This window comes from Silurus meridionalis, chromosome 24, assembly GCF_014805685.1.
Source record: "Silurus meridionalis isolate SWU-2019-XX chromosome 24, ASM1480568v1, whole genome shotgun sequence".
NCBI lineage: Eukaryota > Metazoa > Chordata > Actinopteri > Siluriformes > Siluridae > Silurus > Silurus meridionalis.
Genome location: NC_060907.1, coordinates 6,998,492 through 7,114,401, shown reverse-complemented (window position 1 = coordinate 7,114,401; position 115,910 = coordinate 6,998,492). Strand labels below are relative to the sequence as shown.

The 115,910-nt window shown below is 39.4% G+C and overlaps 3 protein-coding genes across 3 annotated transcripts; 2 read left to right on the top strand and 1 right to left on the bottom strand.

The window, feature by feature from the left end:
• Positions 1–6,524: 6,524 nt before the first annotated feature.
• dhrsx (dehydrogenase/reductase (SDR family) X-linked) lies at positions 6,525–53,050 on the top strand. Its single transcript, XM_046837664.1, is given in 8 exon segments — positions 6,525–6,679; positions 10,584–10,691; positions 13,385–13,453; positions 32,404–32,505; positions 39,531–39,738; positions 41,393–41,568; positions 41,571–41,599; positions 50,610–53,050. Coding segments are annotated over 8 exon segments (969 nt in total). The 5' UTR covers positions 6,525–6,576; the 3' UTR covers positions 50,784–53,050.
• Positions 53,051–98,170: 45,120 nt separating this feature from the next.
• Positions 98,171–105,592, bottom strand: creb1a (cAMP responsive element binding protein 1a). Its single transcript, XM_046837880.1, is given in 9 exon segments — positions 98,171–99,241; positions 99,391–99,529; positions 100,389–100,571; positions 100,683–100,748; positions 100,751–100,821; positions 100,899–100,999; positions 101,126–101,272; positions 102,123–102,262; positions 105,384–105,592. Coding segments are annotated over 8 exon segments (942 nt in total). The 5' UTR covers positions 102,213–102,262; positions 105,384–105,592; the 3' UTR covers positions 98,171–99,096.
• Positions 105,593–106,491: 899 nt separating this feature from the next.
• Positions 106,492–113,327, top strand: chmp2bb (charged multivesicular body protein 2Bb). The gene is made up of 6 exons (XM_046838296.1): positions 106,492–106,654; positions 106,977–107,068; positions 110,301–110,495; positions 110,590–110,692; positions 110,791–110,897; positions 112,749–113,327. The coding sequence occupies exons 1-6, from the start codon at positions 106,621–106,623 to the stop codon at positions 112,860–112,862; spliced, it is 645 nt and encodes a 214-aa protein (XP_046694252.1). The 5' UTR covers positions 106,492–106,620; the 3' UTR covers positions 112,863–113,327.
• Positions 113,328–115,910: the final 2,583 nt, after the last annotated feature.

The window sequence follows — 115,910 nt, the reverse complement described above, 5'->3', positions numbered from 1 at the left end:
TATTATATATGTAAATGGGATAGATGTGAATCTCTTGGAACAGAAAAAAAGCCACATCTATTTACTTCAGTTGTCCCCAACCTTTATGTGCCACGGACCCATCTGATGTTGGACAATATTTTGACGGAGCGGTCTTTAATGTGTGGTGGATAAATGCATCAAAATAAAATTATACGACCCCCATAAAAACTGGTATTTTCTAAATATTGTAATAATAATGAATCCACTGTGTTGTTTTTTTGTTCATTTCGCTCGCTTGGGGTTTTGAATTTAGCTGTAATTTATTATATGTTAGGGGCCGGGGCAGCCCCTTTAAGAAGGTAGTGGATGGAGGTAGGACATGTGACCGAGGCATCATGACATGCATCAAGAGTGAGTCATAGACAAATGTGGCGTAGAGAATCTGGTAATTTTCCAAAATAAAACATCGTTCAGAATCAGATAATAAATAAAACGTAAATAATGTAAGTTGTGTATTCTTTCTGTGCGGCCCGGTACCAATTGTTGGGGACCACTGATTTACTTGTTTGACAGCATTCATTCATTCATCCAGAACAGAAACGAAACAAATGAACCTTTAAATGGTTCATTTGTATGTGTTTTTGTGGGGAAACATATTACAGTTTTACAGTCAAAAACAAGGAACTTGTCGGAATTCCTTTAGGAAATGGAATTGAATTGAATGAAGCCTGAAGGCTGCATTTTTGTCCTTAATTCCCACATCATTTGTAAAGTGAATGAATCTCATCTTGAGCTGTACCGTGGTATAGAAAGAAAAAAAAATGAAATGTGCTTTATACTTGCACTTTACAGCACAGTGAAATTCTTTCTTCGTATATCCCAGTGATGTTAGGAAGCTGGGGTCAGATATGATACAGCACCCCTGGAACACAAATGGTTAAGGGTCTTTCTCAAGGGCCCCAAAAGTGGCAGCTTAGCAACACAAGGCTTGAAACCCAGATTTTTCGTTCAGTAACCCAGAACCTTAACCAGTGTGCTACCACCTCCCCCACAACAGCAGTACAACACTGTGTGCAACGGCAGGGCCAAAGTTGCAGGGAAAAGTAAATGTTAGAAAATGGCAGCTCCCGGTGCTGATCTGTTGCTCGAGGAATCGGAATTGAGGTTTTATGTCGCTACCAAGAGAATATAATTTCAGTCAATTATCAAAGAGAGGAGGAGGAGGTGAGGTATAAACACCCTTTTGTTTGTTTTTTTTTCCCTCCTTACGGTTCTCAGTATATTCACATTTCTCCCATCAGCCGTGTTCATTAATATACATGACTGCCTTCATGATCTGATTTATTTGAACATTAAGCAACCATCATGACACATCAGGTACAATCCAGACATAATTGTCCACTCTACCAGTGAGAGAAAACAAATTCTGATTGATGCCACAGTCACCGATGCCCAGGAGTCCAAGAGAGCGTAATTGGCTTGACTCTCTAGATAGGAATGAATGGCATTACTCTCATCCCTGTCAATTTGAGTGGCATCATCCAGTCACATGATAACCTTATGCAGTCTCATTTGGACATTTTTGATTTTTTTATTTTCTTTGCCCTTGAGAGACTTGGAATAAGTTTTTCCCTCCAAGTGAATATCACATGCCATTGCTGCCTTCATCATGTCAGAGTTAATTATTTAATCAGCATTTTATTGATTTCCTTATAAGGCCTGATCACAGCAGGTGGCTCCTGGAAAATGGGAAGTTGAGGGGAACAAGCTTGTCAAATGTCTGGCTAATAGAAATTAGGTAAACGTACTAACATTTCTTTTTTCTCCGCTGGAGTCTGGATGTGGCTGAAAGTGTTTAACCTGGGATCAGCTCCGAAACTGCGAAAAGGAGCTCAGTGCCAGTAAAATCACAATAGAACATGCTTTCTGCAGATGTGCCTTATTTTATCAGTAAAATAAAACGTTATCAGTTATGTTCATGTTGATCAAAATATATTTTACTGGTTTCACCTGAATAGTTTTAACCCCCAAAACATCTCAGCATCAGTTTATTGTATACGTCATTGAATGCAAAATGGTTAAACCAGTTGTCAACATCTGTAATCTAAAATTTCTATTCACGTTTTTTCTGTAAATTTGTTGAATTGATGAATTGTGCAGATGAATCTTGAATGTCATAATTGAAAGGCGAGTGAACGACATCAGATCAACCAATAATCAACAAGTTCTCTAAAACAGGTCAAAGATGAATCTTGTGAACCTTCAATTGGAGACAAAATAAACTTTCTTTCGGCTTCTCCCATTAGGGGTCACCACAGCGGCTCATCCGTATTCATGATCCGCATGTTCGATTTGGCACGTTTTTACGCTGGATGCCCTTCCTAACGCAACCCTCCCCATTTATCCGGGCTTGGGACCGGCACTAAGAGTGCATTGGCTTGTGCAACCCTAATGGCTGGGGTTGGTTCCCTGACCAGGGATCGAACCCGGGCCGCAGCAGAGACAGAATAAAAACACAGAATTACACATTTCTGAAAATGGATGAACAACCAGGAAATAAACGAACACTAATACAGTACAGTAAAAGTGTGAATCCTGTCAGGTCTCCTGCAATCAAATAAATACATTTGTGCTGCTGAAATTAATAAGTTCATACAGAAGAAATTCAACCTTGTCTATTTTCAATCACTGTGATCCAAACCGTAATGTATATCAGGAAATCCTGAACAGTGCACATCATACTGACAACGTGACTAAACATTTTGACGATCTTGTTTGTAAACAATGCCAAAAGGACTTCTGATGGTAATGAGATGTTCATTGACACGAATACTTACTTGTGAGAGACGAAGTAAGGCTTTTGCAAGGCTTTTGCAATGAATCCAATGTTTTGTGCTTTTTGTACACATTGTTTTGAGAAATGCTTTGCAAATATTAAGGATGATTCTAGAAACGCTCCAAAGCAACTGAGAAAAACTCTAACTGTATTTGTGCTGAGCAAACAAAAAGCTCTTTTTGTCTGCGAGATTCCTTCCATAACTAACATCACAACTAATACGATTTAGGATCAAAGGTTTAACGAGGATAAGTGTACTATAAAATAAAAGAAACTTCATCACATCTTCATTACATTTTGTTCCTTTGTAGCTTTTAAGTTTCTTTCTTTTTCATTACTAGTGTATGTGGGTTTTTTGTATAACTCGTTTTGATAGAAATCGTTTTTTTCCGGTCCGTCGTTGTTTCAGAAATCTGCTCTTCCTTGGGCTGTAATCATTTCATTGCTTACAATAACACAGTTTGGGGAATTATTTTAGGTAAATAGAAAAAAAACAGGTCTCCCCCTCATCTCATTACCCATTCTGGCTGTTGGTCCGCCTGATTGTTTTTGCGAATTGAATTTGCTCGAGAAACCATTGTGGTTGATATCGTTTAGTATTCCCCTAGAGCAAATCCTTCCAAGTTAAAGAACTACAGCAGGGTACAACCAGGCTCCTAGATGTGATGAGGGTTATGGCAGTTTTAAGACTTTGAACTTCTGATTCCTGAAAACCAAAAACACCAATCCCACAGGACAGGAACACTACATAGCACAAAAGTAAGCGTATAGCTTGTCTTCAGACTTTTAGCCTCCTGGGCATCCAATTTCAAAGCCATAGGCATTAATATGAATGATTTTCATATCTAATGCCTGTCTATGGAAAATTGCATATCCTTGTACACATCATTTTTGGTTATTTATTGGTTACCAATTGGCAACACTTTATTAGTTTTACCATAATTAAATATATACATAACACCAATGGTCATGTTTATTCAACAATATCCAAGAAACCATGGTAGATAAATAAAAAAATAACAATATTACCAAGAAACATAAATTCAGCCAACACTGTATTAGGATTATCATGCTAAAACAGGGTAGAGCCTCTGATTTTACTTTTGAAACAGCCAAGATTTTGAAACCATTCCTTTGAGTTTGTGGCCCATTGTGGTTTCATTGTGTCATTAAATCCCTGAAGATTTTTCCACTTTCATGCTTTAATTCTTTACATTTTATTACATTACCATTACACCATCTCTACCATTATGCCACCCCCACCATTACACCACCTACACCATTACGCCAAATCCACCATTATACCACCTCCACCATTATACCAAATCCACCATTACACCACCTCCACTATTACACCAAATCCACCATTACACCACCTCCACCATTACACCACCTCCACCATTACGCCAAATCCACCATTATACCACCTACACCATTACACCAAATCCACCATTACACCAAATCCACCATTACACCACCTCCACTATTACACCAAATCCACCATTACACCACCTCCACCATTACACCACCTCCACCATTACGCCAAATCCACCATTATACCACCTACACCATTACACCAAATCCACCATTACACCAAATCCACCATTACACCACCTCCACTATTACGCCAAATCCACCATTACACCACCTCCACCATAACGCCAAATCCACCATTATACCATCTCCACCATTACACCATCTCCACCATAACATCATCTCCACCATTACGCCAAATCCACAATTACACCATCTCCACCATTACGCCAAATTCACCATTATGCCAAATTCACCATTACACCAAATCCACCATTACACCAAATCCACCATTACACCACCTCCACCAGGCCAGACTGTTGGCACAAGGCATGTTGATCCAGTCTGTTGGCTCCAGAATCTGACCCTACCATCTGTGTGCCTCAGGAGAAATTGAGATTCATCAGACCAGTCTACATTTTTCCAGTCTTCACATGTCTAGTGTTAGTGAGCATGCGCTCACTTTGGCCTCAGCTTTTTAGTTCTCGGACAACAATTACAAGATGACGTGGTCACCTGCTGTTATAACTCTGTATCCACCTCATAGTTTGATGTGTTTGAGATGCGTTTTTGCTTACCACAGTTGTACAGAGTGGTTATCTAAATTACTGAAACCTTACTGGCAGCTCGGGCCCGTATGACCGTGCTCAGGTGACGTCTCGCATTAACAGTTCACCTTCATCCTGCTTGCTCACTGGATGCTTTTTTCTTTTGCTGCACCATTGTGTGTGAACTCTAGGGACTGTTACTATTATAACTCAAATACTCAGCATGTCTTACACCAACAATCAGACCTCGGTCAACACAGAGATCACATTTTTCCTCTTTTCTGATAGTTGATGTGAACTCTAACAGAAGTTGTTCTGCCATGTTTTTGCAGGTTGATTAGGTAATTGCCTGAATAAGGAGGTGTAGTGTTCCTAATAAATTGCTGACTATAAAATGTACAGTTATATTAGGATATTTCAATTCACAGGTATTTAAAATCATTTCTAAATAATTTTAGATGTCTTTACATATTTGAATAAAGCATTACAGTTTTTTTCTCAGTTGCTTTGGAGCATTTCCTTGAATCATCCTTAATATTTGCAAACCAGTAAATGCATTTCTCAAAACAATTTGTACAAACGGTACTTTTCTCAAAATCCTTATTTCATCTCTCAAACGTATTTGTGTCGATGAACATCTCATTCCCATCAGAATGAAATAGTCTCTTCATCATTGTTCACAAACAAAATCATCAAAATGTTTATTCATGTTGTTGCTATGATTTTATCACAATTTGGGTTTGGGTCACAATGATTAAAATACACACAATGTTTAATTTCTTCAGTTTGGCATCTATGAATTTCAGCAGCACAAACGTATTTATTTGATTTACAGGATTCACACTTTTACTGTACTGTATTATTGCTCGTTTATTTTCAGAAATTTGTAATTCTGTGTTTTATTCTGTCTCCAATTGAAGGTTCACGAGATTCACCTTTGACCTGTTTTAGAGAACTGGTTGATTATTGGTTGATCTGATGTCGTTCACTCGCCTTCATTATTGACATTCAAGATTCATCTGCACAATTCATCAATTCAACACATTTACAGAAAAAATAGTTTAATAGAAATTTTAGATTGCAGATGTTGACAACTGGTTTAACAGTTTTGCATTCAGTGACGTAAACAGTGAACTAATGCTGAGATGTTTTTGGGGGTTAAAACTATCGGGTGAAACCAGTAGAATATATTTTGATCAACAACTGATACAGTAGGAAACACCAGACACTCGTACACAATCCATTAAATGATGTACAAAAGCATTCGCAATTTGATCAAAGCAACAAGAAATGTTCTTATGATGAGCACAAATGACTAAATGATGTGGAGGCTGAACAAGTAGTTTTGAGAATTTCATTACTGATCTGAAAGCAACTTAGAAAATCTGTAAAGAAATTATTAATATTTTTGGTGTCACTGTAACTTATTACATAAGTTAATAGATAGTATCTATCTATCTATCTAATCATAGTTAATTATTATTATTATTATTATTTCAATCCCCGCCTTTATAACAGTATCCCAAAAGACTCTGTAGTGTTTCTACTCGTGCCCTATATAGGGTAACTATTACCGTGTTAAACGCCCTACCTAGTGCACTATGACTCTAAAGCGGAATCATTAAGGACGAAGCCGGCTTCAGGTCGGACTGTAGACAGTGAGACACTCTCCGGCCGGCGCTGCTGTCACACTGCGCGATGTGGCGGCTGTTCGCCTTCATCCTGCCGGTCATCAGAGTTTATCTGATCGGTGTCAAAGTTCTTCTCTACCAGCTGTTCTACAGATCCTTCACTTTACCAGGTTAGAGATCTTTAAACCCGTCCGTGGAGTTGTTTTTGTCCTTTCCTGTTCTATTTCTCTTAGAGTCCAGAAGTACGAATTGTCACGTGATTTGTTTGCTGTTGTTTTTTTGTTTGTTTTTTTGTTGGTCGGTTTACTTTTAGCAATATTCTTCATTGTGTACATTAAAAAAAAATGCTTTATATCTTATACTGTACATTTCTCCAAAAAAAGAAAGTAAAAATCTGATTTGAAATATAGATTATAAGTAAATATATTTATTTATAAGTGTATATTTTTGATTACTGTTATACAGGAAGGAGCAGAACATCCCCACGATGTTGTGCGCCAAATAAATACGTGTACAGCGTGTCTGAGGTTTTCTCAGGGTTCTCTGGTTTCTTTCACCCTTATAAACGACTCAGTTCACTATTGCCTTTATATATGTGGGAGTTTCTCTCAATACCATCTCATTGAGTCTTCTGTTGCCACGGCCCCCACTGGCTCGCTCATTATGGAAAACCTCATAGGCATGAACCGTATACATTTTATAAAAAACTTTATAAACTTTTTTTTGTAAAGCTGATTTGGGACAATTTCCATTGGAAAATCTGTTGCACAAAACTGAGATATAAAACTGAATTGAGTAAATGTAAGCTGGCCGGTATTAGTGAGTACATGGTGTTATTGATGGACTATTCCTGAGATCCGCAGCGACCTTGAGCACGATAAAGTACTTACTGAAGATGAATGAATGAATAAAGATGAATAAAGGATAATGCATGTCTATGATACCTGAAATGTTGACAGTGATGATAGAGGCATGAAGGCAGTTTATGTCCTGTGTCTATTGCATTATAACTATATACTGTGTGTGTGTGTGTGTGTATGTATGTGTATATATATTTATAGGATGTGCTCTGCTGATATGTCCTGTGCTTATGAGTAATGTTAAAGGTACTACATATTTTTACTATATTTTAGTTTTAGTGTTGCTTTTATATGTATATAATATTATATACACAGATGGTCTCGTGTACATTCGACGGTTCAACTCAAGATTTTTCGATCTTACGCTGACCATAGCGATACAAAATTGTAAATAATATTTTACGTTCTGCTCGTAGCAGCGTAAGCTCCGCCCTCGACTCACGACCCGCCGCTCGACCGCGATTCTCGCTGCCACATTCATATATACAGTATAGTTTATAAACTACAGTACCGCACTTAGTAAATAGCTCTGTTTTGCTCAATTATAATAAGTGATTTGTTACATTATTAACAGATTACAGTATATTACCCCTTACTGATCACCATCGAAACGCAATTCAAACCAAAAGTCGTCTAGATGAAGAATGAGTCAGTGATGTCCGAGACGTCGTGTTGAAATATTTTTACGAAACATAATCTCATTCATTCTGCATTGTTTCCTCATCTCTCAATGAAGCTCTACAGGGAAATGAAGGTCAGACAATGTGAAACGATTTTGGCACAGTATTCAGGGTAAAAGGGAAAAAGAAAAACGCCTAATGCGGTGTAGCGATTATTGCGTGAACCACCCCTGACCCAAATCCAGACCAAATACGCAGTTAAGCCGACTCACAAGTCTCCGAACGGAGAAGCAGCTTTTTGTGACATTTTGTGCTTTTTTGTTTCTTTCAACACAGAGCAGTTAGGATGCAGGCTGAGGATGAAGAAACTGATCTGGGATCAGCGTGAGGGGGCATGTAGAGGATTTGACTCGTCGCACAACAGGCTCTTGTTCACACGCTTTAGTCTGAGGAGAGAAGCAGGAAGGGTTTGTGTCATGTAAAGGTATAGATCAGAGAAGAAGAATTCGATCTTGCCAAGAACACAACGCTGCGTCCTTTGATTCGGTGTGAGATATCCAATTATCACTGAACAACAGAGCACTCTTTATACCGAGTTTAGACTTGCCTCGCTGATGAAACGTTGTCTCCGAGGACCGAGGACACGGTCTAATTTGCGTCTCGTAGACGTCTGCCTCTGAGCTGATGCACCAATGCTCAAGAGTGTTGTTTCTTCTCAAACCCGATCGGTCGGAATGCATTAATTAATTAATTAATTTTCTCATAATAGACGTAGCGCCATAATTCGAATCACAGGTTTACATTAATGTGCTTTTTCAAATGAGTTTATTTCCATGGTAACAACTCAGGACATCATTTTAATTTGACATCTGTAAAAGGAGTTTAAAGTTTCAGCGCTTAATTAACAGTCCGTACGTTTTCCACCGTGGGAAAGTCTTCATGATTGGGGAGGGCTTGTTATGCTTTTCATCTCCTCAGTAACCCTAACAACCTTCTTTTTTTTCATTTATTTTATTTTTTCATTCATTTTATTCATATTAATTCTTAGAAAGTTGGGAAAGAGGTGACCCCTTTATAGCTGGTATAATGTGTAATTACAGAAGAAAGCACCTCTTGTTTTTGTTTCACAATATTCAAGGTAACTATTATATACTACATCATTGTATAAGTCATTGAATGCAAGATGATTAAACCAGCTGTCAATCTGTCAACCTTATATTTCTATTTAACAATTTTTTCTGTAAATGTGTTGAATTGATGAATTGTGCAGATGAATCTTGAATGTCACTAATGAAGGCGAGTGAACAACATCAGATCAACCAATAATCAACCAGTTCTCTAAAACAGGTCAAAGGTGAATCTCGTGAACCTTCAATTGGAGACAGAATAAAACACAGAATTACAATTTCTGAAAATGGATGAACAACCAGGAAACGAACGAACACTGATACAGTACAGTAAAAGTGTGAATCCTGTCAATTCATATAAATCAAATATCCAATCAAATAAATACATTTGTGCTGCTGAAATTCATAGACACCGTACAGAAGGAAGTCAAATTTTGTGCCTTTTCAGTCTCTGTGATTCGAACTATAGTTTACATCAAGAAATCCTGAAACCGTGCAGCGTCATACTGCAGACACAACTAAAGATTTTGATGAACAAACTGTTTTGAGAAATATTAAGGATGATTTGAGAAATGCTTCAAAGCAAGTGAGGAAAAACTGTAAATAAATAAATAAACAAAATAAACTGCAGAAATATTGAAAAATATAAATATGTAGGAAATCAGAGGTAATAATCATTCGCAATATTATAATTATTATTATTATAATTAGTAGTAGTAGTCGTATGCATTGTAAAGCCTATACACCTTAAAACCTTACGATTTATATTCAGTCTGATCCAATTGCAAAACTCATCTGCAATTCAGAATGAATTCAAGATACACATTTGTATGGTTCCGTCAAGCAGACAAAAAACATGAACATGACGAATAGGACGTGTGTTTTTGCACGGTTACACGACGTACAGCTGTTATCACTGAGGGTGTACTCACTTTTGTTGCCAGTTATTTAGACAATAATGGCTGTATGTTGAGTTATTTTTGGAGGACAGTAAATCTACTGCTATTGCACATTGACCTCTAAATTATGTCATTTCTAAAGTATTGTCCCTTGAGAAGAGATAATGAAATGTGAGGGGTGTACTTACTTTTGTGAGATAGTGTATGTATATCATACAGATTCTGTCTCATCCTAAAGTATTTAACTTCAGAAAACCTGAAATTAAATTTCCATATAAACAGTAAAAATTCGAATCAGAATCTCGGTGTCACAAATTTGAAATGTCATTGAGATGATGTCTGCTGCATTCTGAAGAATGATGCAGTGTCATGCACACACACACACACACACACACACACACACACACACACACACACACACACACACACACACACACACTTTCCAGGTCCTTTCGCAGAAGTCCCAGTGAGATGGGCACCGTGTCCTTCTCCAGGAAGCTGAAAGGTAGCATCAATTTTTTCTTCTTCTTTCTAAATCATGTTCTATTTTTCTCTCCCCTCTGATCAGCTTTACCCAGACAGAATGGGACGGTTGCCATAGTGACGGGAGGAGCCAGAGGAATGGGCTATGAAACTTCTCGACACCTGGCGAGCCTGGGCACGCATGTGGTCATCGGTAACACATCACACTCGTTCACTCTCACAGTCTCTCACATCAGATAAGTGTGTCATAGACGTGCCGTCTCCACTTCACAGTGCCCTGTGTGCTTTTAGGGGAACAGTTTTAGTAGATCGGGACTGGATTGTGGACGCTGAACAAATAAATATTCCTAAAAGGCTTTTTTTTTCCCCCACGACCAAAGAAACACCTGCATATTAAACCACCTGTGATTACAAGCAAATAATTCATTCATGACCTTCAGCATTAACTGATATTAGCATGATTAGCAGCTAGCTATCGTAGCGCTGTAGGACACAAGTGCGCTTTCATGATGTTTAAGGTTTTGACTTGGCCTTCGAATGAACTTATTGGCATTTGTACTCGTCCCTGTTTTTATACAGGCTTAGAAAATTGGACTCTGGCTTAGAAGACTGGAACGAAACAAGTCCTACTTCCACAAATGATGCTAACTAGCCTTTAAATGATTTATCTGGGTTTAATATTGACTTGGACTAGATCTGAAATTTTAAATTGACTGTGGCTAGTCCTGTTTTTGAATTTTCAGAGTGATGGTCTTACAGCCAATCAATATTGTCTATGTACCACATTTAAAATTGTGCCCTCAAGTGTTAAACTTTCTCACCTGATTAACGATGGAGCGGTTTGTTAGCATTAATTAGCTGTGTTGCTACTTGAACAAGAGGCGAGTTACAGTTTTTTTCTCAGTTGCTTTGCAGCATTTCTCGAATAATTTTTTATATAATTAATACAAACAGGAGAACACAATGGACTTCTTGCCAAAGCCTGTACTTTTCTCAAAAACCTTAGTTAATCACCCGTTTGTATGTATTTGTGCCAATTAACATTTCAGTGGCATGAGAATAACTGGTGCTCAAAATGATGGTCGTCTCCATTAGAAGGTTCACAGGATTCACCTTTGACCTGTTTTAGAGAACTGGTTGATTATTGGTTGATCTGATGTCGTTCACTCGCCTTCATTAGTGACATTCAAGATTCATCTGCACAATTCATCAATTCAACACATTTACAGAAAAAATAGTTTAATAGAAATTTTAGATTGCAGATGTTGACAACTGGTTTAACAGTTTTGCATTCAGTGACGTAAACAGTGAACTGATGCTGAGATGTTTTTGGGGGTTAAAACTATTCAGGTGAAACCAGTAGAATATATTTAGATCAACATGAACATAAACAACTGATACAGTAGGAAACAGCAGACACTCGTACACAATCCATTAAATGATGCACAAAAGCATTCGCAATTTGATCAAAGCAACAAGAAATGTTCTTATGATGAGCACAAATGACTAAATGATGTGGAGGCTGAACAAGTAGTTTTGATTTCATTTCTGATCTGAGAAACGCCACAAAGCAACTGAGAAAATCTGTAATGTGCAGAGGGAACAATGAGTATGACAGAATTGATACTTTTGCAAAAGCCCGTAGTCTGTGATATTTTTTTCCCCTCACTGTCAGAATGAGCACAGACGTAAAAATGGCCGGTTGTTGAATCAGAGACGTTTTCTGGAAGGAGTCTTAAGGGGGTTTGCAGTTGTAACAGTCAGATGTAAAATCTTGTATGTTCTTCAGGATCTATTCAGAACTTCAGCATTCAAGGCATATTTGCACTTTCAGATTTACAGCTGCTATAGTGTAAGTGATTTTATCTATCTGACCTCAAATTAGAGATCATTTTTCAAGGCTATCGTGTACATCCACTACATTCCCAGGTCTGACAATATGACAGGTGAATAAATCAAAAAGGAATAAAGAAACGGAAAATACTGCAGTTATACATATCTGATGGTTATTTTGTAGGATTTTTTTTTTGTAGCAGGAAGAGAAAATGATTGTAGAAATTCAGCTAGAACACATTTATTTCCTTTTCTCACCTGTTTATTGAAATGGAGAAAGAGAGAGAGAGCGGAAGAGGGTTCAGTAAGGATTTTTATGTTCTAGTCATATTCCTAACAACAGGAAGCTCACCCATGGGGTTTTGGGCTTATGTCACTGGGACTGGGAAAAATGATTGATTTCAAAATCCAATGCAGGTTTTTTCTTAAAAGATTAAAGGCACCTGAACCAAACATGTAAAGATTACTGACTCAAAACCTTCAGGCAAACTGTCCACCATTTACCATAGATTTACGATCCACTTATCTACTAACTACATACACTCACTTGCATAGGAACATATACATTCAAATGTCGTAATTCCTTTATTTTTACATTTATCATATGTAATTTTAATTATTATTATTTATTTACTTTGTTGCAGGTTTATTGTTTCACATTTTTTTCTTCTTCTTTCTGTTCAAATGTAAATATTATTTATTTACTTATTATATTTTTTTTATGATTTATTTACTGCAAATTTGATGTGTATTTTAATAATTTTTTTTTTTTTAATTTATAAAAATTTCATGTATTCCTAATTTTAATGTTTGGAAGTTTGTCATAATTAAATGGAGCATTTGGGAAAAAATCTTTTTTTTTTTTTTGTAATTTTTTTCCGTAACATTATTTTGGTAATTGTTTATTTATTTATTTTGTACCTTTTTTTTTTTTTTTTTTCTTTCCTGAAACATTTTTTAAGCATTTATTGATTTTTGCTTTATTAGTACTTCACCTATTCATCTATTTAGCATTAATTTATTTATTTGGTTGTTTACTTTTTACTTTGCTAGCAGGCAATGAGGAGGAGGAGGGTCTCCGTGCGGTGAGAAGAATCCAGAAGGAGAGCGGACACAGGAAAGGTACGTTTGCACGGTTCAGGTCAGAAGCTGCATTCAGTAGGACTGAGAAAAACTCCATAATAAAATTCACTCTGTGTTCAGGTGACCTGAAAAGGAATATTTTTCGGATTGAGGCGGCTTTGAATTTCTTCTCGGCAATCTCGAGCGGTATCGCTTTCGGCTGCGTTTGCTTTCGAGCGTGCCAGCGAAGCACGTTTGATGAATTTTCTGCAGAAGTGGAAGTGAATGAGGATGACAGAGGTAGCAGGAGGCAGAAGGATTGTGTGTGTGACAGGGAGCGTTTGATAAACGCGCAGGCGCCGAACATCGTCGTCGTCCTCCAGGCAAAAGCATTGTCATGCAGATGCGATACGGATGAAGGCGTCCCCTCGCTTTAAACTGCCACCCGTCCGCCTTTATTTTCTCTCTATCTGATTTACTGTCGGCGCCTCGACATGCCACAGATTTCTCCAAACTAGACGGAGAGAGAGTGCAAAAAGAGAGGGCAAAGGCTTCAGTGCTTCTTCTCTGTGCAGGGAGCATGCACTTCACGAGAAAGGAACATGTTTGCCTTTGACACGGCAGATCCGGAGACAGCTGCTGTCTTCCCGCCGGTGCGTGCACGTGGGTTTGTGTGTGTTGCGTCCCCTGTGCGTTGCGTGATCCATCACATCGCCACTCGGAGACAGGCTAATGATGTCACTCAGTCAGGTGAAACCACCTGTAGCCTGAAACGGTGCTTAAACTGCCAGCCAGAGCCTGTGATTCATTACAGAGAGCCAGAGAGTCAGGATGTGCTGATGTTTTTCTCCTACAACTGTGATCATATACAGGGATTAGCATCCGCGTTAATGGTTTACGTAGCGCCGCACGATCCCTGCTGCTCCGACACGCTCTGTTTTTCTTTTTTTAAGAGACAAGCTATTGATCAAGCTAGAAGCAGTAGGGTGAAGCTCTCAGGATCTTGAGAATGGAAATCAAATTTGCCTTTGAGGGCAGAGGCATGATTTCCTGTTCAAGTCATATTCCTAGCAACAGGAAGCTCACTCATGGGGTTTTAGGCTTATGTCGTTGGGACTTCAAACAAAAAACTCTTGCTATGAAACATTATGGAAAAAAATGTTGATTTCGAGATCCATTGCAGTTCTTTTCTTGAAAGATTAAAGGCAACTGAACCAAAGATGACTGGCTTCAAATCTTCTCCAAACCATCAGGCAATCAGTCCACCATCTACCATCCACTCATCTAGTAGCTACCTGCACTCACTACATAGGATGTAACAAATAGGAGCAAAATATGTCATATGTCCTTTTTTGATATAAACGAGGTGGTATCAAAGTTTTAAGATTATCTCTGTTTTCAAGAAAATACTTTATTTATCTATGTTTACACACTATCACCTTCAAAATAGGCCCCTTGCACAGCACCCCCAGTGTGCCTCCACTTCTGGAATGTGTCCTGGATGTTAAACATATGTCATGTCAAACATCTCTGGAAGATTTGCCCAGTTTCACGCAGAATTTCATATTTGCTCTTTGTTCTAACTTGTACTTGGTGGGAACAGCACCCGTTAGCACCATTAGTCTCGAAACATTTTGCTACCACACAATAGTACACACAACACATAAAACCATTTTTACATTTTTATTTATTTACTTATTGTTTTATGTTTGTGTTTTTTGTTTTTATATTTATTTTTGTGTTTGGAAATGGTTTTTGACTTGTAGACAAGCATTCGATCAAGCCACAAGCAGTAGCATGAAGCTCTCAGGATTGAGAATCATTTTCTGCTTTGAGGGCAGTGGCATGATGTCTTTAAAATGTCCAAAAAGTCCAGTGTGGTCCGTGTTCTAGCGGTCATCTATCTGTAATAAAAGTTGTTCTACCGAAGATCTACCTAAGAAGTGGTAGATCAGTTTTTTACGATATTGGGCTATCGATCCGAAGGTTGTGAGTTCAAATCCCAGCCCACCAACAACTTAGCCGCTCAGTTGTACAAATGAGACATCGCTCTGGATAAAGGTATCTGACTACTGTTGTGCAATTCTATATGCAGGCCCTAATTTTAACTACTTAAAAAAAAAAGATATTTGATATAAGTGCAAACAAATAATAATAAGAAAAAAGTCCAAAAGAAAAAATGTCAGAGTTACTTAGAGGACACAGTGTTTGTATAACCCTTGTCAAACATTGATAAAGAGTGGGATGACCTTGTATGTAGACGATTTGTATGCAGCCCTTGTGCCTGAATGGAAAATTATGTCCGCTGGCACGACTTTATCTGGAATGGCAAAGAGGAGAACTACATTGTCAAATCCGCAGCTTCGTACCTCAGAAGAAATGATTGTATTGGCAATACTGAGGTCTGACAGTGATTTAGAGACTAAATGTCAGATGTGTTCCAGCGGTTATGACCCAGCTAAAGTGAGCACATGAGCCACAGAGTGCCTAAAATGACTGAAGAAAATGTTTTTTCCACTAACTTAGATCGAAAACTGTCAGAAGTCTTTCTTCAGTTTGATTTCATAAAGAAATTTTTACAAACTTGAATTAACAGGGTCAAATTGGTCCGGTTTTATTTGACTTCAGACAATGTAGTCTTAATGAAGAGTACTAAATCTAGTCCTAGTGCAAAGCTTAATATTTTTGTACCTTAAGTTCTAATCCTCGCTATGAAAGTATTGCAAGCGGGAGGCCACATTAGTTCCCCAACAATGGTCTTTGGTGGAAGAACTTCTTTAATGTTTGGCAAGTTGTGGAGTCTCCCGAAGTGAAAGTCTCAGGTCAATTTGCCAGAAAGTCAACAGTGTCTGCAATTCCTTTAAAAATTCACTGGCAAGACCTGCAGATTCAGCAGATATAATTCTGGAAGGTCTGAGTGTATGTCATGGATAGACCAGGCGTAGGAACCGGGAGTACAACAGAACGTCTTTATTTATACTCAACATGCAAACACAGACTTTTTGTGAGTGCTTCATCCGAAGCGGCACCAGAACGGCAGTACGGGGAACACGAGTGGTAGAAAGTCCGGGTTAGCTATCATAGCAACTAGTAGATCCGACGGTGAGTGAGCGGGAATGGGGACCTTATAAAGGGGGATAGGTAAATGGGGAACAGGTGTAGGTGATTAGAGCAGGGAGAGGCTGAGTGAGAGTGTGAGCCTTGGAGGAAAGCGTGGCTGGTGGTTCTTTGACAGTATACAAGTGATAGGAAAGCTTAGCGTTCTGGAAAAAAAACCCAATATGCACAAATCCACAATCCTTCAACTCCAACACCAGTAATTTCTAATGGCCTGCAATCCCATTTAGTTTTTATGTGAAATTTCCTGGGTGGCATGGTGGCACGATTGCACACATCCGCCAATTAAAACCGTCCGTGTGGAAACATAGCAAAAAGTTCAGCAAAAATCATTGTGTCCTGATGATTTCCTTAATTTATAACATTTACAAGAATAGTTTATGCGCAATGATGAGTTTGGTTTCACTATTAATAAACTTAAATTTGCATAAAGCATCCACTTTTGTTACATGCCCATGTTGATTAGAGTATTGAAAATTTGAAAAGTATTAATTTAAGGTAAATTTAGAACATAAAAATGTGCGATTGAGTTGCAAAAAATGACGAGTTAACTCATGACAGTCGCGATTAAATATTATAATCGAATGACAGCCCTAGTTAAAACGCTGAGATAAGTGTATAAATAAACGCCCCGCCTATGATGGGATGTACATAGTAAATAAATCCTGACTTCCTGTGTCCACTCTAAGGGTCAATGCTTTATTATAATATCTGATACTCCACCTCCTGAGGCTAATTTGCAGATGACTTGAAAATGAGGGTGATCAGAATACGATCCATTGTAAATATATAAACTTGTATGATGCGTATTCCCAAGTGTATCTCACACCAAGTAAACCTGGAATAGACTTCGGCTCCACCTAAACTCTGACCAGGATAAAGCGCTAGCAAAAGAATACAACTTATATTCGATGTTTGATACACGATCCCATCCCTTATTAGGATAGATTCCTACAGATTAAAAAGATAAACCTGCAGCCATTTGAAAGAGAATTCAAGCCCTCACACTGTGTTTTCTCCAGATTATGCTCTGACAGGTTGCCTTGTTATAAAGTAAATATACAACCCAGCTTGTGGATCAGGACAATCAATTGCTAAAAAAAAACTGAGATCTCTCTGTCTCATCAATCCTAGTGTAGGTGCCAGAGACAGTAATGAGAAGCCTGGAAACAGACTGCCAGCATGCCAGCTGGTGAGAGCTATGACTGGCGTCCTGCCATTTCTAGACACCGACAAAGACGTCTTCTTTCCTCGAAGAAAAAAAAGCCCAAGAGAAACAGACACACATCATTGATGTGATGCCTCTGTGTGTGAGCTGGTGCTTCTGCCTGGCAACCGGGAAGGCACAGGTGTGCCAATGTAGTGCCGTCTTCTTGAAATCGAGCCAGATTGGATAAGGAGCCATTCTCCAAGGAGATGGCGGGAGGAGGAGGAGGAGGAGGAAGAGGAGACTGGACATTGGTAGATTGGTAAATTGAGGGGAGGATGCCTGTGATAAGATTTATCTCTCTCTTTTGGTGCAGGACGAGCGGAGTGGAAATCAATGAAAGGCATAAAATACAGGAGAGGATAAAGGGCTTCTTACACTTCTCCCCTCGTGTCATGACTGCAGTGTCACGGCCGGTATCTGATTAAGGGACAGGAACGGATCATCAAGGTCAGACTGATAAAAATGACTGAAGGACACTGTCTATATCCTTCTGACATACCACGATGCACTTTGGAAGGATACACAGTCACATGACACACAATTTTCCAATAAATAAGTGCAGGTGACCGCAGCTTCTTTGGCACGCAGCGTGTGATTGATAAGCGGTGGGCCGCTGAAGTAATTGCATCACACACGGGGGTCCTCGCCGGCCATTTTCCAAAACACCGGCTCCACCGGGGCACGGGGGACGAAGCTGACTGTGCCGAAGTCTGTTTGCTGTGGCAGCCACCAGATGACTGCTAACAAACAAACTCCGAACGCACACACATTGACTACACACATACCAGATGCCAGATACTTGTTAAAAAAGTGCATACTTATTTTCCAAGCAGGTAAATGACACAGGGAATTATTATTTTATTCACAAAAAAAAAGGGTGATCCAAATTCCAGGAGTTTTTACAAGTTTTATAAGACTTTATTCTGAGCTCAATCTCAGCCTGATTTTAAAAATATTTGGGAGTATTTAGTAATGGACAGGTTTGCAAAGAGGGAGATAATTTTCAGTAAATTTTCGAAAACTTTCCATGGTAACTTCATCTGGGGAATTATGGAAATATTTCAAGTTGCAGACTTACTAGGAATTTATGGGAATTCAATGCTGTTAGCCAGTTGATAGAACAATTGATGTTTGGTGTCACCAAAATGAGGATGAGGTCCCTGTTGAGCCTGGTTCCTTTTAAGGTTTCTTCCTCATGCCATCTCAGGAAGTTTTTCCTAGCCAACTGTTGGCACTGGATCACCCAATAGGGATAAATTTATAGGGACTCTTTCAGAACATCTATAAAGCTGCTATTCGACAGTGTTCATTGTTAAAACTGCTATTTATATAACATTTTATTTGAAATTTTTTTCCTGTTGGATTTATAGTAATGAACTGGTTCTAAAACCCTTGATGCACCTTATACCTTAACCATTTATATAGAAACTCTTACTGCTTGCACGTCACACAAATGGATTTATGGTGTGGTTCCCTGTATGGATTTCTGTGATTTATTAATTTTTTTATTTAAGTATGCTTTGCACAGAATTTCCTGTATTAGCGATTTCAGAGGTAAAGTGTGACCACACAGGAAAGTCTTCAGCACAGAGGATTTTGAGTGATTTTGGTGATCGCTGGAACGATCGGCAAACCATCCATACCGATAATTTTTCTGGGTTGTCGCCGCGCTTCGATACGACACATGAGAATGCACGCCGTACCTCATTCATATTAGTTCATAGTGCAATTGCTGAAGTTAACAGATTAACTTAATTAAATAAAACATGTTAAAATGAGCAAATAACCAATACTTCGAAAGCATGTCTTAATTTCAGTTAATGCTACAAATGGAATCGTGTTACCATTTTATATAAATCCGAACAGTCGCGCTTAAACGACCATCTTTAAGTTTATGTAAAAGTATTCGTTTTAAAAAGGGTTGATTAATCGGTTATCGCCAAAATCCAATCTAGCTATCGATATCGATATCCAATATCGGGCGACCGATAAAATATAACAAAGTTGTCACACCATCAATTATTTTCCTATAACAGCAAATTCCAATCTATTTTTATTCATTGGCTATGAATGAAAAATAATGTCCGCTTAATGTGCTTTGGAAATCCAGTCATTTATGGTCCTGCATTTTCCAGCCGTCAGTTTATTCCAGTTACATGATAGTAGGCAGTAATTTCTAACTTCTTTCTCAAGACTTATGAACTTCTCGCTGTGTTTTCATGCACGCATATGAGCCGGTTCAGGTTTCACTCACGAAATCTCACTCAGGCCACCTGAGCGAAGTCGTAGAGCTTTGATAGATAAGAAGCATAGAGATGAGAGAAAGAGTTCACTGGCTGCATGGGAAAATGAACAAGATGAAAGGGACACATTTTAAATTGTGTGTGTGTATGTGGGATTCCTTTCCAGATCTTAAGAGGATTATACATAAGTACATAAGTATGTGAATAGTAGTGGCAGTGACATTTTAGTTTTTGTTCCGTTTTAATTTAATACAATCGGATGGAATCCGATGCAGGAGGCAAAAACGTATTCTGTTCACAGGTCTAATTAAAGAGCTTAGCTTTATTCCGCAGTTATAACCTCACCCTGCCATAGTAGTCACCTTATTACCATTTATAACAGCATTTATAAGAGCAGCTTTCAGACCCGTGACGAGCGCTTTTACTAAGTGCAATAATCCAACGCGTTGAGGACTTGGGTGCGCATTTCTTTTGCACTAATGAAGGGTTGCCAGATTGAAGTCGATCTTTTCCCGCAAAGAGGGCAATTAGTGTAATGTGCTCGGTAATTACAGTGATTGCGTGACTATAATTAGTGTAATTATGCGGTTGAGTAGTCGGCTCAGGAACCGTGCGTGTCACGCCCGGAGCACGATGTCGACAAGCTGATACTTCAGATATGTTATTATGAACAGCGGTGAATCGAAGTAGTCAAACAGCTGTATGGTGCTAATATGAAACATGATTCTGTGATACTAGTGTATAGGGGTGTGCGATATTGACAAAAATATATTATCTAAATTTTTGGTGGGATTTTAACGATAACTATTGCTGAGTGTGTTATTGTCAGTGGTAGATGAAGCATACAAACCACTTGAATGAGTTAAGGTAGAGATACGGTAGGTAAAATATGACTCCAGTAAAAGTTTCTTTTTTTCGTGATCCGCATGTTCGATTTGGCACATGTGCAACCCTAATGGCTGGGGTTGGTGTCCTGACTGGGAATCGAACCCGGGCCGCCGCATCCTACCCACTAGACCACCTTAAATTTTGACTCCAGTAAAAGTACAAAAATATTTGCCTTCACAAGTATTTCCGTATTAAGTACTATGAATTATTTGATATTATGGCTATAATGTTCATATGATCATTTTTGCCACAAGACTCCTTGTTTAATCAACTCAGATTATGTAAAAAAACTTGGTTACTATTAGCACGCCAGTCTATTTATAAAATGATATTAATAAGTCAAACACTGATTGATTTCTATTACAATGATTATGAGCCCAAAACATTCTTTTCAACTACTTAAAAAATTGCGCAATAAAAAGGAACAACTGATTTCACACAAAAAAAAAAAGTAAAATATTTGACTTTAAAATGTGGTGAAGTTAAAATAAAAGTCTCCCCAAATGGAAATACTTCAGTAAAGTACTGAAAGTAAAGGACTACTGTGGAAAGCTGAATATTAAATTGTTTGATATTCTTTATATCCTGTGTGGTGGTCAGTTCACAGCAGTGATAGAGATCAATCTTTTTAAATAAGTTTAAATAGATCTTTTACCTCTTATGGACATCTTATACCTTTTATAAAGCCATATTTTCTAAAAACCTCTAGACATTCTTCCACATACACAGTATACAAAAGAACGAAATGCCGTTACTACGGACTAAGATGCATAGAGACTCTTACATTTAATCAGTCAATAAGAATTATAAGACATTTTAGCTGTTACTAAGCAAATAAAATCAGTATTTTATGACATTATAATATAAATGTCAGAGAACCACCAGTCACGCCTTCCTCCAATGTGCACACTCTCGTTCAGCCTCTAATCACCTACACCTGTCCTCCATTTACCTGTCCCCTTTATAAGGTCCCTATTCCCCTTCACTCACCATCCGATCCACCAGTTACAACCATAGATCACCCAGACTTCCTACCTCTCTTGTTCCCTGTGCTTCCATGCTTCCATGCTCCTGGCTACGCTTCTAAGAGAGCACTCAGTTAAGTCTGCCATTTTGCTACAGTCTCTTCTCAAGCTCTCGGTGTGTTTGCATGTTTAGACCAATAAAAGACGTTCGATTTTACTCCCGGTTTCTGACGCCTGGTCTATCCGTGACAATAATATACATTTTATAGTATATTTTAATAGCTAATTCCCCGTTTTTCAAGGGGAATTGAACATGTACTGTAAACTCAACAAAAAGTGTGAATTACTTGTTTTATTTACTACTTTAAATTAATAATACAATATTAAAATAGTTTTTAGAACATTTTTATGTCATTTATTAGTATAAACTCTGTTTCAAAATGTTACTCCAGGCTTTCGAGGCGCTCGCAGCTTCTAGCGGACCATCAGATTTTTCACAAGTCCAAATGGTTCCAAATGAAAATTCGCGAGCTATCGAGGTCGTGAGTGTCAAGGTCACGGGTATGGAGGTTTTTCTGTATATGCTAGTCGTGTAAGGGTAGGATTGGTTGGAGTAAAAGGGTTACAACTGAATAGTTTAACGGGTGGGTTTTGGTTGGGGTTTTTGTGTGTTTTTCAGTGTTTGTTAATCCTCTTCATGCTTTCAGTGAATATTTTTGTTCTCTAGAGCGATGAATGAAGTAGATTGATAGCTCGGTGCTCCCAAGGGCTAAAAAGCAACCATGGATTGTGTGGATTCTTGGTGTGTTGTCTCCTCAGGCAAGGGCGTCCCATAGGGACATGGTGTATGCAGTGATTCAGGTGGGTTTCTGTTGTGAACAGGCTGCTAGATTTGCTGGTGTGAATGGCCCAAATTCATGTTTTGATATTTATGCTATTGTCAATAAAATAATCTTTTTTTTTTTTTTGGTGTGAAAAGTAGGCCTGTCACAATATGATGTTATCTCGATATTGGCTGTTGTATTTCCTCACACATTTGTTTTTTATCAGAATGGTCCACACCGCCATTTCAGTCTGCTGTTGGGACGTCAAATTTAATTGTGAACATTCAAGATCAAACTGCACGTTTATATTTAAGATATGTATCAAAGTAACACCATTTTTAATGCTGGTGTACAGTTGGAAAAAAATGACACTTAAGATATTAACAAAGCACCGATCTAGAAATAGTAGTTCCAGTGGTTCAGATAATAAAGATCAAAGTTACATGATATAGTGAAATTCTTACTCTGACTCGTCCCAGCTGCCTATAGCATTAATTCTAAAGGACTTGGGGAAGAGAGTAGCTCAGTGGTTAAGATGTTGGGCTTCTGCTCAAAAGATCATGGTGGTGGAATAAACTTTCCCCAGATGTCCGTATAATGGAGTCCCTGGCTATCTTCAAGCGAAGGTTGAAGACCTACTTCTTCCTGAAACACTTAAATTAGCACTTTCCAAGTTTGCTTTTTAGAATTCAAGAGTTATATTTATATTAGGTTTGTAATCTAGCGTACCAGTGTAGATGTATTCATTGCTAGAGACTCAAAGCATTTTGTACGTCGCTCTGGACAAGGGCGTCTGCTAAATGCCCCAAATGTAAATTTAAATCATGAGTTCAAATCCCATCATCACCAAGCTGCCACTGCTGGGCCCTTGTGCAAGGTTCTTAACCCTCAACTGCTCAGGTGTATGAATTAGATCATTGTTAGTCGTATTGGATAAGGGAGTCTGCCAAATGCTGTAAGTGAGAATTGTAATAATTTACATACATAATTTGCATAATACAACAATTTACATAAGTTACTACATGCACAATGCAAGAAACAAAAGTGTGTGCATGTTTAAAGTGTAATTCATACTTTGCATATCCTAGCTTGTTAGGACCTGGGTCAGAACCTAGGGTCAGCTATGATACATCGCCCCAGAGCAGAAAGATTAAAGGGTCTCGCTTAAGGACTCAAGCCACAGACTTTCTGACCAGAAACCCAGAGCCTTAACTATTAAACCTCATGTTACCATGGAAGCCAATGCACATGCAGAGACCTGCAGAAGTAGACAGGGCACATGCTATTCACATTTTTTAAAGGGTGTCTGTGTGTGCAGATGTTGCCTGTAGTCTATGAGTCCTTTACCTTTACTTTACCTTTACCAAGACCTTTACTTGGAAAATGCATGTTTTATATTTAGTACATTATTAACAGAGTCTGAGAGTCTGTTTTTTTTGTTCTTTATTTCTTTTTTACATTTGAAATCCAATATATCAGGATTATGTACAGTTTTGTTTTCCACAGCCCACCACACCTTTATGAACTATGTACTTTCACATTTATGGCAGGCGCCCTTATCCAGAGTGATTTACAACTGAGCAGCTGAGGGTTAAAGGCTTTGCTCAAGGACCAAGAGCCCAGCAGTGGAAGCTTGGTGGTGCTGGGATTTGAACTTGTAACCTTTTAAATCCAAAGTCCAATGCCTTAACCACTAAACTCCTGAACTTTTTTTTTTTCACATTTGCTTTCGTTGTTTGCACTTCTTTCACTAAGAAAGTTAGTCACACTTGCATCCACTCTTGTTTTCATCATTATTACATTACATGACACCATGTCTGAACATTCCTAAGAATTAAAAGTTCATTGCTTGTTTAGCACATCATTTATAGGACAGTATTTTGTAGTCTAACTGCAGCAGTTATAGGCCTAGTGAAAACTTGTCTCTGTAAAGCTCGCCCGTATCAGCCGTGTCCTTCATGAGCCAGAAGGCATCTCGGCGTGTACAGGAAACGGCACTCGTTCGTGACTTTAGCCATCAAAAGTTCACCGTGACATATCGAGTCATTTAGCGAGACGGCAAGGAGACAATTAACGTCACAGTGTCGGATTAAAATGCAAATTAATCTAGTCCGAGGTGAGCTTGATGATTGGCTGGTGAGTGATATGGCTAATTCATTTAACGTATAAATTACAGGCGCTGAGGAGAAGCGCTTTCGGCTCACAGGCTTTCAAGGTCATTTTGTCTGGCTAGAAAATGTTTTAGTCAGGAGAGAGAGAGAGAGAGAGAGAGAGAGAGAGAGAGAGAGATATCTACCATGAAAACAATTAGTCAAAGAAGTATAATGTGCCATGTTTGGACTGAACAATTTTGAATTTTTGAGTAATCTTTTCATTCAGTATCAGGGTTATTTGACTCTGACAATATTTTTTTATAGTCAGCCCACAGTTCGTAGTCTTTACAAAAAAATACTATCCAGGTATAACATATGCAGTACGTTTGACTTTAAACTGAAGCATACAACCATTTTTATAAGTAGTGCATTTTCTCTGAAAATCTCTAGTGTCCAACCTCTAACAAATCAGGGTTACGTTGGACCTTTCTTCCTGCAGAATGCTTTCTTCAGATGAGACAGCTCATTCTGTTAAAATGCTAGTCCCCAGGGAGGACTAAGATGTAGCACTAAAAAAAAATACAAAACTCACAATTACTACACACACACACACACACATATATATATGTACATGGAGTCCCCGAGTTACAATGGTTTGATTAACATTTTTCTTTTTACCTTACAATGACGATAGCTATAAAGAAATGTGTAAAAGATATTTTGAGATGCCTCAATCTCACCAGTAGTCAACAGAGTTCAGTTCAGTCTCTGGGTTTTTGGTGTTTCAAAGAGGTTCCCTGGTGGTCTAGTGGTCAGGAGCGGAGCTCTCACCGCTGCTGCCCGGGTCCGATCCCCGTTCAGGGAACCAACCCAACCAAAATATACCCAATCAAATGTATTCTTTTATGAGTAGGCAGCTTCACTTCTGGGCATTAATCTCAGTTCAAATCCCAGCAGTTGCAACCATAAACTGCTCAGTTCTCTAAAGGAAAATTCTCAGATAATTGTTAGTTGCTCTAGACATTTGCTTGTAAAACATTCCGTGTTTACATGTACAGTATTACATGGACAGCATAGTACAGGCAAATCCATCTGCACTGTACTGGTCGGTGCTGCAGTGTCTCTGTGTTTACTGTCTCTCTGTCTTATGATGTTCTTTTTTGCACTAAATGTTTTGTACTTTCTCTAGTGTCCTAGTTAGTTTTGTGTAGATACTGTTTGTTAATTTACGTTGTCTGAAGCAGCACCTTGGTCCTGTGGGAACGTTTCGTTTGACTGTGTACTGTACTGTATATGATTGGAATGACAGTAAAAGTCTACTTGACTTGCCTGGATGAGGGCGTCTTCTGAATGCTATCAATGTAATGTATGGTCAAGTGGTGGTTCTTGAGTGTGTACCAGGGACACTGGGGACAGTTTTATATTTATATTTTATATTATTTTTTATAAATGGAAGTCCTGCAGATGTTTTTTGGACCTTATGTCCAGATCTGAGCGTTAAACCCGATCTGCCATATCAACCTACTTTTTTAAGCGTAACAAAAATAAATCCACCTCAGGGGAGTCCGCTTTGTTTTTTTTCACTGTGATGAATCTGAAACCTTCCCCGAATTCAAAACAAAACAAAAAATATCTGCTCGAAAATAAGTCACAAAATCCCTTTAGTCCATCAGTTTTCCACAAACACTGTTTTTTGCTAGCTGTACAGTGGTGTGAAAGTGTTTACCCCCTTCCTGATTTCTTGTTTTTGCATGTTGTCACACTTTAATGTTTTAGATCATCAAACTCATTTAAATATTAGGAAAAGATAACACAAGTGAACACAACATGCAGTTTTTAAATGAAGGTTTTTATTATTGAGGGAAAACAAAATCCAAAACTACATGGCCCTGTGTGAAAGTGTTTGCCCCCTAAACCTAATAACTGGTTGTGCCACCCTTAGCAGCAACAACTGCAATCAAGCGTTTGTGATAACTTGTGATGAGTCTGTTACAGCGCTGTGAATTTTGATCCACTCATCTATGCAGAATTGCTGTAATTTAGCCACAGTGGAGGGTTTTCGCGCATGAACCCCTTTTTAGGTCATGCTACAGCATCTCAATAGGATTCAGGTTAGGACTTTGACTAGGCCACTCCAAAGTCTTCATTTTGTTTTTCTCCAGCCATTCAGAGGTGGACTTGCTGTTTTGGATCATTGTTCTGCTGCAGAACCCAATTTCGCTTCAGTTAGAGGTCACAAACAGATGGCCGGACATTCTCCTTCAGAACTTTTTGGCAAACAGCAGAATACATGGTTCCATTTATCAAAGCAAGTTATCCAGGTCCCGAAGCAGCAAAACAGCCCCAGACCATCACACTACGACCACCATATTTTACTGTTGGTATGATGTTCTTTTTCCGAAATGCGGTGATACTTTTACGCCAGACGTGATGGGACACACACCTTCCAAAAAGTTCAACATTTGTCTCGTCAGTCCACAGAGTATTTTCCCAAAGGTCTTGGGGATCATCAAGATGTTTTCTGGCAAAACTGAGACAAGCCTTTATGTTCTTTTTGCTCAGCAGCGGTTTTTGTCTTGGAACTCTGCCATGCAGATCATTTTTGCCCAGTCTCTTTCTTATGGTGGAGTCATGAACACTGACCTTAACTGAGGCGAGTGAGGCCTGTAGTTCTTTGGATGTTGTGGGGTCTTTTGTGACCTGTTGGATGAGTCGTCGCTGTGCTCTTGGGGTAATTTTGGTCGGCCGGCCACTTCTGGGAAGGTTCTCCACTGTTCCATGTTTATGCCATTTGTGAATAATGGCTTTTACTGTGGTTCACTGAAGTGCCAAAGCTTTAGAAATGGCTTCATAACCTTTTCCAGACTGATAGATCTTAATTACTTTTTTTCTCATTTGTTTTCTGAATTTCTTGGATCTTGGCATGATGTCTAACTTTGGAGGATCTTTTGGTCTACTTCACGTTGTCAGGCAGGTCCTATTTGAGAGATTTCTTGATTGTGAACAGGTGTGGCAGTAATCAGGCCTGGGTGTGGCTAGAGAAATTAAACTCAGGTGTGATAAACCACAGTTTTAACAAATGGGCAAACACTTTTTCACACAGGGCCATGTAGTTTTGGATTTTGTTTTTCCTAAATAATAAAAACCTTCATTTAAAAACTGCATGTCGTGTTTACTTGTGTTATCTTTTACTAATATTTAAATTAGTTTGATGATCTGAAACATTAAAGTGTGACAAACATGCAAAAAAATGAAGAAATCACACCACATCTTTTTTTTTGCCAGCAAACCTCCTCCATGCAGTATCCCCTCATCTGCTGAGGCCCGCTGCAGGCTAAGGCTACCTATAATTCAATTAGCGTCTAGAGACGAGTAACGGCGCACACTTTGTAATAAGCAGCCTCGTTTCTCTTCAGCTATTGTGCCGCGTGTCTGGGAGAGCCAACCTTGCCAAATAGCAGAATTAGCATAACATGAATATCTAAGGTAATTAACGCAATGATGTGCGTCTAACCGGAGGGGTGAAGGGTTTACTTTGTTTATTTTACAAAGTACCTTCACAACCAGGTGTTCAGCATCTGATTTTTTTTTTTGTGTGTGTAACTGAAACAAATTATTTATATGTTTATCTTAAAGGCAGCAAAGATGCTTAGCATTAGTCCCAAATTTTATATAATGTTATATCTTACATTTTATTATTTTTATTTTTATAAATTATATTGTAAAATGTTCTATGGCTAGCTGTTCTAGCTAGCTATGCTAATGTGATCTCAACTGTTATTCTTTGTTACAGTCAACAAGTGTATAAATTTATCACTTTATATTTCAGTGGTTCTTGGCAGGTTATGAGCAGCTTAGCTTAGCAGCTAGAGAACATTAGTTACCTAAAGTTTCCTGTCAGGACTCCTGTCCAGCTTCACTCCTAGATTTACTTCTGCTCCTACTTTCTCTTACTGTTGCATATAAAATATGTTCAGAGGTGTAAATAGTACCTAAAAATCATACTTAAGTAAATGTATAGATAATTTACTGCAAAACCTTTACTGTTACAAGTGTAAAATCACCAGTTCCAGTATGACTTTATTAAAAGTGTTTGAGTATCTGATTTGAACAGTAATTGAGTATTTGACTCATATTGAACGTAGGCTCAAAGGTGCACTAGTCCTCAACACCAAGACACACGTTAGTGAAAAGCCACAATTTGTGAGGTTTTATTTCCTAAAATACAAATTAAATTGTAGACCTCAAGACTGCATTAACCATCAACACAACACAACAGAATAAAGCAAAGATCAAACAAGTAGGTAAAAAAAAACAAAAAGTAAAACAGTCTTTCAAAAAGTGATCTTCAATTAACAAATAAAATTATAGTATCATGTCACAAAGTAGAAGAACCCTTAGTGTTCAATTAATAAATCAAAGTGAATAATCGTATATATAGTAAAGCCAAATATTCAGAGCTGACTGTGATTTTTTTTAACATCAATAAGTTTTTTGGAAAAAATTCATAAATTATTTATTATTATTATTATTTATTTATTTATTTTTTTTTTTACTAAAAATGAGGTATTAATGACATCTTCAACAGAGGTGCAAAATGTAATTGGGGACGCTCGTTGTTAATTAAAATATAGTGAAGCAAAAAGTACAAATATTAAATTATTAGTTGAGACCTATTATTATAAGTCGCTTATATCTTTGATACTCAGTAAAACAGAAAGTAGCCAAAAAAATTGCATAAGAACAGTAATAAAGTACATTTACTCAAATACTTTATACCAATGGTTAGGTTCTCGCAAAAGTCAAGAAAATTGATCATATGAGACTGAACAAAGTCTTTTTTGACATTTAAAATAACAAATGTGCATCTTAAAACCCAGAAGGATATAACTTTTCTGTTTAAAGGATTACCTTGGGTTAGAAAACTTGAAGTTATAACTTTACTGCTATACTGCGGACTGTTACTTCGCATTGACACTGGAGTCTCCTTATAAAAATGCTTTTCCCTTCAGAGAAACCTTAAATATGTCAACAGTACAGAATTATATGGCGCATGGACAACACAATCCCTGTACAAGTTGTTACAATAGAAATGCTAATGTACTAGAAAGGGCATTAATATGAACCTGTGATTAAAACATTTTAAAGTAACGTTATAGGAAGTCAGTCCACAGGCAGGGGAGAGTGAAACACTGCAGTTAAAAACATATATATTTTTTTTCCAAATGTGTGACAACACATACAATAAAAACCTACTATACAACCTGATTTCTTTTTTTAAATAAATAACTTAAAATGAAAAAAAAAAAGCATGGACTGAGGTAATTATAGGTTTGAATATGAACGAATTTGCTTCCTTGTTTTCAAATTTACCGAGGCAGCAGACGGATGAGTTTAAATTAGCTTTCTTTCTTGTTCTCTTTAACCGTAGTTAACCCTCACCATAGCCTCTGACTCTTTTTGGCCTTTGACGATTGAGGCGTGTCCATTCTGGTAATTGTGTAATAACTTATATTGCTGTTATTAGCTCAAAGGTTCCTCCGGCCTGATGGAATGAACAACGTGACTAATTAGAGTTGACACTGGGGCACAGAGTCAAATAAACACCATCTTTTCTCTTCCCCATCAACACGGACACGGTGAAGTAATCAGATAGTATAAAAATGCCGGTTAGGGTCCATCCAGTATCTTGATTTTTAACATGACGGATATTTAGCAGCCTTTGTAAACGTCGTATTTGTGTGAAGAGTTCATTTGACGTGCAAGTTGTGCGAGGCTGCTGATATCAACAATTTAGTTTATGGATTTTCCATCAGGGGGCTTTTTATGGAGGAATCTTACACAGTTGAGCGCAAATGTTTACATCCCTCCTGTTGTTAAATAGAACAGAAGTTATTTTCTACTAAATATCAAAAATAAATTGCTCAGAAGATATACAGGAAAAGGATGAGCAAGCAGGTTATTGGAATCATTTTATGTCTTAGACATAGAAATGGAAATGCAACCTTTTGAGGGTTGTTTTTGATGGTTTGGCATCCCTAAGCAACAACTCTCTCCGGTCTCCTTCACTCACATAAATTTTGTAATTTAATATGCAAGAATGGACAGAATCAATACTTAATTATAGTAGATTAGGGAACACTGTTTAAATAAACATTAAAAGAATGGAGCCAGGTTCTGAATATTAGCTAGCGCTACGGTCTTGCTAGCTAGTTAGATAGTTTTGAATTTTTTCTTCCTTCAAAAAACAAAAATATATATTTTCACTAGTCATATCTTAAGAACAGAACACACTGTCTTGCCACTTTTAATTACATTTTTTTTTTTTTGCACAAATCTTTACACCCCAGAGTAGCCTTTCTGAATGAAATGCAGAGTAATTAAGATACAAATCATTTCAAGAAAATAAAAGATTGTTTAAACACAGTTTCATAATTTTAAGCCCAGTTTAGGGATTTTTAAGTAACAATTATATAATGTTAATATCTTGGGCAATTCCTGTGCAATAATTGCAGTATAATCATTTCAGTGCAGTAAATGTTACATACTCAATAACCTGTATGACCTTTTCTGCCATTAGTTTCACTGCTGCTACACATTTCGTACAGTATATTTCAATAAGATTGGAAATTGTATTGATTGTACAGCATTTGTACTTAATAATGAACTTAATGTTCAAATTAATTTTTTTTCTGTCTTTTTACTGTAAGCAACTGCAACCCAACTTTTTCCGTGTTCTACATGGCATTAGGAAAGTACTCCTCTCAGCTGTAGATTAATGTTTCATCTGCACACTTGTTGTCCGCAGTAAGAACTGCTGAAATTAACTTTTCATACGTGGTTTCATTAGAAATGTTCTTTGATCAGAGAGCCCAGAGAAAGGTTAGCGAGTAAACGTCTATAATAATTAGCTCATGTGCGCTGATGACTTTTTCTCAGTTCTCAGTTTGCAGAATGGCTTATTGCTTTTAGACATCTAAAGCTTGGAATACTTTATGTACAGTGTACTTAAGTGTTTATATGTACACTATATGGACAAAGGTATTGGGACACCTGACTTTTCCTGGCATATGCGGTTCTTCCCCACAAAGTTTTAGGCACACATTTGTATACACACACATGTCTTTGGAGGTTGTAGGATGTTAAATTTTTCTTTCACTTGAACTTGGAAGGACCAAAACTGGTACAGCATGATGATGCCCCTGTTCAGAAAGCCATCTCCATGAAGGATTGGGTTATATGGTTTTGAGTGAAAGATCTTGAGTGCTATAGAGCTCTGCCTCTGCTATTGCCGCCTCACCTAAATCAGTACCTGCCTTTTGTAATACCCTTGTGGCTGATGATAACAAATATCCATACAAACCATACATATGACCAGGTGATCAATACTTTTGGAAATAGTGTGTGTGTGTGTGTGTGTATATATATATATATATATATATATATATATATATATATATATATATATATATATATATATATATATATATATATACCTGCATACACACACTACAATATGTATAAAATGGCTTGAATAGATTAAGATATAAAGTCAGCGTGTGTGAGCGCTTCATAAGCTCGCACAGTAAATGGCACTGTATTGATTCCAGTGATTAATGGTTGGATGTAGTTGCATTAGTAATGATCTTGTAGTGCTCTTCTGTTTGCAGTGGAGTTCATGTACCTGGAACTGGCCTCCTTAAAGTCCGTGCGACAGTTTGTGCAAAGATTTAAAGCCAGGGGTCTTCCTCTACACACCCTCGTCAATAACGGTATGTAGCCTTAATAGATCACTTGGCCTCGTAAAAAAATAAAAAAAAATATTATGCTTTTAGAATAAAAATGGCTTGTTTCATGGATCATGGGTTTCTCCTTCACATGAAGTTTCTCAAGAAGCTTTTAGTGCTTCTTCAGAAGAACTAAAAGATGGAAAGAATTCACAGTTTGCTGAAGGGCATGCTCTTGGAAGCTCCTTTAATAGAAGTTTCCGCAGAAGATCAAACTGAAGAAGCCTTAACGATGATAGATCCTTTATTTATTTATTTGTATTTTTTTTCGTTCTGTTAATTTAGTGTGTATTAAACATGAAGTGTGTCACCAATGTGCCTTATTGGTTGTAGATCTTTTGGAGCCTGCTTGTGTTACTCCTATTGGTAACCATGGCCTGGCTTTCACAAACTTCTCTAGGTTCCCACAGGGGCTTTGCTTGGACCCTTTGTGGAAGAAGAAATTCTCTGTTGTTAGGCTTTTCAAAGAAGGAGGAACGAACTGAAGAGCTTTTAATGTGCTTACTTATTTTTTTATATACTTCTTCCACAAGAATACTGTACAAGGCTCAGCACTTTAACACTCCAATACTAAGTGTAAAAAACAACATATAGAGTCACCCTGAACTCCTCTTTACTCTTTTACACCCAGAGTTATAGTAGAATCTGGTGTCACCACAAAACTTATCTTACTTGCATCTGTTTCCTCTTGAGGTTTCTTCTGTGTGTCTTCTCAGGCTTTTTTCCCCTTATGGCTTTTTGCCTCTGGCTTGCTTATTAAACATCAACAGTTCAACACTTAAAACTACAATGGTTTTACTACATTCCTTAAAAAAATGCTATTGTTTCATAAGATCTAAGAGTCTATCACATTCCAGTGTGCAGCCACTGCTGTCAACAAACATGGCCGACCAAGACTTTAACTCCCTGGGCACTCACACACACTTTTGCTCGCAATCACCCAGGTACTATTTGAGAAGGTCTAAACACAATCGCACAACTTTTGAAAGAGATTCACACACTCTAGAGACCAGTGTTTTTATGGTTTACATTCATGACATTTGGCAGACACCCTTATCCAGAGCGACTTGCATACATCTCATTAACACTACTGAACCACTTGGTGTAGCTGGGAATTAAACCCATGACCTTCAGATTCTAAGTCCAATGCCTTAACCGCTAAGCTACCAACTAGTTTAGTTTAGTCTGTTTGTCTATCACCTGTTGATCACCTTGCCTGTTTCTTATAAACATTTCTTGACGTGGACGCATCTTCCTGTTTTCCATTAATGCTCTAAATCTGCAATTTGCATCTGAATGTGTTATTACATGCAGGTAGGCAAATGGAAGTTTTCTGGGATTTCTTTTTTTTTTTTTTTGGCAATTTGTGTGTAAGTCTGTTAAAGCTATTAAGGGTGCCGGATGAAGTACACAAACCATGTGCTTGAGTAAAAGTAAAGGTACAGTAGGTGAAATATTACTCTAGTAAAAATGCAGTACATAATTGTAAACATACATCAACCATGGTTGTGTAAAAATACATTTTTATTGGTAATACATTGGTGTGTTTGCTACAGTGCACAACATTTCATAAATTCATAAAAAGCCAAATAAATGCATCTATAGAATTGGAACTGTAGATATGCTAATATGCTATATACATTTATGCTAAATTTCACTACCTAGCAAACAAATTAGCTTAGATTTTGCCTTTGCCTACTCAATTCCTGTGTCTACTGAGGTAAACCTGGTGAGTTTTTCCTAATAAGTAAATCAACCATCTTTGTAGAAATGCTCTAATATTCATGTATTAGACCTTACTGACCTTTATGCATCTCCTATATAAAAGCACTGACTGGGAATTTTAAAAGCCAGCAGAACCAAATAACAAACTCATGATGAATGCCCTTTCTTATGACTATTCTCTCGTTTCTCGATATGGACGCATCTTCCTGTTTTTCAATAATGCTTTAAACCTGCAATTCTGTATGTGTTATTAAACGACAGCTGGCAAATGGAAGCTTGAAGGAATTCTTTGTTAAAAGTCTTTGTTAAATGTGCACTCTAAAGATTGGTTGATTTGTCTTTTTATTGGAACACTTTAATATTTTAGTGTAGAACCTGTCAACAATTGTTCCACCAGCCTTATTTTAAAAATCTAGAGCTATTAACAGTGGTGGATGAAGTACACAAACCATGTAGTTGAGATAAAGTAGAGATACGGTCAGTAAAATATGACTCCAGTAAAAGTGCTCCCTTTAAACCTCCACTTGAGTAAAAGTACAAAAGTATTTGTCTTCCAATTAACTTAAGTATATAAAGTACTATCATTTATTATGGCTATAATGTTCCTATTAGCATTTTTATCACTTTGCTTAATCAATTCAGTTTATGTGAAAAGACTGATGTTGAATTATATTAATGGGTCAAACACTGATATTTATTACAATGATCATGAATTATATAGAAATTATAGCTTGTACAAAATAAATCACACAAATAAGGTCATGGGTGTTTTGACAGGTTCGAGTTCGAGGAGTTTCTAGCATCATTTATTTCTCTCTAAATGTTCTGCTTGCTGTTGAACTGATGCTGAACTGTATGTTGGTGATCAGTAGATGCCACCCAAATCAAAACAAGATGCCGCCAATCAAAACAAGTTCAAAACTGGAGCGTGCGCTCGACCCTGATTGGTGACTTTACTGCGTGTTCGACCCGTTTTGTTTTTATCATAAATAAAAAAGAAACAACTGATTTCGCAAAATGTATTTGAGTAAAAAGTAAAATATTTGACTTTGAAATTTAGTGAAGTTCAAGTAAAAGTCTCCCCAAATGGAAATACTTCAGTAAATTACAGCTACGCAGAAAAAACTGCTTAATTACATTTACTTGGTTACTGTCCACCACTGGCTATTAATCATAGGGGGGGTAGCTCAGTGGTTCAGATGTTGGACTCAGAAGATCATGAGTTCAAATACCACCACCACTAATCAACCACTGCTGGGCCCTTAAGAAAGACCCTTAACCTTCAATTGCTTAAAAATATGTATCAGATTAATAATTGCTTAATGATATGTATCAGATCTTCCAAATGCCCTAAATGTAAATGAGGGTACATAGGAATAAATTTTTATTACATCTGTAGCTGATTTTTGATATATATATATATATATATATATATATATATATATATATATATATATATATATATATATATATATATATATATATATAAAAATATATATATATTTTTTTTTTCATTTCATTTTTATTAAAATAACTGCAGCAACTTAATCCATTTGATATTTATAATATAAAAAATGTAAGGCCAACACATCACTTTCATGCCAAAACCCCAGATGTAAACCCCAGGGGGATTCTGAACCCTTCAGTCTGGATGCAGAGCACTTGTCCAGAGTTCCTGTGGAGTTGTTTTAAAAAACTGTGTCAAACCTTTCAGAATGAGCAAAGATCACAATTAAGATCCACCATGGTGCGTTCTGTAGAAATCCAGATCTCCTGTGTGTGGGGGTGTTTTTTTTTTTTTTTGTCTGATCCAAGTCCTTAGGGTCTTAGGGGTCGTTTGGTTTTAACTAGATGGCTCCTATTTAGCAGGCCTCCCCAGGGAGCTTTGCAGACGACAGGAACAGTCACACTCCGTCCTGTCTCAAACAGAGAAGAATTAATAATGCACACTCCTCTCTCTCTCTCTCTCTCTCTCTCTCTCTCTCTCTCTCTCTCTCTCTAAACCCTCACTCTTTCTTCCTCTCTGTCTCCCGGGCTCAGGTCCCTTTCCAGCTGATAACGGCTGAAGGACAAACGCATCTGTACCGCCCCATTGAGAAACTAATGATGCGGAAAGGTCGGTGCTTGACCCCCGAGAGCCTCATCAGTGGCACAGAGGCAATGCGGTTAGGCATTTTGACCAGGCAGTAGTGGAAATGGAGTTTTTTTTTCCCTCTTAAGAATTCCACAAACACGTGACTAATCGTATCGTTCCATCTGAACCGACAGCTTTTTGTTTTTGTGTAATTAAAAAACACCAGTTTTTAATCCCGGTTTTAAATACATCATCGGACAGAGCGGTTCTGTAATCCTGATTACCGTGCGCTCAAGGGAGCCCAGCGCTAATTCTCTGAAGAGCACAATTATGATGGAGCATATGTTGTAAAACCGGGACCCCAGAGTAGGTTGTGCTCAAAGACAATCGAGCAATTTGGGGCGGGGGGATGGGGGGATGGGGTGTGTGTATGGAGCACGGATTAAGTGCTGTTTATTTCCCTGCCATAATGACTTCTCCCCTGTGTCAAATTATCCAGTACTTACTTCTCATAATGGATCCTTGGAACGGAATGGTTTCCAGTCTAAGTGTCGAGGCAGAAAGGTTTGTCTCAAGGTGAATGTGGCCCGCAGTGATCATCGCTCTGTTTCACTCGGTTTTCATCCCCGAGTGAAGAAAACATTCTAAATAAAAGGTGTTTCATTGGGATGGATCTCTCAAGATTACATCTCTTGTATTCTGTCATATCTCTTTCACGCTGGAAAACCAGTGGTGGATGAAGTAATGTAAATGATGTAGTAAAAGTACAATAGTTTTTGCCTTCAAATGTACTTAAGTATCCAAAGTATCCAACGAATTTTTATGACTCTAATGTTCCTATTATCATTTTTTGTCATAAGTCTCTTTGTTTAATCAACTCAGTTTATGTGAAAAAACTCTGTTACTCTCAGCACATCAGTCTATTAATAGAATGATTTTGATTTGTTTGATATCTATTACAATTATCATGAGCTCAAAACTTTCTTTAAAAAATTGCGAGTTCAAAATAAAAAAGAACGACTGATTTAGCAAAATGTAATTGATTAAAATTTAATATATTTTACATTGAAATGTAGTGCAGTTGAAGTAAACGTCTCCCCATACTTCAGTAAAGTACAGATACGTGTTTTTTTTTTTTTGCGAACACTTTCAGTAGCGCCCATATGTTACGATGTTTTATTTACTATAGTGACTGGCCGAACTAGTGCCCTCTCCTGGTTGGAGAATTAACATCCTAATATGAAAGCAGTCATTTATTTTTCAGCGATCAGACTGGCACGGTTACTCTTTTGTACTCTAGTACGCCTCTTTCACCTTGAAAAACACATATACTGTCCCTCTAAAACTCCCTAAAGGTTTTCGAATGGCGTAACCGAGAAGCGTTCACTCTATCCTCGAGAGAGCAGGAGTTAAAATCCCAATGATGCCATAGCCATTTGTGGCTGGGTGCCAAGGAAGCAAAATTGGCCATGTTCTCTGATTCAGTCACAGCAACACTAGCTGTTTTATGACTGGGGAGAGCTGGCAGGTGGATTGGAATTGGCAGGTGATCAAATAAAAGGAAAGACAATGAGGAGAAAAAACTCATATTGGACATAATTAGACCTTCAGGGTAATGGCGGAAATAAAATTTCGTTTTTAGTTTTGGCTTTGGATGGATTGATGTTTGCAAATATTACCGTCACTTGAAATTTTGCCCATGTTCTTTGCAGTATTCCGGATATACACGGCATCAAATTGGGAAACCTGGGGGCTCATTTGTCAGGAACCAAAGAAAGCAGGGCTAGTTTTGTTTGGAACATAATAATGAGCATTATAAGAACTTCATGTAATGTCCGGTGCAGCAATATGGAAATGATTTTTGCAGCCTCAGGTCAGCTTGTTTCTCAGGAATGAGAGGATCCAGAGCTTCAGATGTAGTCGTATTTCATGCTTTATCTGTCATAAATTTTAGTCTGAAATGTAAAAATTGAAAGTTTAAATTCGCTGTTCTAGGTCTTAAATAGTTCCAACAGGTCTTATTTTTTTTTTAAAGTCCATCTAAAACTGCCTCTAATGCTCATGGAAATGCTCATGCAGCACTTTAGAATTTTTTTATGTTTCTTTCCTTGGTGTAGTTTTTTCTTTCGCTCGTCCAAATATAATTCACTATATCATGACTACAAATGAGACCAACATGCAACAGCCAATCAGCTTTCTGCTATTGTAGTTGAACGGATTTAATTTTTCAGCTATGGGGAAGTGCAGGTTTACCAATACTTGGCGTGAAAAAACATTATCGTGATACAGGTCTTAAATTTCATTCTTGGTCTTTAAATGGTCTTTAAAATTCTTCAATTTGACTTGATGCAACCTGCAGAAACCCTGCTGGTTAAGGCTCTGGGTTTCCGATCAGAAGGTTGGCAGTCCAAACCCAGTATCGCCAAGCTGCCACTCTTGAGGACCTTGAGCAAGGCCCTTAAACCTCTGTGCTCCAGTGACTCTGTAACATCTATGACCCCAGCTTCCTACATCACTGCCATATGCGAAGAAAGAATTTCACTGTGTTGTCAGAAAAAGTACACACAAAAAGCATCGTTCTGTCTTTCTTTCTATTGTTTGAAGGACATACCATTTCAAATCTCACCACAATAAAAAGCCATTTATTAACCAAGCGGTTTAGTCTTTTTTTTTGTGAGTTTCAGAATTACTTCAGGTTAAAGGCACTTCAAGGACCTACAAGTTGCAGTACTGGCTTTTTTTTGTGGACAAAATCCACTTCAGCCTTAAAAAAACTGAACAGCCCAAGTATCAGTCTGGAAGTGCTAAATAGGTCAATGACATGAGTGGCATAGTGCAACAATCTCCAAGAGTTCTTCTTGGCTGTTCTCTTTGGTATCATCTGATAATCGGAAACATTTTCACAGCCACTTTAGTCTAAAGCCTCTTTCCCTCTTCCCTATGCCTCAGAATCTGTAGTTTGCCAAATCATTTACGTCTGAGGTTGAAGAGCAGTGTTTTAACAGCCCCCATGCTTCACTGCTTATGACTTTAGAGTCTATTAAGGCAAATCCCCCGCAAACATGACTAACACTGGCTGTGTGTAAAATGATCCATGAAAAAGAATAGAGCTCTATGCCCCTTCTACACATAATGCAGTTTCTAATTTGATGCTTTTCTGGTGCAACACTAGAACTTTTCATGCATTTATTTATTTTTTCTGCATCTCTAGCCGGTGTTATGCTGGTCCCAGAAAGGAAGACGGTGGATGGATTTGAGTTGCACTTTGGGCTGAACTATTTGGGCCACTTCTTGTTGACCAACTTGCTGCTTGATGTGCTGAGCGATTCTGGGCACAGTGGGAGGTTCTCCCGTGTCGTCACAGTGTCCTCAGCCACTCATTATGGAGGAAGACTTGACCTCAACGACCTGCAGGGCAGGTAACGCAAACTTTAGTTCTCAATCTAAAATGTGTTCTACTGGCAATAACACATTTACTGATATAACATATACCATATATAACGTGTAAAAAACAGTCAAGGTAATTTTGTTTATCCATTTTTTATTTTTATAATTAGTATTTTGTTTCCTGAACCTATTTTATTATGTGAAGAAATATCATTGACATGCCGTGTATTTTAGGACTAGTCCTTCAGTGGTGTCCTGCCTGAATCAATCCACCTTTTAATACCATCATTATGATAACACGGCTCTAGAAACCATCAGTATTATAGAGAAACGCAGTAGAACAGAGCGCTGCATCACAGACAGAAATCTCAAACATTGAGAATGGATGCCATTACTAAAGCAAGAAACCCAATGATCACAATACAAAAGTCTCATTTCACTGTAGCTTGCATACATCATCTCTAGCAGAAGTATCAATAATAACCTAATAAAATGGTTTTCTGTGCAGTTTAGTGCATTTGTTCAGCATTTGTTTTCCTGGGGATTTGAAATGAAGGCAAATTGTGTGTTTTTGTGCAAATTCGACAGGAAAGAAAACCTCATAAATGACGTATAAAAATAGTATAAATGGTTCACGAAAAAGTAAAAAAAAACTGTTTTGGCTGACGTTTTTCCACAATGTCCACCTTTCCTTCAAAAGTCTGTCTTGTAAATATCCTTGAAAGTGCGACCAAATCTTCTTCTCTGACAGCTGTTGAATCCACATAAAAAATATATTTGAGCCTGTGCAGTTTGCTACAGATGCGGGTTACAAGCTCTGACTAGTGTGCTCTCTAATGATCCAATCAAAGGGTCTGAATGTAAGGGTCTAATTCAGTGATCCTTTTGGCCGGCAGAAAAAGCCTTGTTGGCCCTAAAGCAAGCTTAGTAAGAAACACCACAGTCCGATTCTCAAGTCTGTGATATATCTACAAACCAAGAATATTCTGAAGCTCAGTCTCACTGATTTGTCCTTAAGTGTCATAATAAACACTTTATTATTCCTACACCAGTCAGGACACAACAGAATGAAAGAAAGCATCATTTCCTTCTGTTTGTTTTTTTTTTCCCTGTCTTGTTTTTATTGCTTTTGCGTTCAAGAGGTGTCCTCAGTCTCTGCCGCCTCATATTGCTGCCGTTCCTTGTCGCTCAAGGACACGAGGACTGTAACTCATCGCACACAATTGAGCCTTATGTGTAAATTGATTGACTGAATGTTTGCCGGCTTCGGACAAGAGCCCAATACAAACACGGCGATAAATACAGACGAAGGGGAAAACGAAATGGCACAATATGTACCCATGTAATGATTTCCGTATTCTGCGTTTTGTATGTGAGTAGCATGAGCTTAAAAGAACATTGAGTTTAGAGTGAATAATTTTTCTTTGTTAAGTTTCAAGTAGCCAGTTCTCGATTAATATGTAGAAAAGTAAAGTAATTAGAATCATTAGCTGAAAATGTTGTGCTATTTATTTAGCATTTAGCTAGACACCTCAATAGCCTCATAGTGTGGGCCTGAAGAATTTAGAGCTAGTCTCCTTTCACCTCATGTCTGTCATTTTAAAACCATGTAGAATATGTTTTGTGATCTCTCATATGTAGTCAATAAAACTAGACTATTAAGAAGTGCTCCATTTTCTGTTTCAGGTCGTGTTACTGTTCCCATGGTGCGTACTCTCAGAGTAAACTGGCCCTAGTGCTTTTCACCTACCACCTGCAGGAGCGTCTGTGGGCTCGAGGTGATCCAGTAACAGCTAACGTTGTGGACCCTGGCATGGTGGACACAGACTTGTACCAGAACCTGTGCTCTCCTGCTCAGCTGGCCAAAAACCTGTGGCCAAATTGCTCTTTAGGGTGAGACGAATATAAAAACTGCTTACTGTGTTTTATGGCTAAATGGCAAACCAGTAAACTTTGTGAAGTGATTTGCAAAGGTCAAACAGGACTATTTTTTCTATTTTATATACTACAGTAATTTTGTACTCATTCGATATATGATTGCAGTTTACTCCAATATATTATGGAATATTTCCAATTTTGTGTAGGAACTATGCAATTTAATGCCAGAGCACGCCGTAGTGTTTAAATAATCACTAAGAAATATTTAACATATATGTTTTTGAAATAAATAGTTGATCAAAAAAAAATAAATACATAAAAAACACTCCATGTAAAATAGTACTTAATTTTATTATAAAAAACAGTATTGTATCATGAAACTGTGTTAAATAAAATAAATATGAATATATTAATTATATTAACAAATAATGAGGAAAATAAAAGATGCATTAAATCTGAAAAAAGTAACACTCCAAATAAATAAAAACAGTTACATCCAAAAAAAAAAAAAAAGTCACTTGAATGGTGTCAGTGATTCACCTCTAGAGGCCACTCTCGCATTGTATAAAGCAACCCGGAAAAACTATCAGTATGGATTTTTGCCAATAGCCAAAAGTTCAAGCAATTAATCGGTTCCGATTAACCAGCAAAACCGAGAGACTGAGCCAATATAACCTATTACTCATTAGAAACTTTTTTGACCACGCATTATATTAAAAATCTACTAACTATTTACAGTGTACAAATGTATTAATGCCTAATAATCAAAAACACATCAAGTAATAATGATCTCACTGGCAACAAGCAGTTCCTGACCGCTGAGCAAAAACTGTACATCATTCCTCCTCTCTTATTCTTCTCCATACTGATGCTCATTTTGCACATTTTCTTTAGGTTATTGGTTTTGGACAGTCATATCATTTATTAATTTTTATAAAACGCTACAAAATGAACAAAAAAAATTTATAACGGGTAAATTGCCAACTTTGTCTTTTCCTTTTTGGTTTGATCAGTCACACCATGAAGTTATGGGAAAGAGTAGTGGAAGCCAGGCTGAGAGAAGAGGTGACCATCTGTGAGCAACAGTATGGTTTCATGCCGAGGAAGAGCACCACAGATGCCATATTTGCTTTGAGAATGTTGATGGAGAAGTATAGAGAAGGACAGAAGGAATTGCATTGTGTATTTGTGGATTTAGAAGGCGTCGACAGGGTGCCAAGAGAGGAGTTGTGGTACTGTATGAGGAAGTCAGGTGTGTCGGAGAAGTATGTAAGGGTGGTGCAGGACATGTATGAGGACAGTGTGACGGCAGTGAAGTGTGCAGTAGGTACGACAGACTGGTTTAGAGTGAAGGTTGGACTGCATCAAGGATCGGCCCTGAGCCCTTTCCTGTTTGCAGTGGTGATGGACAGGTTGACGGACGAGGTCAGACAGGAGTCTCCCTGGACTATGATGTTTGCGGATGATATTGTGATTTGTTGTGAGAGTAGGGAGCAGGTTGAGAAGAGCCTGGAGAGGTGGAGATATGCACTGGAGAAGGGAATGAAACTCAGTAGGAGTAAGACAGAGTACATGTGTGTGAATGAGAGGGAGGGCAGTGGAGTGGTGCGGTTGCAGGAGAAGAGCTTCAGAAGGTGGAGGAATTCAGGTACCTGGGTTCAACAGTGCAAAGTAATGGAGAGTGTGTTAGAAGTGAAGAAAAGAGTGCAGGCAGGGTGGAGTGGGTGGAGAAGAGTGACAGGCGTGATTTGTGATAGTAGGGTATCTGCAAAATTGAAAGGAAAGTTTATAGGACTGTGGTGAGACCTGCGATGTTGTATGGTTTAGAGACAGTGGCATTGAGTAAAAGACAGGAGGTGGAGCTGGAGGTAGCAGAGCTAAAGATGTTGAGGTTTTCGTTGGGAGTGACGAGGATGGATAAGATTAGAAATGAGTTTATTAGAGGACAGCGCATGTAGGATGTTTTGGTGACAAGGTGAGGGAGGCGAGATTGAGATGGTTTGGACATGTGCAGAGGAGGGACATAAATTATATTGGTAGAAGAATGCTGAGGATGGAGCCACCAGGTAGGAGGAAGAGGAAGGCCAAAAGGAGGTTCATGGATGTGGTGAGGAAGACATGCAGGTAGTTGGTGTAAAGAGGCAGATGTAGAGGACAGGGTGGTGTGGAGACGGATGATCCGCTGTGGCGACCCCTAATGGGAGCAGCCGAAAGAAGAAGAAGAAGAAGAAGAAGTCTTTTCCTTTTTGGTCATACAGCACAGCAATTAAGAGAAAGAAAAACTGAAAAAATGTCTTGAGAAAAAGTCTTTGAATTTATTTCAACATTACAGTATAAACACATCAGTATTATATGTGCAGTCCTGTTATACTTCTCAGATGGCAAGCACCTGGAACAAATCCGTACAAAACCGTTGCACAAGTGCTTATTTACTTTATTATCAATAAACCTGGTTTGATTAAGCAGTTACCACTGACATCATTAGAATTTGGAGAATTTTCTTTTCTGAACAATTTTGCTTATTTTTATATAATTTTGAGCTTGGATACAATTTTCTCATCAATGGAATAACAAAGAGAAATGGCCAGTAACTGGGATGAATTGTTTGATTCTGCATAGCTCATTGGTCAAGAAATATTGGCACCCTTCTAGTTCATCTTTTTCTTCTTCTTCTTTATCTGCTCGTGTTAGGGGTCACCACAGCAGATCATCTGTCTCCATATCACCCTGTTCTCTACATTTTAATCCAACCACCTGTATGTCTTCCCTTCCTACATCCATGAACCTCCTCCTTGGCCTTCCTCAATTCTGCCTGCCTTTCGGCTCCATCCTCCGCATTCTTCTACTGACATACCCCATGTCCCTCCTCTGCGCAAACCATTTCTAATCATGTCCATTCATATTTTGCAGCATTCGACAGAATGAGCAAAAATTGTGTTAAACACTGCACAAAATAATCACATTTTTTCTTTACTTTTTAAAAAAGAAAAAAAAAAAAATAAAATGAACTTGACAATATGGTGAAGGGGAGGTGGTAGATTAGTGGTTAAGACATTGGACTTTGGATCCAAAGGTTGTGAGTTCAAATCTCAGCCTCACCAAGGTGCCTCTGCCGGGCCCTCTGGATGAGGGCATCTGCCAAATGCCATTAATGTAATGTATGAAGCGCCTCATACTCTATTTTTATAAAAGCATCTGATCACCTGATACTTTGGGATTAATATTTTAGGACTGTACTACGGCGAATCAAAGTCTTTTATACAAAAATAAAATAAAAAATAAAGATAGCTGGATATTTAAACCAGTCAGAACCCAGTTACCTCATCCAGGAGGTTAGGACTTGGCAGTATACCTTTCAACAAAATTATGAACCAAGGAGACAAAATGCAAATCATTTCAGAAATAATTGCAGGATGAAAAATAAATTGCAGTTTTGCAAGGAATATGTCAGATTGAATCTTGGGTGAAATTCAGGATTTTAATTGAAGACTCAACATGCACAGAATTGATGCATAAAATGCATTTGTACTGCTTAACAGTAGGGTCTATAAGGGTCTCATTTGCAAAAAATAGTATATATATATATATATATATATATATTTTTTTTTTTTTTTTTTTCTTTTACTAAATATTAATTGTGAGATGCCATAAATTAGTCTTTTTTTTAATCCTGATTTTTGTTGCAATGACGTGCTACATTCTTAGAAAACCTGGAAACACACTCAGGAAAAATCTTCATTTCGATTTCATTATTTCTCCTTCAATGTAGAAACGATAGCGGAAAGTTTTCCCACATAAAACCGTTTTTTAGAACCCAAGTACGCATAACTATTCAAGGAAAAATATTTTTTGTTTTCCATTTGTTTTCCGTAAAAGGTGCCAAAAATTTTACAAGCATTGAAGCCATAAATAGAATGTATTTGGCCTGATGGCATGGAAATAATGTGATGATAGCAGCCTTTGTCTTATGATCCAGCACATCAAATATGTTGTAATATGATAATGATTCTCTACAGCCTGGGATGTCAGTGTTCTGTTCACTCCCTGTTTTTTTTTTGTTGTCTTTTTATTGATGCAATTGTTTTTGTGGTTGTCAACAAGACCAGCTGGTCCCTTGGAATTTATCTTGGATATCTTATAGTTTGCTCGCCATTATGTGTGTTGAGGTGAAGGATAATTGGATTTCGTTTATGTCTGTAAATCGAAAGAAGATAAGGCGTGTGTATGTGTGTGGGGAGGTGCGTGTGTGTGTGGTGGTGGTGGGGGGACGGGGGGTTGGGGTTAGTGGTAATCATAGGTGACTGGTTCACCTTTGAATAGTTCGATAAAATGAGTCATTTTCCTTTTTGTTGTTTTCTGCTGTGATTGTGAATCAGGTGACGCTGCGGATATTCTTAGTCTTTTTATGAATATTACACAAGCAGGTTTCCAAATAGGTAACAGCGAGGCGATTATGCCGACATGAAAAGAGGCTTCAGAGTAGCTAGTAAGCCACCAGCCGTTCTGGTGGCCTCCGGACAAAAAACAAAACAAAACCCTCCATAAAACCGCACTTATCTTTTTCATCTGAATTTAATTTCCGTGAAACTCCTGCTCTTGTCCAGATGATGAGTACCGATATTGATTCAATGGGATGCTCATTGCCATGGTGATTTTCCTTTTCACACACATGGCTCACATGGAGGGGAACAGGTCAAAGCTTTTACGTTATGTCGCTGGATCTCGCTAGTCTTAATAGATTTCAGCTTTAGAGAGTTAAATATTACAAAACTTTCATTTTTATGAAAGCAGGGGTGTAAAGGATCAGCAATCCTAAATGATATATTTCAAGATGACACTTTGATGCAACAGATGGGCTTTTGAAAATCACCAGTAAAGGAGGTGTAGCCCGAGTCAGTTTTAGTGAAGGAGGTGTGGTCTCTGTGAGTCAGTTTCAGTGAAGATGTGGTCTCTGTGAGTCAATATCAGTGAAGATGTGGTCTCTGTGAGTCAGTTCCAATGAAGGAGTGTGGCCTCTGAGTCAGTTTCAGTGAAGGAGGTGTGGTCTCTGAGTCAGTACCAATGAAGAAGTGTGGCCTCTGAGTCAGTTTAAGTGAAGGAGGTGTGGTCTCTGAGTCAGTCTCAGTGAAGGAGGTGTGGTCTCTGAGTCAGTTCCAATGAAGGAGTGTGGCCTTGGAGTCAGTTTCAGTGAAGGAGTGTGGTCTCTAAATCAGTTTCAGTAAACGAGGTGTGGTCTGAGTCAGTTTCAGTGAAGATGTGGTCTCTGAGTCAGTTTCAGTGAAGGAGGTCTTTGTCACTCAGAATCGGAGACGGAGGTGTGGCCTTTGTGAGTCAGTCTCATGTAAGGAGGCATGGCCTCTGTGACTCAGTCTCAGAGAAGAAGGTGTGAAATTCAACATATGTGACAAATACACACACACACACACACACACACACACACACACACACACACACACACACACACACACACACATATATGTATAAAACTTGAAATATTGGTTACATCTAAACATTAGTCCAGTGCTGATATAAATGTGCACTTGTACACAGTTAAAAACTACAAGCTTTTGACAATCCTAATCAGTCCCACATTTATTTTTTGACATACATTTTTTCCATCTGTGTATTCATTATTTACTCTTCGAACGTGTCATGCAATGCTGGAAGGTATGCGTCTTAAAAACAAAACAGCGAGCCGCACGATCATGAATAATGGATGGAAAGCATCGGGGATCATTTCACGACTGGATAGACAAAGAAATTAGGGACTCGCATCAGGAAATTATTTAGAAAGTCATCAGGGGGAAAAGAGGTTTTGGATTGGGGGGAGGGGATTTCTGACAGATTATTCACATGTTCAAACACTAAAACACAGACACAAGTGCCTTTAATGAGAAACTCTTAGTTAGAATTAGTTTTGTGGGATATTTTCGATCATTCTTAATGACATTCCAAAGTATTTTTAGCAGTGTCTCGATCTCCGACAGCTTTTCCTGGCAGAAAAGTAGAGAGACGGAGAGAAAGAGAAAGACGTGACTTGGGTTTATGTAATATTATTGAGTCATTTGGGTTATCAAGTTAGTGATGAATGTTACAGTTGCGTCAGTGAAGAAAGACAGGTATTAATGCACAGAGTCTGTAGTATAAATGGTTCATTTATGAGCATTTAAATAAGAGGGTTTTTTTTAACAGTCCAGGTTTGAGATCCCCTTGTGAACGACACTCAAACAGCACATCGTGGATTATATTGTATTTCGGCGGCACATCGATATTACCCAGACTCTCTTTCTCTTTCTTTCTTTCTGTCTTGCTCTATCTGTTTTTTCTTTTACTTTCTCTTTTTTTTTCTCTCACGCTCCATCTCTCTCATTCTGCCTTAATTTCTGGTTCTCCATGTTTTTTTCCCCTCTCTCTCCAGTTCTCTTTCAATCTCTGTCTGTCTGTCTGTCTGTCTGTCTGTCTGTCTGTCTCTCTCTCTCTCTCTCTCTCTCTCTCTCTCTCTCTCTCTCTCTCTCACACTATCTCTCTCTCTCTCTCTTTCTCACTCTGTCTCACTTTTTCTATATTTTCGTCTTTCAATATCTCAATATTTCAATATTTTAATTTCTCTCTGTCTCTCTTTCTGGTTCTTTCTTTTTCTCTTTCCTTTTTTCTTCACTTTCTCTTTTCTCTCGTTTGCCTGTCTTTTCTCTCTCTCGCTTTCTGGTTCAATCTGTTTTGCTCTCTGACTTTCATTATGTCTCTCTTTTTTCCTCGCTTTCTCTTTTCTGGTTCTTTTTCTTTTGCCTGTCTTTCAGTCTCTTCCTCTCCTCTCTCTCTCCCTCTTTCTTTCTCTCTCTCCTCCCTCTCTCTTACTCCTTCTGTTGCTCTGTTTGACTGTTTCACTCTGTGTCTATCTTTGTCCCTCTCTGTGACTCTCTCTGTATTTCTCTCCATCTGTCTGTCTCTGTGTGTTTCTCGTTCTCTGTGTCTCACTGTCTGTCTCTATCCGTCTCTGTATGTCTCTCTTTGTGTTTCTACCTCTTTCTGTTTTTCTTTCTCCCTTTAGGTCCCTTTAAGGTTTCTTTATTTTCTTTCTATCTCTTTTTGTCTCCTCTTTCAGCATTAGAAACAAATCATCAGTATCCAGTCCTAATAAAAGTGTATCTCCGAGGGTCAGGCTCAGTCATGATTACTGTAGAACGCAGCAGTGAAAGATTTCCGTGCTGTAAATAAGCTGCAGCATTGCAGTATTGCAGTACTGGTGTGTTCTCGAACAACAGTTCCCTTTACCCAGAGTTCCCAGAGGCATGCAGGTGTGTGTGTGTGTCTGTGTGTGTGTTTGTGTGTGATGACTGCTTCCTCAGAAGAGGGATTTCTTTCTCTTTTGTTTGGAATATTGATTCCACTTGGCCAAGTTTGTGTAAAGGCTCACTGACCCTAATCCGAATTCCTTCAAACGGGGAAGTGGAGGGCAAGGAGAGAGGAAATTGCGGTCGCCCTTCCGCAGGACTGGCTTTTTTTTTTTTTTGGAAGCACATGCCATGCCGTTACACAACGCTGGGCCAAATCCGTAATGGATCCGTCTGAGGTCAGGAACTAACTGACGGCCTGTAGAGCAATCTCACCAGGTCTGGGGGGGGAACTGTGACCGAGCTTAACAGAAATCAGAAATCTTTCTAATATCGCTTCTCTTATATCATTCTATTAAAGTTAAATCAGGGAAACATGATATTAATTCTGAAATATTTATGTTTAAATGGCTGTGAAAGAAGTTCCTGTTTGCACTTACATATAGTTCCCTCAAACACAAACTCTGAAAGACTCTGACATGGAGGATCACTGACACTGGAGACTCCTTCCAAAAACGAGATGTCTCCTCTTAGAGAAACTCACCGTAGCTACAATTACGCATACGTTTCTGTCTGTTTATTTTGGAGTTTAGACCAAACAAGTCTCTGTGTAGATATTACCATGGAAACTAAGTGATTTGCCTTGCAGTCAAAATTATTGCTAGTGTTTCTGTTATACAAAACCAATCAGCACCTTTTTTGACCAATCACAATGTTTTTTTTAATAAAACTATAACAGCAACAGCTCGTCAATATACACAGGAACTGGAACGGCAGAAGCTTTGCATAATCTAAAACTACAAACCGAATAGATGCAATTTATGTCACACCTTCATTACAGCACAGTGAAAATCTTTCTCCGCATATCCCAGCGATGTTAGGAAGCTGGGGTCAGAGCGCAGAATCAGCCGTGATACAGCGCCCCCTGGAGCACGGAGGGTTAAGGGCCTTGCCATAATGGGAAAAACAAATCTGCCTCCCAAAACGTATACTATACAGTTGTTTGCCTCCAGTTTGAGGTAACAGATTGGAGAAGAACCACATATGGATGGAAAAGTCAGGTGTCCTAATATATTTATCTGTACAATGTAGCTGTTATAACGTAAGTGAAAGGTCTAAAAGACATTCTATAAAATTGAATGTAACTATAAACAACAAATTTGTTGATAAATAAAAAGTAATAATTGTTGTTCTAGTGTAAGAGGAATAACACCATGGGGCATGGATTATTTTCCTGTAACATCACTACATCAAGAATTTATTTAAACTTACTAAACGGTGTGAGATACTGAAGCTAGTGAGGTCATTTTCTCCACGACATACTGTATATACAGTATATATGCTTCATCCAGGTCATCCAGGTTTTTTTCCTCACTGATTGTGGATGATTATATTATTGCACAAATGAGGTATGGAGTGTATAATGGCAGGAAACATTGAAAAAAGCTGCGCTTCTGTTTTTAATGAAGCACTTTAAATCACATCTATCAGACACATTTTCAACGAAGTCACTCATTTCGCTGTTGAAGTAAAAACAAGCGGCACTTTAAAAGCTCTAAAAAGGTTTTTAATGGTGTCTGAAGAGCAACCGTTTTTCTTTTTCAGCCTAATCGGATTTCGGTATTTAAAGAATGCTCACATCAGTGGTTTTAAAAATTTAACCTTCACCATGTCTCTTTATGCTTTTCTCTCAGACTCCGGCTGAAGGAGCATCCACGGCCATTTACGTCGCCGCCTCGTCTGAACTGGAGGGTTTCGGCGGCCTGTACTTGTACAACGGCCATAAGAAGAGCTCCTCAGCAAGCTCCTACGATAAACAGCTGCAGGAGAAGCTGTGGACCAAGAGCTGTGCCATGGTGGGTCTTTAGAAAGCCTGAAGGGACATCGGAAAACATCTGACCGTCCTCGCCTCGAGAATTCGAGTCACGATTACTATGGCAAAAGTTAATTTGCTAGCGGTTTTCCCTTTGCACTTTGCCTCATACCTGATACGTTGCGTTATAGTGGAAGGAGTTATTGCTTCTTCATTTGTAGCAATCCACCAGAGATGAATCATCTGTCCGAAGGTAAATAAGGACCGTTTTTAATCTACGCCGTGATTCTGCACTATGAAAACTTATCAAACATTAACGTTAAATAACCCGAATCGATGCAATAACAAGTTCTACTGATTTGCCATGCTTCGGCTTTTCAATGACTGTAAAAAAAAAAAAACACAATCAATTTGACCTGTGGATCACGGTCGATTACTGCCTCAAAAAAAAAAAAAATCCAAAATGGACTACGCGCTGCCTCTGTGTTCATTTCCTCCTGCTTTGGTTGGAAAAATGTCGTCTTGTGCTGTCTTCAGTGGATTCCCGTGTTCCTGTGTGATCTATTTCTCTCTGCTGAAACGCTTAACAACGGAAATCTATTGAGTGCAATCTGTTGAAAACCTCACTGATGCAGGAAGTCTACAGTTCCAGAAATAAGACACCCCCCCCCACTCTGGAATCCTATGTGGCGTCTCGGTAGCTTGCGTCTGGGATAACTTTGATTTTTCTGTTCTTGTTATTGTTTTTCTTTAACCTTCGGTGACTGTGACGTGTTTGAAAAAGAAATGTGATTGTTGTGTCTGAGCAACTACCAGTTGTTGTGTTTTGTTTCTCATTTTTTTCCCCCTCCATCAAAAGGAAGAAAATGTTTGAATCTTAATGTTGAAAGCAGCATTTGGAGTGTTGTTAAAAAAACACTTGAACATGCCCAAAACATCTTCGAATCCAAGGTGTCATTGTGAAATCAGAGTTTCGACTAATTATTTTGGATATAAATGAAAAAGCAGGATGAAGCAACTGAAAAGACTTCTAGTTTTCTAGCTCCCTTGTATGAAAACCGTGAGTGACCGGGAACGTGTGAACTCTTCCGAAAGTGCTGCTTTCGCTCCTGCACAAAATCTCACTTGTATCTGTGGCGAATGTGACCGTGTTAAATTGTACGTGTCTGTATTTCTTTGTGTGGAAACGACCAACGAGTCGACCAATCATGTGCTCAGTACTGTACGCTTCACAATGTTTCTCTATTCATGTCCGTGCTCTCCTTTCCCAGGTTTTAACCGAGGGTTCTCTTTTCGCATTGTACGAGCCGTGCTAATCAGTCGGAGCCGTTTCGGCTTTCATCCCGACCGGCGAGGGTAATTACGGGTGCTAATTGCAGCCCTAGCGTGATTGCTTCCTTGCTCGGCTACCAGTCAGTTTAATTATAGAGCGATAAGAAGGTAAAGGGATGAATCTGTACCAATATTTAGGATTGATCCGAAGCGCGGCTCAGAAGGAGATAATTGCACACACGCTCTCGATTATTAAAGGCGAGCACCGCTCACTGTGAACGGCGCCATTACGCTACGCTTCGATCGTCATTCCCGATCTCTTTAACACGAGTGGATCGTCCTGTCGAGTGGTGCGGAAGTGTCATCATCCCTTAACACGGGGAAGAAGAGAAATTAAGAAGAAGGAAAAAAAAAATCATTTCTTTTGGAAGAAATTTCAAAAAAAGAAACCTTAAAATCAATGTTACTTCGGCTGTCGTGTCTTTATTTGATGTGTGAATTCAGTGGGTGGGGAATTCAGATTTATTTTTGCGTAGTGAAAAACAGTTCGGCTTGCAGACGAACATAAAAAAAAAAATTTGACATCCTGGTTTTGAAACCGCTCCCTTTACATGCATCACCCATGTGTTCTTGTGGTGAGGGGCGTAAAGATGTCAGAAGCCGTGTGGGTGTGTGAGTGTTTGTCTCTATGTGACAGAGTGCCCGAGTGTGTGTTGGGCTCTTCGCTGTAGGAGTACTTGACTCATCAAAGGCTGATGGGTCACGTTTTCCCTCAGCAGCGTGGGCGAATCCAAACGGATCCGTTTGAAGTCCTGACATGCAGCACCGTCCTCTTCCAACAAACACAGCTGAGCTGAATTTAAAGGCACACTCGAGTTTTGGAACACCAGTCGGGAACTTTCGCTGCTCTCTACATCAAGGACGACCCCCGTCGATTCGATGCGGCAGCACTTTATTCTGACGTGAGACTTTTTTTTTTTGCCATACTCTCTTTTTATTGCAGTATCAGGGTTGGAAATATGATTAAAGCTTAAATAAGTGTCTTGATTACCTGCCGTTTGGGTGCACGTGTGCCGAAACTCGAACTCGGTTGCATTCCGGGTACCTGAAACAGAATAGAGGACGTCACTAATTGGAAAGTAGCTCATTATTGTGTTCTCCTGGTTTTATGCATATAATTAAATTATAGTACCGTGACTTTTTTCTAACATTACAGTTTTTCTCAGTTGCTTCTGAGCATTTTCTTGAATCAACAATTCGTACAATCACCACATTGGATTTCTTGCAAAAGCCTGTACTTTTCTCACCTTAACCTTAACCCTCATCTCTCAAAATTAAATGTTTGTGTCAATGGACATTTCATTGCCAAAAAAATGATGAAATCTTTTGTAATTGTTATACTTTTTATTTTTATTTTAATTCTGTGTTTTATTCTCCAATTGAAGGATCACGAGATTCATCTTTGACCTGTTTTAGAGAACTGGTTGATTATTGGTTGATCTGATGTTGTTCACTCGCCTTCATTAGTGACATTCAAGATTCCACTGCACCATTTTGCATTCAGTGACGTAAACAATGAACTGATGCTGAGATGTTTTTTGGGGTTAAAACTATAAAGGTGAAACCAGTAGAATATATTTAGATCAACATGAACATAAACAACTGATACTGTAGGAAACAGCAGACACTCGTACACAATCCATTAAATGATGTACAAAAGCATTCGCAATTTGTTCAAAGCAACAAGAATTTGCTACTGTGATGTGCAAAAGTGACGACATGATGTGAACAAGTAGTTTCGAGAATTTCATTTATGATCTGAGAAATGCTCCAAAGCAACTGAGAAAAACTGTAGCACTGCATTTATTTTCACAAAAAGAAAAAAAATAATAATAGTAAATAAACCTAATTCTATTTTCATCTGCAGTAGTCGGGCATAAAACACTTAGCATCAATGTCTGAGACATGTGGAGACCAATGAGCTCCGTGATCGCAAATTATGCCCAAAATATTTACATTTGACAGCTCAACAGCCAACCCATGGAAGCCTCCTGGTGCTCAAATTACATTCATATTCAAATTGAGCACAGGATATTGCGGAATTAGTGTCGTGGCTAGATAGCTAGTCATGTATTATTCAATATAAAACTTTCTTTCGGCTTCTCCCATTAGGGGTCGCCACAGCGGACCATCCGCATGTTTGATTTGACACGTTTTTACGCTGGATGCCCTTCCTAACACAACCCTCCCCATTTATCCGGGCTTGGGACCGGCACTAAGGCTTGTGCAACCCTAATGGCTGGGGTCAGTTCCCTGACCGGGGATTGAACCCGGGGCGCAGCGGTGAGAGCGCCGCAGCCTAGACCACCAGGGAACCCCGTATTAGTCAATATAAGCTAGCTTTATTGTGAATTTAGCAACCCTATAGGCATTTGGCTAAGATGTCACTTTTTTTCTATAGTGCAAATAATACACGGTGCATCAATAAAGCACTTTCAGATTATTTGTATTAATTATAGAAATATCAGAAAAAATGAATTTCTTAAGTAATTAGCTGTCAGGTTTTTTTTTTTTTTTTTTAACCACCCAACTCCTGGTATTAGACCGATTTACTTCACTACTACAATTCCCTCAAGTGAATTACTTTTGTGGCTGTATTTTTACTGGTGTCAGTTCTGCACTCTTTCCACCTCGGCCAATTTGTCACTGTCTCAGGCCTCCTGGGGATCATTTGCTATTGCGTGCCACGATTCAGCCTCCATTCAGAGTCTGACACCTCTCGCCCAAAACCCTTACCCTTTACAAGTAGGTGTATGTCGCTATAGGAGGCTCAATAAATTGCCTACATTTGTGGGCGTGTCCACTTTTCCTGCCAAGGGAACAGTCAGTCATTTATCAGACAAAATTCAAGCACTTGGTCGATTTTGCTCCACAATCCTGAGCATCTAGTCAAATCATGTTTATTTCTATAGCGCTTTTCACAACAGACATTGTCTCAAAGCAGCTTTACAGAATTTAAGAGTTAAGGTGAACAATGTGTATTTATCCCTGATAAATACACCGCCATGGCAACTGTGGCAAGGAAAAACCTTTAGGGGAACCAGACTCAAAGGGGAACCCATCCTCATTTGGGTGACATGAAGAGTGTGATTATAGTCTTTAAATAATACAGAACACTGGAGTGTAAGTTTATGAGTTACGTCCTTTCTACAGTTGTTTACAGTCGTTTGAGGTTATGGAACCAGGAGCTACTGAGCAACTCGTAAAATAGCTCAACATTCGAGATCATCACAGATCCAACACCAGCTTCTCCATGCCACAGCCTTTAAACACTCAAAGAGGTCCAATGTCCAGACTCTACATAAAGTGGAATCCAAATGCCGATGGTACGTCTCTAGATGGTTCAGGATGTTTGCGGGCTCTGTTACCTCAGGTGTACTATTGAGTGTACTCTTGTATGTATTGTGTGTGGAAAGAGGTGTTCAAGTCAAACCAGGAGTTTATAAAATAAAATAACTAATTTCAAGGAGTGGAAACCGAATTTCTTTTTTCAACATACATTCATACACTTATCCCAGTATTTATCGGGATTGGGATCGTCTGATCACTGTACTGTGTTTGAAGTCTTCTGCAGTAGGGTTTTACACCTACGTTCACATGAAACTTCGTCACCAACACGCTGTCCTATGCATGCGCTAAAACTGGTCTTGATTAAGGGTCTCTGGATTGCCCCCCAACATGTGCACTTATCAGTAATAGGACACACTAGCCACTTTACTACTGCGTGTAGTACCGCCACGCTAGCGTCCATTTTCATACCTGTACAATTAAAAAGAACCGGTTTGACTTGAACGTCCCTCGTAGTATGTCAGCTAGATGTATTTGCTTGAACACAGTTCCACTCTGATATTCTGTCTCAGATGGAGAGCTTTGTACCCGAGAAACTGTAAGCCTCTAAAGCTAGGAAATCTGTCATTCCCTATAGCACTCAGGTTTTATCAGCACCAATTTCTGTCTGAGACACACAGCACCTGATGTTTTTCTGAACCGGAGAATCGGAGCACACCGGAGAGTTCGTTTTGCCACTTTGTCCTGTAGGTAATGACAGCCGAGTTCTGGATCGGCAAGCCGGTTCTTCTCTGTGCTGTCAGTGAGTGAGCTCTGACTTGCAGAAACAAGCCCCATCTGAGCTCTGAGAGCAAGCTCCACCATGAGGCCTTATCTCCTCTGGGCAGCAGGCCTGCTTCAACTCTGTCTCGATAAAGCCCAACACTCTCTCTCCCTCCCTTTTTTTTCTCTCTTTTAACCTGCCTGTTCTGGAGAACATCCATATTTAACAGCAGTTTATCTCCACGCTCTGCTCCCCTGAGTGGAGATACACGACGATAGATCAAATTGAAAATGCGCCCGAAACGCTAAATATTCATTACATGGTAATTGAGGGAGGGGTAAGTAAGGAGGGTCTATTTGTCACATTTGTAAAAGGTATATATGAGGTTAGCTGCATGATATAGTCTTCTCTGAGGTTTAAAACGGATTTATGACAGCGATGCTTAGCATGCCAGTCCTTCTGAGGTGGATTAGGATGCTAATCTTAGCAAGCACACCTCCTTTCTTTCCTAAAGAAGTGTTCAAGAAAAAAACTAGAACAAAATGTGACACCAAATTGCACCAAATTTCTTGGCTTTTTCTTGGCTTTTTTCTGGCTTTTAAACCCAAAGCTAGATACAGGAATTAAAAGAAAACATTTTCTTTTGTAATTTTAATTATGTTCTTTAGAAAAAGTCAGTCTGGGTTAGGGTTAGGGTTAGGGTTAGGGTTAATTTAACAGTTAAGGTAAATGGTGTGTATTTATCCCTGATGAGCAGCCGTGGCGACTGTGGCAAGGAAAAACTCCCTTAGATGTTATGAGGAAGAAACCTTGAGAGGAACCAGACTCAAAAGGGGAACCCATCCTCATTTGGGTGACATCAAGAGTGTGATCATAAATCTTTCAACAATATAGAACACTGAAGAAAGAGAACTAACATGAGCACTGGAGTATAAGATTATAAGTAAATGTTCTTTCTACAGTCTTTGGTATAAAAGTAGGAGCTACTGAGCTCAACATTTGTGATCATCACAGATCCAGCAACAGCTTCTCCATGCCAGAGCCTTTAAACACTCCAGGAGGTCCAATGTCAAAACTCCACACATGTAGTGGGATCCAATTGGCACTGGTACGTTTCTAGATGGTTCAGGATGTTTGCGAGTTCGGCATCTACTTGTTTAAAGTCCATAATTTTCACGAGGTGGGACGTGACTGGAGCTGGCCAAACCTCAGGAAGCCTCGGGATGGGGAGAGAAAGAGAAGCAGTGGAGAGCAATTAGCGTAGCTGCTGTTCATTTAACTTTTTGAATGGTCTTTAGGAAATGCAGATGATTTCAGTTGAACTTCCTGTTTAGCATGGAGTATCCCAAATAGTTTATAAATAAATAAAAATATAGATATAGAAATTGTATGGTTTAGAGACAGTAGCATTGAGTAAAAGACAGGAGGTGGAGCTGGAGGTAGCAGAGCTGAAAATGTTGAGGTTTACAGTGGGAGTAACGACGATGGACAGGATTAGTAATGAGTTTATTAGAGGGATAGCGCATGTAGGACGTTTTGGAAACAGGAGGGACATGGGGTATATCGATAGGAGAATGCTGAGGATGGAGACACCAGGAAGGAGGAAAAGAGGAAGACCAAGGAGGAGGTTTTTGGATATGGTGAAGGAAGACATGCAGGTAGTTGGTGTGACAGAGGCAGATGGCTGTGGAGACGGATGACCCCTAATGGGAGAAGCCGAAAGAAGAAGAAGAAGGATATAGAAAATAAATAAATAGGATAAACGTAAAAAAAGAAAAATAGATAAAAAGAACAATAGAACAATAATAAGCAATGAGAAACAAATAGAAATGAATTTAAATAAAATGAAAAAAAATTAATCTGCAATTTTTTATATACAAAATATATACAATTAACCTTTATAAAGAATAAGCAATAGCCCGGGGCTCGGGTGGGTTTCAATTCATCCCAAAAGTGTTTAGTAGGGTTGAGGTCAGAGCTTATAGCAGGAGATATTCTACTCCAACCCATGTGAAGCATATCTTCAAAATGCCTCAAAATTTGCTGTAAGAGTTTTGGGAAAAGGTCACATATAGCTGGAAAAAAAACAAATGGAAATCATGAAAAGACGCATCATAACAATCGCTCACTAACAATCTTCTCGAACTGAACATGTGACAAATCATCTGAGAGATTATTTAAAACCCAGGTCTTTTTTAGAATTTTTTTTTGTTCAATCCATTCATCAAAAGGAGCTCTCCTTTGGCCTGAATGCATTTTTGAGCACAAGTATTTGTTCATCGTTTCTTCACTGGGATTCTCGTTGCTCACCTGCTGTGAGCATCTGTGGCACATTGAGCTATTGTTAATCCACACATTAACCTGGATGAACTTTATAAAATCCAGTGGCGCATTAAGAAATGCAGCTTCTGCTTTAAGTGAGATGATAGTTCTATATAATGTGGTTTCAACACGTATGCGAGATAAAAGAAAAGAACAATCATTACAGACATTTTAAATGCATGCAATACAATATATTGATGAGTGTTTTGCTTGTAAGCGGAGCAACAGAAAAGTCTAACCCTAACACAAAACCTAACCCAAAAATGTTTTGACAGGAGATTATGAGTTCCTGACAATGTCACAGCCGTCATTAGAGAGCACGGAAGCAGAATTAAAGATCAGAATAAGCTTTTTTGGCTTAAGTCTGTCTGAGCATATAAAAATTTCTGGCTTAGAGCAAACCAATATTCCACATTTAACATATAACCACTGCTTAGAAGGAATGAACAATGCACAGACTAATACAAACATGATTACACACCAAGCACAGAAATCAGTACGCATTGGCTTGTAACAGAAAGTCACAAGTAGAGGAAATTGAGGTAAAATCCAGTTCAGTATAAACTCGGGTTATTAGAGGGTGTTTAGAATGTGGCTGGCTGCCAGGAAAAGCTATTTTGGAGTTGTTTTGGATGGTGTATATACACTCATGATCTGTCAATCCCAACTAACCAACCATGTGTGTTTGGGCTCATGTATGTGGAAGAGGGCAGACAGCTATTTATACAAATTGTGTTAATGCATCAGCAATAGTGATGGAAAAATCTGATTATTTTAGCGACTTGGTTCTTTGAATCTCGTTCATCATAATCTTTTTTTTTTTTTTTTGAGGCATTTAGATTTCGTAGATTAGATTTCGCAGATCCCCAGACAAGTCTACATACAATAACTTTGAGCTAATTATGATAAACAGAATGAGTAGCTTCACCTCTCATATCTTCTGGTCCGTGTCTTTAGTTCTTTTGTTATATGACTCCCACAAATATTGTAACAATAATGCAAAGATTCAGACCAAAGAAAACTGATTTATTGCACTGTGTAGCGTCTATGGGAGTTACATAATAAAAAAACAAATGACATGAGAAGAAGACATGTTCAGACATCAAGGGGAAGTTCATTCCATCACTTCGGTGCCAGAACAGAAAAGAGTCTTGGAGTATACCTACCTCTTACCCTGAGAGATGGTGGAACAAGCCGAGCAGTGCTAGAAGATCTGCGGGAGCATGCTGCAGTGCGAGGTGTGGTAAGGATTTTGAAGTAAGAGTGTGCTGGTTTCAGTTTCCAGGTTCATCCATGTTGATATGTTTGCCAGACATGCTGAGAACCTTCAATCCACACACTCTCACTAGAACCTTGGGGTTCCGATTTCACCATAGCTTTTTATTCAACACTGTTTATATTTCCACTTTATAGTACTGATGTGATATTAAATATTTAAATATAGTGAAGTCATGGTTTCAAACAATGAAAACCTTTTTTTTATTTTTTATTTTTAAAATGCTTTGATACATATGTGAAACAAGAGAAGGGTACAAAAATAAAATCTGTTGCTGTCTACCAATGCATACAGTGAAAAGTTAGCTTAGAGTAGCAAATGAACAAAATGGGGAGAAAAATGTCAGAAGACAACTAGAACCTTCCAACAGCTTGACAGGGACGTCACGTAAATTCCTAGTCCTTGTTGTTCATTTATTTGTATGCGTAAAATACTCGTAAAATATATTTCAACAGGAAGGATGCTATTGAAGGAATTTTTTTTTTTTTACAGATATTTGACCATGTCATTTGTTTGGATCAGATTCCCAAATATAATCAATTCATCTGCTGGTTTGAATCATTTCCATATATTTGATAAGGTATAACGTGATGACCACCTACCTAATATTGTGTTGGTCAGTTCTAACCCGTCGATCATTAACAGTATTAACTTCTTCAGCAGTTTGAACTATAGGAGCTCGTCATTTGGATTGGACCACACATACCAGCCTTCGCTCCCCATGTGCATTAATGAGCCTCAGCCGCTTATGACCCTGTCACTGGTTCACCACTGTTTCTTCCTTGGAGCACTTTTGATAGATACTGACCACTGCAGACCAGAAACATCCCACAAGAGCTGCAGTTTTGGAGATGCTCTGACCCAGTCGTCTAGTCGTCACAATTGGGGCCTCGTCAAAATCACGCAAATCCTTACACTTGCCCATTTATTCTGCTCCTATCATATCAACTTAAAGGACAAAAATTTTCACTTGCTACATCATAATATCTATTTCTATTTATGATCCAAAATGTGTTCACGTGGCTTTGTTTTAAGGTCAGGTTCAAACCTGCAGCATTCATGATCTCCTGATTCTTCTGTTTTGTAGGCTGCTAATATTACCAATATACCAATAGAAAGTGCATTTCTACTGAAGTACACCGAAATAAATAGTACTTGAGCACTTTACAAACTTTTGTTAGTATTAATCCTGGAGAGTCTTATTACACTTGGCTGTTTTAAATATTTAATACTGAACCCATTAAACCACCAAATGTTGGTAAGATGGTCGCCACTCACTAAAATATCAAATGTTTTTTTTTCACTGAATGAGATCTTCAGTAGGAGGTGAAACGGCTCCCATTTTTTATGTTCAAACGAAGCACCACGTCAAGTTGACCTTGAATGCTTCTATGCACACAAGCTGTAGGCCGAATCCGGGGGGATGACTGATGATTCACTGACGGATAACAAACCAAAAGACGAATTGAAAATGAGATCCTGACAGAAATGATTAAAAACATGGTAATGATCTTTCTAGTCCAGGGAACGAGGTTATGAATGAGATTGGTAAATACACAGATTTGTGTAAATACTCTGATTCTATCAATTTCAGTAAATTCACATCTAAAAAAGATTCAAATAGTTAATCTATTTTATGACTCCATGTGGGTCTGCAGTGTCCATGGTTTAATAAATCTGCTCCAGCTATCCCACTACTGAGATATTTATGTTCCCCAGAGTGACAACATTTTGGTTGCACCACTTTAATGCTGTGGTTGATGTTGGCACTGAATACTGTACTTACATAAATAATCTCCACCTAACAAGAACCATACAATCATGATCTGTTTAATGGGGAAAAAACATGAGGCTGAAAGTAGACACTGTTTTAAATTCTTCACATGCAACCACTGGCACAATATCCAAACCTTATATGTAATTGCAATAGGGCAGGGGCAGGCCATACATTTGGTACCTGGGCCTTCAGTGGGGACTTACCCGATTTAATCCACCTCTTAATACCACCACTATCATGTCACAATTATAGAAACCATCAATGTACGCAATATAACAACACGTGGCATTGCAGAGATAGAGGCATTTCCCATATGGAGGGTGAATACCATTTTACTAAATCAAGAAACCCAGTTAAGACTCCAAACCTCTACACTACAACCACAACTGTGAAAGCAATAGTTGGTTTGAAAGAGGCAGAGGTAGAGGACAGAGTAGTATAGAGACGGATATCTGATGTGGCGACCCCTAATGGGAGTAGTCTGAAGAAGAAGAAGAAGAAGAAGAAGAAGAAGAGAAAAAAAAACGTTTTGTCAAATTCTCACTGTCACTACAGAAGTCAACATGCTCAGTTACACCACTTACTCTTGGCCCAACATCAAATCAACAAACTTTAAGTAAGCATAGGATTTAAACATTGCACATTTTTGAAATGTCATTTTGCTGCATATTTGGCGGGAAAAAAAAGGTGATTGGAATATTCCGATGAAATCTCTATGAATTGCCTTCAGCAGAAGAGTATTGTAGCAGTTGTGTGCACACACACTTGCAGGGGAATAACCTTATTCTTATTCGTTTCTATTTGGAATTAAACCAAAGTAAACCACTGGACAAATTCAGCACTACCTAAAGCTGTTTAGACGTGTTAAAGTTCAACCTGAAAAATTATAAAATGTCCAAATTATTTATTCAAATTTCATGTTCAGGTTGTACTGGCACATTTTAAGTTACAGAAATATAGAGATGTTCAGGGCTAAAACTTTAAACTTAATTTCAGCCTTTTTTTTTTTAATTAAAACATTTATTTGTATATCACTAATTACATGAACTATTCATTATACATATAGCCGATGCCCATAATTATACAGTTTGCTTCTGAAATTATCAACTGTTATTGTTATTTATATAGCCAAACATAAAAGTCTAAACATGAGCTGTACCAAATCCTACTCCAGATATGTTTCTAAATGAAGCTCCAGAGCTGATTTTCAAAACTTTTTTTTATGATTTCCCGGCATCAGTGCACTTATAGTCCAAATGGCTTTAAAAGGCCTCTCAAAGTTTGTCCAAATGAGAACCCAAGCCTGGGCCAGCTATCTTTCCCTGAGCTCTCAAAAAGAACTGGGGTTATGGTGCAATGCTTTGTTGGTGATATTAGGTGCTCTAAGACAGATGGGGAAGGACAGTAATTGCACTACATGTGAATTATTGGCATGGACAGATTTCACTGCTGGCTACTGAAAATGGCAATAAGTAGGTGAAGCAGAGTGGCTGAAAGAAAATGGATGGAAAATGGATTTTCAATGTTTTTGGGTGTGTCTGTCTCTTGTTGCTGGATTTAGTATAGTACATTTTCCAATAAGTAAACCGAACATGGCTGTGTTTCATAAACCGGATAACATACAAAAACATTTATGGTGTACATCCTAAAAGATTTTTAAATTGAGTATTTATCTTTGCTAAAAAAGGAGACATTGTTGTAATGCTGCCTGTTTTCTTTATATAGTCTCATTCTTTGCACATTCATTACAATTTATGGGGGAAAAAAAATACTCAATATACAGGAAATGAACAAATAAAAAATCCACCATTATATTCTCAAATATGATTGGTTTCTATAACCGTAATTAATTTTACAAGTTCATATCGATGCCCTGATATCTATCGTTTTTTTCAAAATAACAACAGCAAAGAACCGTATGCCAAAAACCCTGCAATATGCAATATTCAACAATTTAAAAAAAATAATAATAATTGTGTGTAATTGTAGATATCATTTAAACTTGGCTGAGGAGATATTTATACTTAAGGAATAAATGTCAGTTATTTTCTAATAGTTGTGATTTAATATTTTCTGATACAAGAGTGGTTTGGGATGGATAGAAGGTTTTTTTGGGTAATAGGAAACATAGAGGGAGGAAAAGGAGATGCAACTGAATGAGCAACTATATCATAAAAAAAACACATTTCCAGTTTCTGCTCTCTACTTACATTAAATGTAAATATAAGTAGATAATAATATAGCATGTAGAATTAGAGTAACTATTATATCAGGTATTTTGCACAGCACCTTCCTGTTAATTTTTTTTTTTTTAATAACTAAATACAATTTTTATATACTGCTTTTAGCATTGGACATTGTTCCAAAGCAGCTTTAAATGTAAAAAACTTAAATTTATTACATTGTAGAGTCATAAATGTGCCCCCAATGAGTGAGCCAGTGATGACAGTGGCAGGGAAAAACTCAGAGACATCATGAGGAAGAAACCTTGAGAGAAACCAGACTAATAAATGAACTTATTCTCCTCTGGGTGACACTGTATGTCCATTCATTCATCTGTTCATAGTTTTATCATTGTTGAGGTTATCTGTTGTTCACTGATGGACACTTGAATGCAAAACTGTTCATGGCAGCTGTAGTTCTAAGCCATTGTTGCAAACTGATTATATAAATTACAGTCCATCTCTACCCTCATGCTTCTTGAAGTGGATTTCTGCACAGTAACCTCATGGATCTTTAGGCTGTTCATCTGGCGCCGTCCTCAGCTGCAGTGAGTGTTTTCCATTTGAAAAGGGGCTTCATCCATCAGCAGGGTGTCAGGATGACTCAGTCAGTGGGACAAGATCACTGCTACCTCATGAGCCTGTGTATTTCGAGAGAGAGAGAGATGAGAGGAGGAAAGATGGAGAGAGAGAAACATGGACTATGGGTTTGAGCCCCACGTTAGGTGCTGCACTTTTTGTGGGAGGTGGTAGCTCAGTAGTTATGTCTCTGGGTTACTGATCAGAAGGTTAGGAATTCAAGCCCTAGTATCGCCAAACTGCTACTCTTGGGGTCCCTTAGCAAGGAACTTAACCCTCTTGTGCTCCAAGGGCACTGTATCATGGCTGACCCCAGCTTCATAACATCGCTAGGATATGTGCAGAGGTTATTTCAATGTGCTATGAAGTACATGTAACAATTATAAAGCACCATTACATTCTTCGTATTGTTACAAGATAGTCAATCCTATAACATTTTCCATTTACCTACTGGTGTATTTTACTATGTTACAACTAATTATTTTTTGCTAACTGGCTATCGATTATCTTTATTTTATGTCACAGAATCTTTGTATTTCTCCCTCTCATAACTACCATCATTCTCAAGAGTTTTAATGTAGTTACGGCGGTCGTTCATAATTCAGAATTTATACGCTCATGAGTAATCAGCCCAAAGATTAATAACACGCTCAGGGAAAGTATGCAGAAATTGCAAACGTATTCATACAGAGTAGCTGATGTACAAGCGGCGTTCAGGTCAAACCGGGACTTTTAATTGTACAGGTATAAAAATAGATGCTAGTGTGGTGATAATACACACAGTAGTAAGTGGCTAGTGTGTAATATTACTGATAGGTGGTGCACATGTCACCGGCCAGTCCAGAGACCCTTACTCAAGATGGCAGGCAACAGTGTAAGTACGTGTGAAGTTTCTTGTGAATGAAAGCTTAAAACCCGTGGATTTCTACAGAACACTTCAAACACGTTACGGTTATGAGGTGCTCGGCCGCGGTAAAACATTTGAATGGTGTAAATGTTTCAAAGATGGCCGTACGTCTTGTCATTGACGATCCCGGTCGTGGTGGTTCCCTGGCCACAGCAGTCACTCCTGTGAACATTCAGCGCACGAATGCCTGATCCTGGATAATCAAAACAGGCTGTCCAAGGACGGTTTGGTGTATCGAAGAATGCCGAATCTTATCTTTCCAGGTGTTTACTAAAATGTTCAGAAAAGTGTATAACAGCAGGGGAGAATGTGGGAGTATGTGGAACAATAAATGTAGTTTTAGCTCCTTGAAATTGTTTCTTTTATTTTATAAACTCAAAAGTCATGATTTGACTTGAACACCTTTCGGATAAATGCACCTATAATTATACTTTTACACCTATAGACATGAGGTCTAAGGAAAAATCCATCTTGCCGGCCCCTATAACAGAGCTCATATAGCTTCTCTGAAAGCCTCACTCTGACTGTTGTAGCACATACAAGCCATTTCAGCCCTTTTAATAAAGATGTACGTCTATAAGGCCACATGGCTCTGCCGCACAATACGCATCGTGATGAATGGCCGCACTTATTCCTTCTGAAACGGGCCTCGGCTTATGATGAAATTGCCCCGCTGATGGATGGCTGCCACGCCTGCCGCAATATTGGGGCTGTTAATACAAACTCGGAGTGTGTAATTTAAGACATCGGAGGATTGCCATGTGTCACGGTGCGTCCCGGTGTGGGCGGGTATTCACCCTGAGGGATTGTGCGTTACTGAACAGAGATGCGATACCAAGGACGTGTGTTGCTGACTGAAAAAGTAACCCTTCACCCACATAGAATTAAAGGAAGGACAAGATACCACGGGCTGATTTTTCCAGCCTTGGACACACTTGGTGAAATCACAGACTTTAAAGCAGGAACGACCGAAATAGGCCGAGTTATATCATCATCTGGGGCTGATTTGCATTTCAAATGCTGATTGTTATGCAGAGAAGGCGTTGTGTTTTCTTTTCTCACCACACCCCAACCCCCCTCTCCACTGTTCACGCTGATTTCAAGGTGAAGCGTGTCTGAAGGGGGCACCACAGGAAAATAAACTGCCACGTTAGCAGTGCAGCTGAGCAGGGATCAGGGGCGAACGTTTGAATAATACATGAGGGACACGCTACGGTACACCCTGCTATATAAATTTCAATCTTACACATGTTTTGTCCAATCATGTCATTCGTCCACATTAGGTGTTGTCAATTACTGCAAACTCGCAATGCCTTAATACAAGAGGGAAAAAACACAGGAAGGTTTTTTTTTTCTGAGGTGACTTTGGGCCCAAAATCACCTCAGAAAACCCCTTTATGTGTTATGCTGGAGGTCATTCAGGTGCAAGAGGGGCACCGATCGACTTTGAGGCATAATTATGATGACATTTCCTGAAGGAGTCTTCATGATGTTATATCCTGAGGAAACCCTACAAATAGAACTGTGTTAATGCTGGAAATATACTCTGAATGTGAAACCCCTCGCAATGGAGAAAACCTGTAAACCGGGAAACTGGTACGAAAGAAATAGTTTTTTTCTGTGTGCTTTTAACATGTTTTGTGTCAAATAACATCCAGACTTACAGTTAACAGGTAATTCATTCATTCAACTGAGCAGCTACATGGTTAAGGGCCTTGCTCAGGGGCCCAGAAGTAGCAGCTTGGTGTGGCTGGGATTAGAACTCCTCGCCTTTGGATCCAAAGTCCAATGCCTTAAATACTAAGATACCACCTCCCCACATAGGTTTATGCCCTAGTATTGCCAAGCTACCACTCTTTGGCCCCTGAGCAAGGCCCTTAACCCTCTGTACTACAGGGGTGCTGTATCATGACTGACCCCAGCTTTCTAACATCACTGGGATTGGTGATGAAAGAATTTCACTATGCTTTAATGTACATGTGAAGTAAAAAGCACCTTTAAATCTCAGTATCTGTATATGGATTTAGTCAAGTCAAGTCAAGTTTATTTCTATAGCGCTTTTAACAACAGACATTGTCTCAAAGCAGCTTTACAGAAATCAACAGTCAAGGTGAACGGTGTGTATTTATCCCTGATGAGCAGCCGGGGTGACTGTAGCAAGGAAAAACTCCCTTAGATGAGGAAGAAACCTTGAGAGGAACCAGACTCAAAAGGGGTAACCCATCCTCATTTGGGTGACATCAAGAGTTTGATCATGAATCTTTCAACAATACAGAACACTGGAGAGTGAGAACTAACTTGAGCACTGAAATATAAGATTATAAGTAATGATCTTTCTACAGTCTTAGAAAGATTTAAGTATGAAGTGGGTGTGGCCTAAACAAGAAGGATTTTTTTCTTTGATTCTTAATTTTTTTCTAACTGGACAAAGTAAATGTAATTCCTCTAGCTCATGTGTTATTGTTCATACCTGAACATAATAATTAAAAAAAAACAACAACAACAACAAAACGGATTAATTTCCAAAATAAAACCAAGCTAGTCGCTAATTTAAAAACTATCATTGACCCTGACCAGGCAGTTATTACGGATGAATAAAGGAACGTTGCTCATGTTCATGTTGATACCATTGTTTATACAGTAGCTTCATGAAAGTAGAAAAACATTTTGACCACAGGATTCTAGACCTGATAAACACCAGATGTTTTGTGAGCCTTTGGAAAACTTTCTGAACAGGAAAAAATCCTTCTATTCATTCTCTGTTCCAAATGATGTTTTCAAATGTAGTTACTTACAGAAATTTCAAGCAACCTTTAATGCAGATGTCAGATTGGATATTTGTCTTTCTATAGATATATTAGTTTTAGTTTAATAAGTCTTTATGGAGAGCTCTTTTAGGATCATTTTATTTTATTTTTTATACACCCATTCACACTGGCTTCACTCATTCCCTATGTGATATCCTAGATGAACTAGTGAAGTGAAATCAATCACGACTGAAAGCAATTTCCGATCCCATTTTCCATGTATGTGGCCAAAATGTCATTAGTGTTTGATTTAGCCACAATAAAGCCAATAGTCTGGGAAAATAATGTCAATACCATGACCTGAGGCACAATAGAGATCATGCATCCTTTGTGTTTCTAGACATCTGTTGTTGTTGTGGGGTTTTTCATCTGTTATTTCACAATTTGGAAATGGATCTCTCTCTCACTTTAAGATTCTGTTCACTCAGAAATTAGCTCCTCCTCCTCCTCCTCCAGCTTTATACAGATTTGATTGATGACTAGACCTGCATTGCATTTTTTTTTTTTTTTACAAACCAATCCATTAGACATGCATGGTTTCAACTATTCTTTTGAGAAAAAGAGTAAATAAAATGTATGTAAATGAAAAAAAAAAAAAATCTTTGGAAAAATTCAGTCCTGAACCCCATATTGTTCATCAGGTGTCTCTACCTGGCTTCCACAGCACCTCACATTCTGAGGTGAGTTAGTGTGATAATGCTGCGAATGTCCCTCTGTGTTGGTATACAAGCCCTAATGTATCCCATCTGCTCTGCCAATTCTCCCATAAGCAGCCACCTGTAATGACTGACTGCTCAAGGTCAACAGCTCAAAACCGTAGCCATTAATCATGGTGCAAAGACAAGCCAGCATGCTTCCCGATTTTTTCCTGATTTCTCTTGCTCACTCTTGATGTCATGTACTTCATGTCCTCCACTTTCCATCCTCAGACCCCCCGGCTCTTCTGAGCTAATGCTCTGTCTCAGAAGGTTGTGAGTTCACATCCAAGCACTGCCCAAGACTTTAGACAACGTCCTTCGTGTATTTGGATAAAGCATCAGCTGAACAACTCCATACAAATGATCAGCACATCCCATAGCCCTCCACACAGATAATGGTCCTGACATCTGAACATTTTTCCCATAATTCAACCATTGACAATTAAATGCTTACAAGGGTTATTACCCATTTATATAAATTAGGAATGCACATCTCCATAACTGAGGCCGATGCGATTCACCCCTATTATGATGCAGTGCGATTTGGAAAAAATTCAATGAAAAAAAAAATTAATGCTATGCAGTTCAATATAGTACAGATAGTTTGCTTTTATGTCTTTGTTCAGACAGAGAGCAAATCATAAATTCATGCCTTCTGACTTCTAATGCATGGTCTTTTTTTTTTTTTTTTTTTACAAAGACCTTTGTACTGCAAATAAGGAAAAAATAGATAAATAAATAAAACCAGATGTTCTTTTCCTGTTCTGTCTGCAGGATATTACCTCTGCCATATTACTCTGTATTCTATGTGAGACTTGGGACACGCCTTGGTCTCTGTAGTGTTGTGATACTTCATATTCACGTAGCAGCAGCGGTGCTGAGAGAACGCGCTTGAGGAACCGTTTAGTGAGGAGAAATCAATCTACATATCAAATATTGGTCACAAAATATAGTCACTTTCTTAAATTTTACTCAAGTAAAATTTTAAAAGGAGGACTTTTACTTTTACTATTTTACCTAGTGTATCTTTACTTTTACTCACGTACATGGTTTGTGTACTTCGTGCATCACTCTGTATGTGTGTGTATATATATATATATATATATATATATATATATATATATATATATATATATATATATATATATATTTTGAGGGAGTTTATAGGACTGTGGTGAGACCTGCGATGTACGGTTTAGAGACAGTGGCATTGAGTAAAAGACAGGAGGTGGAGCTGGAGGTAGCAGAGCTGAAGATGTTGAGGTTTTCGTTGGGAGTGACGAGGATGGACAGGATTAGAAATAAGTTTATTAGAGGGACAGCGGGACGTTTTGGAGACACAGTGAGGGCGGTAAGATTGAGATGTTTGGACATGTGCAGAGGAGGGACATGGGGTATATCAGTAGGAGAATGCTGAGGATGGAGCCACCAGGAAGGAGGAAAAGAGGAAGACCAAGGAGGAGGTTTATGGATGTGGTGAAGGAAAACTTGCAGGTAGTTGGTGTGAAAGAGGCAGATGTAGAGGACAGGGGGGTATGGAGACGGATGATCCGCTGTGGTGACCCCTAATGGGAGCAGCCGAAGAAGAAGAAGAATATATATATATATATATATATATATATATATATATATATATATATATATATATATATATATATATATATATATATATATATATATATATATATATATATACATATATATATATGTATATATATATATATATATATATATATATATATATATATATATATATATATATATATATATATATATATATATATATATATATAATTATTTTTATTTATTTGGTGCAAATGCGATTTATAACTTGCGCCACAGGCGTTACCAACATTAGTATCTCTTAAAATTGCAACAGTGACTGAAATGATAATAAATTGAAAAAATCAATAACTGACAGCAGATAATAGCCACCACAGTGTAATCATGCACCTCCCTGTAACACTGTCCTCGATAATAGATAGAGAGCAAGAAAAGCAGAAAATCCAATATTTATCCAAATAGGAAGATGGGAATGACGTGAGATTACTTATGGAGAACATGGGATATAAATTGAAACATTCTTCTCTATGCTATGGGTAAAGCGTATTATAATCAGATGGTTGATATGATTAACGGTTCTAATACGCTGTGATTGTCATTGAATATTTGAATACTGTTTAAACTTTGGTCCCAGAGAAATACACGACTACTAATGACCATTCAAGGGTGTTTTCCTGCTTTTAAATCAGTGGTCCTGGGATTGTCTCTAGCTCAATAAACAATCAATAAATAAAGTAGCTTTCTATTCAAAGTCTCCTAATGGATTGCAAACCCTTATCCACCCCAGTTGAGTCTAAACTGAGCAGGTCAAGAGTTCAGCTATGACTTTGTCTTGCTGTGGTATATTGAAAGAAGACAAATTTAAGATTTGCAAGATAAATGGAACAACTTGAGGTCTTCCAAGACCAGATCTGGTGAGCTGGTGATTTCTCCAATTTTTCAGTCGTTGCATTACCTCCCATTATGCTGACCTATAAGACCCTACATGGAATAGCAGCACCTCATTACTTGTCACAACTTTCGACATTCCAAGGCGTGATCTCCGCTCGTCGGATTCTGGTCTTTTATTTGTTCCTCCTTCCGGTTTACATTTGATAGGTGATCAGGCTTTTTCTTGCAGTGCATCAAAACTTTGGAATTCTCTCCCCATTGAGATTAAACAGGCTGAATATTTTAGTGTTTTCAAATCTGCACTTAAAACTCACTTTTCAGGATAGTTTTCAGGTGATTTTATTCTTCTTTGTGATGTATCTGTTTGTTTTTTTATTATTTCCTATTTTTATTCTTGCAAAGCGCTTTGAGATGTATCTTTTAAAGGCCTTATATGAAATAAAGATTATAATTATCAATGTTGCGAACAGTGCAGTGAAAAGCACCCAAATAAAGGTGACTTCCGAAACGTCACCCTTGATTGAAAAGAATGCAACACACAAATCCAGAAATTAGTTTATATATGATATTTACATCTATAGCAATTTAATATTTTGTGCTGTATGTAGTCCTGGGGTAGGTCAGTGTAGCAGTAGTTATTTGTGTTTTGTTTCTTGTGGTTCTATATGGTTTTAAGTAGCATTATGATCCTGGAGTAACGCTTTGGGGTTTCACTGCACTGTACCAGCTATATAAAGTTGAAATGACAATAAAAGCCTATTGACTTGACCTACAGATCTGACATCTGAGTCTGAACAATTCCCTGCAATGGAAGAAAAGGCTAACTATCAAACCCATGTTTTTTCCTAATAGCTTTCAACATTTTTGTTCAATCCCAATTCCAAAAAAGAGTTGGGACACTGTGTAAATGTAAATACAACCAGAATGAAATGATTTGCAAATACATATTTTATTCACAATAGAACATAGAAGGCATATCAAACGTTTAAGCTGAGGAAATGTACCGTTAAAAAAAGAGGTAAATTTCAATTTAATGGCAGCAACATTCTCAGTGGGCCAATGCTCATTTAAAATGAACTGTCAAAGTAGAAAAGTGAAAAAGTGGATGGTGGCATTTCCAGATCATGTTCACGCATGCCTTCTTCTTTCCATGATAGAGATTTAACCTGCATTTGTAGAGACACGGAAAACTGTGTTCAGCGTTAATGACCCCATGCAGTGATTTACTTTACAGAATCATGAGTGTGTTAAATGCAGTGCTGCCTGAAAGCTCGAAGATCACAAGCATCCAATATCGATTTTTCTCCCTTGTCTCTGAGGGAGAGATTTCTCCAGATTTTTTTTTTAAAGCTTTTTTTATGAGATTATGTACTGTATATGATGAGATATTTGGTTGTTTTGCAATTTTATATTGAACGTTTCTTTTAAAATTGTTACACAATTTGTAAAGACATTTTAACACGTACGACTTTTGTTGCCTCCGTCCCATGTTTTTTGAGACCTACTGCAACCATCAAATTCAAAATTACCTTGTTTTTTGTTTGTAAATGGTACATTTTCTCAGTTTAAACATTAGATATGTTTTCTATGTTCTAATGTGAATAAAATATACATTTTATGAGATTTGCTAATCATTGCATTCTGCTTTTATTGACATTTTACACAGTGTCCCAACGTTTTTGGAATTGGGGTTGTATCAGAGGCGATTTCTTTAAGACTGCAAGGGAAGCTCGGCTTCCCTTATAATGTCACAAAATTAATGGTCAAATATGTACTATTGTATTAACATTTTATTGACTAAAAATGCGTTAGAAAACGTTCATCTCAAAGACGAGTTCGTTCAGAATCAGTTACATATAGCAGGTCGGCTGACTCGATTTCCTTCTCATACATTCCCGCAGCGTCACAGTGCATTTCCCTATTGAAGCCCAGCGTCCATTGACTTCAATGGGGCTGCTTTGAACGTTTTTTTTCAGCGCTTCGAAACTAGACGGTCATTGGATAAACGCTGCGATTATGTCCCGCCCACGGACGCTCAGCGTCTCTGGGGATGAATGGGGAGTGGGCTGGCCCGGACTCCGAGCTTCTGCGTGATGATTGGAGGGTCTGTCGAAAGACTGCATCTCCTTTTGACTGACAGCGATTCTGTACTATAAGGAATCACTGAAGCTATTCGCGCTCAGTCCCATCGCGGATTTCTCAAGTTCAGTCGAAATAAAAACTGCTGCAACCTATTTCTTTGATATTTGCTTGGCGAAATTGCTTGATTTTCATCATACATTTCACACAATTATACACCACATTCCTTGTTTCAGTTTTACAGAGTTTAATATTTTTTTTTTAGATCGTTCATTCATTCATTCCTTCATTCATTCATTCATTCATTCATATAACGTTAGTAGGCTAGGCTAGCGTCGTTATGGCCATCACTTTGATTCAGGAAGACTGAGGTCAGAACTTCAAGTCCTGTATTCAGATCAGGACTTGCAGGGTAACAGGGGAAAGCTGTGTGATTACTTGGTGTTCCTTAAAGACATGGAGTTGGACAGTGCAATGCCTCAGCTTTACAAACTGTTCTCATTAGTGGCAACAATTGGAGCTACATCTGCAGGTGTAGAAAGGAGCTTCTCCTGTTTAAAGCGACTCAAGTCCTACACCCGAAACACAATGGGCCAAGGCCGTTTAAGCAGCCTAGCTCTGCTGGCCATTGAGAGGACACTGGTCAAGTCACTTGAAAAGACTCCTAGTTGGTACGACAGGGTCACAGACCATTTTCTTGAAAAGGAACGTAGGGCAGAATTTACTTTTAAATAAATAGACAATTTTATGATGTAGGCCGAAAATGAGCTTCCCCTCTCTGACAGACCAGTAGCCACCACTGGGTTGTATGAATGTGAATGAACATTATATATACCCAGAGGCCACGCCTTCTATAACTACCTGGAATTAGTGACCTGATTAGTGTCTAGTGTCTTTTTTTGTCAAGTCAAACCATCTGTTAGTAAAAATTATAATCCTCGTGACATACTGTGTCATCATACTTTTTAATTCAAGACACGATGCATCATAAATAGCGAGCTCTGAATCTGGACGATGGCAGCGGCCTCTAGTCCAATAAGAACGAGTAGGAAAAATGACCATTCCGGCGTGGGACCGCCAGGCTGCTTATTGAGAGAAAATAGAATGTGTCTGGACACATGAAGAGTCCTGCGAGTGAAAATGGGATTTGTCAGTGTCGCGGGAATAGACATATTCATCATCACTAGCTGAACTGTCGTCACGGCCTCGTTAGCAAGCCGATGCGCTTGTTAGGGTTTAAATACAAACAGATCTGTGTAAGCTTGAAGGTGATTTCACCAGAACGCCATCCAGGATTATAAACAATACTTTACATTTTATGTAAGCAAGTGTGGCAAGGAAAAACTCCCTTAGATGTTATGAGGAAGAAACCTTGAGAGGAACCAGACTCAAAAGGGAAACCCATCCTCATTTTGATGACATCAAGAGTGTGATTATAGTCTTTTAACAATACAGAACACTGGAGAGTGAGAACTAACATGAGCACTGGAGTGTAAGATTATAAGTAATGTTCTTTCTACAGTCTTATACAGTCATTATGGTTATAAAACTAGGAGCTACTGAGCAACTCATAAAATAGCTCAACATTTGTGATCATCACAGATTCAACACCAGCTTCTCCATGCCAGAGCCTTTCAACACTCAAGGAGGTCCAATGTCAAAACTCCACACATGTAGTGGAATCCAATTGGCACTGGTACGTCTCTAGATGGTTCGGGATGTTTGTGAGTTCGGCATCTAGTTCTTTGAAGGTCCATAATCTTCATGAGGTGGGACGTGACTGGAGCTGGCCAAACCTCAGGATGCCTGGGGATGGGGAGGGAAAGAGAAGCAGTGGAGAGAAATTAGCGTAGCTGCTGTTCATGATATTAACAGCACAAGTTGATTATGTGCATTTGATCAGATGTTCTGGAGAACATGTTTATGATGTGTGATGTTTGTTATGTGTAGGCTTTGCTAAAAATATACATTTTTAATCTGCATTCTGCAAAAACATTAAAAAAAATACATACATTTTACATAGATCTGTAACCTACAATTCTTTTGAGTGATTATTAATCAGTAAATAGACCAAAAATAATTAAAGTTTGGAAATGTAATGAAGGTTACATATCTTGTGTTTTGGAGACAAGGTGAGGGAGGTGAGGATGAGATGGTTTGGACATTTGCAGAGGTGGGACATGGGGTATATCGGTAGGAGAATGCTGAGGATGGAGCCACCAAGAAGGGGGAAACGAGGAAGACCAAGGAGGAGGTTTATGGATGTGATGAGGGAAGACATGCAGGTAGTTGGTTTGAAAGAGGCAGGAGTAGAGGACAGGGGGTATGGAGACGGATGATCTGCTGTGGCGACCCCTAATGGGAGAAGCCGAAAGAAGAAGAAGAAGATCCTGTGTTTAAACAAACAGACAAACAAAAGAATCAACATATCACTTGATGGATGGTCTTTTCTTTTAAACCAATTTCTTATCTTTGAGACAAAAAATGGACAAATGTAAATGAAAAGCCCACCCTGCACACTATAAACTGAAAACGTAAACAGACTTTCAGTGATTTTGTTCCATTCCTTGTACCGCTGGCTTTAAGAAACACGGCCTGGCTGACCTTTTTTGTGCGACCGGTTCTCTGGCTGCCGGCGTCAAGAAGATTTGTAAAAAAAAAGCCCAGTGAAATTAAGTCCTTGAATCCTCATTCATGTCCACTCATGCTCGCAGTACTTTCTCGGTGGATAATTGAAATGTCTTCTAACCGAAAAGAAATGGACGCGGCCCACTACACGGCTTTTATTGAGTGGCTGAATGGACTTTTGTTCGCGTGTGATACCTGTGTATTTTCTCGATGATGATACACGGGCCTATTCGAATGAAAATGAATCCCATTTGAATGATTAAAATGTCGTACTGTTACATAGGGTTTTCTTTTGGTACTCGAAACAATAAAAGTGTCGAGCGAACGACCTGAGAGAGAAAAATCTGAGACTTGATCCAAACTGTAATTATGAAGTCACAGCGAGCTCCATTTAATCTGCATACTTAAAAAAAAAAAATAAAAAAAAAAGATTTGAGGAAATTTTGTTTAAATACGCAGTTCTCGTGTACTACGTATTTGAAGCATGTGGATTTAAATGTATTATTGTCCAACGAATACGTTGCCTTTTTCCAAGTCCTCATTTAAGTAATTTGTTTCGGCAGGATTGAGAACGAAAACCGTCGCCTCCAGAGTATTCATACATCAATTGTTAGTTAATTAGAATTTAATTAGATCTAATTTGCAGGCTGTTTATAGGAAATGGATAACAAAGAAACAAAGAACTGTTTTATAAATGGATGAGGAAATGCAGCCAACAGGAAACTCTGATATCCATCATGGATTCTGGGTTTTTACTAAGTGTAAGGGCTGAGTAAGATTTGGCCTTGATCACACAACCATCGTGAGACTCAGACACAAGATTTCTTGTTGTTGTGGCATGAAAGGTCAGATTTCAAGCAACAGAAGGAAGACAAACACAGCTAGGGTGGATGGGTGCTGGAGTGGAGGGATAAATTAAATGTTGCATGAATCGTATGAAGTTGGAACTCCGTAGTTAAGATGTTGAATTTCTGATCAGAAGGTTGAGTTCAAATCTCAGCATGGCCATTTTGTTACTGCTTAACTGTAGGTCGCTCTGGATAAGGGAGTCTGCAAATACCGTACATGTATGAAGAGTATATGCTGACAAACTGACAAAATTAATGAATGTATTGATGGATGTTTGATGAATCAATACATGGAAAAAAGGGTTACATGTTATGGCAGTTTTGCATAATGATTACAGATAAGGGGTCACTGAACAACAAGAATTAATACTGTTAATGGATGACTGGGCAGTTGTTTAGATAGATGTGTGATTGGGTGAAAGGTATAGATGGGTGGACTGATGAATAGATAAGTCAATGTGGCACTAAAAGAATGAATACATAAAAGCAGGGTCAAGACAGTCAACAGGGAAATGCATGACTGGATGATTTGGATATAGATATTGGTAGACAAATGGCACTAGGATCAGATTTAAAAGAAGAACTGAGGCAAGGGAGTTGGTTGGTACTAAAAGAAAAAGAAGTGAAAGAATAGAATTATAGCAGTTGTATGATAAATGGGGAGGTTGATGGGTTTAGGTGGTGCTAAAGGTGGCCTGCTTTAGGGTCAGATATGAAAGGGAATAATTGTGACAGGTGATGGAGGGGTGGATGGATGAATGGCTGGATGAATGGATAGATGGGTGGACTATGAGAGGATGAGTGGATGGATGAGCTGATTTGGCACTACAAGCTTGGCTTTATGGTCAGATATAAAAGAGAATAATTTTGATATTGGATGGATGGATGGATGGATGGATGGATGGATGGATGGATGGATGAATGGATGGATGGATGGATGGATGGACTATGAGAGGATGAGTGGATGGATGAGCTGATGTGGTACTGCAAGCTTGGCTTTATGGTCAGATATAAAAAGAATAATTGTGACAGTGGAAAGATGGATGGATGGATGGATGGATGGATGGATGGATGGATGGTGGAAGGATGAACTGATGTGGTACTAAAAGCACAGCTTTAGGGTCAGAAATAAAAGAAAATAATTGTGACAGGAAAGATGGATGGATGGATGGATGGATGGATGGATGGATGGATGGATGGATGAACTGATGTGGTACTATAAGCACAGCTTTAGGGTCAGAAATAAAAGAAAATAATTGTGACGGGAAAGATGGATGGATGGATGGATGGATGGATGGATGGATGGATGGATGGATGGATGGATGGATGGATAAACTGATGTGGTACTGAAAGCACAGCTTTAGATATATAAGAGAACAACTAAGTCAGTTGATGGATGATTGGATAGTTGATTGGATGAATGGGAAGTAGATGGTTGAGTTGTAGCATGACAATAGAGCAAAATCAAGATGAATGGATGAGTTGATAAAAAACATCTGATTTAGGAACAGATTTGAAGGAGAATCGAGGCAGGTGATGGATGAAATGATGGATTGGAGAGGGATAGTTAGATGGATGGGATGAGTGGTTTGTATAATGTATATTGGGCAACAATCCTCAAGCCTTGTTCATCAAGGACGGAGAAGTGAAGAGTGACAGCAGAAAGAGAGGTTGTGTCCCAGAAAATGGCCTCAAGTGTACAACCTCAGCTGGTCATCCTGTCACAGCTGTAGCAGGGCAAAAGCAATCACTCCGTGCATATCAACGATCGCTAATCAGATGTGACTAACGAATGGCCGAGAGTGGAAGCCGTTGCAAAAACAGCCGTGCATATTTGCTCGTGGATTATTGTCTAGATTGGTGCTTGGATGCTATAAATTCCTGCTGTCTTTCTGCACACAGACTTGTGCGAGCAATGAGAACTCGCTTATATAAATAAGTTTTATTTCTGCTTGTTATGTCGACCATCTGTGCTGCACGGTTTGCTAGATGGAGTCGTTGCATTTTTTTAGCTACACGCTAAACTAAAAGCTCGTTTGTGTGCAGGACAAACACCTACATGCGCACGTCACTCAAATAAGACTCATGAAGGAATGTCAGGTCATTAATATGGAGTTACCATAATGGCTCATTTGTAGGGCTAATCATTTGTAGGGTGGATCAATTCTAATTGTGAAGCCATCGCTATCGATCCTGATTGAGCGTAATGATCTCATTTGCCCAGAAACGGCATTCAAAGCAGCAGCTGGCTTGACCTATAAGTACATTCATTAGCATTGATTCAGCCTTTCATTCAGGACAGTCAGGATTAGCCTCTTTTACTTTCACTCACCCAATTACAGCATGAACATAAAAGTGTTTGATAAATCTGATGGATGGATGAGTGTATGGATGAAATTATGTGGCACTACAAGCTTAGCTTTAAGTTCAGACATAAAACAGAATAATTATGACAGGTTAAAGAGGGAGGATGGATGGATGGATGAGTGGGTGTGGCACTACAAGCTTAGCTTTAAGTTTAGACATAAAAGAGAATGAGTGGATGGATAGATGGCGAGGGGATGAGTGGATGGTTGGATGGCAAGGGGATGAGTGGATGGTTGGATGGCAAGGGGATGAGTGGAAGGTTGGATGGCAAGGTGATGAGTGGATGGATCAGCTGATGTGGCACTACAAGCTGGTCTTTATGGTCAGACAAAAAAAAAAATTGTGACAGGTGGGTGGATGGATGAATGGATGGATGGATGGATGGATGGATGGATGGATGGATGGCGAGGGGATGAGTGGATGGTTGGATGGCGAGGGGATGAGTGGATGGATGGATGGTGAGGGGATGAGTGGATGGTTGGATGGTGAGGGGATGAGTGGATGGTGAGGGGATGAGTTGATAGATGAGCTGATGTGGCACTACAAGCTTGTCTTTATGGTCAGACATAAAAGAGAATAATTGTGACAGGTGATAGAGGATGGATGGATGGATGGATGGATGGATGGATGGATGGATGGATGGATGGATGGATGGAACATCTGAAAAGAAAAGCAACAACTGGCTTGACCTTTGTATACACTAATCAGCATTGAATTAGCCTCTTTACTTTCAAACACCTGGATACGACTTAAACATCATCTAAAAGTGTTTGATAAACCTAAACACATTTCTGATGCTATAAATCGAATTAGGTTGAAAGTAAGTGTCAGTGAAGGAGGCTGCATGAGAGGCTTCATTCCTCTGTCACATCCTCTCTCTCTCTCTCTCTCTCTCTCTCTCTCTCTCTCTCTCTCTCTCTCTCTATTGATCTTCTAATGGAATCTCTTCCAGAGTGATAACTCCATATTTACCATGATTGCGCAAATATCGAGGTGATGGACTTGAAATGATATTTACACATTTTCCTCTGGAAAATTTCACCATGCAAGTGTCTTTTTCCCCTCAAAGTATCTACTATATATGTGCATTGGTGCTTTTAATGTGTAAAAATACATTCAGCAGGCACTTTAATAGGAACACCTGCACTCTCTTGCGTATTCATCTGCATTGTATAATGAAAAAATTGCTTTATACTTGTCACATAAGGATGATAAAATGCGGTCAAAGTGCAGGGTCAGCTGTGATACAGGGCCCCTGGATCATTAAGGGTTAAGGGCCTTGCTCAAGGGCCCAAGAGTGGCAGCTTGTGGCTTGAACCCCTGACCTTCCTACCAGCAACTCAGAGCCTTAACCGCTATTGAATGGATTCTTTGAAGCTGACAGTGGGACTATAGTAACACAAATAATCACTCTTTACAACTGTGGTGAGCAGAAAAGCATTACAAAATGTCAAACCTTAATGTGCTCCAAGAGCAAAAGAGCACCCCAGGTTCCTGACCGCCAAGAGGAATCTGATGCTACACTGGGCACACAGGATGACTTTATAGGCCGAATTTTCTTTTCACTTAAACTAGGAGACTCAAACCTGTTCCAGCATGATGATGCACAAACCCAGCTCCGTGAAGATATGCTTTACATGGGTTTCTCCTACCCTAATGCACATGATGAATGTGACCGCTGACTGTACCCCAGGCCTCCTCACCTCACCTACATCAGTAAAACTTTCTTTCTTTCGGTTTCTTTCATTAGGGGTCGCCACAGCGGATTAGCCCTTCCTAACGCAACCCTCCCCATTTATCCGGGCTTGGGACTGGCACTAAGAGTGCACTGGCTTGTGCAACCCTAATGGCTGGGTTACCTCACCTACATCAGTACCTGACTTTATGAATACCCTTGTGGTTGAATGAGCACAAATCTCCACAAGTACAATCCAATATCTAGTGGAACATCTTCACAGAAGATGGTGCTTCAGAGGAAATAGGAACTAATGTATGTTTAAAAAGCAGAAATCAATATTATAATCAGGTGTCCAACAAATAGCGTATGTTTTGTATTAATGATTAATTTTAATTTGTTCATTTTTATAGAAATGTATTGGAATCATGACTGATTATTATTATTATTATTATTATTTGTTCTTTTACCAAAGAAACCTATTTCTATTTAAAATAAGTAAATGCACTTCAAATATAACCATAAAATCCTGAGAAAAGACACTTAATATAAGACACAGAAAAACAGTAATATATGGATCATTAGAGTTTGGATGTGAGGTTTGCAGGAGAAATCACTTAGTGTTCTTAATGAACCATGAGAAGGAAATATTTGTGTGGGATTTCCAGGTCAAAGCTGTATTAATTTTGGGGAAGACAAAGCTAACAACAAATGATAAAGGACTCTTTTCGAGCACTGATTAGTCACCTAGAAATTCATGACCTCTACATAATAAACACAAGAGCCAGAGGGCTTTCTCTTATTTTCAGCATCTTGAAATGCATTATTTTCCTTGCTGGTGGTGCAAAGAAAAGTATTTACCCTATTCTCATGGAGTCCTGATGATTCCACATCCGCAAGGTTAAGGCTTATTAGGATTGGCATCACCTCGGGTGGAGCGATCGAATCGGCTTGGAATGTCATAACATAAATAAAAAAGTAATAAATCACTTTGCTGCCAAAACAGTCCTGACCTCGAGCATTAACAGCATGAACTTCTTTAGCAGTGTGAGCTACAGGAGCTTATCTGTTGGTTTCGACCACACGGACCAGCCTTCACTCCCCCACCCCATCTGCCCACGACCCTGTCGCCGGTTCACCACTGTTTCTTCCTTGGACCACCTTTAATAGATCACTGACCACTGCAGACGAGGAATATCCCACAAGAGCTGCATACACACATATATACAGTATTTCACAAAAATGAGGACACCCCTCACATTCCAGCAGTGATTTTAATATCTCCTCAAGGGACAATACTATAGAAACTCGGAAATATTTTAGTGTAGTCAATGTGCAGATTGTGTAGCAGTACAGATTTACTGCCCTCTAAATAAATAACGCAACGTACAGCTATTATTGTCTAAATAACTGGCAACAAAAGTGTGTACATCCTAAGTGATAACAGCTGTACCTCATGTAACCATGCAAAGCCACACATCCTATTCATCATGTTGATGTTTTAGAGTTAATGTTCATGTTTTAATTTGTGTATCTTGTATTAGAGCAGTTAAAATGTGGTGCTTTGAGGACAATTCTCTCAGACTGACCACTGGATGTTCAACATGGCACCTCATGATAAAGACTTTCTGAGGATCTGAGAATAAGAGTTGATGCTTTTCACAAAGATGCAGAGGCTATAAGAAGATCAGTAACACCCTGAAACTGAGTTACAGTACAGTGATCAGGGTCATACAGAGGTTTTCCAAGACGAGTTCCACTCAGAACAGGACTCGCAAGGGTCCGTTATAGAAGTGCATCAGTGCTGGAGCTTCAAAAACACACGAGTGCTGCATTGCTGTAGAGGTTGCAGAAGAGGAAGGTCCACTTGTCAGTTGTTGAGAAAAATATTTTAATCAACCATATCTAGCGTGTGTTATAATCAAACTAATATTATCAAACTAAATTAACCTAATTAACTTAATAAAGCAATATAGAACTTATTAGATATAATAGATGTAGTTTGACAAAACCTATTTGATCTATATGTTAATCAAACCTTTATTTACATCAAGTATTAATAATAATAATAGGTATTTACATGTGTGAGTAGGATAGAATCTGACTGAATGTTATGAGTGTATAGAATAGGCAAAGAAGGACAGGAAACAAACTTGAGGGAGATTAAGCATCTTTATTGAAATAGCAAGGCGTACGGGCTTCAGCAGCTGCAGGAGACATGTAGGAGTAGCTAGGCCCAAGGCCGGGTGAAGACACAGAAGCATGGGCAGGAGACATGAAAGAGCGGCTTGGCCCGAAGCCAGGTGAAGGCACAGGAGCACGGTGACTTGGCAAAGCAACAGGCCAGTGTGAAGGATAGGGAGAAAACTGTGGTGTAGTGTCAGGGAAGTAGGAGCATCCGTGACGGCTGTTGAGCTCAGGAGAAGTCTGTGTGCTCTTGTCACGCGTAGAAGTGCTCTGCACAATGCGAGGAGGCAGGAAGGCATCCTCAGGGACACTTGGGCTGGAAAGATGTTCAAGAAAATGAGTAAGCTCAGCGGCAAGTAAGGAGAGCTGAAACTGGCGAAATTGTCGGCGAAGAATGCCCAACTGAGTCGTTCTGGGAGGCAAACGTGGTGGAGCTGAGCAAAAGAGACCAACAGAGATAAGATATTAGACAGGGTCAAATCACGGTGACGACGGGCATAAGCAAAAGATAACACTCATGCAAGAAAAAAGATTCTACACACAGTGTAACATTCAGTTCAGAATGCACAATTAAAATATAACCTAGGCGCATACAACTATTAATTAAAAGTATTATAATCAAGCACAGTATACAAACAATGCTATAACTCAATTAAATGAAAGTAGAATAGCAAAACAGCATTATAAAAGAATAAAGCATAACACTTACCCATTGCAAATGCAGGAGGACAAAATAGGCCGCAAAAAGGTTGTTCACACTTGAGAGACTGAAGAACGTATGGTTGAATCCAGAGAGAAATAAGGGCTTTATACTCACTCATATTTTTTTTATGTATAAAATTATGGGCCGAATATAAGGGAAATTGGAAAAAACAGGAACTCCAAATATGGTGTTATTTGGAAGAATGAACACCAAGGCCAAAGATAAGGGAATTGACAAGGATAGGCAAGATCCGAGACATAAGGGACTTGGCAGAAGAAGGCAGACATAAGGGAATTGACAAGGATAGGCAAAGGGGACAAGGAACGGCAAGAAGGCAGACATAAGGGAATTTCTCAAGGCCAAAGAATTTGAAAAATAGAAAAGACACGGTGGCTACAGGGTATAAATACAAGCGAAACGAACAGTCAGTGTACTTCCTCACTATGGCGTGCTCTATCATTTGTTGATGTGCTGTTCATTTTGATGTGAAGTACCCACCTTCTACTGAGCTCTTTGGAACGTGCATGGAAATAAAGAAGTTTTGCTTTTACTCATCCAGGACTGAGGATCCTTCATTGGCGGTTTGTGTCTATTATATTTGTGTTTTTTCTAGAATTGGCTGGGCATTATTGGGAATCCTCTGAGCAAAGAAATCCACCCTCGATGTGTCGCCTCAGAGACGGGCTCTGAGTTCCGACATATTTATTGGCGCCCAACGTGGGGCCCTGAAGGTCAGCACAAAGGTCGAAAACCTGAACAGGGGACCGAGCATCCTGTGGGCTACAGCCGCTGGAAACAAAAATTCAGAGAAAAAAGGTAAGCAGACACCTGTTATACTCAAAGTCTGTGATTAGTAACTGTATGCCTATGAGGTTGTCGGCCCGGGAGGGTATAGACTGCTGGCCTAGGGCCAAAGAACTATCGGGTGGAAAATTAGTGTTGGATGAGTATAAGCAAAAGTAAAGACATAAGTTGTGAGGTGGAGAGTCACTGCGTATAGAGACGCAGGGTGGGACCCACGTGAATAAAGTTGTGAGGTGGAGAGTCACTGCGTATAGAGACGCAGGGTGGGACCCACGTGAATAAAGTTGTGAGGTGGAGAGTCACTGCGTATAGAGACGCAGGGTGGGACCCACGTGAAACTACGGCTAATTGTTTGTACCTTAGTCTGTCGGACTTTCCATATGGTCTAATTAGGTTGCAGACTAAGCAGACCGAAATCGTGTAAACCCAAAAGTGAAGTCTTGGTGATTCGGTGCAAGTCCCGATGTGAGAAGACAACACTTCTCATATGGTCTAAAACAGGAAAGATACCATAGGTCTTTACTAGGGATCCAGATTCGTAACCTGGGGTGGAAAGGGTACATTTAAAAGGTCGTGAGTTGTCAGTATAAGAGTAAAGGGCTCGGAGAGTCACCGTTACGAGTACGGGTGGGACCGAGGATATTGAGATTATTGAGATGAAGTGATGGCCATGTGTACATGTACGGTAAAAGAGAAACGTTGTAACTGCAGTTGTGTAAGTGTTGTTGTCATATTGTTTATGAGAAGCGTGTTTTGTAAAACCGGATTTATAGTGGTGTTTTCTGTATGTTGATGTTTTGTCTGTGAATTTATATGTATGCCTGTGTTTGTATTGTTGCTTGCTGTTTGCTTACGCTGCTTGGGATGATGCTGAGTTTGTGAGTATACTCATATTATTTGCATATCTGTACTATTGATAAAATAGCATGGTATATACGCGCACACATTAGAAGCACAGGAGAGCTGCGCGTGGACGAGGACGGAGCAGAAAGGAGGGGCGCGGGCACGCGCGTATAGACACGGAGCGCACGAAGGGGGGTGCGCATGCGCATAGGCGCACGGAGTATAGCACACACACATAGTGTTCGCTCGCTGACACACACACACATACATGCATACACTCGGACATACACAGTGCGAATAAACGAATAAATCAAATAGAGAAAATATAGCAAGATAAATGTATGGATTTGATAGACATAGAGATAGAGACGAACGGACTTAGAACTCATTTTGGGACGAAAGAACATATAAAGATAGAAACGGTATAGAGAGGAGGCAGACAGAGAAGTAGATACAAGACAAATTGTGGGCTATTACACGATTACATGGCATAGAGGTGTTACACCAGATATTCCCAGAGGAAAACTGGTATGAAAAATAAAAAGCGTCTGGAAACCTCAACTGTTAAGCCCAGTATTGCGCACCCTAGTGAAAGCCCCTAAACCTAGTAAAGCCGTGATACACCTGTTTGATTTCATAGCAGACCCACACAACGAAGACGAGGAACCATTGATAGAATTAAATGCAGAAGTACCTGAACAATCTAATTATTGCTCAGGACTGACGGCAACTGTTGTAGTAGAACCTAAAGAGGTTTTGTGGGAAAGAGGTGTAGCCACCTCGATTCTAATCGATAAAATCAACTCGTTAAGTGGACAAAGCCGAAAGAATCCAACACGACCTTGTAAGACAGTGAGACGGATAAACGTCCATCTAAAGTGGTCTGCTCAAAATAGAAACCCAGGCCACCGTGAGAGGCACACAGAGCAAGACAGGGTGCATCATGAGCAAGGAGGAATCCCCAATCACACCTGTAGATGTGATAATTATAAGGCATAAAGGGGCTGAAAAGGAGATCAAAAATACATGAAAAATGGAAAGACCTGACAGCTGGGGATTTGCAATGGCCAGAAGAGGAACATTTAACAAAGAAAAGTGTGATGTAATGAAAACCAGAATTGGAAATTGGGGAGAAATAAAAAAGAAAGAAGGAAAAGACAAAACGGAAATTAGACATCATTGAATGGTTTGAGCATGAGGGGAGATGTTAAAAGTGCACAAAGAAAAGACAGAGAAGGAACAGGAAGTAAGGAGGAAAAGGGTCAGAAAAGGCCTCAGCCCCACCATTGGAGGAGTTTGAGGAACAGAAGAAACCACCACCATATGCTGAAGTAAAGAAGCCAAAGGTGATTAGCTTCTACCCAGTACTAGGAAAGAGAGTATCATGACATACAACTAGACATAACAGGAGGACGCATTGAAGGGAGGATGGAATTACTAGCTTCAGACAACAAAATGAACAAAGGAAGAGCAAGACAAACAAACAGTGTTATTTCAGAATCTTGAAGGAGAAGAGGAGATAATGAAGAAAGCGGCAATGAAGGGAGATATGATTATGAACATGATTATGATTTAGATATCCCACCTGAAGAATGGGAAAGAAAGCGAGAGGAACTAGAACCACCTGAGCATGACCAGAATCAAAGACATCGCCAGAAAAAGCAAAAACAGAGGCAAGAAAGGTGTGAAAGCACCCTAAAGTACAAGAAAGATTATGATCGCTGGACATTTGGAGTGAAAAGAAATGACGTGTGGAATGCACTTGATCTGCATACCCAACTCAATCTGATCTAACCAAGGTGGAAAACCTGAAAATGGACGAAAAAGAAGGAGCTGCGGCCTTCATTCTTAAATTACAGAAAGCATGGGCAGAAGAGATGGGGTCAGCATGGGATGAGACAACGGCTAACATCACATTGTTCAAAATAATGTTGAAGAGGGCGCCCAAGTGAAGTACAAGAAAACTTGAATCAGTTGTGGGACTTAATGCCCTGCCCTGGGCAGCTTTCCAGGCAAATGTCACACATGCTGTGGAAATGCACAGGAAAAGAAAGAAGCAAGCAAACAAGCAGCAGAAGATTTAATAACATTGCTGCACAAAGCACAGCTCGGAGAGATAGCACGGAGCAAACAAGAAAATCAAGAAAACGCAAAGAAGAGAAAAGTTCAGCTAAACAAGCAGCAGTCATGATGATACCAACAAATGCACAGCAGGATCCAGCTAGTCAAACCATATCAGATCAAGGAAATCAGCAACTAATGCCTGTGGGACAACCAATAATGACCTATCCAATGTATCAACAATATCCACCACAAAACAGAGGGTGGGGGCAAGGAAGAGGCAGAGGAAGAGGAGGAATGTTTCAACCAAGAAATTATCAACCACCGAGAGGAGGAAGATGCTGGAACTGTCAAGATCCCAATCACATGATGAGAAACTGCCCCTATCCAATAAGACAACAGCAAGGAAACCAGCAACAAAATCAAAGCTGGCAAGACCCCGGAAATTGGGCAGGACCATGGATGGGCCAGAATCAGCAGAATCAACAAACTCCGGGACCACCTCAAGGTAACATGTGAAGATGCCCAGAGAAGCCAGAGGGGGAGCTGGTACAGTGCCCCACCTCACTGTACCCTGCACAAGAACCAACCATAATGGTGGATGTGAATAACCAGCTCCAGACATCGTTTTGATTGACACAGGAGCAACATTTACAAGCATTGGAAAAGAAGGCTCTAAGCTCCCCCTCTCACGCAAAGCAGTAAAGACAGTAGGCTTCTCGGGTAAAACTCAAACTTTGCATTTCACAGAGCCACAAGACATAACAGTAGAAGGAATCACAATACAAGCACCATTGTTGTATTCCCCCAATACCCCAGCAAATCTATTAGGCAGAGATGTACTGTGTAAGCTAGGAGCAAAAATCTTCTGTGGACCTACAGGAGTGTGGGTCGAACTTCCTGAAATCCTAGCTCAACAGTGTGTGATGGTAGAAAGAAAAATAGAACAACAAACACTGGATAAAGTCTATTGGCTGGAACTCGACGGGACATCCTCAGAAATTCACAAGCTATATGACCACTGGAAAATATGGTTTACAAACATGCGTCCAGACTGTGAAGAAACCAGAAAACCATGGCATTGCACAATAAGGTACGATGAGGGGGGACAAGATGAAGAATATGAGACTTTGTGGGAGAACATGTAGAAGGAACCAGTACAGTCTCAAAGCAGAGAACATGATCCTTGGTCCCCAAGGGATAGCTGCAACAGTACAACTACCAGACCACATTGCACAGTGGTATTCAGTCGAGAACTCTGTTCCACATGTCTCCCTAATGATCGGGCAAAATTTTAAATCAAAAGACTTAGGGCCAATGGTCAGAGAAGCAAGCCAGATAACTGAATGGATACCAGTGGTAGAAAATATGAGCATGACATTAGACAGGAAATATCTCAGAATAAAACTAACAGCTGAAGACAGTGTGGTAGCTCACACTATTTTGATCAACAGACAGATGCAAGTGAGAACACAAGTAGGACAGGTAGGACAATGGCAACAGAAGGAAGAACAGGCTGAACTAGAAGAAGAACAGGTACTGAAACAAATTCGAAAAGCTATGGACTAAACATCAGACAGATGTAGGGTTAGTTAAGTCATCAGGGTTGGAGAAAATTCAATTAAAACCCAATGTGCAGTTACCTTACCAGAAGCAATACCAATTGTCGCAACAAGCGATAGAAGGATAAGACCAACCATTGAAGGACTAGTTGAAGCAGGAGTGTTAATTCCAACAAACAGCCCTTGCAACACCCCATTTTTCCGGTCAGAAAACCAAATTCAGACAAGTGGAGATTGGTCCATGATTTAAGACCAATAAATCGTGTGGTGGTAGCAGAAAATCCTGTAGTACCCGATCCACACACACTGTTAACAAACATCCCTGAAGGGACTAAATGTTACACGGTGATTGATTTATGCTCAGCATTTTTTAGTGTACCTCTGCATCCTGAGTCTCAGTTTCTGTTTGCATTCACATACGGGGAAAACAATACACCTACACGTCTGCCACAAGGGTATTGTGAAAGTCCATCAATTTTAACCAGGTGTTAGCACGAGATCTGGCAGATCTAGACATTCAAAGCAGTTTGCTTCAAAATGTGGATGACCTACTGATTTGTAGTCAAACTAAAGAACAGTGCATGAAGGACTCGTTAAAGGTCCTGGAAACCCTAGCTCATAATGGACACAAGGTCAGTAAGGAAAAATTGCAATTCTGCCAACAAAAGGTAGAATATTTGGGTAGAGTGCTCAAGGCACTACACGCAAAATCTCGCCCTCTCATGTAGAGGCAATTCAGAAAACACCACAACCTCAAACAGTGCAACATATGTTGTCATTCCTGGGTTTAGCAGGTTTTAGCAGACCGTGGATTTGTGACTTTGCGTTGAAAGCACAACCTCTCAGAGACATGATGAAAGCAGCTGATCAGACAAAATCTAGCGCACGTGTGGTCTGGACAGAGGAAGGAAAAAAGGCTTTTGAAACAATCAAAAGTGATCTAAAATCTGCCCCAGCACTAGCTTGTCCAGACTACACAAAACCATTTCACCTCTATGTGTCAGAGAGACGAGGTTTTGCATCAGCCATTTTAGCACAACAGCAACAGAGCATGGGAAAGAAGCCAATTGCATACTATAGTACGGCTCTTGACAATGTGGAAAAGGCATGCCACCTTGTTACAGAGGATTGGCAGCCGCAGCATTTGCCTATCAAAAGCATCAACAATCACGATGGGTCATCCAGTGACCCTGTACACTTCTCATGCATTACATGCTCTGCTGACAAGTCAAAAGTTTGTGATCACGAATGCACGAAAGACAGGGTATGATGTCATCCTGTCTGCACCAGAACTAACAATTGAGAGGTGCCTCACAATCAATCCAGCTGATCGAGTGGTCTTATCAGATGAGGGAATTCCCCATGAGTGCACTACAGAAGCAGAGAAATTTCTAAAAGCTAGAGATGACCTAGAGAACCAACCATTGCAAAATGCCCAAATTGTTTTGTCTGTGGACGGTTCTTGCTATCGTGCGAATGATGGCAATAAAGCAGGATATGCTGTGGTCATGCACAATGAGGAAGATGACTCGTTTCGAGTACTAGCTAGTGTAAGTGTACCACAACCTTGTTCTGCCCAATTGGCAGAAATAAAAGCGTTAACAGCAGCATGTAGGCTGGGAGCAGGAGGAAGGTGTACTATTTACACTGATTCAACATATGCACATGGGGTATGTCACACATTTGGACCCATCTGGGAACAAAGGGGTTTCCAGAGAGCTGATGGATCATCCATTTTACATGGTCCTGCAATTTCGGATTTGCTCAAAGCAATGATGCTTCCAAAGGCATTAGCCATTGTGAAGTGTAAAGCCCACAAATCTGATGGAGATATGGTCAGTAGAGGTAATGCGGCAGCAGATGAGGCAGCTAAAAGTGCAGCAGTAGAAAAAGACTGTGTGAAAGTGATGATGGTACAAGATGAAGAACATGAGGAAGTGCGAGGGCAGGTAACAGAGGAAGATCTTGGGGAATATCAGGATGTAGCAAGTGGAGAGGAGAAAGAGATGGAAAAACGAGGGCAGTACAAGACCCCAACACAGGGTTATGGAGAAGTATTGATGGAGTGTGGGTAGCACCATTAGCTCTTTACCAAGCTCATTACTGAAGCACATGGGGTAGATCACTGTAATCTTTGGGAGACCATAGACACAATCCGAAGGAATTGGTGGTCGCCATATCTGGCCAGTATGGTGGACAAATTCCTGAGGTCCTGTGAGCTATGTGCAGCACGAAATGTCAGGAAACATTTCACAGCACCAATCAGCCACATTCCTGAACCAAGGGGACCATTTCGACATTTGATGATGGACTTTGTGGACATGGCAGATAGGAAGGAAGGGAAAATATACATCTTGGTAGTAATAGATCGTTTTAGCAGATGGGTAGAGGCAACAGCTACTGCCAAGAATGACGCAAAGACTGTAGCTAAGTTTTTGATCAGGGAAGTGATTCCAAGGTTTGGGATACCTGACAAGCTGAGCTCTGACAATGGACCACATTTTGTAAATAATGTGATCAAAGCATTTGCAGAAGCTTTGTGTATCAAGCAAAGAATGGGGTGTGTTTACCATCCACAGTCACAAGGAATGGTTGAGAGAGCAAATGGAGTGTTGAAGGAGAAAATAGCAAAATTTGTGCTAGCACAGATCTGAATTGGGTACAGGCTCTCCCACTGGCATTGATGAAAATGCGTTCTCAAACAAATCGCAACACACACCTGACACCGCATGAGCTGCTGACTGGACGACCCATGCCAGTGGCTTTTACACAAGGACCTTACACAGGCTCCTCACTTGACCAACTTGAAGCAGACATGTCTAGTTATTGCAAACATCTGACGCAAATACACAGAACTTTATATTTACAGGTCCGTGAAGCCACACACGGGCACAGGTTGATGAGCCACTACAGCAGGTGCAACCAGGTGACTACGTGTATATCAAAGTGTTTAAAAGGAAACACTGGAGTGAGCCACGACGTGAAGGCCCATTCAAGGTGGTACTAGCAACTCCTACCGCAGTCAAGGTTGAAGGTAAGGAATACTGGTATCATCTTAACCATTGTTGCAGAGCTGCGGTGAAAGGACTAGAGTGGAGGAAATCTCGGGCTGAGTTGGCACACTGCGCCCACTCTGACGACTCAGAGGACGACGACGACGGCGCAGGCCCAGCACAGGACAGAGGACCAGCATACAGGACACGTGCCAAAACCACACAACCACGGCCAGTTGAAGGAGAACCGAGGCCAGGTTGTTCGTATCAGGTTGATTCACGACCACCACATGACACACTAGACTCTGACAAACTAGAAGAGACTGTGCAGAGACTACTAGGCAGCGAAGAAAACATTGTCACTCCACCTGAACAGTTTGACACTCTTAATCTACAAGATCTAGAAGACTTAGATATCGATCCACCTGTGGAACCATGATGAAAAATTCCCCAAAGACCAAACAGACTCCCACCAAAAGACACTGGGCAGTACTCGTTATGGCTTTAGTAGTATGGGTCATTTGCATATATATTTCCCTTAACCAAAACCAACATCATCCAGCAGATATATCAGTCCCTTTGTCTAATATTTCTCTAAATAACTGCTCCCAGCCCGCAGCATACCTAGAAAGTCGCACAATGTCCACATATAGATACAAAAGGTCTAAACCACTAGGGTCTCTAGGTCACCTGGCTAAAACTAGTCTCACTTCAGAACAGGCTACAAAGGTTTCTGTATATATGGCCAGAAACGTGCTTGCAGAACAGTTCCGGTGTGCATTGGGCGTTTTAAATAACACCAAGGTCCTACCATCCTTTCCAGTAACTGCACAACATATGTTTATAACATATACTATATCCCTTTTTCATCCCTGCAACTCTACAGAGATAAAAAACACTCCTGAATACGAGATGAGACTTGAGGCTCGAATGACCGACACGGATAAAGAAACAGACATTATAGTGGTCACTGGAGTACCCCACAGAGTTATACCTCGCATATTAGGCACCCGCAGTTGTATTGATATTACGCTTTTATGGTATTTCGGTTTTCCCCAAGTAGGGATCCCGCATGGCACGTTTGAAAGAACCTCAGTAGAATCTCTAGCGTATTGGGATGTTTTGTATAAAATTTTAGTATATGTCCCTAACTGGCAGGAAGGGATGAACTTACCTAGAATACAATTTAGTTTCAGATACAAGAACCCCAACTATCCTCTAACCCAAAAGCCCGACCTGTTTCAGATGCGGAAAGAATCAATGTAACATCAGTAAAGCAATATGCTGAAACTACAAACATTCAGCCAAACCTTAACCTGTACAGACAATGGTTGGTAGATTCGGGGCGTGCAGCAGTGCCCCACTCTACATGCATTGTATGTGACAGAAGATCTCGATGTCCACCTCGTGTTATGCCGACAGTAGGGTTAGAGGCATGTGACAAAGCACCTTATGACACCACTCATCTTTGTCCAGCTATATGTTTTTTGGGTTCAGCTGCTGTTGATTATGGTGCCAACTGGATGCGCTCACGTAGTGCTGCACACCAAACATATCCTTTTACTAATATCCTTTGTATTATGTATATAGATGTATATCTGTCTAGCCATCTATCTATCTGTGCCTGATTACTGATCTTGATACTAATAACATACCCGTGGAGGTTTACTTCTATATTTCCCACTTTCATGGCAAATGCTTTAAGTCGTTGCTTGTCCAAATTATGTTGTATGAACCATGTTGTTGTTGTGAGTTCTTCATGTTGTGTGCAGGAACATGGCCGCTGGTGAACCCAGGTGGCTACAGCCGAATCTGCGACTGTTTCCTGGTGTGTGTGCATTCGCAGAAACATGTTATGAGGGATATCGCTTCGCCTTGACACATTCAGGGGTCCCTGTGAGGCATGTGCAGCCTAACCTATGACCATCAGACACATTGCTTGTGGTGCCAAGACGGTGACGACTGTCCTTTGGGTGACCGTGCCATGATGGACCCCATGAGTGGTTCGGTTTTCCTCCACAGAGGATGAGTTTGCTTGGGAAACAGATGAGGACCAGCGAGACCAGTGACCGCCATTTTGCGCCATGCTAACATGTTTTCTCCGGAGGGAACGTGGTTAGACTCCATTCAGAACTCTGTCTATAATCTTCCTGGTGGACTCCAGATGGTCACCCGAGTCTTCACAATACGCGCAATCTCCTGGCTGAGTCATTTGGGGTTCTTTCCTTCTCAACAAGAGCCCGAAACACCCATAGTTTCCTGCTTACGACCTTCGTCATGCAACGCACTACTGTAACATACTACACCATTACCTTAGGAGGCTATGTTCTATGGACAACGGAACCAGCAACACATCGGGATTGGCACTGTCGCCCTATCCTGATTCACAGATATCGCACATTATGCGGACTACATTGTTTAATTTCAATTTTCATTTTGTTTATGTGTCTCATATTTAACTGCATGTACACCCACGACTAAGGATGACCTTGGTGGTGATTCCACTGTCGCGCCACTGGCGGGCAGAGTGGGAATTTTCCCTGGCATGTTTGTCTACAGGGTTTTTCGCCCACTCCTAGTTCATCGATGTTGTGGTTTGGCGCACCCATTAGTGTGAGGGTGGGAGTAATGTCGATCTTATAATGTTGCATTGTCGATCTTAATCATTTTGCTTTTATTTCTTTTACTTTTTGTTTTTGCTTTATTATTCTTTTCAACACACGAGTGCCTGGTAAAGTGCTAGTAACCTCTTCCAGGGCTCCAACAAGACCCCTGCGATACGCAAAGTATCTGGGTCAGAAGAAAACTACATATGCCAAAGAAGTCAAAGACTTTTACTTTGTTCTACTGCTGTATTACATGACATGTATGATTGAGAAACGGTTATAAGTGGTTATAAGCGGAATGTGAGACTATAAAGTCTCAGAGGGGGGAGTAATGTCGAGAAAAATATTTTAATCAACCATATCTAGCGTGTGTTATAATCAAACTAATATTATCAAACTAAATTAACCTAATTAACTTAATAAAGCAATATAGAACTTATTAGATATAATAGAAGTAGTCTGACAAAACCTATTTGATCTATATGTTAATCAAACCTTTATTTACATCAAGTATTAATAATAATAATAAGGTATTTACATGTGTGAGTAGGATAGAATCTGACTGAATGTTATGAGTGTATGGAATAGGCAAAGAAGGACAGGAAACAAACTTGAGGGAGATTAAGCATCTTTATTGAAATAGCAAGGCGTACGGGCTTCAGCAGCTGCAGGAGACATGTAGGAGTAGCTAGGCCCAAGGCCGGGTGAAGACACAGAAGCATGGGCAGGAGACATGAAAGAGCAGCTTGGCCCGAAGCCAGGTGAAGGCACAGGAGCACGGTGACTTGGCAAAGCAACAGGCCAGTGTGAAGGATAGGGAGAAAACTGTGGTGTAGTGTCAGGAAGTAGGAGCATCCGTGACGGCTGTTGAGCTCAGGAGAAGTCTGTGTGCTCTTGTCACGCGTAGAAGTGCTCTGCACAATGCGAGGAGGCAGGAAGGCATCCTCAGGGACACTTGGGCTGGAAAGATGTTCAAGAAAATGAGTAAGCTCAGCGGCAAGTAAGGAGAGCTGAAACTGGCGAAATTGTCGTGAAGAATGCCCAACTGAGTCGTTCTGGGAGGCAAACGTGGTGGAGCTGAGCAAAAGAGACCAACAGAGATAAGATATTAGACAGGGTCAAATCACGGTGACGACGGGCATAAGCAAAAGATAACACTCATGCAAGAAAAAAGATTCTACACACAGTGTAACATTCAGTTCAGAATGCACAATTAAAATATAACCTAGGCGCATACAACTATTAATTAAAAGTATTATAATCAAGCACAGTATACAAACAATGCTATAACTCAATTAAATGAAAGTAGAATAGCAAAACAGCATTATAAAAGAATAAAGCATAACACTTACCCATTGCAAATGCAGGAGGACAAAATAGGCCGCAAAAAGGTTGTTCACACTTGAGAGACTGAAGAACGTATGGTTGAATCCAGAGAGAAATAAGGGCTTTATACTCACTCATATTTTTTTTATGTATAAAATTATGGGCGAATATAAGGGAAATTGGAAAAACAGGAACTCCAAATATGGTGTTATTTGGAAGAATGAACACCAAGGCCAAAGATAAGGGGAATTGACAAGGATAGGCAAGATCCGAGACATAAGGGGACTTGGCAGAAGAAGGCAGACATAAGGGGAATTGACAAGGATAGGCAAAAGGGGACAAGGAACGGCAAGAAGGCAGACATAAGAATTTCTCAAGGCCAAAGAATTTGAAAAATAGAAAAGACACGGTGGCTACAGGGTATAAATACAAGCGAAACGAACAGTCAGTGTACTTCCTCACTATGGCGTGCTCTATCATTTGTTGATGTGCTGTTCATTTTGATGTGAAGTACCCACCTTCTACTGAGCTCTTTGGAACGTGCATGGAAATAAAGAAGTTTTGCTTTTACTCATCCGGGACTGAGGATCCTTCATTGGCGGTTTGTGTCTATTATATTTGTGTTTTTTCTAGAATTGGCTGGGCATTATTGGGAATCCTCTGAGCAAAGAAATCCACCCTCGATGTGTCGCCTCAGAGACGGGCTCTGAGTTCCGACACAGTGCTCAGACCACACAGCGCACACTGCAACATTACGGTTTGGATGGCGTCCCAGAAAAAAAACCTCTTCTGAAGCTTCTCACAAGAAACCTGCAAACAATTTGCTGAAGACGACCCGAGTATGAATTAGTGGAACCATATCCTGTGGTCTGATGAGATAAACTTGTTTGGCTCAGATGGTGTCCAGCGTGTGTGCTGACGCCCTGGTGGGGAGAATCAAGAAAACTGTGTCTTGCCTACAGTCAAGCATGGTGGTGGTAACATCATGAAAACTGCCTTGCTGATGGTGAAGCACCACGTGTCTAGCATTCAGCAGATCAATGGAGGAGTGGACGAGGATCCCAGCAACAATCTGTGCAATTCTGGTGAATCCCATACCCAGGAGGATAAAAGCAGTGCGAGATAACAGTGGTGCACACACAAAATCACTTTGGACAGTTTTGAAATGTTCATTTAGGGCAGGGGTCACCAACCTTTTTGAAACTGAGAGCTACTTCTTGGGTACTGATTAATGTGAAGGGCAACCAGTTTGATACACACAGTTTTCAGTTTGATCTGAAATAACAAATTTGCTCAATTTACCTTTTATTATATGTTATTATTAATAATTAATAATATTCATCTATGTGAAGACACTGATCATGTTAATGATTAATTAACAATAATTTAACAAAGTAGGAAACAGCTATTTTTAGAAAAGTCCCGCGAGCACCATGTTGGTGACCCCTGATTTAGGGTGTACTCACTTTTGTTGTCGGTTATTTAGACAATAATTTGAGGACAGTAAATCTGTACTGCTACAAGCTGCACATTGATATCTAAGTTTAATTTCTATAATAGTGTCCATTAAGATACTAAAATGGTTGCTGAAATGTGTGAGAGGTGTACTCACTTTTGTGAGATACTGTGTGTGTGTGTGTGTGTGTATATATATATATATATATATATATATATATATATATATACACATGTACACATGCGTACACACACACACACACCTACTCCATCCACGAGTGTCCATTAAGATACTAAAATGGTTGCTGAAATGTGTGAGAGGTGTACTCACTTTTGTGAGATACTGTGTGTGTGTGTGTGTGTGTGTGTGTGTATATATATATATATATATATATATATATATATATATATATATATATATATATATATACACATGTACACATGCGTACACACACACACACACACACACACCTACTCCATCCACGAGTGTCCATTAAGATACTAAAATGGTTGCTGAAATGTGAGAGGTGTACTCACTTTTGTGAGATACTGTGTGTGTGTGTGTGTGTGTGTGTGTGTGTATGTATATATATATATATATATATATATATATATATATATATATACACACATGTACACATGCGTACACACACACACACACCTACTCCATCCACGAAACAGGAGGGTTGAAATAATGTTTGGAAAGCGTGATCGATCTGTCGAATCAACAAACATACATTTTCAACAGGCAGAACCGACACTTTCAACAATCTGCCGCACGTGTAATCACGTGAAAACAATCGGCTATTTGTGTACCGTGTTCAGTGTGTAAGTAACCGATGATTGTATGCAGAAAATAAAACATGGGGGGAAAAGCAGATTTAAAAACAGGATGCATGTAATATTTCATGGCAACATTTTTGATGACAGGAAACAAACATAACATGGAATTTTCAATTTAGAAGTGAGCACCAGATACAGATGTGTGTGGGGTGGGGGGGTCGGGGGTTTCAGGGATAATAGGCAAAAATATGAGATATATAAATTCAAGCACAGTGTGGCATCCGTTCGATGAGATGGATGATGAATAAATCATAAAGAAATGAATTTGATAATGAAAACCGGTACGGATAAGTAAATGTTACAGTGTCCTATAAAACATGGCATTACATTTGTAGCTCTTACACTCTGAAGCATATAAGCGTGTTTTTTTTTTTTTTTTTTACATCGAGAAACGTAGCTGGGGATGAAAGAAAGAGGCAAAGGCGCAGGTTAAGTGACAAAACATCCCATAATAGAAGCGTATACATACATATTCAATAGAATTTTTTTTTGTTTCATATCAAAATAGGGTTTATGTGTTAGTAACAGAAGCACGTAGAAATTCCAATAAGTTCGTTTTGTTAATTCGTCAAAATCCCACTTGGTGATGTCGGACGATCTGCGTCTCCCCAGGGGAAAAAACAAAACAAAGTCAGCGTGATTGAAGAGAGACGTGGTCATCCGAATCTGGTGCATTGTGGGATCTCGAGATGAAACCAGCTCTGCTTAGGCGTCTGTTGAGTCGCTTTGGAGCTTTTACATGTCAAGACTTTTTTTTTTTTTTTAAAGTTGGCTTTTTTTTTATACAGATGTTGATAAAGGCATTTAATTTTTCTCATTTCTTATAAGCCGATATCTTTAAAAATAAAAATAAAGACAGATAGGAAAAGAAAAGACTGCTGCCCAGGTGCCTGTGTAAAGGGAAAGAGTCTCTGTCTCAATAGCACCTGGGGAAAAAGCGCAGTGTGTGTGTGTGTGTGTGTGTTATTCCGATTTGTGACAGTACAAGTCCTTAAGTGCTTTCAGCTCCTCAATGAGGGTTTTGTTCTGGTTTTCCAGCACGGCCACGCGATTCTCCAGACACTTCACGTATTCCTTCTTCTTGCGGCGACACTCTCGCGCTGCCTCCCTGTGGCCAAAACAAAGCAGTACACTCAAAGAACATGCACAGAAAGCATTCAAATGCCTCAGTTTTACACTGATGCTACGTTTCTCTCTAATCCCGTCAACCTCAAGATTTCAAACAGGTTTCAACCCCAGAGTGCGTATGAGCGGTACCTGTTCTTCATGAGGCGGACCTCTCTCTTGCGCGTGACCTCCTCGGTACCTCCCTGCCCGGACGCCATCACCACTCCGGGAGTGATGGTGCCTGACGATGCCGTGCGAATCTGATATGCCTGGACATCGCCGGACGCAGCTGAGCGATAGATAGACAGACAGAAAGACAGAGACAGACAGAGAGACAGAGAGAGAGAGAGAGAGAGAGAGAGAGAGAGAGAGAACACATTTTATCCACAAAAGCTACACAGGCTGTAAAAACAGGTATCCTCGACCCTCATTCTGAACACTGGCATTCCACAGGGCTGTGTTCTGAGCCCACTGCTGTATAACTCTAACATCTTTAATAAGTAAGCAGATGACACCACTGTGGTTGGATTGGCATACAGGGAAGAGATCCAAAGCCTGACTCTCAATGCCATTAAGATTAAGAGATCATTGTGGACTTCTGGACATCCAAAAGCAAGCGACACTCCCATGTCTACATCAACGTAACTGAATTAGAGTGAGTTTCAGGCTTTAAGTTCTTAGAGTTCCACATCTAAGCATCTGTCCTGGCACCAGCATAATTCAGCTCTGGTTAGGATTGTGCACCAGCGTCTATACTTCTTTAGGAGACTTAAGAAAGTCCAGATGCCCCCAGGATTTTAAAATTTTTGCATCATTGAGGGCAGCTAAACTGCATTTCGTTGCTGTGTACCTGACAAGGCAATGACAAAATCCTTTATTTACTTATCTAGACATCTATCTATCTAGACTTGTGAAGCTATAAGTGATTGATTTGGACTGTAATTAATATCAAGTCTGCTACAATGGCTTTAGGATCGAACCTAATTCGCTATGGTCTTATGACCGTGACGTGTCTTGCAATCTGCTATAGAAAACGTTTCAACACTCCGATCTGAGAAATAATCTGTGATCATTGTGTTGAGTTCTGTGAGGATGGATTTATCCCACTGTATAAACAAACATATGTGTTTATATAGATGAATGCTCACCCTGCACCACCACCTGGTTACTGGGCACCAGGATCTGCTGGCCGTCGCTGGTCTGAGCGTACTGCAGGATGGTGGCGCCCGACTGCGCAGCCCCTGTGTTTGTCATCGTCAAAGTCTGCAGGCCCTGAACGCCGTCTGTGCCGTTATTAGCCAGCTGGATGGCGCCGCCTTGTGTGATGGCAACTAAAAGAGGAAATAGAGCAGAGAGATGTTTACAAACCAACAAATATTCAATAGTGAACTAACACGAGCTGAATTCATTATCGTGCTTTATAAATACAAAAATACACTTACTGTATTGTCCACTGCTGGTTTGGTAAATGGGGGTGGGCACGGTGACTGCGGCTATAGCCGAGCCGATTCCTCTTCGTTTTTTTCCTCCTCTATCCGCGGCACGGCTGGAGTGTCCGACGAGAGATCGTTCAAGATTTTTCTGTGAAGGAAAGAATTCCATTATAAATCAGACGAAATACAAAAACCAGAGAGTTTCGAGACAAGAAGCATACAAACCTGTAAGAGGGTCGTCTGGAAAGGATCTCTCTCCTTTTCTGGGTGTCCGTCACACTGTCCACCGACTCCTGCGAGTCCTCGCTCTCAGCAATGGTGGAGATCTGGGTGAAGACCAAACATTAAAAAAAAAAAAAAAAAAAAACATGGTGGATTTATTAATGCTGAAGCAGGCAGTGGGGGGGGGGGGAGGGAATCAGTCCTGAAAGCCATGAAGTTCTCTCGCTCACCTGTACTGTTTGGACCTGGGGAGACTGGATGACAGACGGCTGTGCGGCCTGGATCACCCCATGAACCTGCACCGTCTGACCGTTGGGCAGCTGCACCAGGGTGACGGTGGGCCCTGTGACTGAGGCCTGGCCTGCTGCTATGGAAACCTGTTTCACACACACATGACAGATTACGATAACAGGAAATGATCGAATATATCTCATCCTTACGGCTGTTCCAGCTGTTTGTGGTTCTTCCCCAAACTCAATCACAAAACATAAGTAGCAGTAACAAAGCCAGCTTCATGAAGATGTGCTTTCCATGGGTTGGAGTGGAAGATCCCTTGCTATCGAGCTCTGACCCTATTGAACACCTTTGGGATGAATGTGAACGCTGACTGCACCCCAGGTCTCCTCACCTTCTCACCCACATCAGTAACTTTAACACCCTTGTGGCTGAATGAGATCTCAAAAATCTCCACAGAAATCTAGTGGAACATCTTCCAACAAATGTAAATGTGGAATGGGAAGTTCAAAAAGCACATATAGGTGACCACAAACTATTGCACATATAGCATGTTAAATATGGAAGAAGTCTCAGGTGTCAGAGTTTTGCCACCACTTGTATGCGAGTCCTCGGGTTTCTGGGTGTTGTGGTTTATAGGTAACATGAGAACCTGTGGGTTTTTATCTTATCAACATCAAAAAAAGGAAGAAATGTCCTATTTAAAGCCGTGAAAAAGAAACTTGTTTTGTTACGTTTGGCATCACGTGTTGTTACATATATCTATAAACGAGAAGCATCAGCCATCGGACTGAACTAAAGTGCCAAACTTGTTGCCCCAGGGGTAAATATAGTACAGAGATACCGAGGTTTATCTTTAGTCTGTTCAAGCTTCATAGAAAACCATGATGTCATGGCCATGTGGAACCCATGCACACATTTCTGTGCACACAGAAAAAAATAAATAAATAAAATATTCACACAAATGTAGATGTGGATAAAGTATCATCTCACCTGCGCCAGGGTGGCAATCTGCTGCGTGTCTGTCTCTGAGACAGCTGTCTCGCTGCCTTGTTGCACATCTGCTCCTGCGTCCATGGTCATTTAGAAACGTCACAGCGAGGAAACGAGGTGACTCGGTTAGCACGGCCTGCCTGGACCAGAGGACACGGGGGAAAAATTCAATTAAACCCAAGCTGTTTCATACCTACACAGTGTTTTTTAATATTTAACAGTGTTTAACATCAAGCCAGAAAACGTAGACAATAAATCGTTATACCATTTTGGTATACATTTTGTTTTGAACAGGAGAAACAGTAACTCTTCATCCTTTAATCTTCCGACTTGATTTAAGAAACTCTGCAAAAATTATAATTGCACATTAATATGGAGATGCAATTATTTGGATGATTTTTTTAAACGCAAACGCAGAATAATCTGCAATGTACAAGTCTGATTGCAGCATAATCACATTGTGAAGTCAAACCATACCAACTGTGCGTGATGAACTGGTCAAACTACACCGCCAGATGGACAAAAGTTTGTGGACACCTGACTGTAAGATCATGCGCTTTTTGGACATCCAATTCCACATTTAATCCCCATTTGCTGTTATAAAAACCTCCACTCTTCTGGGAAGATGTTAGATTTTGTATTGTGCATGTGGAAATTTGTGCTCATACAAGGGTGTTAGTAAAGTCAGGTGCTGACGTAGGTGAGGTGAGGAGGCCTGGGGTGCGGGCCGCAGTCCGCGTTCACATTCATCCCAAAGAGTTTCAATCGGGTTGAGTTCAGAGTTTTATAGCAGGAGATCTTTCACTCTAACCCATGTAAAGCATGTCTTCCTGGAGCTAGCTTTGTGCATGGGGGCATTGTCATGCTCGAACACTTTTAATCTCCTGGCTGATATGAAGGGAAAGTTTTATGCTATAGCATCCGAAAACAACTTGTACAATCGTGTGCCTTCAAATATGTGGTAACAGTTTGGAGAAGAACCACAAAAGTCAGGTGTCCCAATACGTTTGTCCTTATAGTGCACGTCTCCAAGGTTTCTTTCGCATTGTATTGCCATAGTAAACATTTGCAGGAGTCTCCAGTGTCAGTGCATTATAGGTAATTACATGGACGTTCCACAACATTAAACTACAAAAAGACCAAAAAAATGTACCATGTGTCATTCGTCAAATAAAATAAAATAAAAAATAAGAAAATCAAGATTATAATATAGGAGGAATGAAACACTCGCACATGCTGTTATTGAAAAATTATCACAGTAACATTTTATTTATTAATTATCATACAGGGTTGCTATAAAGCCACCTTTTATACTCAATAGTCAAAACAATGATCAATTTCTTTCTTCTTTTTTTAAAATAGGCAAAAAATTCTCATGTCTCAGATAAAAATCTAGAAATCACTGCTTATATTGAGATGTCTAATAAGGGTCTCTGGTCTGCAGTGATCATGTTTCTGTAACTGGAGTGTCCAGGTTTATATGTCAAAGTGCTTCGGGTTCATAGCAATAATAATAAAAAAACCTGGACAGGAATAAACCACTTGGGAAGAACACAGCCTGTGTCACGAATAGAAATCTTTATTTGTGCTGTTCACGTGTGAATTCCGACGTGGCTCAAATCTACTAGACGTCATCGGCAATAAACGTAATAAATAATAAAAAAAAAAAAAGAGAAGAGAGTGAGCGAGTGAGTAAGGTTTGGGCGTTTGCTAAATCCGAATTGTTTCACGCAATCACGATTTCCATACGATGGCGTGAACGCTTTTCGGTTGCGCCGATTAATCGCATTGCACTACAGGATCAGCTCTGAGATCTTGTAACGGCACTATATATCTTAAAATATAGATATTATGTGTGTATATACATCCTCCGGGGTAATTCGGATGCTTGGTGATCTGTAATCAGAAGGGTTTCAGTAAAACTTTGAAATAAATGCCTTGTCTAATCAACACGATCCTTTAAAACTACTATAATTGCACAATGTAGTGACTCCACTGGGTGTTTTTTTTTTTATCATAAATCCAGCTAATGTGGGTTCTATAACTTTTCTTTATTTTTTTTTTTAATGGGTTTATTGGGAGAGTTAGAGGATGTTATCCATCCAGCAATCACGTCTGATCTACACTTTTTTGGCGCCTTTTTTACTTCCTCATCCACGAACAGCAACAGGATTATCAACTCGCTAGAGAATCGACTCTTTTGAACAATACGTTCGAGGGAATCGGTTCACAACGTTCGAGTCGCAGCCGCATCAAGGCAAACCCCTTTACATAAACCTCTAAAATGCATTTTTTCCCGTTTTATGTTCAAAGTCTAAACTCTATAAAATACGACCTAATCTGTAGTAGGGCTGTATTTAATAGTGCTTGCACAAGCACTAATATCGCAATTGTATTATTACCGCATAAATAATTAATTAAAGCACGCTCACCTACAACGTCCATTTTTTTTGGAAGTGTATATTTTCAGTATTATATGCAACACGCACCAATTAACCGAAAAATCCAATCGAGCGAATTATTTTAAATCGATTAATTTCAAATCGATTCAGATAAGTGTTTGAGAGTCGGTTCGACGCTCGGTTCGGAATCGGTTCAAATAAAATTGTGTCATTCAAACAAGAAATAACATTTATATATAATATTTTGAAAAGGACAAAACATTTACTAAGGATTAAATAAAGCCTAGTGTTGGATGAGGAATAAAATATCGCGCTGTATTTATTTTAATAGTGGAGTGAACCCGCAGCGTTGATGCTAAACGGACTGTATGAGGGTGTAGTAGGGATATAAAAAGCAGGAGGAGGTATTCTGTGTGGAGATACATGATGAAGCTTCTCTTTTTAGATGTTAAACTGCTCTGTAATGTAGAGTTAGTGTGATAATGTGTATAAATGTGTACACACAGGGCAGTCAGTCGTGTTTAGCTAGCGTGCTAACGCTGCACGCTCGCGCGCTTCTGGGAGCCTGTATTTCCCGGTGCTAGGCGCGCTTAGGGTCGGACCGCGGCGTTACTGATACCAAATGCGTGTTAAATATATTTCTAGGAGTCCATCTGTCTTCCCTGAACACCCCCCGGGATCGGTGTGAGTCACTGACTGAATGCTATTCGGTGCAGCTCAGGCTGTGAAACAACAGCAGTAAGAACAACAACATGCCCACGGCCGCCATGATCGCTTTGTGTAGAGAAAAAAAACGCCACGACTTTTGTGGGGGAAAGCCAGACGCGCGTCTGATTTGCGCCGCGTATCTCCTCCTTACCCGCTGACGGACTCGCTTACTCGCTCTCTCTGTTCTCGCGTCACTCCCGGGCCCTCCGGAGCTCCACTTTTTATTCAGTCCGACACGTAAGAGCCCGCGTCAGGGTACACCTCCGCCGCGTCACCGCAGACAACAACAGCACGAAACTGCGGCACGACGCGATGTCGGCCCGCGCCGGAAATCGTCGAGCGCGCCCGAACAGGCACGAAGCAAGGCCGGAATTTCCCGAAGGGAGCGTTCGGCCTCTTATTGCGCATGCGCAGGTAATCGGTCCCGTGAAGACGCACGAAAGCACCCCCCCCTTCATGACTTTCCGAAGCGAGCCCTTGGCCCCGTGTTGCGCATGCGCCTGAACTCGCACCGTGATTGGGTCACACTTGACTGCAGCAGCCTTTTTCTCAAAACAGTGCATATGATCGAAATAAAAATACACGATTTAATTACTAGTCAAATGTGCAGGAAAATTGTAAAGGTGAAAGTTAAAATGTATAATGAATTTGGAATAATTGGGAACGAAAGTTGGAAATAAAAATTTCCATTTTTGAAAATTTATGAAAATTACTGGTAACTCTGAGGATTATAATATAATATAATATAATATAATATCCATCTTAAATGACTACTACTAGCAATTATTATTCTAAAAATATTATGAAGAAAATACACGAAAAACATCAAAACATTCAAAATGAGGTATACAGTTATATTATATTATATATTATTATTAATATAATAATAATAATAATAATAATAATAATAATAATAATAATAATAATTTAAAAAACTGTGTAATTTGGCTGTGGGAATTTCCCTACATAGTTTTAATGGTAACTATTGCTCTGCATTATGGGTAACAAAACAGCTGTGATTTCAGTCATATAGTATCTTAAGCATGCTGAATGATATAAATATATATGTAAAATCCCCTAATTTATAAATATATATTCAAATACATATTTATTAAGTTAAGAATACAAACGCGTCTTTCTTTTCAATTATATCTTCTTATTTTAGCGTGACAACGATTCCGATTGGTCAATTCAAACACATGACGCAAATCTTCACCAATCAGAGACGCCTGCTTGCCGGTGTGTCCCGCCCACTCAGAAAAGAACCCGGAAATGGCTCGGTGTGTCATTTGAGTGAGACGGAACAGAAGTAGCAGAAAGTCTGAAAGCAGGAGTTGTTTATTAGTGTTTGGTTTGGTTTTGGTAGGCGTTTATTTGGTCGGTTAATTATGGCGTCGTTGTTTAAGAAGAAGACGGTGGAGGGTGAGTTTACATTCGAAATGGGGGAGTTTGGGTTGATGGAAGTCGAAAGAAGCCAAGTGAGCTAACAGGAGTGTAAATAAAAGAAAGAGTGTAACTTCAATTCATTGGTTCATGTGAAAAAATGGTTAATATTTGTTAGTTTTATGGATGTAATTGATAATTTATTTGCTGTAACCGATTTCTGGTGATTGTATTGGACCTTGTCAACACAAAGGCTTGGCATGTGAATAGAAAGAGACAGAGTTTCTCCTCTCTCTCTCTCTCTCTCTCTTTATTTATATACACATGTTGACTCCGTGTCATTTCTGCTCTTGTATTTCAGATGTCATTAAGGAGCAGAACAAGGAGCTGAGAGGAACTCAGAGGCAGATCACGCGAGACCGGGCTGCACTGGAGAAACAGGAAAAACAACTGGTAAAACACTCCCCCTTCCACTTTTACACCAGCTGTGCGTCATTTCCGGTACCACACAGCGTTACTATACGCGAACGAGGCTTTTCGACGACTCTCGGGGGTCTGTGACGTTTATTCAAGAGTTTCAGGTTACGACGATGCAACACGCAAAACTAGTGATGGAAAGATCGGATCATTTTAGTGAATCGGTTCTTTGAATCTCATTCATCAAAATTAACGAATCATTTTTTTGGGAGTCATTTAATTCTTTTTGTTTCCTTTGATCAGATGTGAAATAAATTGTTACATTTTCAATAACAGGTCCCCCAAACATGTCTACACACACCAGCTTAGTTTCATTAATGAAAATATAACCATGCAGCTAAGGACAAATCATGATAAACAGAATGGGTAGATCGCTCTTCTGAGTCACATTAAAGACTCGTTTAAAGATGAACGAATCGTTCTTGAAGGACCAGCACTATACACAACACTCATTGTTCTGAAAGGGGATAAAAAAGAATAAGAACTCGGATTGTAACTTTTTTCTTCTTCTAAAGAGCGAAACTAAATATAAAAGAGAGAATAAAAAAAAGAAATATTTTATTTATTAATAAAATTATATATATATATATATATATATATATATATATATATATATATATATATATAGAAATAGAAATCCATGTCAAATTAAATACACAAACAAACACTGTATGGTGTTTTCTTTATATTTTTGTAAAATTATCCCAAACTTTGAAAGTCTTTTTCTTTGGCTTGAATCTTTCCTCAGTCTTTCACTGTTTTCTCCTCCCAGCCTCCATTTTCCGTTCTGCAGCATGTTCTGTGTTTACCTGTCCAGAGCGCTTCAGAGTTTAGCAAGTGGTGCCTCGCTGCTTTTTTGTATTCAAGTTACTAGATTTACTCAAGGAATCGTTTCAGCCCTAATGACTGTGACAAAAGTCAGCAGGGAACGTCAGTATCTTATTAGTAAATAGACAGACAGACAGACAGACAGACAGACAGACAGATAGACAGACAGACAGACAGATAGATAGATAGATAGATAGATAGATAGATAGATAGATAGATAGATAGATAGATAGATAGAGATCCAAGGCATAGATCTATACCAAGGCATCACCAAGCTGCCACTCTTGGGCCCTTGAGCAAGGCCCTTAACCCTCTGTGCTCCAGGGGTGCTGTATCTTGCCCGACCCTGTGTTCTGACCTCAGGTTCTTAACAAACTGGGTTGTGCGAAGAAAAGAATTTCACTGTCTTATAATGTATATCTGACAAATAAATGCTCTTCTATTCTATTCTATTCTATTCTCTATGCCATTTCCTATTACCTACTTCACCTTCTGCACATGAATCGCAAATCCCTGTACATATGGAATCATTCCCCTCATTTAACATATTGCTATTTATAGATTTAAAAAGGCAACTAATGCACGTCTGGATAGATGCTAACTGCATGTCATCGGCAGTTGGTAGTCTGTACATATACTTTGCACAATGACAGTAAAGTTAAAACTAATCTAAATACAGTGGAACCCGGTTATCTCGCCCTCGGTTATTTCGACAACCCTATCAAGTCGACGTTTTTGAAGTGGAACCGCCAAATTCTCGCTTTTTCTAAGCAATTTTTAATGGTTATGTCGACTTTTTTTATGTCGCCGAACCCTGATATCTGGAGCACAAGGGGGGAAAAATTTGCCAGTTATCTCAGTGCAGCCGCAGAAGAACTCGCAGAAGTGGCGGAAAAATCAAGGCTTACAGCTGCTACAGGTGTTGTATTGTATACTGGTGAATCTCTGCTGTTAGTTAGTGCACATATGCCTTTTGTTGTTAAATTGAGAGCCGTTGAGAGAGTACCGGTGGGAAGGCACGTACCGGGAAACGCATGAGCGATAACAACGACCGCCGAGAACCAACATATACCAACAATAACGGACGGTGAGAGTGTGGAAGTTTAAATAGGAGCTGGTGATGATGCTAAACGAGCACCATATGTGCGTGATTGAAGCGGAGCTTCAGAGAAAGCGGCCGAGAAAGCACCTGCCACGCCGAAGGGGGCTGAAGAGGTGGATTTCTGACAGTTAACAAACATGTATGTACATTTTTATAGCATGCCATCATCAAACAAATCGCGGCAACGCTGTTGTCTTAAAAAACCTTCAAAAACACGTGCATGCACATTCTCATTTATTAACGCACATCATGTACATAAAGAAATTTTAAGCACGTTAATATATTGCCGCCATTTTGATTTTCGTTTATCTCGATCATCGGTTACCTCGATGCTTTTTGGCGACCCCCTAGGACATCGACATAACCGGGTTCCACTGTATATAAAATATGTTTACAGCAACATCATATGAAGTCTGTGGCTGTTGAAGTAAAACAATTAAATTTAAAGCCTCTGAGCAGTGAAAAATGTTGTTATTTTTGCCCGTGTCTGAGGATATTATTAGAACATAGACTTATAGCATTGTAGTAAATTTTACTTCGTTTGAAACCCCTGCAAATGAGCCGGATTAGAACAAGTGCATTAATACAAACCTGAGATTTGTCTCGTAGCTTGCAATTGTAATTTAAGAGAAAGTAATCAGTATTCGAGATGTTTTTGACATAAAAATCTTGACTCTTGATCACTCCCTCTTTGTTAAATTACAATTGCAAGCTACGAGACAAATCTCAGGTTTGTATTAATGCACACGTGTGGATGAAAAACGGAGAGAAAAATATGCTTTTTCAAACGAAAACCTATTACATGTGGACATGGCCTCAAGGTGTTTTTGTTAATTGACTTTAGTTCAGTTTTATAGTTTCATGGTAAATTGCACATGAACAATCCTTCTGTTGCTGTAGGATTGTAGTTTGGTGTTAATTTATTGAGCTACAGTAGCTTATTTGGTAATATAATAGCACATATCAGGGATTCTGACTCTGGCATATATCAGAGATTGTGAAGTAACGCGTGTTATAGTTGGAATTTAAAAAAGTTTTGTCTGGTGTTAAATATGGTCTTAAAAACTTTTAGGGAAGTCTGCATGTTTGTGTCTGGAAAAGTATGGAATTTTCAAATGAAAATTGTGTAAGAACCCTGTATACCGCCATCTACAGGAAGCTAGAGGAAGTGGTGTAGCAATAGAGTGGTGCGAGAGAAGCTTGAAAGCACTTGCTACATGGTGACCTGTATATCATGCACACTGTATACATACTGTAACTGTCTTCTTGCCCGAACAGGAGATGGAGATCAAGAAAATGGCGAAATCAGGGAATAAGGAGGCGTGTAAGATTCTGGCCAAACAGCTGGTGCAGCTGAGAAAGCAGAAGACCAGGACGTACGCCGTCAGCTCCAAAGTCACATCCATGAACACTCAGACCAAACTAATGCACTCACAGATGAAGATGGCAGGAGCCATGGGCACCACGGCGAAAGTACGCAATAGTTCATCGTTAATCTTTTTATTGGAATTTAATAATGATGGTAGATAACATGAAGTTAAAATGCCATGGTGTGTCCTTTTACCAGACGATGCAGGCAGTCAATAAGAAGATGGATCCTCAGAAGACATTACAGACAATGCAGAACTTCCAGAAAGAAACAGCGAAGATGGAGATGACCGAAGAGATGAGTAAGAATCAGCCTTTTAATTTTTAATGTTTTAAAACCTATCGATCAGCTGGAGTGCAAGAATAGAACGCCTGTATGCCTTTTCTTTCCCCTTTTCAGTGAGCGACACGCTGGACGATCTCTTCGAGGACTCTGGAGACGAGGAAGAATCTCAGGACATTGTGAACCAGGTGCTGGATGAGATCGGCATCGAGATCACTGGAAAGGTGAGGCAGCGACGCGATTTCATACATGCCAGAGATTGAAAAAAACTGGAAAAAAAAGATAATTAATGGCTTCAGTAATATAAACACAAGATTCAGATTTTTTTTTAAACATGTTGAAATTACATACCTTGATCACTACTCATACTCAAATAGGCAACATTTATACTTTCGATTTAATAGAAAAATCTACTCTGATATGCAAATGTCCCGATGTCTCGATAGTTATTTGCAAATTGGCAAAAACATGTACCGGTAGTTTTTCCGGGTGGTGTTGGATCTGTAATGATCGCAAATGTTGAGCTATTTAATGAGTTGCTCAGTAGCTCCTAGTTTTATAACCATAAATGACTGTATAACATTGTAGAAAGGACATTACTCATAATCCTACATTCCAGTGCTCATGTTAGTTCTCACTCTAAAGTGTTCTGTATTGTTTAAAGACTATAATCACACTCTTGATGTCACCCAAATGAGGATGGTTTGGTCTTAAGGATTCTTCCTCATAACATCTAAGGGAGTTTTTTCCTGCCACAGTTGCCACGGCTGCTTATCAGGGATAAATACACATCATAAATACACATCATTATTTTTCTACATTCTGAGTTGCTTTTCTGCTCAGCTTGTAAAGAGTGCTGATTTGAGGCACTATAGTCTTCCTCAAACCAATCTAACCATTTTTTCAAATCAGTGTAATTCAGTATTGTATCAAAGCAGCTTTAAACAAATAAAGCGGTAATAAGATTATATAAAATAATTTTTTTTTTAAGTTATAAAAGAATATTGCCTATTAATAAGTTATTTTTAATTGTTTATCCCTAATGAGCGAGCCAGTGGCGACTGGAGAGGAAAAACATATAATATGGGATAATATGAGAAAGAAACCTTGAGAGGAACCAGACTCCTCGGCCTCATCTTAGTGCCACCGAATGTCCATTAATTACAATACATTCAAATTTCTTGAGTTGCTCAGCAGCTTCATGGATCTTAGACTATAGGTTTTTCCTCCCCAGATCTCTCCTTTTTCCCCCTCAGACATGACTGCCTCTCGTTGGATGTTTTTAGTTTTTCGCACCATACTGCATAAACTTTAGAGACTGTTGTGTGTGAAAATCTCCAGAGATCAACATTTTTACACAGAAAATCCCTCAAAACAAGTCACAGTTATCACGTTTTCTCAAATTCTGATGTTTGAAGTGAACATTGAAGCTCTGAAACATGATTACATGATTGGCTATTTGGATCGAAATAAGGAGTTACAAGTAAAGGGATATATTCAGGTGTAGGCATTTGGTGGCCTGAAGACAAAATATTACAGAATTTACCAAATTATTTAATTGGATATATACTTGCCCAATGGACAATAAGTGTAACTTTTAACATTTTGTAATTTTTTTGTATTTATTCATTTATTGGTTTGTTTGTCATTGTATCTTTGGCATGGTAGAAAAAAATGAGTGTCCAGTTATAGAAAAATAAGGAACAACCATAAGACCGGAAATCCCAAAGTGCCACTTATACCATAGTTTCGCCATCAATTTCTTTTGTACATTTATGTAGATTCAGTGAAAGACTTTTTTGTTTCTAGAGAATTTCTAGAAACCATTACAGATCTGAAACATCATTTTAAGAGCTTTTACTTCAAAGCACTTTCTGCTCGCTTGTATTCCTCAGAACACCAGATGTGTTTGTTATCCTGATCATTATTTAAAATCAAACAAACCACAGTGTTTCTTTTTTCTTTTCTTTTTCCTGTATACTTTCTGTGGAATCCTGATATCTCGATACTCCTTGTCGATGGTGAAAGTGTTTTTTTTTTTTTAAGCCCTAACGGTTCTCTGGTTTCCTCTGCAGATGGCCCACGCTCCCGCCGCTAACCGTAACAAACCCGTCGCCTCCGCCTCCAAAGCAGATGGGATATCGGACGAGGAGATCGAGAGACAGCTAAAAGCTCTTGGCGTGGATTAACGCCGACACGTAGTTTTCTGATTCGCCTGGCAACACACACATACACGATCACTACTGAACTTTCAGACTTGACATTTGCAGTCACTTAAACATACCTACTCGGGAGTTTAGTTCCACAGCTGGAAAATTCAATTCCGTTACTGTTTCAGGACTTTTGAAAATCAACTCAAATTCTCCATGTTTACTGTTTTGAATGCATGCGTGACATATCCTTGGTTTTATTCACTATTGGAAAAAAAAAAAAAAAAATTTATTCAATGCATGAGAGGTTGAAATCAAATCCTAAAGCAAAAAAAGCCCTCCTTTCCCTGAACTCTCTAGAGAGATCAACCTCCAATACCAGACAAGAAAGAGTGGCAGTGTACTTCGGGAGTTGATTCACTCTCTTCTTTTGTTCTTTCACTTCTCACATCTCGCCTTTTTGTTGTTTGATTCCTTAAAATAAAACCTCTCAGATGTCGGGTACGATCCGTTCATCAGTAGCGTTCATCTTATTGAAGAAATGACTTCCCAAGCACTTTATTCCCTCCTTCATGTCTCAGAACTACATGTCTACGATTGCTTTCCAGGATGGATTTCTTTTTTTTTTTTTGGGGATTTCAGCTGAATAACAATGAATTAACGAAGAGTTAACGAAGCGTGCAAATCAGCAGCTGGCATGACCAAGCTAGATTGCTTTTTTATTTTGCTGTCGTTCTTTAATGTTTTTTTTTTTTTCTCTCCCTGCTCAAACCCTTACCATTTTTTTTAATTGTCCATCAGTATGACTTTTGCTGTAATTGAATGTTAGGCAGCGTTTTTTTTTCTTTGCTCTTGCTGTCAGGGTTTATTAAGCACATCTTTCTGACGGTGAGCTGAGAATTAGAGGTCAGGTTGGAATGGGAAAACTGTCTTAAATGAAGGATTGCACGTTTTGTTTTTTTACAATCACAACCGGGATTTCTTTATCTACTGTCTGAATATGATTTGTACATGCGCCAACCCCCCACCCCCCTGCCAGGCACAATCCACTGTGTCTTAAGAATCACACCAATAGTTTTTATACAGTACATGTGTAAATAATGCTTTTTTCCCCCCCTTAATCATAGCTGTATTTATCAGAGTTATGGGATGTTGATATTTGTTCAACAGTATAACATTTATGGGATTTTTTTTTCTTTGGTTAAACATGAATAAAGCGCCTTTTTAACTATGTTTTGCATGGTTTCTTTTCTAAGTGTATAAACTGTAGGCTTTGGCCTTGACACCAGAGGGCAGTGTGTAAGCATGGCGTACTTTTGACTTCAGTTCGAGATTTGAAGCTGGGTGTTGTACAGCTGGGACTGTAATCCGTGGAGTTCTTGAGCTTGCAGTAATGTTGCAGTGACTAAGCAATAGGAACATTACATCTTTTTTTCTTCATTTATACAATTATGCAATCAGCCAATCGTGTCGCAAAATGTCAGAACGAGGACAAATTGTGATCTCGGTGACTTCATGACATTCACAATTGTGTTGTTGGTGCTGGTTTGGTTACTTTAGAAACATCTACATCGACTGTATGATTTAATAGCTTATATCAAAGGTTTATTATCCTGAGATTTTCAAACAGAGTTCAGACTTAATGGTCTAAAAACATCCAGTGAGCAGAGAAAACATCGAGGGACCACTTTGCTGCCATGTTGAGCAAAAAAAAAGCTTGCCGAATGTGCATTCCAGTGGGTAAAACAGCAGAAGGCCACATCAGGCAACAATCCTTTTAGCTAAGTGTGGACACACACTGATCAGGCATAACATTATGACCAACTGCCTTATATTGTGTTGGTTTCCCTTGATGAGCCTCGGCTGCGTATGACCTTGTTGCCGGTTCACCACTGTTCCTTTCTTGGAGCACTTTTGATAGATACTGACCACTTCAGACCAGGAACATCCTACAAGAGCTGCAGTTTTGGAGATGCTCTGACCCAGACGTCTAGACGTCACAATTTCAATGTCAAACTCACTCAAATCCTTATGCCCGCCCATTTTTCCTGCACATCAATTTTGAGGATGAAATGTTCACTTGCTGCCTGATAAATCCACCTACTAACATTCAGTGGATCTGATCTACATCTGGATACGAGGCTAAATGAAAAACTCGACTTGTTAATGGAAGTCAATACACAGAAATGTACACAGAATTAGAAAGAGCTGCTCGTATTGCTCATATTGCTTTCAATTTGAGATCCTGAATCTTGTGGCCAGAAAAGTGTCCACATATCCCGACCATGGATTAGTGGCATCATTTAAACAATGGATGTAGTTAAAATACAAAAAGAAACTCTGTCTAACAAGCCAGGTAAAACAAAATCCATTGTTTCATCAAATTAAAATTCACTCAAGGTGTTTACACAGCCTACGGAAAAAATGCAGATTTACAGTACTGTCATGAAGAAGGAGCTGGAGGAGGCAGATTTGAAGATGCTGCGATTTTCATCGGGACCGACGAGGGCGGACAGGATTGGAAATGAGTTGATTAGAGAGACCTTGGGTGCAGGTAGGGCGTTTTGGAGATGAGGAGGAAGGAGGAAAAGAGGAAGACCAAGGAGGAGGTTCATGGATTTTGTGAGGAAAGACATGCAGGTAGTTGGTTTAAAAGTGACAGATGTAGAGATGTAGAGTGGTATGAAGATGGATGATCCGCTGAGGTGACCCCAAACGGGAGCAGCCGAAGGAAGAAGTTATGTATGGATTCAGGCAGTATATATTTTTTGCTATAAGTTGAATCCCAGCTGCTCATGTATGCATTTTTCTTCAAAAAAATCAACCCACACACTTGACACATGGCCTTCTGGTGTCTTCAATCCTGCTTCCTTGCTTCTTAGCTCCTCCCTCGGAGAACACGAGGACAGGAAACGTATTTGCCCAGTATGACTCTAATCTGTATACACACAGTTTGGTGTGATTGCACACTGAGCAAACATCAATAAAAACCATCACCGCACGTCTGTCTGTATGTCAGGTTCGAACAGCTCATTTTGCCTGATGTTTCCCCACAGACTTTCCTTCACACAGTCTTATTTTTTATTT

Excerpts from the sequence above, each read along its gene's own strand:
- chmp2bb (XM_046838296.1), top strand. The coding sequence starts at position 106,621 with ATGGCGTCGTTGTTTAAGAAGAAGACGGTGGAGG. Across the intron at positions 110,693-110,790 it reads GGAGATGACCGAAGAGATGA|TGAGCGACACGCTGGACGAT; the intron begins GTAAGAATCAGC and ends TCCCCTTTTCAG. Across the intron at positions 110,898-112,748 it reads GCATCGAGATCACTGGAAAG|ATGGCCCACGCTCCCGCCGC; the intron begins GTGAGGCAGCGA and ends TTTCCTCTGCAG.